The sequence below is a fragment of the Salmo salar genome, unplaced genomic scaffold (genome assembly GCF_905237065.1).
Source record: "Salmo salar unplaced genomic scaffold, Ssal_v3.1, whole genome shotgun sequence".
Taxonomy (NCBI): domain Eukaryota; kingdom Metazoa; phylum Chordata; class Actinopteri; order Salmoniformes; family Salmonidae; genus Salmo; species Salmo salar.
In genome coordinates this window covers 213155-325590 of record NW_025547958.1, presented here as the reverse complement: position 1 = coordinate 325590, position 112436 = coordinate 213155, and the positions used below count along the sequence as shown (strand labels likewise).

At 42.3% G+C, this 112436-nt stretch overlaps 1 protein-coding gene across 15 annotated transcripts; it reads left to right on the top strand.

Moving 5' to 3' along the window:
- Window positions 1-13692: 13692 nt before the first annotated feature.
- Window positions 13693-69427, top strand: LOC106598467 (butyrophilin subfamily 3 member A2). 15 transcript variants are annotated; one of them, XR_006763191.1, is made up of 31 exons: window positions 18175-18434; window positions 28960-29301; window positions 30293-30577; window positions 30731-30844; window positions 33009-33041; window positions 34882-34908; window positions 39257-39280; window positions 40028-40060; window positions 40514-40534; window positions 41419-41439; window positions 41792-41812; window positions 43283-43303; window positions 43498-43518; window positions 47212-47232; window positions 47524-47544; window positions 49629-49658; window positions 50110-50130; window positions 52019-52039; window positions 52277-52297; window positions 57566-57598; window positions 57804-57824; window positions 58019-58051; window positions 58257-58277; window positions 58959-58979; window positions 63663-63695; window positions 63901-63921; window positions 64118-64150; window positions 64356-64376; window positions 65046-65066; window positions 68398-68536; window positions 68571-69427. XR_006763191.1 is itself a non-coding variant. In XM_045711729.1 (30 exons), the coding sequence occupies exons 1-30, from the start codon at window positions 13969-13971 to the stop codon at window positions 68439-68441; spliced, it is 1473 nt and encodes a 490-aa protein (XP_045567685.1). In that variant the 5' UTR covers window positions 13693-13968; the 3' UTR covers window positions 68442-69427. The 15 variants fall into 15 exon arrangements, 14 of the variants coding, with proteins under 14 accessions (XP_045567685.1, XP_045567684.1, XP_045567689.1 ...); XM_045711729.1 differs by lacking the exon at window positions 18175-18434 and adding an exon at window positions 13693-14041 and having other exon boundaries at window positions 68398-69427; XM_045711728.1 differs by having other exon boundaries at window positions 68398-69427.
- The last annotated feature ends 43009 nt before the right edge of the window (window positions 69428-112436 follow it).

Sequence of the window (112436 nt, the reverse complement as noted above, 5' to 3'; positions counted from 1 at the left end):
GAATAGTAATTTTGTAATTTGTTGTGCTGATTCACTGACATTTTTGAAGGCAAAATATTTTCTGAACATCACGCGTCATTGTAAAATGCTGTTTTTGGAGACCATATATTTTGTCAACGTTTATGATGAGTATTTCTGTAAATTGATGTGCCTATTCACCGGTAGTTTTGGGGTGAATACGTTTTCTGAACGCCACACGCCAATGTACATTTTTTTTTAATATAAATATGAACTTGATGGAACAAAAAATTCATATATTGTCTAACATAATGTCCTAGGAGTGTCATCTAATGAAGATTGTCAAAGGTTATTTTATCATTTTAGCCTGTTTTCTGCTTTTGGTGACGCCTGTTCTTGCATTAAAAATGGCTGTGTGTAATTTTTTGTCTATGTACTGTCCTAACATAATCTAACTTTATGCTTTCGCTGTAAAGCCTTTTTGAAATCGGACAACGTGGTTGGATTCAGGAGATGTTTATCTATAAAACGGTGTAAAATGATAGTTGTATGTTTGAGAAATTTGAATTATGACATTTTGTTGTTTTCGAATTTGGCGCTCTGATTTTTCACTGGCTGTTGAATAGTGTGAACCGTGGAGGGGACGCTAGCATCTCACGTAGCCCATATAAGTTAAACTACATCTTTAATAATTAAGTGCTTTGCAAAAGCACTTGACTTTTCAGTGATGCGCTCTCTAATGAACCATTGAAAGTGTCAACACAAAAGTACAAAGATCTTTTATAGCCAACATACACCAAGATACACCCCTCTCAACGTACATGACGAACAACAGATCTTAGGAACTGTTCACAAAGGGACCTTATCCTGAATAAACATTCTGACCATTATACGCTGGGTCTCAGTCTGTTTCCTTCAACTGGAACCTTACAACTTCTGGTATACAAACTGAATAGTTAAATTGAAGTTCGGTTTAACCTGTTATGGATAGGGGGCAGTATTTTCACGGCCGGTTAAAAAACGTACCCGATTTAATCTGATTATTACTCCTGCCCAGAAACTAGAATATGCATATAATTATTAGCTTTGGATAGAAAACACTCCAAAGTTTCTAAAACTGTTTGAATGGTGTCTGTGACTATAACAGAACACATTTGGCAGGCCAAAACCTGAGAAGATTCCAAACAGGAAGCGCCGTCTCTGACCATTTCTTGGCCTTCTTGATCATCTCTAACCAAAACAGGGGATCTCTGGCATGACGTGACATTTTCTAACGCTCCCATAGGCTCTCAGAAGGCGCCAGAAATTTGAATGGTTGCTTTGCAGGCCCTGGCTGAAAAACATTAGCGCCTTTTGTAAGTGGTCTATCAGAGGACAATGAGACTGGCGCGCGTGCACGAGTCGACTCCATGTTTTAATTTTCAGTCTTTGAACAAAAACAACCACTCCCGGTCAGAATATTATCGCTTTTTTACGAGAAAAATCGCATAAAAATTGATTTTAAACAGCGGTTGACATGCTTCAAAGTACGGTAATAGAATATTTTGCATTTTTTTGTCACAACGCGTCGAATAGTGTCTTGAACGCACGAACAAAACGCCGCTATTTGGATATAACTATGGATTATTTGGAACCAAACCAACATTTGTTATTGAAGTAGAAGTCCTGGGAGTGCATTCTGACGAAGACAGCAAAGGTAATCAAACTTTTCTTATAGTAAATCTGAATTTGGTGAGGGCCAAACTTGGTGGGTGTCAAAATAGCTAGCCTGTGATGGCCGGGCTATGTACTCAGAATATTGCAAAATGTGCTTTCACCGGAAAGCTATTTTAAAATCGGACATAGCGATTGCATAAAGGAGTTCTGTATCTATAATTCTTAAAATAATTTATGTTTTTTGTGAACGTTTATCGTGAGTAATTTAGTAAATTCACCGGAAGTGTTCGGTGGGAATGCTAGTTCTGAACGTCACATGCTAATGTAAAAAGCTGGTTTTTGATATAAATATGAACTTGATTGAACAAAACATGCATGTATTGTATAACATAATGTCCTAGGCGTGTCATCTGATGAAGATCATCAAAGGTTAGTGCTGCATTTAGCTGTGGTTTTGTTTTTTGTGACATTATATGCTAGCTTTAAAAATGGGTGTCTGATTATTTCTGGCTGGGTACTCTGCTGACATAATCTAATGTTTTGCTTTCGCTGTAAAGCCTTTTTGAAATCGGACAGTGTGGTTAGGTAAAGGAGAGTCTTGTCTTTAAAATGGTGTAAAATAGTCATATGTTTGAAAAATTGAAGTTTTTGGATTTTTGAGGAGTTTGTATTTCGCGCCACGCCCACCATTGGATAATGGAGCAGGTGTTCCGCTAGCGGAACGTCTAGATGTAAGAGGTTATACTTGAAAAAGAAGTATCCCTTAACCAGATAACATTCACTATAAATTATCGTTCAGTTTGGTCCCTATGACGAGGTTTTACTCTCGTTCCTGGTACTTCATAGTACAAAAACACCAACTCATCCAATGGCATAAATCAATTGTCAACTCTAGATACTCCCATCTCAAGTAAACCCCCTCTTGACCCCACTCCTGGACAAGCTCACTGAGGGGAGTGACTTGCACACAGACATTGTGGTGACAAATAATTGGTTCCCCATTAATCACGCCATCCCTTCACATGGTTTAAGAATAGGTAAAGACACATTCACATATGAAGACAATGTTCCATTCTGTCCTCTTCCCTTTCTGATATTCTGCATAGCACCAGAGACATGTGAAAGACAAGCCTGACCTCTCCCCTCTCTGGGCCCCAAGTGACTGAGCCCTAGCTAAGGGAAAAGTGCAACTGCCAACAAAATAGTCCAAAGTGATACATTCTAATGACAAGTATCTCACATACGCATATTATGCAAATAAAACATCTTAATTATCTATGTTACCCAACGAATTCTGATTCATCCGCTACAACCCTCCACCTCCAAATCGATCCAGAGTACAGGCCTCGGTTTAACTCTCATTCCTTTGACAATAAACGTGAATCCGACCATCACCCCTGGTGAGACAAAACCGCGTCTCGTCAGTGAAGAGCACTTTTTGCCAGTCCTGTCTGGTCAAGCGATGGGTTTGTGCCCATAGGCGACGTTGTTGCCGGTGAAGTCTGGAGAGAACCTGCCTTACAACAGGCCTACAAGCCTTCAGTCCAGCCTCTCTCAGCCTATTGCGGACAGACTGAGCACTGATGGAGTGATTGTGCGTTCCTGGTGTAACTCGGGCAGTTGTTGTTGCCATCCTGTACCTGTTCCGAAGGTGTGATGCTCGGATGTACCGATCCTGTGCAGGTCTTGTTACATGTGGTCTGCGACTTCGAGGACAATCAGCTGTCCGTCCTGTCTCCCTGTAGCGCTGTCTTAGGCGTCTCATAGTACGGATTTTGCAATCTATTGCCCTGGCCACATCTGCAGTCCTTATGCCTACTTGCAGCATGCCTAAGGCACGTTCACGCAGATGAGCAGGGACCATGGGCATCTTTCTTTGGTGTTTTTTCAGAGTCAGTAGAAAGGCCTCTTTAGTGTCCTAAGTTTTCATAACTATGACCTTAATTGCCTACCGTCTGTAAGCTGTTAGTATCTTAAGGACCGTTCCACAGGTGCATGTTCATTAATTGTTTATGGTTCATTGAACAAGCATGGGGAAACAATGTTTAAACCCTTTACAATATGATCCTGGAGAGACCTTTTTATAGACATTCGAAGTCGGAAGTTTACATTCACTTAGGTTGGAGTCATTTAAACTTGTTTTTCAGCAACTCCACAAACTTCTTGTTAACCTCTATGGGCTAGGCGGTACGAATTCGTCCCACCTACGTAACAGCCACTTGAAGCCTGTGGCGCGATTTTCAAAACCTTAAAAATCCTATTACTTCAATTTCTCAAACATATGACTATTTTACAGCTATTTAAAGACAAGACTCTCGTTAATCTAACCACACTGTCCGATTTCAAAAAGGCTTTACAACGAAAGCAAAACATTAGATTATGTCAGCAGAGTACCAAGCCAGAAATAATCAGACACCCATTTTTCAAGCTAGCATATAATGTCACAAAAACCCAGAAGACAGCTAAATGCAGCACTAACCTTTGATGATCTTCATCAGATGACAACCCTAGGACATTATATTATACAATACATGCATGTTTTGTTCAATCAAGTTCATATTTATATCAAAAAACAGCTTTTTACATTAGCATGTGACGTTCAGAACTAGCATACCCCCCGCAAACTTCCGGGGAATTCGCTAACATTTTACTAAATTACTCACGATAAACGTTCACAAAAAGCATAACAATTATTTTAAGAATTATAGATACAGACCTCCTCTACGCACTCGATATGTCCGATTTTAAAATAGCTTTTTGGTGAAAGCACATTTTGCAATATTATAAGTACATAGCCCAGGCATCTTTGGCTAGCTATTTAGACACCCGGCAAGTTTAGCACTCACCATAATCATATTTACTATTATAAAAGTTTGATTACCTTTTGTTGTCTTCGTCAGAATGCACTCCCAGGACTGCTACTTCAATAACAAATGTTGGTTTGGTCCAAAATAATCCATCGTTATATCCGAATAGCGGCGTTTTGTTCGTGCGTTCCAGACACTATCCGAAATGGTAAAGAAGGGTCGTGCGCATGGCGCAATTCGTGACAAACAAATTCTAAATATTCCATTACCGTACTTCGAAGCATGTCAACCGCTGTTTAAAATCAATTTTTATGCCATTTTTCTCGTAGAAAAGCGATAATATTCCGACCGGGTATCTCCTTTTCGGCAAACAGAGGAAAAATCACAAAGACGGGGGCGGCCAGGGTCACGCCCCTAAGCCCAGAGTCCCTTGATCGGCCACTTGAGAAAGGCGATAATGTGTTTCAGCCTGGGGCTGGGATGACGAAATTCAGGTTTTTCCCGGGCTCTGAGAGCCTATGGACGACGTAGGAAGTGTCACGTTAGAGCAGAGATCCTTAGTAAAAGATAGAGATGGCAAAGAAGTTCCAGAAATGGTCAGACAGGCCACTTCCTGTAAAGGAATCTCTCAGGTTTTGACCTGCCATTTGAGTTCTGTTATACTCACAGACACCATTCAAACAGTTTTAGAAACTTTAGGGTGTTTTCTATCCATATGTAATAAGTATATGCATATTCTAGTTACTGGGTAGGAGTGGTAACCAGATTAAATCGGGTACATTTTTTATCCAGCCGTGTCAATACTGCCCCCTAGCCCTAACAGGTTAACAAACTATAGTTTTGGCAAGTCGGTTAGGACATCTACATTGTGCATGACAGAAGTCATTTTCCAACAATTGTTTACAGACAGTTTATTTCACTGATAATTCACTGTATCACAATTCCAGTGTGTCAGAAGTTGACATACACTAAGTTGACTGTGCCTTTATGGTTTGTTGCCTTTAAACAGCTTGGAAAATTTCAAAAAAATATGTCATGGCTTTAGAAGCTTCTGATAGGCTAATTGACATCATTTGAGTCAATTGGAGGTGTACCTATGGATGTATTTCCTGGCCTGCCTTCAAACTCAGTGCCTCTTTGCTTGACATCATGGGAAAATCAAAAGGAATCAGCCATGACCTCAGAAAAAAAATTGTAGACCTCCACAAGTCTGGTTCATCATTGGGAGCAATTTCAAAACGCCTGAAGGTACCATGTTCATCTGTACAAACAATAGTACTCAAGTATAAACACCATAGGACCACGCAGCCGTAATTTTGCTCAGGAAGGAGAGAGATGAATGTACTTTGGTGTGAAAAGTGCAAATCAATCCCAGAACAACAGCAAAGGACCTTGTGAAGATGCTGGTGGAAACAGATACAAAAGTATCTATATCCACAGTAAAACGAGTCCTATATCGACATAACCTGAAAGGCTGCTCAGCAAGGAAGAAGCCACCGCTCCAAAACCGCCATAAAAAAGTCAGATGCACATGCAACTGCACATGGGGACAAAGATCGTACAATGATCGTTATGTTTGGAGGAAAAAGTGGAAGGCTTGCAAGCCGAAGAACACCATCCCAACCGTGAAGCACGGGGGTGGCAGCATCATGTTGTGGGGGTTCTTTGCTGCAGGAGGGACTGGTGCACTTCACAAAATAGATGGCACCATGAAGGGAAATTATGTGGATATATTGAAGCAACATCTCAAGACATCAGTCAGGAAGTTAAAGGTTGTTCGCAAATGGGTCTTCCAAATGAACAATGACCCCAAGCATACGTCCAAAGTTGTGGCAAAATGGCTTAAGGACAACAAAGTCAAGGTATTGGAGTGGCCATCACAAAGCCCTGCCATCAATCCTATAGAAAATGTGTAGGCAGAACTGAAAAAGTGTGTGCGAGCAAGGAGGCCTACAAACCTGACTCAGTTACATCAGTTCTGTCAGGAGGAATGGGCCAAAATTCACCCAACTTATTGTGGGAAGCTTGTGGAAGGCTACCTGAAACGTTTGACCCAAGTTAAACAATTTAAACAACCAAATAATAATTGAGTGTATGTAAACTTCTGACACACTGGGAATGTGATGAAAGAAATAAAAGCTGAAATAAATCATTCTCTCAACTATTATTCTGACATTTCACATTCTTAAAATAAAGTGGTGATCCTAACTGATCTAAGACAGGAACGTTTTACTGGGATTAAATGTCAGGAATTGTGAAAAACTAAGTTTAAATGTATTTGGCTAAGGTGTATGTAAACTTCCGACTTCAACTGTATGATGTTTATATATTATATATATTATATTCAGCTGGTGATCCTGGAGAGAGCTGGCCTTCAGATTATCTGGTTCTTCTTTACACTGTTAAGTGGTGCTAAAACCTGCATTATAAACTGGGTGGTTCCAGCCCTGAATGCTGATTGGCTGGAAGCCATGGTATATCAGACCGTATACCAAGGGTGTGACAAAACATTTTTTTTACTGCTCTAATTATGTTGGTAACCAGTTTATAATAGTAATATTCTATAATATATATATAATATATATATGTATACATATAATATAATGTATAATAGCAATAAGGCACCTCAGGGGGTTGTGGTATATTGCTAATATACAGTACCACTGCTAAGGGCTGTCTCCAGGCTGTATCCTGAGCGTTGTGCCTAAGAACAGCCTTTTGTCGGACTTATTGCTTAAATATATCCAGCACCATCCATTAAATGACTGACTTGGTAATAACATGTCTTACACTTTATTTACTGTAACTAACCATGAAAATATGCTGAACATTTACATTCATGAACAGAATTCAAAAATGTGTTTATCTGTTTGTGTGTGTGTATTTTCTTGCCATTTCCATCTCTCTCCAGCACCATCTCCAGTGTTGTCCATGTCTCCCTCCAGCACCATCTCCAGTGTTGTCCATGTCTCTACCCAGCACCATCTCCAGTGTTGTCCATGTCTCTACCCAGCACCATCTCCAGTGTTGTCCATGTCTCTACCCAGCACCATCTCCAATGTTGTCCATGTCTCTACCCAGCACCATCTCCAGTGTTGTCCATGTCTCTACAAATCACCATCTCCAGTGTTGTCCATGTCTCTACCCAGCACCATCTCTAGTGTTGTCCATGTCTCTACCCATCACCATCTCCAGTGTTGTCCATGTCTCCCTCCAGCACCATCTCCAGTGTTGTCCATGTCTCTACCCAGCACCATCTCCAGTGTTGTCCATGTCTCTACCCAGCACCATCTCCAGTGTTGTCCATGTTTCTACCCAGCACCATCTCCAGTGTTGTCCATGTCTCTTCCCATCACCATCTCTAGTGTTGTCCATGTCTCTACCCAGCACCATCTCCAGTGTTGTCCATGTCTCTACCCATCACCATCTCCAGTGTTGTCCATGTCTCTCTCCAGCACCATCTCCAGTGTTGTCCATGTCTCTACCCAGCACCATCTCCAGTGTTGTCCATGTCTCTCTCCAGCACCATCTCCAGTGTTGTCCATGTCTCTCTCCATCACCATCTCCAGTGTTATCCATGTCTCTCTTCAGCACCATCTCCAATGTTGTCCATGTCTCTTTCCATCATCATCTCCAAGTTTTCTTTCTCCATTCCATCTCCAGCAGTCCAGTGTTGTCCATGTCTCTCTCCAGCACCATCTTCAGTGTTGTCCATGTCCCTATCATCACCATCTCCAGTGTCATCCATGTCTCTCTTCAGCACCATCTACAGTGTTGTCCATGTCTCTCTCCAGCACCATCTCCAGTGTTGTCCATGTCTCTACCCAGCACCATCTCCAGTGTTGTCCATGTCTCTACCCAGCACCATCTCCAGTGTTGTCCATGTCTCTCTCCATCACCATCTCCAGTGTTGTCCATGTCTCTCTCCATCACCATCTCCAGTGTTGTCCATGTCTCTACCCAGCACCATCTCCAGTGTTGTCCATGTCTCTACCCAGCACCATCTCCAGTGTTGTCCATGTCTCTACCCAGCACCATCTCCAGTGTTGTCCATGTCTCTACCCAGGCTGCTGTGTAGTCTACTGGTGGGGTCTCCCTACCTGCTGGTGACCATCATACTGCTGGTGAAATACTGCAGGAGCAGGGCTCAAGGTGAGAACCTGAGTTTATACAGGATTGCCTCATTCCAATAAAATGCATTGCCCTCCACTAATATTGACATCCTTAAATATGAGCAAACCTGGCTGGGATTTGTTTTTTGGCTATTTATCCTCTTGGTATTTTATTAACAATGTTCACAAAAATCAAACCTTTAATTGAAGTTAAATGACTGAAGAAAATAAATATGTTTCTCAGAAATTAATAATTTCTCCACAATTATTGGCACCCCTAGAAATTCTTATGAGTGAAATCTAACTGAAGTATATTCCAATTCATATTTTATGTTTTTAAGTTTACCTTCGTAATTACGAAGACTTAAGTGGAAAGCCATGACTTCCTGTTTCACTGGGGTATAAATATGAGGTGACACACAGTCATCCAAAAACCTGACAATGCAGTAATGATGTGCAACAAAAGGTTGTTGAGCAAAACAAATCAGGAAATGACTATAAGAAAATAGCTCAAAGGTTGAAAATGGCCATTTCCACTCTCAGTAATGAAAAAGTTTAAAGCAACAGGAGATGTTAACTCTCTTGGGCAGGTGGGACGCTACCGTCCCACCCACGGTTCACACTATTCAACAGCCAGTGAAAAATCAGAGCGCGAAATACAAAACATCAAAATGTCATAATTCAACATACGACTATTTTACACCATTTTAAAAGATTCACTTCTCCTTAATGTAACCACGTTGTCCGATTTCAAAAAGGCTTTACGGCGAAAACATAAAGTTAGATTATGTTAGGACAGTGAAAACACAAGAAAAACCACACAGCCATTTTCCAAGCAGGAGAGGGGTCACAAAAACCATAAATTCATCTAAAATGATGCACTAACCTTTGACGATCTTCATCAGATGACACTCCTAGGACTCAATGTTAGACAATACATGTATGTTTTGTTCGCAAAACAAAAAAGCAAAACGTTGTTCGATAAAGTTCATAATTATATCCAAAAACAGCATTTTACATTGGCGGGTGATGTTCAGAAAATAATTTGCCTCCAATACCTCCGGTGAATCAGCACAACAATTTACAAAAATACTCATCATAAACGTTGATAAAATATTAAACTGTTATTCAAAGAATTATAGATTAACATCTCCTTAACCTCTCTAGGGCAGGCGGGATGAATTCGTCCCACCTACGTAACAGCCAGTTGAATCCTGTGGCGCGATTTTCAAAACCTTTAAAATCCGAAAACTTCAATTTTTCAAACATATGACTATTTTACAGCATTTTAAAGACAAGACTCTCGTTAATCTAACCACACTGTCCGATTTCAAAAAGGCTTTACAGCGAAAGCAAAACATTAGATTATGTCAGCAGAGTACCCAGCCAGAAATAATCAGACACCCATTTTTCAAGCTAGCATATAATGTCACAAAAAACAAAACCACAGCTAAATGCAGCACTAACCTTTGATGATCTTCATCAGATGACAACCCTAGGACATTATGTTATACAATGCATGCATGTTTTGTTCAATCAAGTTCATATTTATATCAAAAAACAGCTTTTTTACATTAGCATGTGACGTTCAGAACTAGCATACCCCCCGCAAACCTCCGGTGAATTTACTAAATTACTCACGATAAACGTTTACAAAAAACATAACAATTATTTTAAGAATTATAGATACAGAACTCCTCTATGCACTCGATATGTCCGATTTTAAAATAGCTTTTCGGTGAAAGCACATTTTGCAATATTCTCAGTAGATAGCCCGGCATCACAGGGCTAGCTATTTAGACACCCGGCAGGTTTAGCCTTCACCAAAATCAGATTTACTATTAGAAAAGTTTGATTACCTTTGGTGTTCTTCGTCAGAATGCACTCCCAGGACTGCTACTTCAATAACAAATGTTGGTTTGGTCCAAAATAATCCATAGTTATATCCAAATAGCGGTGTTTTGTTCGTGGGTTCAAGACACTATCCGAAGGGTAAAGAAGGGTGAATCCTGTTATGGATTCACCGGAAGTGTTCGGTGGGAATGCTAGTCACATGCTAGTCACATGCTAATGTAAAAAGCTGGTTTTTGATATAAATATGAACTTGATTGAACAAAACATGCATGTATTGTATAACATAATGTCCTAGGATTGTCATCTGATGAAGATCATCAAAGGTTAGTGCTGCATTTAGCTGTGGTTTTGTTTTTTGTGACATTATATGCTAGCTTGAAAAATGGGTGTCTGATTATTTCTGGCTTGGTACTCTGCTGACATAATCTAATGTTTTGCTTTCGCTGTAAAGCCTTTTTGTCTTGTCTTTAAAATGGTGTAAAATAGTCATATGTTTGAAAAATGGAAGTTTTTGGAATTTTGAGGAATTTGTAATTCGTGCCACGCCTATCATTGGATATTGGAGCAGGTGTTCCGCTAGCGGAACGTCTAGATGTAAGAGGTTAATAACTGCTGGTACTTGATTGAGTGATACCATGTATCCTGACAAGTTGTCCAGGGCGAAGAGGAAGAGAAGAGGAAGAGAAACTGCCCCACAGCTTAAATCAAAACCTGACTGCCTCTGCTAGGAAGCTTAAACTGGGCTGTGGTTGGATCTTCCAGCAGGACAATGATCCAAAGTACATCTCAAAAGCAACACTGACTGAACCATGTTTTTTAACGATTTGATAACTGTAGCTCTGATTGAACCATGTTGTAAAGTGTTGATAACTGTAACTCTGATTGAACCATGTTGTAAAGTGTTGATAACTGTAACTCTGATTGAACCATGTTTAAGGCATATTGAGCAGGGCTAGAGGCTCTACAGTGAAATAAGACAATAATCACTAACCAGAACAGTAATGGACAAGGCATATTGATATTAGATAGAGGCATGCGTAGCTGAGTGATCATAGGGGTCCAGTGAGTGGTTGGGCTGGCTGGAGAAATGGCGATTCAGACAGCTAGCAGGCCGGGGCTAGCAAGCTAGCAGAAGGGCCTTAGAGGGACGTCGCGACGGAGGAAAGTCTGTTTTAGCCTCCTCGAGCGGTGACGTTGATAGACCAGTCGTGATGGATTAGTAGGGTTCCGTGTAGTAGAGGGGTCCAAATCCAATTGGCAAAATAAGTATAGTGGCCCAAGATATTGGCCGATGGAATCTATTCAGCTAACAGTCCAATATGCTCTAGACAGCTAGCTGGCCGCGGCTAGCAGATGGGAATTCAGGGGACGTCGCGACGTAGGAGCCAGTTGAGTACCCCCTCAAGCAGATACGTCGGTAGTCCAGTCGTGAAGGATCGGCGGGGTTCCATGCCCCATATCGGCAGTAAAAGGGGTCCAGGCCAATTGGCAAAATATGTATTGTAGCCCAGGAGTGGCTGATGGACCTCTTCAGCTAGCCGGGAGATGGGCCTAACATGGGCTAGCTCCAGGCTATTTGGTGCTTGCTTCCGGACAGTAACGTTGGCCAGGAGTAGCCACTCGGATTGCAGCTAGCTAGCTGCGATGATGCAGGTGAAAAGGTTCAGAGCTTGCGGTAGGAATCCGGGGATATGGAGAGAAAATAGTTCCGGTATGCTCTGGTTTGAATCGCGTTGTACAAACTGGCGAGAGCTTACCGAGCTAAAGGTTAGCTGATGACCGCTAACAGTGGTTAGCTGACTACTAGCTAGTAGCTAGTTAGCTGGCTAGCTTCTGTTTGGGGATTCCGGTTCAGAGGTAAATAAAAATACTTTAGAAATAAACAGATCCACATCACATTGGGTGAGGCGAGTTGCAGGAGAGTATTTGTTTTTGAAGTTGAGGTATAGAAAAATATAAAAAATATAAAAAAGATATGCGAAGAAAGAAGATTTATACGACAAGACGAAGGACAAAGACGTCTGACTGCTACGCCATCTTAGGGGCTTCTTTCCACTAGTTGGAACTATCTAGTGTATCTCTAATATTGACTTATTCCTGAATCATTAGATAAGTATCATGCAGCAACTTGGTGATAACTCTACCTTCCTCTCTGATTAAATTAGTGTAATTTCTGCTATACTGCTCACACCTGTCTAGCTGGTCAACAACTGACAGAGAAAGTCACATTCATTTTATATGATCAAATGTAATTGGGACAATTTCACATCACAAGTTGTAAGTTAAAATATTTACTACAGCCTACGTGTTTTCACGTTTATTTCAAGATTCACATTAGTGCTCGTATGTGTTATCGGACATTTGACATGAAGTTAATTTCCAGATCAGAACGCTAGATGGAGCTAGATATCGCGAGATGATATGAAGTTAATGTAACTAGAAGTACTGTAAGTGTAAATGAAAGTAAAGTGTGAAACTCTTGAATGGAGCATGCATATTTAAAATGGTGAGGAATGCACTTTTAAAGAATAACCAGGCATCCTCTACTGACGGAATGAGGTCAATGTCATTCCAGGATACCCCGGCCAGGTCGATTAGAAAGGCCTGCTCGCTGAAGTGTTTTAGGGAGCGTTTGACTGTGATGAGGGGTGGTCATTTGACCGCGGACCCATTACGGATGCAGGCAATGAGGCAGTGATCGCTGAGATCCTGGCTGAAGACAGCAGAGGTGTATTTGGAGGGCAGGTTGGTCAGGATGATATCTATGTGGGTGCCCGAGTTTACAGATTTGGGGTTGTACCTGGTAGTTTCCATGATAATTTGTGTGAGATTGAGGGCATCTAGCTTTGATTGTAGGACGGCCGGGGTGTTAAGCATATCCCAGTTTAGGTCACCTAATAGTACAAACTCTGAAGATGAATGGGGGGCAATTAATTCACATATGGTGTCCATGGTGCAGCTGGGGGCTGAGTGGGGTCTGTAACAAGCGGCAACAGTGAGAGACTTATTTCTGGAAAGGTGGATTTTTAAAAGTAGAAACTCGAACTGTTTGGACACAGACCTGGAAAGTATGACAGAACTCTGCAGTAGAATTGAGTTAGCACTTTATTGGCCCAAACACCCACAGACCCACAAGGTTGAGGTTACTCATGGACAGTAATTAGTCATTTTTGTATTTTTTTGCATTGATGCATTGTGTCTTCTAACTGTCCAAGATTAGGATCCAAAGTGTTAGGAAATATTTGTTCCCATAAATACAAAGGAGGATGTCTCTCCTCATAACTCTGGCACTTTAGTCAGCCTGCCAGACTGTGCACCACAGAGACAATCAAGAGAGAATACATTCAGGTCAACGGTGCCAATTGAAAGTCAAGAGGTGTGTCTGTAAGTGAAAGTGAAATTAATGTGTGAAAGTCCACCACCCTTTTCCCCCGTTATTTCTGGAACAGACGTCGTGTTACATTCTGTTCGTTGATAAATTAGCCTTTGGACTGTTTTGGTTTATTTTTCTAAACTCCTAATAGTTTTATTCACCAGTTACAAACAGCTTTACCTTGGAGTCAGACTTGTTTTGTAGTGAAATGAAGACCTTTCCGACCTCGGCGGCCTGGTGTTTAGGGATTCTGTTCATCAGTGTTTCATTGATAACGACAGGTAGGACACAACATTATTCCTTCATTATTTAGCCTGTAGGCTATTTTATTATCTGGACATAATATTACTAAGAAAGTAATTCAAGTGCAGGCTCAATACCGAGTGCAGGAAATGTAGATGTCTTGACCGAGGTAAAGACCGTTTCATGTTGGATATTGTTGGATATTCTCCTATAGTTTTCGAGGGATATTCGCCGGTAGTTTTCCTTACTCCACCAACAGCAGTTAGGGACCGTCAACATAGTGACAAATCAATTCTTTCAAATTTCAATAGATATTTAACCATTACTCCTAAAACTTTCAAAACTGGTTCTAGCTAACCCGATGGCAGACACACATTGCACACATGTATTTTTTGGCGATTTACACCTGGCACTATCTTAAATAATTTTTTACATTTTTTGAATTTCAATAGCTCCTTCGTCATGTAACCTAATGACTTCAAACAAGGGTCCGAATGTCCACGCACATTGCACACCCTTGAGCTTGTCCATTTTCATCTCACACGTTTTTTACATACATTTTTCAAAATCTAAAATTTCAATAGCTCCTTGGTCATTTGACCTAATGTCCGCTGACTACCCTTCTATACACACTCTAGTTTGTGTAAAATCACAGTGTAACGTAAATTTTTCATAGTTTTAAATTTCAATAGCTCCTTGGTCATGTTAATTACACACTTAAGAAGCATGCAGTGGATATACACCCATATTGCATAACCTCTAGTTATGTCTCTTCTATATTGTTGTACATTAATATTAGTTTGACAATGAGGAGGTTCAGTCCAGTGTTGTGTTGAGGAGGTTCAGTCCAGTGTTGTGTTGAGGAGGTTCAGTCCAGTGTTGTGTTGAGGAGGTTCAGTCCAGTGTTGTGTTGAGGAGGTTCAGTCCAGTGTTGTGTTGAGGAGGTTCAGTCCAGTGTTGTGTTGAGGAGGTTCAGTCCAGTGTTGTGTTGAGGAGGTTCAGTCCAGTGTTGTGTTGAGGAGGTTCAGTCCAGTGTTGTGTTGAGGAGGTTCATTCCAGTGTTGTGTTTACCCTTTTCTTGAATGTTTAACTATAGTAATTAGTAGTTCTGAGGACTTATATTCCCTTATCCTTAAGTGTTTTTCCACAGTATTTAACAGCGGTACACAACAGGAGAGAGACAGATAATATCTCCTTTCATCGTTAATATTAACCATAAGGAAAAAGGGCAAAGTACGAGAGTCCTGTTATTCATTGTCCAAAGCAGGGTTGGAGAGTGAGCTAGTGAGGTAGGCTGCAGTGGGTTTACTGGTCAATACATATACTGAACATGTAACCACAGTAATGGTGGCCAGTAAATCAATTCCTCAGACATTTCTTTTGGCAGTTGCTCCATGTGTTTCTGTGAAGGTTCTATATCCATTTGGGAGGTGATGTTGGGAAAGTTCTGTGCAACTTCCTTGGCCATCTACACCAAAAAATAAAAAAGAGCTTTTGACCTAATTGTCACATAACAGCTAACCATTCATTATTGAAAATATAACTATCAAACCTGCATTACAAAGACCCTGCAGCTGAAGGTGTCCTGCTGCATGGTGTGACTTATTTCCCCTCCTTTCGACTTTAACCAGTCGTCTTTTCAATGGCAGGATCTTCTCATTTTGAAGTATTCTCTTTTTTATGTAAACATAATATAATTATGATTAGTTATAGGACAATGAATACACAAGCCAAATGTGTATGCTGTTCCTTATCATCATAATCTAGTAGTAATTTAGTAGTAGAGGTATTTTCCTTTATGATTCTACACACAGCCTAAATTATTTTCACTGAACCATTTACAGGACAATAATGCAAGTAGCATATAGGATCCAACCCTGTCACAGAGCGAATAAATGTAGAGCGTTTGTAGACTTTAAGAAAATAATATTAAGTGACAGTTTCATCAGTACCTTTAAAGAAAGTCACATCACAAAGATCACAGATGACACCAAATCTATGACAAGAGAAAATGAATTGTAAGCACCAAAGTGTATTTGTCAAAATAATATCTGAAAATGTCAGTTGTTGAACATAGTATCAAATCAAATCAAATGTATTTATAAAGCCCTTACATCCGCTGATATATCAAAGTGCTGTACAGAAACCCAGCCTAAAACACCAAACTGCAAGCAATGCTGGTGTAGAAGCACGGTGGCTAGGAAAAACTCCCTAGGAAGAAACCTAGAGAGGAACCAGGCTATGAGGGGTGACCAGTCCTCTTCTGGCTGTGCCGGGTGGAGATTATAACAGAACATGGCCAATATGTTCAAATGTTGATAAATAACCAGCAGGGTGAAATAATAGTAGTACTTCTATTAGCAATAGCAATTTATTAAATATGCAGTTGAGGAATATTCCATGTACCAACACTACATGTAGAACGGACATAAGACATTCCCACGTAGAGTATTTTTTTAAATATTTATTTATTTCACCTTTATTTAACCAGGTAGGCTAGTTGAGAACAAGTTCTCATTTACAACTGTGACCTGGCCAAGATAAAGCAAAGCAGTGTGACATAAACAACAACACAGAGTTACACGTGGAATAAACAAACATACAGTCAATAACACAGTAGAAAAAGTCTACATACAGTGTGTGCAAGTGAAGTAAGATTAGGCAGGTAAGGTAATAAATAGGCCATAGTGGCGAAATAATTACAATTTCGCAAATAAACACTGGAGTGATAGATGTGCAGAAGATGAATGTGCAAGTAGAGATACTGGGGTGCAAAGGAGCTAAAAAAATATAAATAAAATAAATAATATGGGGATGAGGTAGGTGGATTGGTTATTTACAGACGTACAGGTGCAATGATCTGTGAGCTGCTCTGATAGCTCATGCTTAACACAGTGTCCAAAGAGGGGCCAGAAGTATACCGAATGGTGTCGTCTGCGTAGAAGTGGATCAGAGAATCACCAGCCGCAAGAGCGACATCATTGATGTATACAGAGAAAAAAGTTGACCCGAGAATTGAACCCTGTGGCACCCCCATAGAGACTGCCAGAGGTCCGGACAACAGGCCCTCCAATTTGACACATTGAACTCTATCTGAGAAGTAGTTGGTGAACCAGGTGAGGCAGTCATTTGAGAAACCAAGTCTTTTGAGTCTGCCGATAAGGTCCTGACTTTCCTGAAAAGTTTCATATCACGGGGGCTATTTGATGCTACTGCAGTACGCCACAGGATGTTTTTGTGCTGGTCAAGGGCAGTCAGGTCTTATTTAAGATGGTGAGGAAGGCACTTTTAAAGAATAACCAGGCATCCTCTACTGGCGGAATGAGGTAAATATCTTTCCAGGATACCTGGGCCAGGTCGATTAGAAAGGCCTACTCGCTGAAGTGTTTTAGGGAGCGTTTGACTGTGATGAGGGGTGTTAATTTGACCGCGGAACCATAACGGACGAAGGCAATGAAGCAGTGATCGCTGAGATCCTGGTTGAAGACAGCAGAGGTGTATTTAGAGGGCAAGTTGGTCAGGATGATATCTATGTGGGTGCCCGAGTTTACGGATTTAGGGTTGTACCTGGTAGGTTCCATGATAATTTGTGTGAGATTGAGGGCATCTAGCTTAGATTGTAGGACGGCCGGGGTGTTTAAGCATATCCCAGTTTAAGTCACCTAATAGTACAAACTCTGAAGATGAATGGGGGCAATTAATTCAAACATGGTGTCCAGGGCACAGCTGGGGGCTGAGGGGGGTCTGTAACAAGCGGCAACAGTGAGAGACCTATTTCTGGAACGGTGGATTTTTAAAAGTAGAAACTCGAACTGTTTGGACACAGACCTGGAAAGTATGATAGAACTCTGCAGTAGAATTGAGTTGGCACTTTATTGGCCCAAACACCCACAGACCCACAAGGTTGAGGTTACTCATGGACAGTAATTAGTCATTTTTGTATTTTTTTGCATTGATGCATTGTGTCTTCTAACTGTCCAAGATTAGGATCCAAAGTGTTAGGAAATATTTGTTCCCATAAATACAAAGGAGGATGTCTCTCCTCATACCTCCTCATACCTCTGGCACTTTAGTCAGCCTGCCAGACTGGGCACCACAGAGACAATCAAGAGAGAATACATTCAGGTCAACAGTGCCAATTGAAAGTCAAGAGGTGTGTCTGTAAGTGAAAGTGAAATTAAAGTGTGAAACTCCACCAGCCTTTTCCCCCGTTATTTCTGGAACAGACGCCGTGTTACATTCTGTTCGTTGACAAATTAGCCATTCGACTGTTTTGGTTTATTTTTCTAAACTCCTAATAGTTTTATTCACCAGTTACAAACAGCTTTACCTTGGAGTCAGACTTGTTTTGTAGTGAAATGAAGACCTTTCAGACCTCGGCGGCCTGGTGTTTAGGGATTCTGTTCATCAGTGTTTCATTGATAACGACAGGTAGGACACAACATTATTCCTTCATTATTTAGCCTGTAGGCTATTTTATTATCTGGACATAATATTACTAAGAAAGTAATTCAAGTGCAGGCTCAATACCGAGTGCAGGAAATGTAGATGTCTTGACCGAGGTAAAGACCGTTTCATGTTGGATATTGTTGGATATTCTCCTATAGTTTTCGAGGGATATTCGCCGGTAGTTTTCCTTACTCCACCAACAGCAGTTAGGGACCGTCAACATAGTGACAAATCAATTCTTTCAAATTTCAATAGATATTTAACCATTACTCCTAAAACTTTCAAAACTGGTTCTAGCTAACCCGATGGCAGACACACATTGCACACATGTATTTTTTGGCGATTTACACCTGGCACTATCTTAAATAATTTTTTACATTTTTGAATTTCAATAGCTCCTTCGTCATGTAACCTAATGACTTCAAACAAGGGTCCGAATGTCCACGCACATTGCACACCCTTGAGCTTGTCCATTTTCATCTCACACGTTTTTATACATTTTTCAAATGTAAATTTCAATAGCTCCTTGGTCATTTGACCTAATGTCCGCTGACTACCCTTCTATACACACTCTAGTTTGTGTAAAATCACAGTGTAACGTAAATTTTTCATAGTTTTGAATTTCAGTAGCTCCTTGGTCATGTTAGTTACACACCTAAGAAGCATGCAGTTGATATACACCCATATTGCATAACCTCTAGTTATGTCTCTTCTATATTGTTGTACATTAATATTAGTTACAATAATTCAGTCAGTGTTGCATTGAGGAGGTTCAGTCCAGTGTTGTGTTGAGGAGGTTCAGTCCAGTGTTGTGTTGAGGAGGTTCAGTCCAGTGTTGTGTTGAGGAGGTTCAGTCCAGTGTTGTGTTGAGGAGGTTCAGTCCAGTGTTGTGTTGAGGAGGTTCAGTCCAGTGTTGTGTTGAGGAGGTTCAGTCCAGTGTTGTGTTGAGGAGGTTCAGTCCAGTGTTGTGTTTACCCTTTTCTTGAATGTTTAACTATAGTAATTAGTAGTTCTGAGGACTTATATTCCCTTATCCTTAAGTATTTTTCCACAGTATTTAACAGCGGTACACAACAGGAGAGAGACAGATAATATCTCCTTTCATCGTTAATATTAACCATAAGGAAAAAGGGCAAAGTACAAGAGTCCTGTTATTCATTGTCCAAAGCAGGGTTGGAGAGTGAGCTAGTGAGGTAGGCTGCAGTGGGTTTACTGGTCAATACATATACTGAACATGTAACCACAGTAATGGTGGCCAGTAAATCAATGAATAAAAATGTCATTTTGTCAAATTAAACAGAAATTGTAGACCTTTCATCTTTTTCAATCTAGTAGTAATTTAGTAGTAGAGGTAATTTCCTTTATGATTCTACACACAGCCTGAATTATTTTCACTGAACCATTTACAGGACAATAATAAAAGTAGCATATAGGATCCAACACTGTCAAAAAGTGAATAAATCTATGACAAGAGAAAATGAATTGTAAGCACCAAAGTGTGTTTGTCAAAATAATATCTGAAAATGTCAGTTGTTGAACATAGTATCAAATCAAATCAAATGTATTTATAAAGCCCTTCTTACATCCGCTGATATATCAAAGTGCTGTACAGAAACCCAGCCTAATACCACAAACAGCAAGCAATGCAGGTGTAGAAGCACAGTGGCTAGGAAAAACTCCCTAGAAAGGCCAAAACCTAGGAAGAAACCTAGAGAGGAACCAGGCTATGAGGAGTGTTCAAATGTTGATAAATAACCAGCAGGGTGAAATAATAGTAGTACTTCTATTTGCAATAGCAATTTATTAAATATGCAGTTGAGGAATATTCCATGTACCAACACTACATGTAGAGAATACATACAGGTCAACGGTGCCAATTGAAAGTCGAGGGGTGTGTCTGTGCCCTTTTTTCTTTACCCCAGTGGTTCAAGTCAAGAGCCACCTTTCCCCTTTCCCCTATCATGTCTGAAAGTGACAGAGTCAGCAGCCAAGAGAGTTTTTCACAGTATGTCATAAAAAATTATTACACTTATGAATGTATGTAAAATGCTAAGATGCATTAGATCCAGTGCAATAGAATACCTGAATTTGAATGCAGCGTGTTCCGATTCCTCCTTCTCTTTCTGTCCAGCAGAAAGATCCAAAAACACTTGATGGTTCATGCAGATACTGGGGAAGCAATATAGAAATGTATTGATCCCTTAAATGATTTTACTATTAAATGACCCATATCACAACCCTCATACCTCTTCACAAAAATGTACCTAAATCAATTTTGGAAAAAGATTTTTACTCACAAAATACACTCAAATATCAAGTCATTATCAGGTTATGTAAACTGCGTGCTAATACTCAATGGAGAAGGATTTGTCTTAATGTATTATGTAATGTAAGATTGTCGTAAGAGAGGAGCGGACCAAAGTGCAGCGTGATTATCGTTCCACATATTTTATTGAACTGTGAAACTATGCAATACATACACATAAACTAAAGAACAAAATAACAAACCGTGACGCAGAGGTGAAACATACACTACTCAAAAACAATCTCCCACAAACCCAGGTGGGAAAAACTTAAATATGACCTCCAATTAGAGACAACGATGACCAGCTGCCTCTAATTGGAGATCATCCCAAACAAAGCCCAACATAGAAATACAAAACTAGAACAACCCAACATAGAAATACAAAACTAGAACATAACATAGAAAAACGAAACTAGAAAAAAATCCTGTCACGCCCTGACCGTTTGAAAGATATTGAGGTTTGAAAAAACGAATATCCGTCAAATATCCAAATTAAAACTGTTTTTACCTCGGTGATGACTTGTCGTCTGATCAGACAGGGGAGTTTGGCGTGTGGTGTTGTCCGTTGCAGACAAACACTATTTACCCACTACTTCAATACGGCAGTGACTTTTTCGTAGCAGGTTAAGATAATTAGTTAAGTTTACGATAAGGTTTAGCGAAAATGCTCCCCTAACTTGTTACTAAAATCGTAACTGTATCAAAATCGCGTGAAAATAGTGTCTGTCCGTGGTATGCGCACCAAGTAGAGACATTGTTAGGTTAAAGGAAGTAGCCATGTTTATGACTGAAAAGAGAAGCCGCTTTTCGATCTTTTTAGTCATAAATATGATTAAAGCCAAGAAAGAGTAGACACACCAGGTGTAAATGATTAAGGGGTTGGAACAGCGAAGTTCCAGTTACGGCTAAGTATAATTTAGTGAGTGTTGAGATTAGGGTAATGTCCATTGAGGTAGAGGACTCATCTTTATATCTGTGACATTATATCATCTGGTCAACTGTAAAACATACAGAATGCTGCAGGGTACTGACCATGACCAGACAGAGAACACATTACACTGGTTTTAAGGTCTCAGTACTGGCTGCCTGTGAGTTTTAGAATTCATTATAATATTCTTCTATTGGTTTTGAAATCAATCCACGATTGTGCACCCCACTACATATCAGACATGCTTTTAAGTTATGTACCCAGGTAGTACAAACGTCTGGTCCACGTCTGGCCTGATTCCGAGACTCCAGATCTAAAACTGCTGGCCCTGGTCTGGTAGCTGGATCCCAAATGAATTACTTTACAGACTAGGCCAGAGTCATTCAGCCTGAACTGAGCCAAAGCTGCCATTTTAGGGCCCGAATCAGCCCAGCAATGGCCCAAATCCACTAAATTCAAACCCCCACTTCCACCACCAAAAACTATATTAAATGTAGGTAGTAATATTATATTAAATGTACACTACCTATCAAAAGTTTTACCTCATTCAAGGGTTTTTCTTTATTTTTACTGTTTTCTACATTGTAGAATAATAGTGAAGACATCAACACTATGAAATAACACACTCAGAATCATGTAGTAACCAAAAAAAGTGTTAAACAAATCAAAATATATTTTATATTAGAGATTCTTCAAATAGCCACCATTTGCTTTGATGACAGCTTTGGACACGCTTGGCATTCTCTCAACCAGCTTCATGAGGTAGTCACCTGGAGATTTTGACCGGTAGTGTAGGTATTAATATTGCAGCTATCGACCGAACTATGAACAACAAACATTAAAAAACATGACTTTTTCTCATTTTAAGACCTTTTATTTAAATATATGATAATGACTTTATGTGGGTGTCACCCCTCAACAGGCAATATGTATGAACAGTAGCATGGATGTATCCAAATAAATGTCACTAGAAAACAGATTAAACCAACAAATGCAGCTATATCATATATATCGAGTTTAATACAGATCAGCCCAGTGGTTCCGGAGGAGATGTAATTTAAGTGTTTTTCACAAAATTCCAGAAGGCGGAAAATCCATCATGCCGGACCTTATGGGTCCTTGAGGCAAATTTGTTCTTTGTGAGAAGAGGGACCTATTCACTGAATTTCAGGACTGTAGGTCAGGGACTGGCTTCGGATAAATTTTTTGGATTGCAAAATGTGGTCTAATTACCGTCCGGTGGACTCCCAATGATTTTGTTAATCGGTATCACTCAGATATCATATTAAAAACTGTGAGCATTTCTCTACACCCCATGGCAAAATGTGTAGAATTTCCCGGGGGGTGTGGGGGTTCAAAGTTTGCAATTTCAGTCGTCTGTTATAGCTCCACCTTGTGGCCAATATGCATATCTTGAGAGGATGTGGACTATGTGTCTTTACCATCAGGTCAAGTTGCACCCTCCTCAGCCTTTAGATCTCATAGTCATCTGAATGTTAATTTTGCTCGCTAGAAGAACCGGTATAATAATAATGAATCAGAGGAAATACAACAGGCTTTCACCAGCTTCTCTGTTCTAACCCCCAATAACCAACAGCAACCAATACAATAGGCTTTCGCTTCTAATCTAACCCCCAATAACCAACAGCAACCAATACAATAGGCTTTCACCAGCTTCTCTGTTCTAACCCCCAATAACCAACATCAACCAATACAATAGGCTTTCACCAGCTTCTCTGCTCTAACCCCCAATAACCAACAGCAGCCAATACAATAGGCTTTAATTAACTGGCGCCGGAAGAAATGGCAGCAGTTTTACGGTCCCCTAACCAATTGTGCTATCATGTGTTTTTTCTCGCATTATTTGTAACTGATTTTGTACATAATGTTTCCTGTCCTCTCTGAGGTCACCAAATCAAACAGACTCGTCATACCCGTCCCTATACCCGCCCCACGGACCATTCCCACCTTCTCACAAGTGGACATTTTGTATCAAATCCTCATTTTGAAGGATTTAGGAGTTCGCCATGTGAAATCCTTTGTTCTCTCTGTGTCTCTCTTTCTGTTCTCTCTATATGTCTCTTGAGAGAGAGAGAGTCCACGATCTATACCCAGAAAGGGTCACGTCATGACAATAGTTTAACCTCAACAGACACTAGTCAGAATACAGGAAGGTTATATAGTTTACCACCATCTGATCTAGTCAGAATACAGGAAGGTTATATAGTTTACCACCATCTGATGTAGTCAGAATACAGGAAGGTTATATAGTTTACCACCATCTGATGTAGTCAGAATACAGGAAGGTTATATAGTTTACCACCATCTGATGTAGTCAGAATACAGGAAGGTTATATAGTTTACCACCATCTGATCTAGTCAGAATACAGGAAGGCTATATAGTTTAACACAATCTGATCTAGTCACAATACAGGAAGGCTATATAGAGTGGTTCCTCCTTTAAAAGTTGCGAGTTTACAGCTCGGAACTTAGAGGTACCCAGCGTCACCACTTCATTGCTCCCGACCACCACAAGGGGGAGTTAGAGGTACCCAGCATCACCATGTCATTGCTCCAGACCACCACAAGGGGGAGTTAGAGCGCTCATTATGCATTTGGGTCCCAAGGTTTTTATATGACCAATCATATCGAGTGGTTCCAATGACGAATTTTGACGTGAGCCACCCGTCCCTGGTGACTTTCTTCAGCAAAGATGGCTGACAAAACATTACAGGGGAAGCAAATTTAAGTAGTTATAACGTCATAACGAGTTAAGAAAAATATTTACAATTGAGAAGAAAATGTTAGTTAATATAGAGACAAACGATTGTGCATTCTTTTTTGGATTTAAAGTAAATTTATGAAAATCGCTATTTAGCAAGTTTTTTTCAGTCATATCTAATACCAGGAGTATCAAACTCCAGTCTGTGAATGACTGTGTGTCTGCATGTATGTATTACAATTAGAGGTCGACCGATTATGATATTTCAACGCCGATACCGATTATTGGATGACCCCAAAAAGCCGCTACCGATTAATCGGCCGATTTATTTATTTATTTATTTGTAATAATGACAATTACAACAATACTGAATGAACACTTATTTTAACTTAATATAATACATCAATAAAATAAATTTAGCCTCAAGTAAATAATGAAACATGTTCAATTTGGTTTAAATAATGCAAAAACAAAGTGTTGGAGAAGAAAGTAAAAGTGCAATATGAGCCATGTGAGAAAGCTAACGTTTAAGTTCCTTGCTCAGAACATGAGAACATATGAAAGCTGGTGGTTCCTTTTAACATGAGTCGTCAATATTCCCAGGTAAGATGTTTTAGGTTGTAGTTATTATAGGAATTATACGACTATTTCTCTCTATGCGATTTGTATTTCATATACCTTTGACTATTGGATGTACTTATAAGCACTTTAGCATTGCCAGTGTCACAGTATAGCTTCCATCCCTCTCCTCGCTCCTACCTGGGCTCGAACCAGGAACACATCGACAACAGCCACCCTCGAAGCAGCGTTAGAGCAAGAGAAACAACCACTCCAAGTCTCAGAGCGAGTGACGTTTGAAATGCTATTAGCGCGCACCCGGCTAACTAGCTAGCCATTTCACATCGGTTACACCAGCCTCATCTTGGGAGTTGACAGGCTTGAAGTCATAAACAGCGCAATGCATTGTGAAGGGCTGTTTGAATGAATGCTTACGAGCCTGCTGCTGCCTACCATTGCTCAGTCAGACTGCTCTATCAAATCATAAACTTAATTATAACATAATAACACACAGAAATACGAGCCTTAGGTCATTAATATGGTCGAATCCGGAAACTATCATCTCAAAAACAAAATGGTATTCCTATTACTTTGCACAACCTTCAATGTTATGTCATAATTACGTAAAATTCTGGCAAATTAGTTCGCAACGAGCCAGGCGGCCCAAACTGTTGCATATACCCTGACTGCGTGCAATGAATGCAAAATGACACAATTTCACCTGGTTAATATTGCCAGCTAACCTGGATTTCTTTTAGCTAAATATACAGGTTTAAAAATATATACTTCTGTGTATTGATTTTAAGAAAGGCATTGATGTTTATGGTTAGGTACAGTCGTGCAACGATTGTGCTTTTTTCGCAAATGCGCTTTTGTTAAATCATCTCCCGTTTGGCGAAGTCGGCTGTCTTTGTTAGGAAGAAATAGTCTTCACAGTTCGCCACGAGCCAGGCGGCCCAAATTGCTGCATATACCCTGACTCTGTTTGCAAGAGAAGTGACACATTTTCCCTAGTTAAAAGAAATTCATGTTAGCAGGCAATATTAACTAAATATACAGGTTTAAAATATATACTTGTGTATTGATTTTAAGAAAGGCATTGATGTTTATGGTTGGAGCAATGTGTACCTAAGCGATTATATGCAACGCAGGACAGGTTAGATAAACTAGTAATATCATCAACCATGAGTAGTTAACTAGTGATTATGATTGATTGATTGTTTTTTATAAGATAAGTTTAATGCTAGCTTGCAACTTACCTTGGCTTCTTACTGCATTCGCGTAACAGGCAGGCTCCTCGTGGAGTGCAATGTAAAGCAGGTAGTTAGAGCGTTGGACTAGTTAACCGTAGGTAAAAGGTAAAAATCTGTCGTTCTGCCCCTGAACAAGGCAGTTAAAACACCGTTCCTAGGCCGTCATTGAAAATAAGAATGTGTTCTTAGCTGACTTGCCTAGTTAAATAAAGGTCTAAAAAAATAATACAAAAATACAAATGTAAAAAATAATCTGCCAAATCGGAGTACAAAAATACAGATTTCCCATTGTTATGAAAACTTGAAATCGGCTCTAATTAATCGGCCATTCCGATTAATCGGTCGACCTCTAATTACAATTATTCACTTCAACAGTTTTCCTGCTCCTGGGACATCAATGACTACACATTGCACGCTATCGACTATCGACTGTGCCCAAATGTATTAATTGGGGTTGGGGCCAATTGTGGCTAAAAACACTTTGTCAATTCATATCTTTAACGTGGAAAGGGGGAAAAGTATTATTATTCGTTTTTCACCAGTGTAGCAGGATGGTTATTAGCTGAACAATAGACTATTCAACCTTTACTAAAGAATTGTCTAACAGCCGAGCTAAGTGTGAACCCCACATGTATAACATGATGCTCTGGTGGCTGACATTTATACAGTATAACATGATGCTCTGGTCTGGTGGCTGACATTTAAACAGTATAACATGATGCTCTGGTCTGGTGGCTGACATTTAAACAGTATAACATGATGCTCTGGTCTGGTGGCTGACATTTAAACAGTATAACATGATGCTCTGGTCTGGTGGCTGACATTTAAACAGTATAACATGATGTTCTGGTCTGGTGGCTGACATTTAAACAGTATAACATGATGCTCTGCTCTGGTGGCTGATATTTAAACAGTATAACATGATGCTCTGGTGGCTGACATTTAATAAAATGTTTCCTATTAGCAGGACAATAGACTTTTTATAACCCGGCTACTGTTGTGAAAATCCCTCAACATGTATTCGATGCTTAAGTACTCTAAAGTGTCGCATTTCTAACTCAAAACAGTTTTACACGATCTTCTTGATCTTCTTCCTTTTTTTGTTGAGCAAAAGGGCCACAGTTGATTCGTCTGTGAAGATGACCTTATTGAATGTCTCGCCAGCTTTGATCCATGGCTGGGCCTGTAGGACACAACGTTCTGTGTTTATCAGACGAATCATTGGGTCGAAACTACAGAACAACAGAACTACAAAACAAGAGAACTACAGAACAACAGAACTACAGAACAATAGAACACACATGGTTAATGTTCTGAGAATTAAAAAATATATATATTTTTAATACCGTTCAAAAGTTTGGGGTCACTTAGAAATGTCCTTGTTTTTAAAAGAAAAACACTTTTTTTATGTCCGTTGAACATAACATCAAATTGATCAGAAATACAGTGTAGACATTGTTAATGTTGTAAATTAATTGTAAATAATTTGTTGCAGGAAACGGCTGATTTTATTAATGGAATATCTACATCCATTGTCAGGAACCATCAGTCCTGTCTTCCAATGGAAAGTTGTGTTAGAACAGAGGAACTCTGGGGTCTGGGACAATGTACTGTCTGGGATGAGGGGTCTGGGATGAGGGGTCTGGGACAATGTACTGTCTGGGATGAGGGGTCTGGGATGAGGGGTCTGGGACAATGTACTGTCTGGGATGAGGGGTCTGGGATGAGGGGTCTGGGACAATGTACTGTCTGGGATGAGGGGTCTGGGATGAGGGGTCTGGGACAATGTACTGTCTGGGATGAGGGGTCTGAGACAATGTACTGTCTGGGATGAGGGGTCTGGGACAATGTACTGTCTGGGATGAGGGGTCTGGGACAATGTACTGTCTGGGATGAGGGGTCTGGGACAATGTACTGTCTGGGATGAGGGGTCTGGGATGAGGGGTCTGGGACAATGCACTGTCTGGGATGAGGGGTCTGGGACAATGTACTGTCTGGGATGAGGGGTCTGGGATGAGGGGTCTGGGACACTGTACCATTGTTTGGTGTGCAGCACGTTGGCAGTGATTGCTGTGAATTATAGTGCCGTTCATTGCAGGCAGTATGGAAGCTGGTCAAAATGAATTGAACCCAAATCAAATAAATCAAAGCCGGATAGAAATGTGTCGGCCAGCAGGCCCTGTGTTTGACACGCAATATTTAAATATTTTTATTTATTTAACCTTTTATTTAACCAGGCAAGTCAGTTAAGAACAAATTCTTATTTACAGTGACGCCCTACCAAAAGGCAATAGGCCTTCGGCGGGGTTGGGGGCTGGAATTTAAAATATAAATAAATATAAATATAAAATATAGGACAAAGCACACATCACAACAAGAGAGACAACACAACACAACACTACATAAATAGAGACCTAAGACAACAACATAGCAAGGCAGCAACACATGCTAACACAACAACAACATGGTAGCAACACAACATAACAACAATGGTAGCAGCACAAAACATGGTACAAACATTATTGGGGACAGACAACAGCACAAAGGGCAAGAAGGTAGAGACAGCAATACATCAAACAAAGCAGCCACAACTGTCAGTAAGGCGCCATCTTAACTGACTTCATTTGGCTTCAATTCACTATTGAGTCTTCCCATAGGAATGAAATGGTGTCATGTGATCAGCCAAAGTCCATCGAAGAACAGGAAGTTACCAATTATCTTTGTTGTTTGTTTTTCTCCAGGGTCGTCTGAGGTTGTTGGACCGGCTGACCCAGTCGTTGCCTTAACTGGTGATGACATCATCCTACCATGTTCCCTGAAACCCAGTGTCAGTGCTGAGGACATGATAGTGGAGTGGACAAGATTGAACCCGAAAGCAGAAAAAGTCCATCTTTACCTTGACAGTCGAGACTCCTTTGTGGATCAGTTTCCATCCTACAGGGGAAGGACATCAATGTTTAATGAAGAACTGAAGAATGGCAACGTCTCCTTAAAGCTGACCAACGTTACTCTCTCTGATGCTGGAAGATACAGGTGCTTCATTCAAACACTGAAGAAGGAAACCACCGTTCAACTCCTTGTTGGTGAGTCATGAATACTGGAGATGTGATCAGAGGTTGTATTGGTAAATCTGGCCAAATGATTGGCTGCTAAAATATAAAAATGTCTTCCTCGCTCATATCATCATATCATCAAAGAGAGGGGTGGTTTCAGAGACATCAGACTAAACAAGACATGAATAAAGAGAGGGGTGGGCTCAGAGACATCAGACTAAACAAGACATGAATACAGAGAGGGGTGGACTCAGAGGTAAGGTGGAAATTACTTTTTCACACAGGGGAATTGGGTGTTGAATAACTTGTTAATTAAATAAGATAAGTATAGTTTTTTGTTTGTTGTAAACTCAGGTCCCTCTGATCTAATATCAGGTTCCTCTGATCTAATATCAGGTTCCTCTGATCTAATATCAGGTTCCTCTGATCTAATATCAGGTTCCTCTGATCTAATATCAGGTTCCTCTGATCTAATATCAGGTTCCCTTTATCTAATATCAGGTTCCTCTGATCTAATATCAGGTTCCTCTGATCTAATATCAGGTTCCCCTGATCTAATATCAGGTTCCTCTGATCTAATATCAGGTTCCCTTGATCTAATATCAGGTTCCTCTGATCTAATATCAGGTTCCTCTGATCTAATATCAGGTTCCCTTTATCTAATATCAGGTTCCTCTGATCTAATATCAGGTTCCCTTTATCTAATATCAGGTTCCCTTTATCTAATATCAGGTTTAACATAAGATCTGATAACATTCAGTATCAGAAATATGCAAAAGTAGAGAAAATTAGAAAATACTTTCTCAGCCAGGGATCTGTTTTATCTTGTATCTGTGTAGGTGCTGTATCTCAGCCAGTGATCTGTTTTATCTTGTATCTGTAGGTGCTGTATCTCAGCCAGTGATCTGTTTTATCTTGTATCTGTGTAGGTGCTGTATCTCAGCCAGTGATCTGGTTTATCTTGTATCTGTGTAGGTGCTGTATCTCAGCCAGTGATCTGTTTTATCTTGTATCGGTGTAGGTGCTGTATCTCAGCCAGTGATATCTATTGATGGAACTAAAGGCTGGGGGGTGGTCCTGAAGTGTGAGTCTGGAGGCTGGTTTCCTGAACCTCAGATGGAGTGGCTGGACAGTTCTGGAACCATCCTCCCTGCTGATGGACCTCCAGAGAGACACAGGGACTCAGAGGGCCTCTACACTGTGAGACGACATGTCACCGTGAACCGGACTGGCAACAACAGGTTCACCTGTAGAGTTAATCAGCTGGAGATCAACCACCTGAAGGAGACAGAGATTCATGTCCCAGGTGAGGTCTTCATTGGTTAACCCAAATACCTGAGACCCCTTGTTAGTTAGACTAGTTAGTGGAGGACTGTTTCCTAAGGGATGATGCTTTACTTCCTGTACAGTATATATGTACGTGTTGTTGTAATGGTTTGACATGGCTTCTCTGTTTCAGATGAGGTGTTTCCTAAATCACAAGTAGGGTTGATTGTTGGTCTACTAATAGCAGTAGCTGTTGTAGTTCTTGCAGCTTCAGCTGGTGTCTTCATGTGGAGAAAACATACTGAAGGTGAGTTTAACCTTGATGTCTGACCTGTCCTTGATGTCTCATCATTAAGAGTCCCTCAGTCAGAGATATTAAACATACTGAAGGTGAGTTTAACCTGATCTCTGACTGGTCCTTGATGTCTCATGTGTAGATATATATAACACAAATCAATATACCAGGTTACCTTCAGACCAGTCCTGTATTAGAAAGATCTGGATATAACTAGGAATGACCCATATACTGTCCATTAGACATTATGCTTGTTAGTTATACCTTTTTACTACTGCGTCCAAATAGCTTCTAGCTCAAACAGTTTCGGACATTAAATAATAATTTGCATGCCGAGGTGTCCGATTCTGAACAGCAAAACAGGACACTGCTGTGGAATTAAAGTCTTAACTTATATGGGCTACGTCCCACCCACGGGACACACTATTCAACAGCCAGTGAAAAATCATAGTGTCAACTTTGAAAACAACAAAATGTCATAATTCAAATTTCTCAAACATACAACTATTTTACACCATTTGAAAGATAAACATCTCCTTAATCCAACCACGTTGTCCGATTTCAAAAAGGCTTTACGGCGAAAGCATCAAGTTAGATTATGTTAGGACAGTACATAGACAAAACATAACACACAGCCATTTTCAATGCAAGAACAGGCGTCACCAAAAGCAGAAAACCAGCTAAAATTATGCACTAACCTTTGACAATCTTCATCAGATGACACTCCTAGGACATTATGTTAGACAATACATGCCTTTTTGTTCTATCTAGTTCATATTTATATCCAAAAACAGCATTTTACATTGCCGCGTGATGTTCAGAAAATATTTTGCCTCCAAAACTGCTGGTTAATCAGCACAACAAATTACAAAATTACTCATTATAAACCTTGATAAAATATTAAACTGTTATTCAAAGAATTATAGATTAACATCTCCTGAATGCAATCGCGTTGACAGATTTCAAAAAAAGCTTTACTGGGAGAGCGCACTTTGCAATAATCTGAGTACTGTGCTCAGAAAAAAACAGCAGGCAATTATAGACACCGGCCATCTTGGAGTCATCTAAACGCATAAATAGCATAAGAAATATTCACTTACCTTTAATAATCTTCATCAGAAGGCACTTCCAGGAATCCCAGGTCCACAATAAATGTTGTTTTGTTTGATAAAGTTCATAATTTATGTCCAAATAACTCCATGTTGTTTGCGCGTTCAGTAGGCTACTCAAAATGTACGGCGCACGAGGGAACCTTCACGACGAAAAGTCAAAAAAAAGTACTATTTACGTTCGTTCAAACATGTCAAACATTGTATAGCATCAATCTTTAGGGCCATTTTAAGTTCAAACTTCAATAATATTCCAACCGGACACATGCATTGTCTTATAAAACATTTTAGAACACAGGTCCCTTCTAACGTGAACGCGCCCTATGAACTGGAGTGATTTTCTGGTCACCTGCTTACCAGCGTTCTCCTTCGGTCTGTGTTTTCCGTAAAAGGCTCAAACAACTTTCTAAGACTGTTGACATCTAGTGGAAGCCTTAGGAAGTGCTAATTACATTTACATTTCATTTCAGTCATTTAGCAGATGCTCTTATCCAGAGCGACTTACAGTAGTGAACGCATACATTTCATTTCATACATAATTTTTTTCTGTGCTGGCCCCCCGTGGGGAATCAAACCCACAACCCTGGCGTTGCAAACACCATGCTCTACCAACTGAGCTACAGGGAAGGCTAGTCCTAACTCACTGTGTGTCAGAAAGGACTTGAGAAAACTACAGGAACCAGATTTTCATTTCCGGGTTGGATTTCTCTCAGGTTTTTGCCTGCCATATCAGTTCTGTTACACTCACAGAAATCATTCAAACATCATTCAAACAGTTTTGGAAACTTTAGAGTGGTTTCTATCCAAATCTACAAATTATATTATATATCATTTGCAAATATTTGACTCTGGGCCGGAGTATTAGGCCGTTTACTCTGGGCACGCTTTTCATCCAAAAGTGAAAATACTGCCCCCTAGCCCTAAAAGGTTATAGTCACAGATTTTGGTTTAAGATTATTATTACAGAAATTAATTAATTCATTCAATTACCATGCGGGAGCAGACATCCAGGCTTTTAATGATTATTATTGTAATGCTTTTATACATTTGTTTTCTTTTGTCTACAGAGAAGAAGTGTAGAAAACAATTGGAAAAACAAAGTAAGTGGGCTGTTGTCTTGTTAGAGTTTCACATATAGAGATTATGATTATTACTATAATACTGATGGGTCAACTGTTAATCACAGAACTCATGGTTTATTACTATAATACTGATGGGTCAACTGTTAATCACAGACCTCATGGTTTATTACTATAATACTGATGGGTCAACTGTTAATCACAGACCTCATGGTTTATTACTATAAAACTGATGGGTCAACTGTTAATCACAGACCTCATGGTTTATTACTATAATACTGATGGGTCAACTGTTAATCACAGACCTCATGGTTTATTACTATAATACTGATGGGTCAACTGTTAATCACAGACCTCATGGTTTATTACTATAATACTGATGGGTCAACTGTTAATCACAGACCTCATGGTTTATTACTATAATACTGATGGGTCGACTGTTAATCACAGACCTCATGGTTTATTACTATAATACTGATGGGTCGACTGTTAATCACAGACCTCATGGTTTATTACTATAATACTGATGGGTCAACTGTTAATCACAGACCTCATGGTTTATTACTATAATACTGATGGGTCGACTGTTAATCACAGACCTCATGGTTTATTACTATAATACTGATGGGTCGACTGTTAATCACAGACCTCATGGTTTATTACTATAATACTGATGGGTCAACTGTTAATCACAGACCTCATGGTTTATTACTATAATACTGATGGGTCGACTGTTAATCACAGACCTCATGGTTTATTACTATAATACTGATGGGTCGACTGTTAATCACAGACCTCATGGTTTATTACTATAATACTGATGGGTCAACTGTTAATCACAGACCTCATGGTTTATTACTATAATACTGATGGGTCAACTGTTAATCACAGACCTCATGGTTTTTTACTATAATACTGATGGGTCAACTGTTAATCACAGACCTCATGGTTTATTACTATAATACTGATGGGTCAACTGTTAATCACAGACCTCATGGTTTATTACTATAATACTGATGGGTCAACTGTTAATCACAGACCTCATGGTTTATTACTATAATACTGATGGGTCAACTGTTAATCACAGACCTCATGGTTTATTACTATAATACTGATGGGTCAACTGTTAATCACAGACCTCATGGTTTATTACTATAATACTGATGGGTCAACTGTTAATCACAGACCTCATGGTTTATTACTATAATACTGATGGATCAACTGTTAATCACAGACCTCATGGTTTATTACTATAATACTGATGGGTCAACTGTTAATCACAGACCTCATGGTTTATTACTATAATACTGATGGGTCAACTGTTAATCACAGACCTCATGGTTTATTACTATAATACTGATGGGTCAACTGTTAATCACAGACCTCATGGTTTATTACTATAATACTGATGGGTCAACTGTTAATCACAGACCTCATGGATTATTACTATAATACTGATGGGTCAACTGTTAATCACAGACCTCATGGTTTATTACTATAATACTGATGGGTCAACTGTTAATCACAGACCTCATGGTTTATTACTATAATACTGATGGGTCAACTGTTAATCACAGACCTCATGGTTTATTACTATAATACTGATGGGTCAACTGTTAATCACAGACCTCATGGTTTATTACTATAATACTGATGGGTCAACTGTTAATCACAGACCTCATGGTTTATTACTATAATACTGATGGGTCAACTGTTAATCACAGACCTCATGGTTTATTACTGTATGTTCTTTGTGTTTTTAAAAGACCGTGTGTATTTACCTACAGAAAATTCATGTTTCCAGGCTTTTAAATGATTATTATTGTAATGCTTTTATACATTTGTTTTCTGTTGTCCACAGAGATTCAGAGTACAGAACTATTGGAAGGTAAGGGCTGTTGTCTTGTTGGAGTTTCACATATAGAGATTATGATTATTACTATAATACTGATGGGTCAACTGTTAATCACAGACCTCATAGTTTATTACTATAATACTGATGGGTCAACTGTTAATCACAGACCTCATAGTTTTGTCTTGTTCTACAGTATATAACTCTACATCTAACCTGACTAGTAATGTCCTCTTGTTCTACAGTATATAACTCTACATCTAACCTGACTAGTAATGTCCTCTTGTTCTACAGTATATAACTCTACATCTAACCTGACTAGTAATGTCCTCTTGTTCTACAGTATATAACTCTACATCTAACCTGACTAGTAATGTCCTCTTGTTCTACAGTATATAACTCTACATCTAACCTGACTAGTAATGTCCTCTTGTTCTACAGTATATAACTCTACATCTAACCTGACTAGTAATGTCCTCTTGTTCTACAGTATATAACTCTACATCTAACCTGACTAGTAATGTCCTCTTGTTCTACAGTATATAACTCTACATCTAACCTGACTAGTAATGTCCTCTTGTTCTACAGTATATAACTCTACATCTAACCTGACTAGTAATGTCCTCTTGTTCTACAGTATATAACTCTACATCTAACCTGACTAGTAATGTCCTCTTGTTCTACAGTATATAACTCTACATCTAACCTGACTAGTAATGTCCTCTCTTGTCATCGACATTGAACTTGTCAGAGACCTGGGTAAGAACCTCTCTACCTCTGGTTACATATCACTGTACTGGGTAGACCAGAGGAACCAGGCTCTGAGGGGTGACCAGTCCTCTACTGGCTATACTGGGTAGACCAGAGGAACCAGGCTCTGAGGGGTGACCAGTCCTCTACTGGCTGTACTGGGTAGAGAGGAACCAGGCTCTGAGGGGTGACCAGTCCTCTACTGACTGTACTGGGTAGAGAGGAACCAGGCTCTGAGGGGTGACCAGTCCTCTACTGGCTGTACTGGGTAGACCAGAGGAACCAGGCTCTGAGGGGTGACCAGTCCTCTACTGACTGTACTGGGTAGACCAGAGGAACCAGGTTCTGAGGGGCGACCAGTCCTCTACTGGCTGTTCTGGGTAGGACAGAGGAACCAGGCTCTGAGGAGTGACCAGTCCTCTACTGACTGTACTGGGTAGGACAGAGGAACCAGGCTCTGAGGGGTGACCAGTCCTCTACTGGCTGTACTGGGTAGAGAGGAACCAGGCTCTGAGGGGTGACCAGTCCTCTACTGGCTGTACTGGGTAGACCAGAGGATCCAGGCTCTGAGGGGTGACCAGTCCTCTACTGGCTGTACTGGGTAGAGAGGAACCAGGCTATGAGGGGTGACCAGTCCTCTACTGACTGTACTGGGTAGACCAGAGGATCCAGGCTCTGAGGGGTGACCAGTCCTCTACTGGCTGTACTGGGTAGACCAGAGGAACCAGGCTCTGAGGGGTGACCAGTCCTCTACTGGCTGTACTGGGTAGAGAGGAACCAGGCTCTGAGGGGTGACCAGTCCTCTACTGGCTGTACTGGGTAGAGAGGAACCAGGCTCTGAGGGGTGACCAGTCCTCTACTGGCTGTACTGGGTAGACCAGAGGAACCAGGCTCTGAGGGGTGACCAGTCCTCTACTGGCTGTACTGGGTAGAGAGGAACCAGGCTCTGAGGGGTGACCAGTCCTCTACTGACTGTACTGGGTAGGACAGAGGAACCAGGCTCTGAGGGGTGACCAGTCCTCTACTGGCTGTACTGGGTAGAGAGGAACCAGGCTCTGAGGGGTGACCAGTCCTCTACTGGCTGTACTGGGTAGACCAGAGGATCCAGGCTCTGAGGGGTGACCAGTCCTCTACTGGCTGTACTGGGTAGAGAGGAACCAGGCTATGAGGGGTGACCAGTCCTCTACTGACTGTACTGGGTAGACCAGAGGATCCAGGCTCTGAGGGGTGACCAGTCCTCTACTGGCTGTACTGGGTAGACCAGAGGAACCAGGCTCTGAGGGGTGACCAGTCCTCTACTGGCTGTACTGGGTAGAGAGGAACCAGGCTCTGAGGGGTGACCAGTCCTCTACTGGCTGTACTGGGTAGAGAGGAACCAGGCTCTGAGGGGTGACCAGTCCTCTACTGGCTGTACTGGGTAGACCAGAGGAACCAGGCTCTGAGGGGTGACCAGTCCTCTACTGGCTGTACTGGGTAGAGAGGAACCAGGCTCTGAGGGGTGACCAGTCCTCTACTGACTGTACTGGGTAGAGAGGAACCAGGCTCTGAGGGGTGACCAGTCCTCTACTGGCTGTACTGGGTAGAGGGGAACCAGGCTCTGATGGGTGACCAGTCCTCTACTGGCTGTACTGGGTAGACCAGAGGAACCAGGCTCTGAGGGGTGACCAGTCCTCTACTGGCTGTACTGGGTAGAGAGGAACCAGGCTTTGAGGGGTGACCAGTCCTCTACTGGCTGTACTGGGTAGACCAGAGGAACCAGGCTCTGAGGGGTGACCAGTCCTCTACTGGCTGTACTGGGTAGAGAGGAACCAGGCTCTGAGGGGTGACCAGTCCTCTACTGGCTGTACTGGGTAGAGGGGAACCAGGCTCTGATGGGTGACCAGTCCTCTACTGGCTGTACTGGGTAGACCAGAGGAACCAGGCTCTGAGGGGTGACCAGTCCTCTACTGGCTGTACTGGGTAGACCAGAGGAACCAGGCTCTGAGGGGTGACCAGTCCTCTACTGGCTGTACTGGGTAGACCAGAGGAACCAGGCTCTGAGGGGTGACCAGTCCTCTACTGGCTGTACTGGGTAGAGAGGAACCAGGCTCTGAGGGGTGACCAGTCCTCTACTGGCTGTACTGGGTAGAGAGGAACCAGGCTCTGAGTGGTGACCAGTCCTCTACTGGCTGTACTGGGTAGGACAGAGGAACCAGGCTCTGAGGGGTGACCAGTCCTCTACTGGCTGTACTGGGTAGAGAGGAACCAGGCTCTGAGGGGTGACCAGTCCTCTACTGGCTGTACTGGGTAGACCAGAGGATCCAGGCTCTGAGGGGTGACCAGTCCTCTACTGGCTGTACTGGGTAGAGAGGAACCAGGCTATGAGGGGTGACCAGTCCTCTACTGACTGTACTGGGTAGACCAGAGGATCCAGGCTCTGAGGGGTGACCAGTCCTCTACTGGCTGTACTGGGTAGACCAGAGGAACCAGGCTCTGAGGGGTGACCAGTCCTCTACTGGCTGTACTGGGTAGAGAGGAACCAGGCTCTGAGGGGTGACCAGTCCTCTACTGGCTGTACTGGGTAGAGAGGAACCAGGCTCTGAGGGGTGACCAGTCCTCTACTGGCTGTACTGGGTAGACCAGAGGAACCAGGCTCTGAGGGGTGACCAGTCCTCTACTGGCTGTACTGGGTAGAGAGGAACCAGGCTCTGAGGGGTGACCAGTCCTCTACTGACTGTACTGGGTAGAGAGGAACCAGGCTCTGAGGGGTGACCAGTCCTCTACTGGCTGTACTGGGTAGAGGGGAACCAGGCTCTGATGGGTGACCAGTCCTCTACTGGCTGTACTGGGTAGACCAGAGGAACCAGGCTCTGAGGGGTGACCAGTCCTCTACTGGCTGTACTGGGTAGAGAGGAACCAGGCTTTGAGGGGTGACCAGTCCTCTACTGGCTGTACTGGGTAGACCAGAGGAACCAGGCTCTGAGGGGTGACCAGTCCTCTACTGGCTGTACTGGGTAGAGAGGAACCAGGCTCTGAGGGGTGACCAGTCCTCTACTGGCTGTACTGGGTAGAGGGGAACCAGGCTCTGATGGGTGACCAGTCCTCTACTGGCTGTACTGGGTAGACCAGAGGAACCAGGCTCTGAGGGGTGACCAGTCCTCTACTGGCTGTACTGGGTAGACCAGAGGAACCAGGCTCTGAGGGGTGACCAGTCCTCTACTGGCTGTACTGGGTAGACCAGAGGAACCAGGCTCTGAGGGGTGACCAGTCCTCTACTGGCTGTACTGGGTAGAGAGGAACCAGGCTCTGAGGGGTGACCAGTCCTCTACTGGCTGTACTGGGTAGAGAGGAACCAGGCTCTGAGTGGTGACCAGTCCTCTACTGGCTGTACTGGGTAGAGAGGAACCAGGCTCTGAGGGGTGACCAGTCCTCTACTGGCTGTACTGGGTAGAGGGGAACCAGGCTCTGAGGGGTGACCAGTCCTCTACTGGCTGTACTGGGTAGAGAGGAACCAGGCTCTGAGGGGTGACCAGTCCTCTACTGGCTGTACTGGGTAGAGGGGAACCAGGCTCTGAGGAGGTACCAGCAGGGTTAGATAATAACATGATGGTTTTAGGTGTCAACATGTAACTGATTATCTGTTTTTTATTAACAGATGTAAATAAGAGGAAGGCCCCCAGTAAGTATTTGTCTGATATTTTCCTTTCTGTCTATGTTGCTGTCTGTCTGTCTGTCTGATATGTTCCTGTCTGTCTGTTTATGTTACTACCTGTCTGTCTATGTTACTACCTGTCTGTCTATGTTCCTACCTGTCTGTCTATGTTCCTACCTGTCTGTCTATGTTACTACCTGTCTGTCTATGTTCCTACCTGTCTGTCTATGTTCCTACCTGTCTGTCTATGTTGCTGTCTGTCTGTCTGTCTGTCTGTCTGTCTGTCTGTCTGTCTGTCTGTCTGTCTGTCTGTCTGTCTGTCTGTCTGTCTGTCTGTCTGTCTGTCTGTCTGTCTGTCTGTCTGTCTGTGTTGCTGTCTGTCTGTCTGTCTGTGTGTCTATGTTGTTGTCTGTCTGTCTATGTTTATGTCTCTGTGTCTGTCTGGGTTTCTGTCTGTGTGTCTGTCTGTCTGTCTGTCTGTCTGTCTGTCTGTGGTTCTGTCTGTGTGTCTGTGTGTGTGTCTATGTTGTTGTCTGTCTGTCTGTCTGTCTGTCTGTCTGTCTGTCTGTCTGTCTGTCTGTCTGTCTGTCTGTCTGTCTGTCTGTCTGTCTGTCTGTCTGTCTGTGTTCCTGTCTGTCTGTGTTCCTGTCTGTCTGTGTTCCTGTCTGTCTGTCTGTCTGTCTGTCTGTCTGTCTGTCTGTCTGTCTGTCTGTCTGTCTGTCTGTCTGTCTGTCTGTCTGTGTTCCTGTCTGACTGAATATATTTCTCCCGTAGGTTCTTTTGTTCAAAACCTGACTGAACAGCTAAGTAAGTGTTGTCTCTGTGTTTACTACATTCATATTCAAGTAATTTTCAACATTACCAACATTATCAAAGGAAATAGAGGAAATTACCCATAACACATCATGTTTTATCTACTGTCTACAGAGGAGGTCAGAATAGAGAGGATGTAGTCTGTCTTCATGTTCTAGTACCCATAATACATCATGTTTTATCTACTGTCTACAGAGGAGGTCAGAATAGAGAGGATGTAGTCTGTTTTCATGTTCTAGTACCCATAATACATCATGTTTTATCTACTGTCTACAGAGGAGGTCAGAATAGAGAGGATGTAGTCTGTCTTCATGTTCTAGTACCCATAATACATCATGTTTTATCTACTGTCTACAGAGGAGGTCAGAATAGAGAGGATGTTGTCTGTCTTCATGTTCCAGTACCCATAATACATCATGTTTTTTCTTCTCTGTCTTCTGTCTACAGTGGCGGCCAAAAAGCAGATTGGTGAGTTGTGTGTGAAAGTCTGTCCTGGTGTTTTTCTGAATAAACTAATATAAATAATATAATGGGATTACATACAGACTTTTATAGCTTCCAGCTTCTCCTTAAAAAAATATCATTCAATGATTATTTCATTAAACTGGTTAACTACACTATATATTATACTGATTAACTACACTATATATTACACTGATTAACTACACTATATATTACAATATATATTACACTGATTAACTGCACTATATATTACACTGATTAACTACACTATATATTACACAGGTTAACTACACTATATATTACACTATATATTACACTGATTAACTAAACTATATAATACACTGATTAACTACACTATATAATACACTGGTTAACTGTACTATATATTAATTGCACTATACATTACACTGATTAACTACACTATATATTACACTGGTTAACTACACTATATATTAGACTGGTTAACTACACTATATATTACACTATATATTACAATGGTTAACTACACTATATAATACACTGGTTAACTACACTATATATTACACTATATATTACAATGGTTAACTACACTATATAATACACTGATTAACTACACTATATAATACACTGGTGAACTGCACTATATATTAATTGCACTATACATTACACTGATTAACTACACTATATACTACACTGGTTAACTACACTATATATTACACTGGTTAACTACACTATATATTACACTACAGCGGAAGTCAGAAGAGAGAGGATGTAGTCTGTCTTCATGTTCTAGTACCCATAATACATCATGTTTTATCTACTGTCTACAGAGGAGGTCAGAATAGAGAGGATGTAGTCTGTCTTCATGTTCTAGTACCCATAATACATCATGTTTTATCTTCTGTCTACAGAGATGCTCAGTAAAGATAAAGGTAAGTTGTGTGTGAAAGTCTGTGTGCTTCCACACCTGCATGCATGTATTTCATTAATGTAAGTGAAAACTGTGTTCCTGTCTGTCTGTCTGTCTGTCTGTCTGTCTGTCTGTCTGTCTGTCTGTCTGTCTGTCTGTCTGTCTGTCTGTCTGTCTGTCTGTCTGTCTGTCTGTCTGTCTGTCTGTCTGTCTGTCTGTCTGTCTGTCTGTGTTCCTTTCTGTCTGTCTGTCTGTCTGTCTGTCTGTCTGTCTGTCTGTCTGTCTGTCTGTCTGTCTGTCTGTCTGTCTGTCTGTCTGTCTGTCTGTCTGTTCTAGTAGCAATATTCATCATGTTTTATCTTCTCTGTCTCCAGATGATGTCACAAGAGAGAAGGGTGAGTTGCACAACTGCATGTATTTCATTGATTTAAGTGAAGGCACTTAACTTAAAAAATATATACTGTATGAATCTCATGATTCAATGATTTTTTAAGTGAAAACACTTGCCTTAAAATATTTACACTATATAGTACACTGATTAAGTACGCTATATATACAAAAGTATGTGGACAACTATTTAAATTAGTGTATTTGGCTATTTCAGCCACACCATTTGCTGACATGTGTATAAAATCAAGCACACAGCCATGCAATCTCCATAGACAAACATTGTCAGTAGAATGGCCTTACTGAAGAGCTCAGTGACTTTCAATGTGGCACTGTCTTAGGATGCCACCTTTCCAACAAGTCAGTTCGTCAAGTTTCTGCCCTGCTAGAGCTGCCCCGGTCAAGTGTAAGTGCTGTTATTGTGGAGTGGAAACATCTAGGAGCAAAAATGTGTCAGCCGTTTAGTGGTAGGCCACAGAATCTCACAGAATGGGACCGCCATGTGTTGAAGCGTGTAAAAATCATCTGTCCTCGGTTGCAACACTCACTACAGAGTTCCAAACTGCCTCTGGATGCAACGTCAACACAATAACTGTTTGTCTGGAGCTTCATGAAATGGATTTCCATGGCCGAGCAGACGCACACAAGCCTAAGATCACCATGCTCAATGCCAAGTGTAAGGTGGAGTGGTGTAAAGCTCGCCACCATTGGACTCTGGACTAGTGGAAATACGTTCTCTGGAGTGATGAATCACGCTTCACCATCTGGCATTCCGACAGATGAATCTGGGTTTGAGGATGCCAGGAGAACACTACCTGCCCCAATGCATAGTGCCAACTGTAAAGTTTGGTGGAGGTGGAATAATGGTCTGGGGCTGTTTTTCATGGTTCGGGCCCCTTACTCCCAGTGAAGGGAAATCTTAACATGACAGGATACAATGACATTCTAGACGATTCTGTGCTTCCAACTTTGTTGCAACAGTTTGGGGAAAGCCCTTCGCTGTTTTAGTATGACAGTGTCCCAGTGCACAAAGCGAGGTCCATACAGAAATGGTTTGTTGAGATCGGTATGGAAGAACTTGACTGGCCTGCACAGAGCCCTGACCTCAACCCCATCGAACACCTTTGGGATGAATTGGAACGCCGACTGCGAGCCAGGCCTAATCATCCAACATCAGTACCTGACCTTACGAATGCTCTTGTGGTTGAGTGGAAGCAAGTCCCCACAGCAATGTTCCAACATTGAGAGGAGGCTGTTATAGCAGCAAAGGGGGACCAACTCCATATTAATGCCCATGATTTTGGAATGAGATGTTCAATGAGCAGGTGTCCACATACTTTTGGTCATGTAGTGTTTCTACCTAATGTTAGATAATAGCAGGTGTCCACATACTTTTGGTCATGTAGTGTATAATTCTCATGATTCAATGATTATTTAAAAATCACTATCTCACTATCTTTATTTAATTTTTACACCAGATGGACTACAAGGACAGCTGAGTAAGTAGTGTGTGTCTATGTTCCTGTCTGTCTGTCTGTCTGTCTGTCTGTCTGTCTGTCTGTCTGTCTGTCTGTCTGTCTGTCTGTCTGTCTGTCTGTCTGTCTGTCTGTCTGTCTGTCTGTCTGTCTGTCTGTCTGTCTGTCTGTCTGTTCTAGTACCAATATTCATCATGTTTTATCTTCTCTGTCTCCAGATGATGTCACAAGAGAGAAGGGTGAGTTGCACAACTGCATGTATTTCATTGATTTAAGTGAAGGCACTTAACTTAAAAAATATATAGTGTATGAATCTCATGATTCAATGATTATTTAAGTGAAAAAACTTGCCTTAAAATATTTACACTATATTGTACACTGATTAAGTACGCTATATATACAAAAGTATGTGGACAACTATTTAAATTAGTGTATTTGGCAATTTCAGCCACACCATTTGCTGACATGTGTATAAAATCAAGCACACAGCCAGGCAATCTCCATAGACAAACATCGTCAGTAGAATGGCCTTACTGAAGAGCTCAGTGACTTTCAACGTGGCACTGTCTTAGGATGCCACCTTTCCAACAAGTCAGTTCGTCAAGTTTCTGCCCTGCTAGAGCTGCCCCGGTCAAGTGTAAGTGCTGTTATTGTGGAGTGGAAACATCTAGGAGCAAAAATGTGTCAGCCGTTTAGTGGTAGGCCACAGAATCTCACAGAATGGGACCGCCAAGTGTTGAAGCGTGTAAAAATCGTCTGTCCTCGGTTGCAACACTCACTACAGAGTTCCAAACTGCCTCTGGATGCAACGTCAACACAATAACTGTTTGTCTGGAGCTTCATGAAATGGGTTTCCATGGCCGAGCAGACGCACACAAGCCTAAGATCACCATGCTCAATGTCAAGCGTAAGGTGGAGTGGTGTAAAGCTCGCCGCCATTGGACTCTGGACTAGTGGAAATACGTTCGCAGGAGTGATGAATCACGCTTCACCGTCTGGCAGTCTGACAGATGAATCTGGGTTTGGCGGATGCCAGGAGAACACTACCTGCCCCAATGCATAGTGACAACTGTAAAGTTTGGTGGAGGTGGAATAATGGTCTGGGGCTGTTTTTCATGGATCGGGCCCCTTAGTTCCAGTGAAGGCAAATCTTAACCTTACAGGATACAATGACATTCTAGACGATTCTGTGCTTCCAACTTTGTGGCAACAGTTTGGGGAAGGCCCTTCGCTATTTTAGTATTTTATTTTTTTATTTTTTATTTCACCTTTATTTAACCAGGTAGGCAAGTTGAGAACAAGTTTTCATTTACAATTGCGACCTGGCCAAGATAAAGCAAAGCAGTTAGACAATATACAACAACACAGAGTTACACATGGAGTAAAACAACATACAATCAATAATACAGTAGAAAAATAAGACTATATACAATGTGAGCAAATGAGGTGAGATAAGGGAGGTAAAGGCAAAAAAGGCCATGGTGGCAGAGTAAATACAATTTAGCAAGTAAAACACTGGAATGGTAGATTTGTAGAAGAAAGTGCAAAGTAGAAATAGAAATAATGGGGTGCAAAGGAGCAAAATAAATAAAATAAATAAATACAGTAGGGGAAGAGGTAGTTGTTTGGGATAAATTATAGATGGGCTATGTACAGGTGGAGTGATCTGTGAGCTGCTCTGACAGCTGGTGCTTAAAGCTAGTGAGGGAGATAAGTGTTTGCAGTTTCAGAGATTTTTGTAGTTCGTTCCAGTCATTGGCGGCAGAGAACTGGAAGGAGAGACGGCCAAAGGAGGAATTGGCTTTGGGGGTGACCAGAGAGATATACCTGCTGAAGCGCGTGCTACAGGTGGGTGCTGCTATGGTGACCAGTGAGCGGAGATAAGGGGGGACTTTACCTAGCAGGGTCTTGTAGTTGACCTGGAGCCAGTGTGTTTGGCGATGATTATGAAGCGAAGGCCAGCCAATGAGAGCGTACAGGTCGCAGTGGTGGGTAGTATATGGGACTTTGGTGACAAAACGGATGGCACTGTGATAGACTGCATCCAGCTTGTTGCGTAAGGTATTGGATGCTATTTTGTAAATGACATCGCCGAAGTCGAGGATTGGTAGGATGGTCAGTTTTACGAGGGTATGTTTGGCAGCATGAGTGAAGGATGCTTTGTTGCGAAATAGGAAGCCAATTCTAGATGTAACTTTGGATTGGAGATGTTTGATGTGAGTCTGGAAGGAGAGTTTACAGTCTAACCAGACACCTAGGTATTTGTAGTTGTCCACATATTCTAAGTCAGAACCGTCCAGAGAAGTGATGCTGGACAGGCGGGCAAGTGCAGGCAGCGATCGGTTGAAGAGCATGCATTTAGTTTTACTTGTATTTAGGAGCAGTTGGAGGCCACGGAAGGAGAGTTGTATGGCATTGAAGCTCGTATGACAATGTCCGGCCTGCACAGAGCCCTGACCTCAACCCCATCGAACACCTTTGGGATGAATTGGACCGCCGACTGCGAACCAGGCCTTATCGCCCAGAATCCATCGATCAATCAAATGTATTTATGAATCCCTTTTTACATCAGCCGATGTCACAAAGTGCTGTACAGAAACCCAACCTAAATCTCCAAACAAAAAGCAATGCAGGTGTAGAAGCACGGTGGCTAGGAAAAACTCCCTAGAAAGGCGGGAACCTAGGAAGAAACCTAGAGAGGAACCAGGCTCTGAGGGGTGACCAGTCCTCTACTGACTGTACTGGGTAGAGAGGAACCAGGCTCTGAGGGGTGACCAGTCCTCTACTGGCTGTACTGGGTAGACCAGAGGAACCAGGCTCTGAGGGGTGACCAGTCCTCTACTGACTGTACTGGGTAGAGAGGAACCAGGCTCTGAGAGGTGGCCAGTCCTCTTCTGGCTGTACTGGGTAGACCAGAGGAACCAGGATATGAGGGGTGGCCAGTCCTCTACTGACTGTACTGGGTAGAGAGGAACCAGGCTCTGAGAGGTGGCCAGTCCTCTTCTGGCTGTACTGGGTAGACCAGAGGAACCAGGCTCTGAGGGGTGGCCAGTCCTCTTCTGGCTGTACTGGGTAGACCAGAGGAACCAGGCTCTGAGGGGTGACCAGTCCTCTACTGACTGTACTGGGTAGAGAGGAACCAGGCTCTGAGAGGTGGCCAGTCCTCTTCTGGCTGTACTGGGTAGACCAGAGGAACCAGGCTCTGAGGGGTGGCCAGTCCTCTTCTGGCTGTACTGGGTAGACCAGAGGAACCAGGCTCTGAGGGGTGGCCAGTCCTCTTCTGGCTCTGCCACGTGGAGATTATAACAGTACATGGCCAAGATGTTCAAATGTTCATAGATGACCAGCAGGGTCAAATAATAATAATCACAGTGGTTGTAGAAGGTGCAACAGGTCAGCACCTCAGGAGTAAATGGCAGTTTGCTTTTCATAGCCGATCATTCGGAGTATCTCTACCGCTCCTGCTGTCTCTAGAGAGTTGAAAACAGCAGGTCTGGGACAGGTAGCACGTCCGGTGAACAGGTCAGTGTTCCATAGCCGCAGGCAGAACAGTTGAAACTGGAGCAGCAGCACAACCAGGTGGACTGGGGGACAGCAAGGAGTCATCAGGCCAGATAGTCTTGAGGCATGGTCCTAGGCCTCAGGTCCTCTGAGAGAAGAGAAAGAGGGAGACCTCACTAATGCTCTTGTGGCTGAATGGAAGCAAGTCCCCACAGCAATGTTCCATCATCTAGTGGAAAGCCTTCCCAGAATAGTGGAGGCTGTTATAGCAGCAAAGGGGGACCAACTCCATATTAATGCCCATGATTTTGGAATGAGATGTGCAATGAGCAGGTGTCCACATACTTTTGGTCATGTAGTGTATAAATCTCATGATTCAATGAGTGTTTAATTATCACTATCTCACTATCTTTATTTAATTTTTACACCAGATGGACTACAAGGACTGCTGAGTAAGTAGTGTGTGTCTGTGTGTGTCTGTGTGTTAACGTGTGTGTTCACGTTTGTCTGTGTGTGTCTGTGTGTGTCTTTTTGTGTCTGTGTCTGTCTGTCTATGTTCCTGTCTGTCTGTCTATCTATGTTCCTGTCTGTCTGTCTATGTTCCTTTCTGTCTCTCTGTGTTCCTGTCTGTTTGTGTTCCTGTCTGTCTGTCTGTCTGTCTGTCTGTCTGTCTGTCTGTCTGTCTGTCTGTCTGTCTGTTCTAGTACCCATAATACATCATGTTTTATCTTCTCTGTCTCCAGATGATGTCACAAGAGAGAAGGGTGAGTTGCACAACTGCATGTATTTCATTGATTTAAGTGAAGGCACTTAACTTAAAAAATATATACTGTATGAATCTCATGATTCAATGATTTTTTAAGTGAAAACACTTGCCTTAAAATATTTACACTATATAGTACACTGATTAACTATGCTATATATACAAAAGTATGTGGACAACTATTTAAATTAGTGTATTTGGCTATTTCAGCCACACCCTTTGCTGACATGTGTATAAAATCAAGCACACAGCCATGCAATCTCCATAGACAAACACTGACAGTAGAATGGCCTTACTGAAGAGCTCAGTGACTTTCAACGTGGCACTGTCTTAGGATGCCACCTTTCCAACAAGTCAGTTGGTAAAGTGTCTGCCCTGCTAGAGCTGCCCCGGTCAACTGTATGTGCTGTCATTGTGGAGTGGAAACATCTAGGAGCAAAAATGTGTCAGCCGTTTAGTGGTAGGCCACAGAATCTCACAGAATGAGACCGGCAAGTGTTGAAGGGTGTAAAAATCGTCTGTCCTCGGTTGCAACACTCACTACAGAGTTCCCAACTGCCTCTGGATGCAACGTCAACACAATAACTGTTTGTCTGGAGCTTCATGAAATGGGTTTCCATGGCTGAGCAGCCGCACACAAGCCTAAGATCACCATGCTCAATGCCAAGTGTAAGGTGGAGTGGTGTAAAGCTCGCCGCCATTGGACTCTGGACTAGTGGAAATATGTTCTCAGGAGTGTAGAATCACGCTTCACCATCTGGCAGTCTGACAGATGAATCTGGGTTTGGCGGATGCCAGGAGAACACTACCTGCCCCAATGCATAGTGCCAACTGTAAAGTTTGGTGGAGGTGGAATAATGGTCTGGGGCTGTTTTTCATGGTTCTGGCCCCTTAGTTCCAGGGAAGGGAAATCTTAACATTACAGGATACAATGACACTCTAGAAGATTATGTGCTTACAACTTTGTTTCAACAGTTTGGGAAGGCCCTTCGCTGTTTTAGTATGACAATGTCCCCTTGCACAAAGCCAGGTCCATACAGAAAGGGTTTGTTGAGATCGGTGTGGAAGAACTTGACTGGCCTGCACAGAGCCCTGACCTCAACCCCATCGAACACCTTTGGGACGAATTGGAATGCCGACTGCGAGCCAGGCCTAATCGCCCAGCATCAATCGATCAATCAAATGTATTTATGAAGCCCTTTTTACATCAGCCGATGTCACAAAGTGCTGTACAGAAACCCAGCCTAAAACCCCAAACAGCAAGCAATGCAGATGTAGAAGAACGGTGGCTAGGAAAAACTCCCTAGAAAGGCAGGAACCCAGGAAGAAACCTAGAGAGGAACCAGGCTCTGAGGATTGACCAGTCCTCTACTGACTGTACTAGGTAGAGAGGAACCAGGCTCTGAGGGGTGACCAGTCCTCTACTGGCTGTACTGGGTAGACCAGAGGAACCAGGCTCTGAAGGGTGACCAGTCCTCTACTGGCTGTACTTGGTAGAGAGGATCCAGGCTCTGAAGGGTGACCAGTCCTCTACTGGCTGTACTGGGTAGAGAGGAACCAGGCTCTGAGGGGTGACCAGTCCTCTACTATCTGTACTGGGTAGACCAGAGGAACCAGGCTCTGAAGGGTGACCAGTCCTCTACTGGCTGTACTTGGTAGAGAGGATCCAGGCTCTGAAGGGTGACCAGTCCTCTACTGGCTGTACTGGGCAGACCAGAGGAACCAGGCTCTGAGGTGTCACCAGTCCTCTACTGACTGTACTGGGTAGAGAGGAACCAGGCTCTGAGGTGTGACCAGTCCTCTACTGGCTGTACTGGGTAGACTAGAGGAACCAGGCTCTGAGGTGTGACCAGTCCTCTACTGGCTGTACTGGGTAGACCAGAGGAACCAGGCTCTGAGGGGTGACCAGTCCTCTACTGGCTGTACTGGGTAGACCAGAGGAACCAGGCTCTGAGGTGTGACCAGTCCTCTACTGGCTGTACTGGGTAGACTAGAGGAACCAGGCCCTTGATGTTCTGTCTATGTTACTGTCTGTATGTCTATATTTATTTTTGACAAGTTGAGTTAATATATTTCCCTCCCTAGATGATCTTCAAAAGCAGACTGGACAGCTGGGTAAGTTTTGACTCTGTGTTTACTATATTCATGTGATTTTCAACATTATCAAAGGACATAGAGGACATGTGTTCTCTGTCTTTATGTTCTAGTACCCATAATACATCATGTTTTATCTTCTGTCAACAGAGGTCAGAATAGGGAGGTGTAGTCTGTCTTCATGTTCTAGTACCCATAATACATCATGTTTTATCTACTGTCTACAGAGGAGGTCAGAATAGAGAGGATGTTGTCTGTCTTCATGTTCTAGTACCCATAATACATCATGTTTTATCTACTGTCTACAGAGGAGGTCAGAATAGAGAGGATGTAGTCTGTCTTCATGTTCTAGTACCCATAATACATCATGTTTTATCTACTGTCTACAGAGGAGGTCAGAATAGAGAGGATGTAGTCTGTCTTCATGTTCTAGTACCCATAATACATCATGTTTTATCTTCTCTGTCTTCAGAGAAGCTCAAAAAAGATAAAGGTAAGTTGTGTGTGAAAGTAGGTGTGCTTCCACAACTGCATGCATGTATTTCATTAATTTAAGTGAAAACGGTGTTCCTGTCTGTCTGTCTGTCTGTCTGTCTGTCTGTCTGTCTGTCTGTCTGTCTGTCTGTCTGTCTGTCTGTCTGTCTGTCTGTCTGTCTGTCTGTCTGTCTCTCTGTCTGTCTGTCTGTCTGTCTGTCTGTCTGTCTAGCTGTCTGTCTGTCTAGCTGTCTATGTTCCTGTCTGTCTGTCTGTCTGTCTGGCTGGCTGGCTGTCTGTCTGGCTTGCTGGCTGGCTGTCTCTGTTCCTGTCTGTCTGTCTGTCTGTGTTCATGTCTGTCTGTCTATTTTCATGTCTGCTCATGTTCCTTTCTGTCTGTCTGTCTGTCTGTCTGTCTGTCTGTCTGTCTGTCTGTCTGTCTGTCTGTCTGTCTGTCTGTCTGTCTGTCTGTCTGTCTGTCTGTCTGTCTGTCTGTCTGTCTGTCTGTCTGTGTACCTGTCTTCATGTCCTAGTACCCATAATACATCATGTTTTATCTACTGTCTACAGAGGAGGTCAGAATAGAGAGGATGTAGTCTGTCTTCATGTTCTAGTACCCATAATACATCATGTTTTATCTACTGTCTACAGAGGAGGTCAGAATAGAGAGGATGTAGTCTGTCTTCATGTTCTAGTACCCATAATACATCATGTTTTATCTACTGTCTACAGAGGAGGTCAGAATAGAGAGGATGTAGTCTGTCTTCATGTTCTAGTACCCATAATACATCATGTTTTATCTACTGTCTACAGAGGAGGTCAGAATAGAGAGGATGTAGTCTGTCTTCATGTTCTAGTACCCATAATACATCATGTTTTATCTACTGTCTACAGAGGAGGTCAGAATAGAGAGGATGTAGTCTGTCTTCATGTTCTAGTACCCACAATACATCATGTCTAATGTACTGTCTACATCTGTCTATGTTTTATTTACTGTCTACATCTTTCTATGTTCCTATATATTACACTATATATTATACTGATTAACATCACTATATATTACACTATATATTGCACTGATTAACTACACTATATATTATACTGATTAACATCACTATATATTACACTATATATTGCACCGATTAACTACACTATATATAACACTGTATATTACACTATATATTATACTGATTAACTACACTATATATTACACTATATATTACACTGATTAACTACACTATATATTACACTGTTTAACTAGACTATATATTACACCGATTAACTACACGATATATTATACCGATTAACTACACTATATATTACACTATATATTACACTATATATTATACTGATTAACTACACTATATATTACACTGGTTAACTACACTATATATTACACTATATATTACACTGATTAACTACACTATATACTACACTGATTAACTACACTATATATTACACTATATATTACACTAGTTAAACACACTATATATTATACTGATTAACTACACTGTATATTACACTATATATTACACTGATTAACTACACTATATATTACACTGATTAACTACACTATATATTGCACTGGTTAACTACACTATATATTATACTGATTAACTACACTATATATTACACTGGTTAACTACACTATATACTACACTATATATTACACTGATTAACTACACTATATATTACACTGATTAACTACACTATATATTACACTGGTTAACTACACTATATATTGCACTATATATTATACTGATTAACTACACTATATATTACACTATATATTACACTGATTAACTACACTATATATTACACTACAGAGGAGGTCAGAATAGAGAGGATGTAGTCTGTCTTCATGTTCCAGTACCCATAATACATCATGTTTTATTTTCTGTCTACAGAGAAGCTCAGAAACGAGAAAGGTAAGTTGTGTGTGAAAGTCTGTGTGCTTCCATAACTTCATGCATGAATTTCATTAATTTAATTGAAAACAGTGTTCCTGTCTGTCTGTCTATGTTCCTGTCTGTCTGTCTGTCTGTCTGTCTGTCTGTCTGTCTGTCTGTCTGTCTGTCTGTCTGTCTGTCTGTCTGTCTGTCTGTGTACCTGTCTTCATGTTCTAGTACCCATAATACATCATGTTTTATATTCTCTCTTTACAGACAAGGTCATAAGAGAGAGGGGTGAGTTGCACAACTGCATGCATTTCATTGATTTATGTGAAAACACTTTCCTTAAAAAGTATTTACACTATATATTACACTGATTAACTACACTATATATTACACTGATTAACTACACTATATATTACACTGGTTAACTACACTATACATTACATTCATTAACTACACTATATATTACACTGATTAAATACACTATATATTACATTGATTAACTACATTGATTAACTACACAATATATTACACTGGTTAACTACACTATATATTACAGTGTTTAACTACACTATATATTACACTGGTTAACTACACTATATATTACACTGATTAACTACACTATATATTACACTGGTTAACTACACTATATATTACACTGATTAACTACAATATATTTTACACTGATTATCTACACTATATATTACACTGGTTAACTACACTATATATTACATTGATTAACTACACTATATATTATACTGGTTAACTACACTATATATTACATTGATTAACTACACTATATATTACACTGATTAACTACACTATATACTACACTGATTAACTACACTATATATTACACTGATTAACTACACTATATACTACACTATATATTACAGTGGTTAACTACACTATATATTACACTGATTAACTACGCTATATATTACACTGATTAACTACACTATATATTACACTATATATTACACTGCTTAACAACACTATATATTACACTGATTACCTACACTATATATTACAATATATATTACACTGATTAACTACACTATATATTACACTGATTAACTACACTATATATTACACTGATTAACTACATTGATTAACTACACTATATAATTACACTGGTTAACTACACTATATATTACACTGGTTAACTACACGATATATTACACTGGTTAACTACACTACATATTACACTGATTAACTACACTAAATATTACACTGATTAACTACACTATATATTACACTGGTTAACTACACTATATATTACACTATATATTACACTGATTAACTACGCTATATATTACACTGATTACCTACACTATATATTACACTGATTAACTACACTAGTTAACTACACTATATATTACACTGCTTATCTACACTATATATTAAACTGGTTCACTACACTATATATTACACTGATTAACTACACTATATATTACACTATATATTACACTGGTTAACTACACTATATATTACACTGCTTAACTACACTATATATTACACTGTTTACCTACACCATATATTACACTATATATTACATTATATATTTCACTGGTTAACTACACTATATAATACACTGATTAACTCTGCTATATGTTACACTGGTTAACTACACTATATATTACACTGATTAACAACGCTATATATTACACTGGTTAACTACACTATATATTACACTGCTTAACTACACTATATATTACACTGATTAACTACACTATATATTACATTGGTTAACTACACTATATATTACACTGTTTAACTACACTATATATTACACTATATATTACATTGATTAACTACGCTATATATTACACTGATTACCTACACTATATATTACACTATATATTACACTGGTTAACTACACTATATATTACACTGGTTAACTACACTATATATTACACTGCTTAACTACACTATATATTACACTGGTTAACTACACTATATATTACACTGGTTAACTACACTATATATTACACTGGTTAACTACACTATATATTACACTGGTTAACTACGCTATATATTATACTGGTTAACTACACTATATATTACACTGATTACCTACACTATATATTACACTGATTAACTACACTATATATTACACTGGTTAACCTCACTATATATTACACTGCTTATCTACACTATATATTAAACTGGTTCAATACACTATATATTACACTGATTAACTACACTATATATTACACTATATATTACACTGGTTAACTACACTATATATTACACTGGTTAACTACAATATATATTACACTGCTTAACTACACTATATATTACACTGTTTACCTACACCATATATTACACTATATATTACATTATATATTTCACTGGTTAACTACACTATATAATACACTGATTAACTATGCTATATGTTACACTGGTTAACTACACTATATATTACACTGCTTAACTACACTATATATTACACTGATTAACTACACTATATATTACACTGGTTAACTACACTATATATTACACTGATTAACTACGCTATATATTACACTGGTTAACTACACTATATATTACACTGCTTAACTACACTATATATTACACTGATTAACTACACTATATATTACACTGGTTAACTACACTATATATTACACTGATTAACTACACTATATTTTACACTGGTTAACTACACTATATATTACACTGACTAACTACACTATATATTACACTATATATTACACTGATTAACTACGCTATATATTACACTGATTACCTACACTATATATTACACTATATATTACACTGGTTAACTACACTATATATTACACTGATTAAGTACACTATATATTACACTGATTAACTGCACTATATATACAAAAGTATGTAGACAACTCTTTAAATTAGTGGATTCTATTTCAGCCACACCTGTTGCTGACAGGTTTATAAAATAAAGCACACAGCCATGCAATCTCCATAGACAAACATTGTCAGTAGAATGGCCTTACTGAAGAGCTCAGTGACTTTCAACGTGGCACTATCTTAGGATGCCACCTTTCCAACAAGTCAGTTCGTCAAGTTTCTGCCCCGCTAGAGCTGCCCCGGTCAACTGTATGTGCTGTTATTGTGGAGTGGAAACATCTAGGAGCAAAAATGTGTCAGCAGTTTAGTGGTAGGCCACAGAAGCTCACAGAATGGGACCGCCAAGTGTTGAAGCGCCTAAAAATCGTCTGTCCTCGGTTGCAACACTCACTATACAGTTCCAAACTGCCTCTGGATGAAACGTCAACACAATAACTGTTTGTCTGGAGCTTCTTGAAATGGGTTTCCATGGCCGAGCAGACGCACACAAGCCTAAGATCACCATGCTCAATGCCAAGCATCGGGTGGAGTGGTGTAAAGCTCGCCACCATTGGACTCTGGACTAGTGGAAATATGTTCTCTGGAGTATAGAATAACGCTTCACCATCTGGCAGTCTGCCAGATGAATCTGGATTTGGCGGATGCCAGGAGAACACTACATGCACCAATGCATAGTGCCAACTGTAAAGTTTGGTGGAGGTGGAATAATGGTCTGGGGCTGTTTTTCATGGATTGGGCCCCTTAGATCCAGTGAAGGGAAATCTTAACATGACAGGATTGTCACGGGTGTCGAAGGGATTAGACCAAGGCTTAGCGGGTTGCGTGCTCATCATATTTTTATTTATAAAGTGAACACGAAAAAACAATAACAAAAGAATGACAGCTAACAGATTTGCAGGCTAAACAAACAGCAGTGCAAATACAATCTCCCACAAAGGGACAGGTGGAAAACAGTCTCCCTAAGTATGACTCTCAATCAGAAACAACGATGTACAGCTGTTCCTGATTGAGAGCCACACCAGGCCAACAAAGAAATACACAACATAGAAACCCTAGAATACAAAACAAGAACATAAACCAAAAACCCCGGAACACATAAATCCAACACCCCTCTACATACACACACACCCCGAACCATATAAAACAAATACCCTTCTACCTAAATACATAGCCCGAACCACACTAAACAAACACCCCCTGCCACGTCCTGACCAAACTATTATAACAAATAACCCCTATTACTGGTCAGGATGTGACAAGGATACAATGACATTCTAGACGATTATGTGCTTCCAACTTTGTTGCAACAGTTTGGGGAAGGCCCTTCGCTGTTTTGGTATGACAATGTCCCCGTGCACAAAGCCAGGTCCATACAGAAATGGTTTGTTGAGATCGGTGTGGGAGAACTTGACTGGCCTGCACAGAGCCCTGACCTCAACCCCATCGAACACCTTTGGGACGAATTGGAACGCCGACTGCGAGCCAGGCCTAATCTCCCAGCATCAATCGATCAATCTAAAGTATTTATAAAGCCATTTTTACATCAGCCGTTGTCGCAAAGTGCTGTACAGAAACCCAGCCTAAAACCCAAAACAGCAAGCAATGCAGATGTAGAAGCACAGTTGCTAGGAAAAACTCCCTAGAAAGGAGGGAACCTAGGAAGAAACCTAGAGAGGAACCAGGCTCTGAGGGGTGACCATTCCTCTACTGGCTGTACTGGGTAGACCAGAGGAACCAGGCTCTGAGGGGTGACCAGTCCTCTACTGGGTAGACCAGAGGAACCAGGCTCTGAGTGGTGACCAGTCCTCTACTGGGTAGACCAGAGGAACCAGGCTCTGAGGGGTGACCAGTCCTCTACTGACTGTACTGGGTAGAGAGGAACCAGGCTCTGAGGGGTGACCAGTCCTCTACTGGCTGTACTGGGTAGACCACAGGAACCAGGCTCTGAGGGGTGACCAGTCCTCTACTGGGTAGACCAGAGGAACCAGGCTCTGAGGGGTGACCAGTCCTCTACTGGCTGTACTGGGTAGAGAGGAACAAGGCTCTGAGGGGTGACCAGTCCTCTACTGGCTGTACTGGGTAGAGAGGAACCAGGCTCTGAGGGGTGACCAGTCCTCTACTGGCTGTACTGGGTAGAGAGTAACCAGGCTCTGAGGGGTGACCAGTCCTCTACTGGCTGTACTGGGTAGACCAGAGGAACCAGGCTCTGAGGGGTGACGAGTCCTCTACTGGCTGTACCTGGTAGACCAGAGGAACCAGGCTCTGAGGGGTGACCAGTCCTCTACTGGCTGTACTGGGTAGACCAGAGGAACCAGGCTCTGAGGGGTGACCAGTCCTCTACTGGCTGTACTGGGTAGAGAGGAACCAGGCTCTGAGGGGTGACCAGTCCTCTACTGGCTGTACTGGGTAGAGAGGAACCAGGCTCTGAGGGGTGACCAGTCCTCTACTGTCTGTACTGGGTAGAGAGGAACCAGGCTCTGAGGGGTGACCAGTCCTCTACTGGCTTTACTGGGTAGAGAGGAACCAGGCTCTGAGGGGTGACCAGTCCTCTACTGGCTGTACTGGGTAGAGAGGAACCAGGCAGTTCTTCATGTTCTGTCTATGTTCCTGTCTGTCTGTCTATGTTCCTGTCTGTCTGTCTATGTTCCTGTCTGTCTGTATATGTTCCTGTCTGTCTGTCTATATTTATTTTTGACAAGTTGAGTGAATATATTTCCCCCCTAGATGAACACATTCAAAACTTGACTGGAGAGATGGGTAAGTGTTGTCGCTGAGTTTACTATATTCACGTAATTATCAACATTAAAACATTATCAAAGGAAATAGTCTGTCTTCATGTTCCAGTACCCATAATACATCATGTTTTATCTACTGTCTACAGAGGAGGTCAGAATAGAGAGGATGTAGTCTGTCTTCATGTTCTAGTACCCATAATACATCATGTTTTATTTTCTGTCTACAGAGAAGCTCAGAAACGAGAAAGGTAAGTTGTGTGTGAAAGTCTGTGTGCTTCCACAACTTCATGCATGAATTTCATTAATTGAATTGATAACAGTGTTCCTGTCTGTCTGTCTATGTTCCTGTCTGTCTGTCTATGTTCCTGTCTGTCTGTATATGTTCCTGTCTGTCTGTCTATATTTATTTTTGACAAGTTGAGTGAATATATTTCCCCCCTAGATGAACACATTCAAAACTTGACTGGAGAGATGGGTAAGTGTTGTCGCTGAGTTTACTATATTCACGTAATTATCAACATTAAAACATTATCAAAGGAAATAGTCTGTCTTCATGTTCCAGTACCCATAATACATCATGTTTTATCTACTGTCTACAGAGGAGGTCAGAATAGAGAGGATGTAGTCTGTCTTCATGTTCTAGTACCCATAATACATCATGTTTTATTTTCTGTCTACAGAGAAGCTCAGAAACGAGAAAGGTAAGTTGTGTGTGAAAGTCTGTGTGCTTCCACAACTTCATGCATGAATTTCATTAATTTAATTGAAAACAGTGTTCCTGTCTGTCTGTCTATGTTCCTGTCTGTCTGTCTGTCTGTCTGTCTGTCTGTCTGTCTGTCTGTCTGTCTGTCTGTCTGTCTGTCTGTCTGTCTGTCTGTCTGTCTGTCTGTCTGTCTGTCTGTCTGTCTATGTTCCTGTCTGTCTGTCTGTCTGTCTGTCTGTCTGTCTGTCTGTCTGTCTGTCTGTCTGTCTGTCTGTCTGTCTGTCTGTCTGTCTATGTTCCTGTCTGTCTGTCTGTCTGTCTGTCTGTCTGTCTGTCTGTCTGTCTGTCTGTCTGTCTGTCTGTCTGTCTATGTTCCTGTCTGTCTGTCTGTCTGTCTGTCTGTCTGTCTGTCTGTCTGTCTGTCTGTCTGTCTGTCTGTCTGTCTGTCTGTCTGTCTGTCTGTCTGTCTGTCTATGTTCCTGTCTGTCTGTCTATGTTCCTGTCTGTCTGTCTATGTTCCTGTCTGTCTGTCTATGTTCCTGTCTGTCTGTCTGTCTGTCTGTCTGTCTGTCTGTCTGTCTGTCTGTCTGTCTGTCTGTCTGTCTGTCTGTCTGTCTGTGTACCTGTCTTCATGTTCTAGTACCCATAATACATCATGTTTTATATTCTCTCTTTACAGACAAGGTCATAAGAGAGAGGGGTGAGTTGCACAACTGCATGCATTTCATTGATTTATGTGAAAACACTTTCCTTAAAAAGTATTTACACTATATATTACACTGATTAACTACACTATATATTACACTGGTTAACTACACTATACATTACATTCATTAACTACACTATATATTACACTGATTAACTACACTATATATTACATTGATTAACTACATTGATTAACTACACTATATAATTCCACTGGTTAACTACACTATATAGTATACTGGTTAACTACACTACATATTACACTGGTTAACTACACGATATATTAAACTGGTTAACTACACAATATTTTACACTGATTAACTACACTATATATTACACTGATTAACTACACTAAATATTACACTGATTAACTACACTATTTATTACACTGATTGACTACACTATATATGACACTGATTAACTATACTATATATTAAACTTTATATTACACTGATTAACTACACTATTTATTACACTGATTAACTACACTATATATTACACTGATTAACTATACTATATATTACACTATATATTACACTGGTTAACTGCACTATATATTACACTGATTAACTATACTATATATTACACTATATATTACACTGGTTAACTACACTATATATTGCACTGGTTAACTACACTATATATTACACTATATATTACACTGATTAACTACACTATATATTACACTGGTTAACTACACTATATATTACACTGCTTAACTACACTATATATTACACTGGTTAACTACACTATATATTACACTGGTTAACTACACTATATATTACACTGGTTAACTACACTATATATTACACTGATTAACTATACTATATATTACACTATATATTACACTGGTTAACTACACTATATATTACACTGCTTAACTACACTATATATTACACTGATTAACTACACTATATATTACATTGGTTAACTACACTATATATTACACTGTTTAACTACACTATATATTACACTATATATTACATTGATTAACTACGCTATATATTACACTGATTACCTACACTATATATTACACTATATATTACACTGGTTAACTACACTATATATTACACTGGTTAACTACACTATATATTACACTGCTTAACTACACTATATATTACACTGGTTAACTACACTATATATTACACTGGTTAACTACACTATATATTACACTGGTTAACTACACTATATATTACACTGGTTAACTACGCTATATATTATACTGGTTAACTACACTATATATTACACTGATTACCTACACTATATATTACACTGATTAACTACACTATATATTACACTGGTTAACTACACTATATATTACACTGCTTATCTACACTATATATTAAACTGGTTCAATACGCTATATATTACACTGATTAACTACACTATATATTACACTATATTTTACACTGGTTAACTACACTATATATTACACTGGTTAACTACACTATATATTACACTGCTTAACTACACTATATATTACACTGTTTACCTACACCATATATTACACTATATATTACATTATATATTTCACTGGTTAACTACACTATATAATACACTGATTAACTATGCTATATGTTACACTGGTTAACTACACTATATATTACACTGCTTAACTACACTATATATTACACTGATTAACTACACTATATATTACACTGGTTAACTACACTATATATTACACTGATTAACTACGCTATATATTACACTGGTTAACTACACTATATATTACACTGCTTAACTACACTATATATTACACTGGTTAACTACACTATATATTACACTGATTAACTACACTATATATTACACTGGTTAACTACACTATATATTACACTGTTTAACTACACTATATATTACACTATATATTACACTGATTAACTACGCTATATATTACACTGATTACCTACACTATATATTACACTATATATTACACTGGTTAACTACACTATATATTACACTGGTTAACTACACTACATATTACACTGGTTAACTACGCTATATATACAAAAGTATGTAGACAACTCTTTAAATTAGTGGATTCTATTTCAGCACCACCCGTTGCTGACAGGTTTATAAAATCAAGCACACAGCCATGCAATCTCCATAGACAAACATTGTCAGTAGAATGGCCTTACTGAAGATCTCAGTGACTTTCAACGTGGCACTGTCTTAGGATGCCACCTTTCCAACAAGTCAGTTCGTCAAGTTTCTGCCCCGCTAGAGCTGCCCCGGTCAACTGTATGTGCTGTTATTATGGAGTGGAAACATCTAGGAGCAAAAATGTGTCAGCAGTTTAGTGGTAGGCCACAGAAGCTCACAGAATGGGACCGCCAAGTGTTGAAGCGCCTAAAAATCGTCTGTCCTCGGTTGCAACACTCACTATACAGTTCCAAACTGCCTCTGGATGAAACGTCAACACAATAACTGTTTGTCTGGAGCTTCTTGAAATGGGTTTCCATGGCCGAGCAGACGCACACAAGCCTAAGATCACCATGCTCAATGCCAAGCGTCGGGTGGAGTGGTGTAAAGCTATAGAGTATAGAATAACGCTTCACCATCTGGCAGTCTGCCAGATGAATCTGGATTTGGCGGATGCCAGGAGAACACTACATGCACCAATGCATAGTGCCAACTGTAAAGTTTGGTGGAGGTGGAATAATGGTCTGGGGCTGTTTTTCATGGATTGGGCCCCTTAGATCCAGTGAAGGGAAATCTTAACATGACAGGATTGTCACGGGTGTCGAAGGGATTAGACCAAGGCTTAGCGGGTTGCGTGCTCATCATATTTTTATTTATAAAGTGAACACGAAAAAACAATAACAAAAGAATGACAGCTAACAGATTTGCAGGCTAAACAAACAGCAGTGCAAATACAATCTCCCACAAAGGGACAGGTGGAAAACAGGCTCCCTAAGTATGACTCTCAATCAGAAACAACGATGTACAGCTGTTCCTGATTGAGAGCCACACCAGGCCAACAAAGAAATACACAACATAGAAACCCTAGAATACAAAACAAGAACATAAACCAAAAACCCCGGAACACATAAATCCAACACCCCTCTACATACACACACACCCCGAACCATATAAAACAAATACCCCTCTACCTAAATACATAGCCCGAACCACACTAAACAAACACCCCCTGCCACGTCCTGACCAAACTATTATAACAAATAACCCCTATTACTGGTCAGGATGTGACAAGGATACAATGACATTCTAGACGATTATGTGCTTCCAACTTTGTTGCAACAGTTTGGGGAAGGCCCTTCGCTGTTTTGGTATGACAATGTCCCCGTGCACAAAGCCAGGTCCATACAGAAATGGTTTGTTGAGATCGGTGTGGGAGAACTTGACTGGCCTGCACAGAGCCCTGACCTCAACCCCATCGAACACCTTTGGGACGAATTGGAACGCCGACTGCGAGCCAGGCCTAATCTCCCAGCATCAATCGATCAATCTAAAGTATTTATAAAGCCATTTTTACATCAGCCGTTGTCGCAAAGTGCTGTACAGAAACCCAGCCTAAAACCCAAAACAGCAAGCAATGCAGATGTAGAAGCACAGTTGCTAGGAAAAACTCCCTAGAAAGGAGGGAACCTAGGAAGAAACCTAGAGAGGAACCAGGCTCTGAGGGGTGACCATTCCTCTACTGGCTGTACTGGGTAGACCAGAGGAACCAGGCTCTGAGGGGTGACCAGTCCTCTACTGGGTAGACCAGAGGAACCAGGCTCTGAGTGGTGACCAGTCCTCTACTGGGTAGACCAGAGGAACCAGGCTCTGAGGGGTGACCAGTCCTCTACTGACTGTACTGGGTAGAGAGGAACCAGGCTCTGAGGGGTGACCAGTCCTCTACTGGCTGTACTGGGTAGACCACAGGAACCAGGCTCTGAGGGGTGACCAGTCCTCTACTGGGTAGACCAGAGGAACCAGGCTCTGAGGGGTGACCAGTCCTCTACTGGCTGTACTGGGTAGAGAGGAACAAGGCTCTGAGGGGTGACCAGTCCTCTACTGGCTGTACTGGGTAGAGAGGAACCAGGCTCTGAGGGGTGACCAGTCCTCTACTGGCTGTACTGGGTAGAGAGTAACCAGGCTCTGAGGGGTGACCAGTCCTCTACTGGCTGTACTGGGTAGACCAGAGGAACCAGGCTCTGAGGGGTGACGAGTCCTCTACTGGCTGTACCTGGTAGACCAGAGGAACCAGGCTCTGAGGGGTGACCAGTCCTCTACTGGCTGTACTGGGTAGACCAGAGGAACCAGGCTCTGAGGGGTGACCAGTCCTCTACTGGCTGTACTGGGTAGAGAGGAACCAGGCTCTGAGGGGTGACCAGTCCTCTACTGGCTGTACTGGGTAGAGAGGAACCAGGCTCTGAGGGGTGACCAGTCCTCTACTGTCTGTACTGGGTAGAGAGGAACCAGGCTCTGAGGGGTGACCAGTCCTCTACTGGCTTTACTGGGTAGAGAGGAACCAGGCTCTGAGGGGTGACCAGTCCTCTACTGGCTGTACTGGGTAGAGAGGAACCAGGCAGTTCTTCATGTTCTGTCTATGTTCCTGTCTGTCTGTCTATGTTCCTGTCTGTCTGTCTATGTTCCTGTCTGTCTGTATATGTTCCTGTCTGTCTGTCTATATTTATTTTTGACAAGTTGAGTGAATATATTTCCCCCCCCCTAGATGAACACATTCAAAACTTGACTGGAGAGATGGGTAAGTGTTGTCGCTGAGTTTACTATATTCACGTAATTATCAACATTAAAACATTATCAAAGGAAATAGTCTGTCTTCATGTTCCAGTACCCATAATACATCATGTTTTATCTACTGTCTACAGAGGAGGTCAGAATAGAGAGGATGTAGTCTGTCTTCATGTTCTAGTACCCATAATACATCATGTTTTATTTTCTGTCTACAGAGAAGCTCAGAAACGAGAAAGGTAAGTTGTGTGTGAAAGTCTGTGTGCTTCCACAACTTCATGCATGAATTTCATTAATTGAATTGATAACAGTGTTCCTGTCTGTCTGTCTATGTTCCTGTCTGTCTGTCTATGTTCCTGTCTGTCTGTATATGTTCCTGTCTGTCTGTCTATATTTATTTTTGACAAGTTGAGTGAATATATTTCCCCCCCCTAGATGAACACATTCAAAACTTGACTGGAGAGATGGGTAAGTGTTGTCGCTGAGTTTACTATATTCACGTAATTATCAACATTAAAACATTATCAAAGGAAATAGTCTGTCTTCATGTTCCAGTACCCATAATACATCATGTTTTATCTACTGTCTACAGAGGAGGTCAGAATAGAGAGGATGTAGTCTGTCTTCATGTTCTAGTACCCATAATACATCATGTTTTATTTTCTGTCTACAGAGAAGCTCAGAAACGAGAAAGGTAAGTTGTGTGTGAAAGTCTGTGTGCTTCCACAACTTCATGCATGAATTTCATTAATTTAATTGAAAACAGTGTTCCTGTCTGTCTGTCTATGTTCCTGTCTGTCTGTCTGTCTGTCTGTCTGTCTGTCTGTCTGTCTGTCTGTCTGTCTGTCTGTCTGTCTGTCTGTCTGTCTGTCTGTCTGTCTGTCTATGTTCCTGTCTGTCTGTCTGTCTGTCTGTCTGTCTGTCTGTCTGTCTGTCTGTCTGTCTGTCTGTCTGTCTGTCTATGTTCCTGTCTGTCTGTCTGTCTGTCTGTCTGTCTGTCTGTCTGTCTGTCTGTCTGTCTGTCTGTCTGTCTGTCTGTCTGTCTATGTTCCTGTCTGTCTGTCTGTCTGTCTGTCTGTCTGTCTGTCTGTCTGTCTGTCTGTCTGTCTGTCTGTCTGTCTGTCTGTCTGTCTGTCTGTCTATGTTCCTGTCTGTCTGTCTATGTTCCTGTCTGTCTGTCTATGTTCCTGTCTGTCTGTCTATGTTCCTGTCTGTCTGTCTATGTTCCTGTCTGTCTGTCTGTCTGTCTGTCTGTCTGTCTGTCTGTCTGTCTGTCTGTCTGTCTGTCTGTCTGTCTGTCTGTGTACCTGTCTTCATGTTCTAGTACCCATAATACATCATGTTTTATATTCTCTCTTTACAGACAAGGTCATAAGAGAGAGGGGTGAGTTGCACAACTGCATGCATTTCATTGATTTATGTGAAAACACTTTCCTTAAAAAGTATTTACACTATATATTACACTGATTAACTACACTATATATTACACTGGTTAACTACACTATACATTACATTCATTAACTACACTATATATTACACTGATTAACTACACTATATATTACATTGATTAACTACATTGATTAACTACACTATATAATTCCACTGGTTAACTACACTATATAGTATACTGGTTAACTACCCTACATATTACACTGGTTAACTACACGATATATTAAACTGGTTAACTACACAATATTTTACACTGATTAACTACACTATATATTACACTGATTAACTACACTAAATATTACACTGATTAACTACACTATTTATTACACTGATTGACTACACTATATATGACACTGATTAACTATACTATATATTAAACTTTATATTACACTGATTAACTACACTATTTATTACACTGATTAACTACACTATATATTACACTGATTAACTATACTATATATTACACTATATATTACACTGGTTAACTGCACTATATATTACACTGATTAACTATACTATATATTACACTATATATTACACTGGTTAACTACACTATATATTGCACTGGTTAACTACACTATATATTACACTATATATTACACTGATTAACTACACTATATATTACACTGGTTAACTACACTATATATTACACTGCTTAACTACACTATATATTACACTGGTTAACTACACTATATATTACACTGGTTAACTACACTATATATTACACTGGTTAACTACACTATATATTACACTGATTACCTACACTATATATTACACTGATTAACTATACTATATATTACACTATATATTACACTGGTTAACTACACTATATATTACACTGGTTAACTACACTATATATTACACTGGTTAACTACACTATATATTACACTGGTTAACTACACTATATATTACACTGGTTAACTATGCTATATATTACACTGGTTAACTACGCTATATATTACACTGGTTAACTACACTATATATTACACTGGTTAACTACACTATATATTACACTGGTTAACTACACTATATATTACACTGGTTAACTACGCTATATATACAAAAGTATGTAGACAACTCTTTAAATTAGTGGATTCTATTTCAGCACCACCCGTTGCTGACAGGTTTATAAAATCAAGCACACAGCCATGCAATCTCCATAGACAAACATTGTCAGTAGAATGGCCTTACTGAAGAGCTCAGTGACTTTCAATGTGGCACTGTCTTAGGATGCCACCTTTCCAACAAGTCAGTTCGTCAAGTTTCTGCCCTGCTAGAGCTGCCCCGGTCAACTGTATGTGCTGTTATTGTGGAGTGGAAACATCTAGGAGCAAAAATGTGTCAGCAGTTTAGTGGTAGGCCACAGAAGCTCACAGAATGGGACCGCCAAGTGTTGAAGCGCCTAAAAATCGTCTGTCCTCGGTTGCAACACTCACTACACAGTTCCAAACTGCCTCTGGATGAAACGTCAACACAATAACTGTTTGTCTGGAGCTTCTTGAAATGGGTTTCCATGGCCGAGCAGACGCACACAAGCCTAAGATCACCATGCTCAATGCCAAGCGTTGGGTGGAGTGGTGTAAAGCTCGCCACCATTGGACTCTGGACTAGTGGAAATATGTTCTCTGGAGTATAGAATAACGCTTCACCATCTGGCAGTCTGCCAGATGAATCTGGATTTGGCGGATGCCAGGAGAACACTACATGCACCAATGCATAGTGCCAACTGTAAAGTTTGGTGGAGGTGGATATTATGGTCTGGGGCTGTTTTTCATGGATTGGGCCCCTTAGATCCAGTGAAGGGAAATCTTAACATGACAGGATTGTCACGGGTGTCGAAGGGATTAGACCAAGGCTTAGCAGGTTGCGTGCTCATCATATTTTTATTTATAAAGTGAACACGAAAAAACAATAAACAAAGAATGACAGCTAACAGATTTGCAGGCTAAACAAACAGCAGTGCAAATACAATCTCCCACAAAGGGACAGGTGTAAAACAGGCTCCCTAAGTATGACTCTCAATCAGAAACAACGATGTACAGCTGTTCCTGATTGAGAGCCACACCAGGCCAACAAAGAAATACACAACATAGAAACCCTAGAATACAAAACAAGAACATAAACCAAAAACCCCGGAACACATAAATCCAACACCCCTCTACATACACACACACCCCGAACCATATAAAACAAATACCCCTCTACCTAAATACATAGCCCGAACCACACTAAACAAACACCCCCCTGCCACGTCCTGACCAAACTATTATAACAAATAACCCCTATTACTGGTCAGGATGTGACAAGGATACAATGACATTCTAGACGATTATGTGCTTCCAACTTTGTTGCAACAGTTTGGGGAAGGCCCTTCGCTGTTTTGGTATGACAATGTCCCCGTGCACAAAGCCAGGTCCATACAGAAATGGTTTGTTGAGATCGGTGTGGAAGAACTTGACTGGCCTGCACAGAGCCCTGACCTCAACCCCATCGAACACCTTTGGGACGAATTGGAACGCCGACTGCGAGCCAGGCCTAATCTCCCAGCATCAATCGATCAATCAAATGTATTTATGAAGCCATTTTTACATCAGCCGTTGTCGCAAAGTGCTGTACAGAAACCCAGCCTAAAACCCAAAACAGCAAGCAATGCAGATGTAGAAGCACAGTTGCTAGGAAAAACTCCCTAGAAAGGAAGGAACCTAGGAAGAAACCTAGAGAGGAACCAGGCTCTGAGGGGTGACCATTCCTCTACTGGCTGTACGGGGTAGACCAGAGGAACCAGGCTCTGAGGGGTGACCAGTCCTCTACTGGCTGTACTGGGTAGACCAGAGGAACCAGGCTCTGAGTGGTGACCAGTCCTCTACTGGGTAGACCAGAGGAACCAGGCTCTGAGGGGTGACCAGTCCTCTACTGACTGTACTGGGTAGAGAGGAACCAGGCTCTGAGGGGTGACCAGTCCTCTACTGACTGTACTGGGTAGAGAGGAACAAGGCTTTGAGGTGTGACCAGTCCTCTACTGGCTGTACTTGGTAGACCAGAGGAACCAGGCTCTGAGGGGTGACCAGTCCCCTCTGTCTGTCTGTCTGTCTGTCTGTCTGTCTGTCTGTCTGTCTGTCTGTCTGTCTGTCTGTCTGTCTGTCTGTCTGTCTGTCTGTCTGTCTGTCTGTCTGTCTGTCTGTCTGTCTGTCTGTCTGTCTGTCTGGTTTATCAGTTTATTCTGATGTTTTTCCTTCATTCTAAATCATAATTTCTATCTTTAATAGAGTCTGATGGAATGGAAGACATGGAGATGGGAGGAGTTTTTTGAGACGTAAATCTCCAGGAGTTTGATGATGTCATTACTATGAATATAGAACCAAATACTGACCTTCTGACTACTTTAATTACTAGAATCTATAGGGGGTCAATAATTTATACCTTTAGAATCTATAGGGGGGTCAATAATTTATACCTTTAGAATCTATAGGGGGGTCAATAATTTATACCTTTAGAATCTATAGGGGGTCAATAATTTATACCTTTAGAATCTATAGGGGGTCAATAATTTATACCTTTAGAATCTATAGGGGGGTCAATAATTTATACCTTTAGAATCTATAGGGGGTCAATAATTTATACCTTTAGAATCTATAGGGGGTCAATAATTTAGACCTTTAGAATCTATAGGGGGTCAATAATTTAGACCTTTAGAATCTATAGGGGGTCAATAATTTAGACCTTTAGAATCTATAGGGGGTCAATAATTTATACCTTTAGAATCTATAGGGGGTCAATAATTTAGACCTTTAGAATCTATAGGGGGTCAATAATTTAGACCTTTAGAATCTATAGGGGGTCAATAAATTAGACCTTTAGAATCTATAGGGGGTCAATAAATTGGACCTTTAGAATCTATAGGGGGTCAATAATTTATACCTTTAGAATCTATAGGGGGGTCAATAATTTAGAAAATATATATATATTACTTGTTAAACAAAATATTTTAATCAGATCAACCGTATTAATATAAAATAATATAATTGACACATGTTGTTGAGCAGATGATAGCTCAGTATTTAAATTATTTATTTTATACAGTCATTATTATCTTTATCAGGGGTGTCAATAATTCCAGACCCACTGTATATTATATATTGATGTATTTTATACAGTCATCATTATCTTTATCAAGGGTGTCAATAATTCCAGACCCACTGTATATTATATATTGAATCATGTATATGCAGTTGAATGGTATTTTCCATGTATTGATGATTTCTTGTTTTAATAAACTAGGACATCGTTGTGTGAGAACGTGACTCCAGTGTAATATTTTAACATTATTGAATGTCAGTAGGTAGTGTTACCTTACTGTTTCCTTGGTGACCTGTGGTAGAGACATTGTCCTCCAGGTAACAGGTGTTGTTATGATGTCATCATTATTGACCATGTGACTAGTGGGAACAAAGTGGCTCTGTCATTCTGACTGAACACTTCAAACTGTTCAGGGACAATGGAGCCCTCCTCTTCCTCCTCTTCCTCATCAGGACAGTTATTAGTAGTGTCATTGTGCAGGATATTCCTTCTGTTTCTATCAGCTACGGAGACAGGTCATCAGTCTGTTATATAGAGCTATGGAGACAGGTCATCAGTCTGTTATATAGAGCTATGGAGACAGGTCATCAGTCTGTTATATAGAGCTATGGAGACAGGTCATCAGTCTGTTATATAGAGCTATGGAGACAGGTCATCAGTCTGTTATATAGAGCTATGGAGACAGGTCATCAGTCTGTTATATAGAGCTATGGAGACAGGTCATCAGTCTGTTATATAGAGCTATGGAGACAGGTCATCAGTCTGTTATATAGAGCTATGGAGACAGGTCATCAGTCTGTTATATAGAGCTATGGAGACAGGTCATCAGTCTGTTATATAGAGCTATGGAGACAGGTCATCAGCCTGTTATATAGAGCTATGGAGACAGGTCATCAGTCTGTTATATAGAGCTATGGAGACAGGTCATCAGTCTGTTATATAGAGCTATGGAGACAGGTCATCAGTCTGTTATATAGAGCTATGGAGACAGGTCATCAGTCTGTTATATAGAGCTATGGAGACAGGTCATCAGTCTGTTATATAGAGCTATGGAGACAGGTCATCAGTCTGTTATATAGAGCTATGGAGACAGGTCATCAGTCTGTTATATAGAGCTATGGAGACAGGTGCTATAAGCAGCAGGTAATGACCTGCTGACCCAGTTATATATATTACACAAGGACTATAAGCAGCAAGGAAATTGATGGATAGGCCAACAGGTTCAGAGGGCGGATGATGGATAGGCCAACCTTAGGTTCAGTGGATTGATGATGATTGGTCAACAGGTTCAGTGGATTGATGATGATTGGTCAACAGGTTCAGTGGATTGATGATGATTGGTCAACAGGTTCAGTGGATTGATGATGATTGGTAATCAGGTTCAGTGGATTGATGATGATTGGTCAACAGGTTCAGTGGATTGATGATGATTGGTCAACAGGTTCAGTGGATTGATGCATGTATTACTATTGGATAACTGACATGGTTTTTAAATCAAATGCTACGGGGTCAATAATAAAATAACCCGTCAGTATATCCAGTTCCAAGCAGTAGGCCTTGATGTATTTAATCCACTAATACTAACCATGTTCATTTAACATAAAAACATCTCTACATTTAGTATTTTGATCATCAACAAGGTTTATTTGAGCTGTTGTCAGCTGGCATTATAAATCACCATAGTAACGACTGACGGCAGGAATCAGCAAAGTGTCTGGTGTTGAGTTTTCAACCGGAGAGTCGAAGAGGGTGATGCCTGGTCTACACTAGATAGAGGGTGATGCCTGTCTACACTAGATAGAGGGTGATGCCTGTCTACACTAGATAGAGGGTGATGCCTGGTCTACACTAGATAGAGGGTGATGCCTGGTCTACACTAGATAGAGGGTGATGCCTGTCTACACTAGATAGAGGGTGATGCCTGTCTACACTAGATAGAGGGTGATGCCTGGTCTACACTAGATAGAGGGTGATGCCTGGTCTACACTAGATAGAGGGTGATGCCTGGTCTACACTAGATAGAGGGTGATGCCTGTCTACACTAGATAGAGGGTGATGCCTGTCTCCACTAGATAGAGGGTGATGCCTGTCTCCACTAGATAGAGGGTGATGCCTGTCTACACTAGATAGAGGGTGATGCCTGTCTACACTAGATAGAGGGTGATGCCTCCTCTACACTAGATAGAGGGTGATGCCTGGTCCACACTAGATAGAGGGTGATGCCTGTCTACACTAGATAGCGGTAAATTGTGACTCGCTTGTGGGCTGCTAGCAGCATATGGCAGCATGTCCGTTTGTGAGTCAAGAATTCAGCATAGCAAGTTTGTATGAAGGACTGATTATTAAATGTGTAAATAGTTGAACCCATTCTCCATTTCATGAATGTATTCACGGGTAAATAGTCATTGAAGCTTTTTTAAATTATTAAAACTTCTTTCGGATCATTGGGACGCTAGCGTCCCACCTCGACAACATCCGGTGAAATTGCAGGGTGCCAAATTCAAAATACAGAAACAGTAATAATAAACATTCATGAAAATACAAGTTTTAATCATCGGTTAAAAGATTAACTTCTTGTTAATCCAGCCACTGTGTCAGATTTCAAAAAGGCTTTACGGCAAAAGCATACCATGCGATTATCTGAGGACAGCACCCCGCTTACAAAAGCATTCAAACATTTTCCAACCAAGTAGAGGAGTCACGAAAGTCAGAAATAGCAATAAAATAAATCACTTGTCTTTGAAGATCTTCATCTGGTTGCAATCACAAGGGTCCCAGTTACACAATAAATGGTTGTTTTTTCGATAAAGTCCCTCTTTATATCCCAAAAACTCAGTTTGCTGGCGCGTTTTGTTCAGTAATCCACTGGCTCAAAGGCGTTCAAAACACGCAGACGAATACGTCCGAATAGTACCGGTAAAGTTAGTCGAAACATGTCAAACGATGTTTATAATTAATCTTCAGGTTGTCAATTGTCTAAATAATCGATAATATTTAAACCGGACAATAGCGTATTCAATAGAAAGGATAAACAACGAAGAGCATGCACACAGTCACGCTTTCAATGGAAAACCACTCACATCAAAAATAATGGTTTGTCCTCAGGTTTTTGCCTGACATATCAGTTCTGTTATACTCACAGACATTATTGTAACAGTTTTAGAAACTTCAGAGTGTTTTCTATCCAAATCTACCAATTATATGCATATCCTAGCTTCTGTGCCTGAGTAACAGGCAGTTTACTCTGGACACGTTTGTCATCCAAACTTCAAAATACTGCCCCTAGCCCAAAGAAAAAAACTGTGTATAAAATCTGAAAATATATTTAATTGTTTATTTGCATATAATAGGCACATTTTTTAAAAGACAACATTATTGACACCTTGACACCGAATTAAATGTCTGCCCGCTAATATTTAGATTTTTGGAGGGAGTGTATTAGACTGTAAATGGTGATGTCATCTTCATACCTGTATTTCCATCATGAATTTCAAACTGTGGAAACTCTTGGCTATTGCGGCGATCTATCAACGCAGCGACAGCGCTCCATGTGGGTTCACCCCGTCCTGATGACCAGCAGCCGGTATATAGAGAACCATCATCTGGTACAGGAGCTGCGGTTTGTGATGTTCCACAGCCCGTATATAGAGTACCATCATCTGGTACAGGAGCTGTGGTTTGTGAAGTTATGCTTGGTAGCTATATTTGCTAGCTAAAAAGAATTGTTATTCATGTCTTGTACACAGTATCTAACGGGGGAGTATCTGACAGGGGAGTATTTGACAGGGGAGTATCTGACAGGGGAGTATCTGACAGGGGAGTATCTGATAGGGGAGATCACTCTGAGGGCTGCCTGTCACAGGTCCATGAGGAAGAGTGAAAGTTAACAGGTTATTTGGTAAAGATCTGTTGATGCAGTGTTTGGTAATTGTGTTCACTGAGACACAATCTATTCCTGTATAGTTAAATGAACCCCTAGTTAAGAAGACTAGAAACTACTATGTTAATTGTTATTTATGAGCTGCATCATTCTTGTTTCTCACTTCAGTCTTTCATCACACGTATCTTCACAGATGGTGTTAAAGCACTCCGTACCAGTGGTCGTGGTCCAAAACCACTGCTTCTGTGTTGCAGGAAGTGCTCTGTGCAATCATCTAGTGGCCCTTCTTTACCAGACAGCGCACTACTCTCAACTAAACATTCCTGCTGCACCACCAATTCACATCTGCACAGACACAGAACAGAGTTGGCACAAGCCAAGAACACTTTTGACTCTATCAATATCCATAAAAAATGCACCTGAAAAGTATTCAGCCTATGTAACAGTAAATCCTTGTTAATTAGGGTGTGAAGCCAGGTCCGGTTGATGGGATAGAGTTCCATAAACATACTAACTTAATTAGGGTGTGAAACCAGGTCCGGTTGATGGGATAGAGTTCCATAAACATACTAACTTAAATAGGGTGTGAAACCAGGTCCGGTTGATGGGATGGAGTTCTGTAAACATACTAACTTAATTAGGGTGTGAAACCAGGTCCGGTTGATGGGATGGAGTTCTGTAAACATACTAACTTAATTAGGGTGTGAAACCAGGTCCGGTTGATGGGATAGAGTTCTGTAAACATACTAACTTAATTAGAGTGTGAAGCCAGGTCCGGTTGATGGGATAGAGTTCTGTAAACATACTAACTTAATTAGGGTGTGAAGCCAGGTCTGGTTGATGGGATAGAGTTCTGTAGACCTACTAACTTAATTAGGGTGTGAAGTCAGGTCCGGTTGATATGTAAGAGTGCGTGCTGGTGGCAGGGAAGTCAGGCGCAGGAGATCGAACTTGGTATAAAACGGAGCAGTTTAATAAGTGCTCAAAAACTCAGAAAACCAAAATATACCAAATAATACAATTGGGTACTGATAAGGAAATTATATGTTTAAGATAATGACTAAAGTATTCCACCCTGTCACTGTATAATTGAGTGAAATGTATTAGAATCATAAGACTAGAATTCTCTAATGTGTGTGCATAGGACAAGTTAAGACTTTACTATTTAGCTATGTAAGTGAGACAGTGTGTGCATAGGAAAAGAGGAACTGTCAACAGACAACTTGTGATAGACAACTGTGAAACTGATAACAGGAAGGAGGTCTCCCCACCCAGGGAGGGGAGAAACCGTAAGGCTTGCAGTAGATTGTGCAGGATATGATAAGCAATGTATGTGTTGGAACATTCTTGTAAATAGCAAGAGGAGGGGCATTTATAAGGGGTACGGTATGACCAAATGTGAGGTATAAAAGGCTATGTGCATTGTATGATTTTTAGAGCTCTCTGAATAAAGAACTAACCTTTTGCAGAAATTCTGGGACTTTGTCAAATTCTTCTATTAACCGGGGCCTTACAACCCCTTAAGTATTTAATGAAGTTGTCCCTTACTGGTTTTCTTCCAGTAACACTTGTTTCAGACGGATTGGTGCTTGTGACTCTTATAAACTTGGTCTCTGCTGCCCGCTCAATCAAGTGCCAGAAGGTCATCAGGTGGGTGTAGCTTGCAGATCTAAAGACTGACCCAGAGTATTTCAATACCAAAAAAGCTCATTACTATTATTGCCCATCTTCTCTAAGCATCAAGTAGCACTAGACATGACCTAGCTGCTATTGTTGCCTGTTTTCTTGTTACTGTGCAGCCTGTGTTGTCATACTGTATCTACCTCAAATACCTCGTACATCTGCACATTGGTCTGGTACTGGTACCCTTTGTATAGAATTCAGTTTTTGTGTATTTTATTTTATTCCTCTTGTGTTTTTTAATTGTGTATTATTATAACTATGCATCATTGGGAAAGTTTATTTCACAAGCATTGCGCAGTAAAGTCTACAACAGTTGTATTCGGCACATGTGAGTAAAGGGGGCAATGTCAGTCCATAAACATCTCTGCCCGCTGAGTACAGATGTAAATTCAACGTCTTTTCCAAGTTGGTTCAACGTAATATTATTGAAATGACGTGGAAACAACGTTGACTCGACTAGTGTTTTCCCAGTGGGTCCCGACCTGACATGGACAGCCAACACAAACCTACTGGGTGGAGGTACAGGACGGTCGGGCAGGCTGACTGGGTGGAGGAAGGACAGGAGCACCTCCACTACCAGCATGACTCACACTCTTCATCGGTTTCTCTCTCTACTCTGCCACCGCTGCCATCCAGAGGGAGGTACAGGACGGTCGGGCAGGCTGACTGGGTGGAGGAAGGACAGGAGCACCTCCACTACCAGCATGACTCACACTCTTCATCGGTTTCTCTCTCTACTCTGCCACCGCTGCCATCCAGAGGGAGGTACAGGACGGTCGGGCAGGCTGACTGGGTGGAGGAAGGACAGGAGCACCTCCACTACCAGCATGACTCACACTCTTCATCGGTTTCTCTCTCTACACTGCCACCCCTGCCATCCAGAGGGAGGTACAGGACGGTCGGGCAGGCTTACTGGGTGGAGGAAGGACAGGAGCACCTCCACTACCAGGTTCATGAATAGCTTTTATCTGACTGCTGTTTTTAACACTTTAGCATTTATGACTACTGTTTTTTTAATAATATTACCACTCTGGGCGTATTTTTACTGTATTCCTCGATGTGTATTATGTACTTTACCTGAGAGAGCTACAACGTAGAATTCCAATGCATGTATTAGTGTTAATAGGTATTTTGCAAATGGCAAATATAGTGTACTACTTAAATAAACTACTTGAATAAACTACTTAAATAAACTACTTGAATAAACTACTTGAATAAACTTCAAAAAGTATTCGATTGTGTTCGGAACTATCAGATCATTTCTGCACCACAGAAATATAACGATAGTATAATGTATATAATGTATATAATGATATTGTGTATATATGATGATATGATGATATGATGATATTTAAGAAAAGGGAACGGAGGACACAGGGTTTGACGATGAAAAAGTGCCGTGCCTCCGACTAACAGCTGTAGTGGTGTTGGTCAGGAGGAGAACGGTTGGACTTTGAGCATATTGTGAGCACCCTGCCAGTGAAGCTGCTGAGCAGCTCTGCTATCTGGGGTGTAGCTCGTTTTGGCTCGGCGACCGAGAGTCTTTCACTTCCTCAGTGTCAGAAGGCCGCCCCAACTACGCGCACTATGCATCCGCCCCGACTACACACACACTATGCATCCGCCCCAACTACACACGCACTATGCATCCACCCCGACTACACACACACTGTGCTGCAACAGTCGTGTCTCTCTACTCGGATACCAGAGAGAGAGAGAGAGAGACATAGTCTGGATTTCCTCTTATCTGTTTGTCAGGGTTTAGGATGCATTTCCCCTGATCAGAAAGGCTCAAGTCAATGAGGGGGAGGGAAATGTGTCCCTGTCTGTAAGCATAGTTGGACCCAGAATCCCAGTTCTCAAACCGAGGGCCATAGATTATATTCCCTGCCATTCATTACGGTTTCTCCATCCTTTTCGCAGTAGACGTTTACCTCACTGTCAGGAGTTCGTTTTTTAGTAAAGCCATAGAAGCTGAGTTGAAAATTAGATCCAATGTAAGCAGGTTTGCCACAATGGGGGCTAAAACTACAACTTTTACATCTTCTTGAGTCTTACCACAGTGACACTCAAACCACCCGCGTTTAACCCTGTTCTCAAAGCCCACTCCGGGTGTGAAATCTCCTTGGTGCAGTGTAGCGACCGTGGTGTGTTTGACACCTGCCGATTCACTCTCATGGCGATGCTTCCATTCGATAATACCGTCGCATGATCCAGAGAAGCGGAGTGTGACAGTGTCATTCAAAACGACTGTAATTGTAGAAAGCACGGAGGATTCCGTAATGTAGACAAACACATGCTGGGAAAAAGCGATAAACACTGTCTTCCAAAAACAATTCATTGTAGATTGCTGGTCTTCAGGTGCGCAAAGCTTCATAACGTCTGTCTGACTAGCGAAATGTCTGCAATCTATTCCAGATTTCCGTTCTGTGTTAAATAACCTGGGTTTGACTGACTATGCTGCTCAGCAGTAGCGGTCTTCAGGCGGGTGGCTTCTCTGGATAGCTTAGTGTCAGTGAGTAGAAAGGGAGTTGTAGCTGGTGTTATAGGGACTTGTACTGCCCTTTTCTTAGTCTGGATAGTAGTAGTTCTTAGTCTCCTTTTGTGTTTTAGAATCAGGGTAATTGGGAATGTCTATGGCTCTCAGTTAAAAGCACCAAAAGTGCAGCACAATCTCACATTCAATTTGTGCACATATGTACATAATTCATTTCAGCAAATTTGGTACGTTTTTGTGTGGTTTAATTCGTGAGAAAAGACACCAATTTATGGGCTGCCAAAACATTGCCATCAAGGTAAGGGACGTTTCTATGGCGGGAGCGCTCTTTCAGAGAAACGCGCCGAAAAGTGCAGCCACTCCAGATCTAAACCACACTTTTGTTTTATCAAATTATCACAACACATATGTTGTAACATCGCTTATTTTTTGTTTGGGGGCTTCACCAGTGATTTTACCCACGCAGCACTGCTACAGGTGAAGACAGCAGTCAGTGGCAGGAGCACGGTAGACCAGCTGTACTACGGCTTGGCAGTCAAGTCTTTCACTTCCTTGTTTGAGCGCCAGCCTTATAAAAGCTCTTATAAATGGTTCTGCTGGTAGCAACATGGTGGTGTAATATAATATAAAACTATAATATAATAAAATGCTATAATACTATAATATAATACTATAATACTATAATATAATATATACCGCCCTTTCTGAATAGTGAAGAGTGTTTTTTGGCTTCCTGTCTAATTATGGTGGCATGGTTGCTTGTTTCCTCTCCAACTTCCTGATGACTGAAACTGACATGGTGGGATGATTGAGTGACTGTCAGTGACATAACAGGAGGGAAATTGCTGATTTACAACCACGTTTCTAAATGGCTCTTTGTGTGTTGTACTATTCTAACTCTTAACATCAAGTTGAGACCCCTGGCTCTATTTTAACAAACCTGATGCGATGGTACATCTCAGCGCTGCTGGTGGAGCTGTAGGTTAGGGGGGTTTATCAGAAATACTTTTCTATTTTCACAACCAAGAATGATGGGCGAAGTGCTGGCGCAAAAGGGAAAGGTTTTGATGAAGAAACAAGTTGTTAGGGAAGCGGGTGGTGAATCACGATAGTGAATCATTCAAATTAGTTATTTGTTTTATGAACGAAAAACAAGGAACCAGTATTTTTTGTTTAACAACAACAATTAATACATGTAAAATGTAATATCATAAAACTGCCAGTATAGAAAAGACACAAGGCATTGCTGTTGAACCAGCTGAGGGTAAGGGGTAGCCTGTGGAGGGCTTGTGTTTTGAACATATGAAACGGAAAACAAGATATTGTTACACGGTCATAACTTCTAAATACGAGGTATTCACTGAGGTTCTCATATCTAGTTTCATGATGGGCCTGGACACATGTAGCCTACATCATGGAGAGGGTTTTACGCCCAAATCGGTTTCACGAGACAAACAAACGCTTTATCAACAGCCTTGATTACTGTCCAAATTCATACCATAATAGCATTAACACCAGTTTCTGGTTGGTATTAAATATCCTGAAATGCCTGAAATGAGACTTTGGATCCCGTTAACGTTTCCCATCTGAGCTCAAACGAGCTGATTGGTAAATTACCAATCCTTGCGCAACAGTTTGAAAATAGCAGAGCGCTGACTTTGACTTTAACAGGTTGAAATTGCCAAAGAACGTACGTGCATTTCACACTAGCGCCACCTTAACCCCTCCTAATATATATACAGTGGGGGAAAAAAGTATTTGATCCCCTGCTGATTTTGTACGTTTGCCCACTGGTAAAGAAAGGATCTGTCGCAGTTGTTGTCGGTGAATGAGGACCAAAACGCAGCAGGTACGTGAATGCTCATCTTGATATTTAATTACCTTTCAAAACGAACATATAAAATAACAAAAACACGAACGATCAACAAAAACAGTCTGGTAAGGCACAAGGCTATACACAGAATAATCACCCACAAATCACACATACAAACACACCCTAATATATGGAACTCTCAATCAAAGGCAGATAGACAACACCTGCCTTCAACTGAGAGTCCCAACCCCAATCAACCAAACATAGAAACACACAACCTAGACTAACCATAGAATACTAAACATAAACCAAAACCCGGAATTATTAAATCAAACACCCTTTACACAAAACACACCACCCCGAACCACAGAAAACAAATACCCCCTGCCACGCCCTGACCAAACTACAAAACAATTAACCTTATATACTGGCCAGGACGTGACAGTACCCCCCCCTTAAAGGTGCTACCCCAGAAGCACCTTAACAAAAAATAACCCCAAGCAACACCAACAAAAGTCCCCTTTTCTAAAGGGAGGGAAGGAAGGGTGGCTGCCGTCAACGACGGCACTGTGCTACACCCCCTCCCCAACCCACCTATTTCTGGAGGTGGCTCTGGCTCCGGCCGTTCCAGGCTGTCGGGCCACTCTGGCTTCGCCGGGGGCAGTCGGGGCAGTCTGGCAATTCGGGAGAGTCTGGGCAGTCTGGCAATTCGGGACAGTCTGGGCAGTCTGGCAATTCGGGACAGTCTGGGCAGTCTGGCAATTCGGGACAGTCTGGGCAGTCTGGCAATTCGGGACAGTCTGGGCAGTCTGGCAATTCGGGACAGTCTGGGCAGTCTGGCAATTCGGGACAGTCTGGGCAGTCTGGCCACTCCGGCAGTTCAGGGCAGTCTGGCCACTCCGGCAGTTCAGGGCAGTCTGGCCACTCCGGCAGTTCAGGGCAGTCTGGCCACTCCGGCAGTTCAGGGCAGTCTGGCCACTCCGGCAGTTCAGGGCAGTCTGGCCACTCCGGCAGTTCAGGGCAGTCTGGCCACTCCGGCAGTTCAGGGCAGTCTGGCCACTCCGGCAGTTCAGGGCAGTCTGGCCACTCCGGCAGTTCAGGGCAGTCTGGCCACTCCGGCAGTTCAGGGCAGTCTGGCCACTCCGGCAGTTCAGGGCAGTCTGGCCACTCCGGCAGTTCAGGGCAGTCTGGCCACTCCGGCAGTTCAGGGCAGTCTGGCCACTCCGGCAGTTCAGGGCAGTCTGGCCACTCCGGCAGTTCAGGGCAGTCTGGCCACTCCGGCAGTTCAGGGCAGTCTGGCCACTCCGGCAGTTCAGGGCAGTCTGGCCACTCCGGCAGTTCAGCGCAGTCTGGCCACTCCGGCAGTTCAGCGCAGTCTGGCCACTCCGGCAGTTCAGCGCAGTCTGGCCACTCCGGCAGTTCAGCGCAGTCTGGCCACTCCGGCAGTTCAGCGCAGTCTGGCCACTCCGGCAGTTCAGCGCAGTCTGGCCACTCCGGCAGTTCAGCGCAGTCTGGCCACTCCGGCAGTTCAGCGCAGTCTGGCCACTCCGGCAGTTCAGCGCAGTCTGGCCACTCCGGCAGTTCAGCGCAGTCTGGCCACTCCGGCAGTTCAGCGCAGTCTGACCTCTCTTGCGACTGTTGACTGGCGGGCAGCTCTGACGACTGTTGACTGGCGGGCAGCTCTGACGATGACTGTTGACTGGCGGGCAGCTCTGACGATGACTGTTGACTGGCGGGCAGCTCTGGCGATGACTGTTGACTGGCGGGCAGCTCTGACGATGACTGTTGACTGGCGGGCAGCTCTGACGATGACTGTTGACTGGCGGGCAGCTCTGACGATGACTGTTGACTGGCGGGCAGCTCTGATGATGACTGTTGACTGGCGGGCAGCTCTGACGATGACTGTTGACTGACGGGCAGCTCTGATGATGACTGTTGACTGGCGGGCAGCTCTGATGATGACTGTTGACTGGCGGGCAGCTCTGATGATGACTGTTGACTGGCGGGCAGCTCTGATGAAGACTGTTGACTGGCGAGGCAGGGTTGACGCACTTGTAGCCTGGTGCGTGGTGCTGGTACTGGGATTACCAGATTATGTACACGCACCTCCAGGCTAGTGCGGGGAGCGGGAACAGGACGAGTCGGACTGGGTTGACGCACTTCCGGGTCCGCACGAGAGACAGGAGCTGGAAACCCAGGGCTATGGAGGCGCACAGCCGGTCTAGATCTTACCTCCTGCACAACCCGCCTTGGCTGGATGGAACTAGTAGCCCTGTACGAGCGGGGTGCTCGTACAGGGCAGACTGGGCTGTGCAGGGGCCTGATGGTAGCCGTGCGTAGAGCGGGAGTTGGGTAGCCTGGTCCTCGGAGGCGTACCGGCGACCAGATGCGCTGCGCAGGCATCCTCCTACCAGGCTGGATGCCCGCTCTAGCACGGCACCTGCGAGGGGCTGGAATAACGCGCACCGGACTGTGCGTGCGTATGGGTGAGATAGTGCGCTCCTCAGCGAAACATAGCGCTCTCCACCCCATACGCTCCTCCATATAACCACGAGTAGCTGGCTTCCGGCTCTTCTTACGCCTAGCCAAACTACCCGTGTGCCCCCCCCCCAAATTTTCTTGGGGGTGCCTCTCGTGCTTCTCCTTCAGCGCGTACTTTGCCTCGTACCACCGCCTCTCTGCCTTGGCTGCCTCAATTTCCCACTGCGGGCGTCGATAATCCCCAGCCTGATGCCAGGGTCCGGCCCCGTCCAGAACTTCCTCCCAAGTCCACTTCTCCCGCCAGTCCAACTCGAACTCCGTCTGCTCCTTCCTCTGCTGCTTGGTCCTTTGGTGGTGGGTGATTCTGTCGCAGTTGTTGTCGGTGAATGAGGACCAAAACGCAGCAGGTACGTGAATGCTCATCTTGATATTTAATTACCTTTCAAAACGAACATATAAAATAACAAAAACACGAACGATCAACAAAAACAGTCTGGTAAGGCACAAGGCTATACACAGAATAATCACCCACAAATCACACATACAAACACACCCTAATATATGGAACTCTCAATCAAAGGCAGATAGACAACACCTGCCTTCAACTGAGAGTCCCAACCCCAATCAACCAAACATAGAAACACACAACCTAGACTAACCATAGAATACTAAACATAAACCAAAACCCGGAATTATTAAATCAAACACCCTTTACACAAAACACACCACCCCGAACCACAGAAAACAAATACCCCCTGCCACGCCCTGACCAAACTACAAAACAATTAACCTTATATACTGGCCAGGACGTGACAGGATCAGTCTATAATTTTAATGGTAGGTTTATTTGAACAGTGAGAGACAGAATAACAACAAAAATATCCAGAAAAACACATGTAAAAAATGTTAGAAAATGATTTGCATTTTAATGCAGGGGATCAAAAACTTTTTTCCCCCACTGTATATATACTGTATATGTGTATATATAGTAACCGTCAAAAGTTTGGATAACTACTCATTCAAGGGTTTTTCTTTATTTGTATTATTTCTACATTGTAGAATAGCAGTGAAGAAACTATGAAATAACTCATAAGGAACCATGTAGTAACCCAAAAAGTGTTGGTCGGTGGTTCCCACCGTGAAGCATGGAGTAGTTACTCTCAGTTGTATGAATGAATGTGAGTCTCTTTGTTTGGTCAACCTGTCATCAACAATATCCTAACTAACTGGCCTGTGGTGATGTCAGTGGGGGCTCTAAACACCACGGAAAGGAGTTATTTGCTTGTTTTTTATCACCACCACCAGAAAATGGGCTTTGTGTGCAATGGATCTGGTAATTATGGTGGTGATGATGTTATCCACCATTGCCAAGGGAGGGGGGGGAAGTAAGTATGTTATAATCCATTTAACAGCTTTCAACCTCAAGGTGACATGGTGAGAGAGAGGTGTTGCTGGTTGTGTTTAACTACAACCTCAAGGTGACATGGTGAGAGAGAGGTGTTGCTGGTTGTGTTTAACTACAACCTCAGGTGACATGGTGAGAGAGAGGTGTTGCTGGTTGTGTTTAACTACAACCTCAAGGTGACATGGTGAGAGAGAGGTGTTGCTAGTTGTGTTTAACTACAACCTCAAGGTGACATGGTGAGAGAGAGGTGTTGCTGGTTGTGTTTAACTACAACCTCAAGGTGACATGGTGAGAGAGAGGTGTTGCTGGTTGTGTTTAACTACAACCTCAAGGTGACATGGTGAGAGAGAGGTGTTGCTGGTTGTGTTTAACTACAACCTCAAGGTGACATGGTGAGAGAGAGGTGTTGCTAGTTGTGTTTAACTACAACATTTGTTTTATTGCTTCTCTTCAACTTGGACTTGATTTCCTCTATTTCTGTATCACCAGAACTAATAACCCTGAAGACTATGTTGTGGAACAGTCCAGTCGAGAGAAGGTCAGGAGATGCTTGGGACATGGTCCTTTGTAGCTCAGTTGGTAAAACATGACGCTTGTCACGCCAGGGTAGTGGGTTTGATTCCTGGGACCACCCATTCCTAAAAATGTATGAGCACATGACTTTAAGTCACTTTGTATAAAAGCATCTGCTACATGGCATATATTATGGTAAAAAAAGCTATTTTCTGGGAATATGACATTTATAGGAGTAATTTATATAGTTTATAATGGACTAAATCAGGGTTTATATAGCATGAAATTAAGATATCCGATTAACCCTTTCTAGGTACGTGAGACAATGCATTTTTCCTATCAAAGAAAACAAAATTGTATTTGTCACATGTGCCAAATACAGGTGTAGTAGACCTTACCGTGAAATACTTACTGACAAGCCCTTAACAAACAATACAATTAAAACAATGGAAAATATTTACTAAATACACTAAAGTAAAAAATAAAAAAGTAAAACAATAACGAGGCTATATATTTCTTTTTTAATTTAACCTTTATTTAACCAGGTAAAACCCAATGAGGTTGAAAAACTATTTTGCGAGCGCGACCTGGCAAGAAGGTAAAACAGGGAATAGCAGCGTGTCCAGCGTGTCCATAAAATATGACAGAAAAATACAAAATACACACAATCTACAAATTGTCACAGGTTACAATTGAAGATTTGAAACAACTGCAGTTATCACAAACAGTGTTGTCGATCAGAGTCTTAAAAACAGGCAAGGACACTAACTCCCCTAACTTTACAATATTTTGAAGCATGTTCCAGCATGAAGGGGCATTATGGGAAAAAGATTGTTTCCCCATCTCAGTTCTAGCCTTAGGAACATACAAGGACAGCAGCGACTGTGAACAAAGACTATATTGAGTGACTGATCTGGTCAGTAAGGAACAGAGATACAAAGGGAGTTGTCCCATCAATACTTTGGACACAAGTGTACCAGTGATTTAGCCTCCTGGTGGAGGGAGAGGTCCGTTGCACCATAGCATGCAGATCACAGTGATGGGGAAGTGATCTAGCGTTTGTAATACATCTTGAAACACCATGATACACTGTGTCCTGAGTCATATATACAGGGGGTACCCATACCGAGTCAATGTGCGGGGGTACAGGTTAGTCGAGGTCATTTGTACATGTTGGTGAAACTACACTTGGCGCTATAGTACCGCTTGCCATGCGGTAGCAGATACAACAGTCTTTGACTTGGGTGACTGGAGTCTGACAATTTTTTGGCCTTTCCTCTCACACCGCCTAGTATATAGGTCCTGGATGGTAGGAAGCTTGGCCCCAGTGATGTACTGGGCAGTACGCAGCAGTAACACCTTACGGTCGGATGCCGAGCAGCTGCCATACCAGGCGGTGATGCAACCGGTCAGGATGCTCTCGAAGGTGCAGCTGTATAACTTTCTGAGGATCTGGGGACCCATGCCAAGTCTTTTCAGTCTCCTGAGGGGCAAAAGGTGTTGTCGGGCCCTCTTCACAACTGTCTTGGTGTGTTTGGACCATGACAGTTTGCTGGTGATGTGGTTATCTTGACTTTGACAGAGATCAGGGAAAATCTAATCAAATCAAATGTATTTATATAGCCCTTCGTACATCAGCTGATATCTCAAAGTGCTGTACAGAAACCCAGCCTAAATCCCCAAACAGCAAGCAATGCATGTGAAAGAAGCACGGTGGCTAGGAAAAACTCCCTAGGAAAAACTCCCTAGAAAGGCCAAAAACCTAGGAAGAAACCTAGAGAGGAACCAGGTTATGAGGGGTGGCCAGTCCTCTTCTGGCTGTGCAGGGTGGAGATTATAACAGCACATCATCAAGATGTTAAAATGTTCATAAATGACCAGCATGGTCAAATAATAATAATCATAGTAGTTGTCGAGGGTGCAACAAGCACGTCCGGTGAACAGGTCAGGGTTCCATAGCCGCAGGCAGAACAGTTGAAACTGAAGCAGCAGCACGGCCAGGTGGACTGGGGACAGCAAGGAGTCATCATGCCAGGTAGTCCTGAGGCATGGTCCTAGGGCTCAGGTCCTCCGAGAGAAAGACAGAAAGAGAGAATTAGAGAGAGCATATTTAAATTCACACAGGACACCGGATAAGACAAGAGAAATACTCCAGATGTAACAGACTGACCCTAGCCCCCCGACACATAAACTACTGCAGCATAAATACTGGAGGCTGAGACAGGAGGGATCAGAAGACACTGTGGCCCCATCCGATGATACCCCGGACAGGGCCAAACAGGCAGGATATAACGCCACCCACTTTGCCAAAGCACAGCCCCCACACCACTAGAGGGATGTCTCCAACCCCCAACTTACCGTCCTAAGACAAGGCCGAGTATAGCCCACAACGATCTCCGCCATGGCACAACCCAAGGGGGGGCGCCAACCCAGACAGGAAGACCACGTCAGTGACTCAACCCACTCAAGTGACGCACCCTTCCCATGGACGGCATGGAAGAACACCAGTAAGCCAGTGACTCAGCCCCTGTAATAGGGTTAGAGGCAGAGAATCCCAGTGGAAAGAGGGGAACCGGCAAGGCAGAGACAGCAAGGGCGGTTCGCTGCTCCAGCCTTTCTGTTCACCTTCACACTCCTGGGCCAGACTATACTTAATCATAGGACCTACTGAAGAGATAAGTCTTCAGTAAAGACTTAAAGGTTGAGACTGAGTCTGCGTCTCTCACATTGGTAGGCAGACCATTCCATAAAAATGGAGCTCTATAGGAGAAAGCTCTACCTCCAGCCGTTTGCTTAGAAATTCTAGGGACAATTAGGAGGCCTGCGTCTTGTGACCGTAGCGTACGTGTAGGTATGTACGGCAGGACCAAATCGGAAAGATAGGTAGGAGCAAGCCCATGTAATGCTTTGTAGGTTAGCAGTAAAACCTTGAAATCAGCCCTTGCCTTAACAGGAAGCCAGTGTAGGGAGGCTAGCACTGGAGTAATATGATCACATTTTTTGGTTCTAGTCAGGATTCTAGCAGCCGTATTTAGCACTAACTGAAGTTTGTTTAGTGCTTTATCCGGGTAGCCGGAAAGTAGAGCATTGCAGTAGTCCAGCCTAGAAGTAACAAAAGCATGGATTAATTTTTCTGCGTCATTTTTGGACAGAAAGTTTCTGATTTTTGCAATGTTACGTAGATGGAAAAAAGCTGTCCTTGAAACAGTCTTGATATGTTCTTCAAAAGAGAGATCAGGGTCCAGAGTAACGCCGAGGTCCTTCACAGTTTTATTTGAGACGACTGTACAACCATCCAGATGAATTGTCAGATTCAACAGAAGATCTCTTTGTTTCTTGGGACCTAGAACAAGCATCTCTGTTTTGTCCGAGTTTAAAAGTAGAAAGTTTGCAGCCATCCACTTCTTTATGTCTGAAACACAGGCTTCTAGCGAGGGCAATTTTGGGGCTTCACCATGTTTCATTGAAATGTACAGCTGTGTGTCGTCCGCATAGCAGTGAAATTTAACATTATGTTTTCGAATGACATCCCCAAGAGGTAAAATATATAATGAAAACAATAGTGGTCCTAAAACGGAACCTTGAGGAACACCGAAATTTACAATTGATTTGTCAGAGGACAAACCATTCACAGAGACAAACTGATATCTTTCCGACAGATAAGATCTAAACCAGGCCAGAACTTGTCCATGTAGACCAATTTGGGTTTCCAATCTCTCCAAAATAATGTGGTGATCGATGGTATCAAAAGCGGCACTAAGATCTAGGAGCACGAGGACAGATGCAGAGCCTCGGTCTGACGTCATTAAAAGGTCATTTACCACCTTCACAAGTGCAGTCTCAGTGCTATGATGGGGTCTAAAACCAGACTGAAGCGTTTCGTATACATTGTCTTCAGGAAGGCAGTGAGTTGCTGTGCAACAGCTTTTTCTAAAATTGGAACAATGCCAGACTGTATCTCTCACACTTCTAAAATGAATATTACGTGGTTTCTACTCATTTTTGCAGAAAACCTATATCATATTTAGTTTTTAAGGGATGGACCTGGATCTTTGGGGCGGCAAGTAGCAGAGGTGGGACCAAGTCATTGTTTTACAAGTCACAAGTAAATCTCAAGTCTAAGCACTCAAGTCCCAAGTCAAGACAGGCAAGTATCAAGTCAAGTCTCAAGTCCTTTGAGTTTCGAGTCCTAAACAAGTCATAATGTGCTCTTCACCAAATCAGGGGCGGTTCTGGGTAGGGGGCCAGGGGGGGCCAGTGCCCCTGTGACGACAATTTTGGACCCCCTTGTGGCCCCCCTAAATGTGGAGTATGAAATCATTTTTACACAACTCATTTTTGCTATCCTTCTTTTTTTACATCCGTTATTAGACAGTGGCAACGCGGAACACTAATGATTATGAACATTGTCTTTTGCCTGCTAATGCCTGCAATGCAGTGAAGAAAACGATATGACAACAATAACGTCTAATGTAACTGGCCCCTCTAACAGTACAACTGGCCCCAGCTTGGCCCCCCCAGTTGAAATGGTCTAGAACCGCCACTGCACCAAATGTAATACCATTTCATATTTTTAACAAGAGTAATAGTTAGTATATTACATTTACGCAAATCATGAATGCTTTTAAAAATATCTATATATTTCTTACTTTCCAAATAAACGTTATATTTCCATGGAAATACATGGGTAGTCATGAGAAAGACCCCCCCTCTCTCTCTCTGTGACAGCGGGAGAGGCGTGGTAGGCTGGGTCGGGTCGTGTGGGGTTGTTGCTCTCCTGTAGATGAATTAAGCAGCAGAGTATCTGCTGGCCATCCAACATGGCAACTCACATAGAAATACATCCCCTACAACAGCCTTTGCCGTGTAGAATAGAGAATCGAGTGCAGATCTATATATTGCAATTCTATCTGGAAAACTGTATCTGAATGCGGTGCCTCAGATGAAATAAGCCGCCGTTCTTCATTCATTATCAATAGAGAAAGCTCAAAACTGCAGGGGGACAGCAGAGAGAGGGATGGTGGGATTTGTGTGAAGCATAAACACAGAGGTTCAAGCACTCGCTGTAATCAGCAGGTTAGGAAGAGTACACAACCATTCTAGGAGGCACTCTGACACAAATCATTTGATCTTTTCCAGCTCCAAACAGCGTGGTGTCGAGTCAGACTAAGTCTAATCTAGGCAAGCAGTAAGGAGCTCACATAACAATACAGGCTCCAGGCATCACAAGCAAAAAGAAACGATGGATACCTGTCGGCTATATTAGCCATGACTTACCGTTCTTTGTGCAGCTTCAAATGTCGAACAAATTTGGAAATTGTTGCACCTCCGTCTGTAATTTTCTTCCTGCATGTTTTTCAAGTTGCAATCCGTTTTTTGTTGGCACAGCGTCATCTTTATATCTGAAAATAATAATTTTGTGTATCATCTTTCCAAGGGCTCCTTCTGAATTCACCCGTCGACGTTCGTCTGCACTGCCACGCACAATTTGATTGGCTGCTGTCCGATTCAAACTGTAATCCGTTAAATGAAGAGTTGATGCGCTGACCTCTGTTTAACAGCATCATTTATAATATCTGGGCTTCGGGGAGGGTATCAAGTCAGGTCGAGTCATAAGGCTCAAGTCCAAGTCAAGTCACGAGTCATTGGTGTTAAAGTCAAAGTCGAGTTGCAAGTCATCATTATTGTGACTCGAGTCTGACTCAAGTTCAAGTCATGTGACTAGAGTTCACACCTCTGGCAGGTAGCCTAGTGGTTTGAGCGTTGGACTTGAAACCAAAAGGTTGCAAGATTGAATCCCTGAGCTGACAAGGTAAAAACCTGTCATTCTGCTGCTGAACAAGGCAGTTAACCCACTGTTCCTAGGCCGTCATTGAAAATAAGAATTTGTTCTTAACTGACTTGCCTTGTTAAATAAAGGTTAAAAATAAAAATCTCAAGATTATATATGCACAGACAGGGGGTTTAAAGGTTAGAGGTCAACTGGGGAAACAGAATTAGACTAACCCTAAAAGCTTCCTGTAGCCCTCCTCATCCTCCACCTGCACAGACAGGGGGGTTAAAGGTCAACTGGGGAAACAATTTGACTAACCCTTAAAAGCTTCCTGAAGCCCTCCTCATATTGTATGAATTGGATTTGTAACATACTGTATGGTACAAATAAAAAATATACAAATTCAGGGATCTGTTTTGGCTCCTGAGCAGTTAAAAAAAAATACTGGCTGAAATTATACAACACCTCTACAATGCATCTCTAAAGATAGTTGGAAAGGAGTCAAGTGGTTTTATAAGGACAGATTTACTACATGGTGGAACTGTATTTTCCAAAGGAATTAAACATTGAGGACTAAAGAAAAAGGGTCAATAATTTAAAAAGTTCATTTTAGATGAACACAGTTTCATGTTTTAGCCTGGTTTGTTTTTGATGTTTTATCCCTGGCTGAAAAAACAGGTGCAACCTCTTCCTCTCTTTAGGAACCTGGGCTGAAGTCCCTCCAAAGGACCAGTATGGGTTGAAGGGAGGTTCAGTGTGTCTGGCTGTACCAGAACCACCTGAGGATCTTAAAGGATTTAGATGGAAGGTCAACAGTACTGTAATAGTTGATGATAAAGAGATCTCTCCTAAATACAAGGAGAAGGTGCATTATAATCTAGTGAACCACTCTCTGTGCATTAAGAATCTGAGTAAAAAAGACAGGGGAACTTGCAACGTAAGCTTAACTTCCTGAACATTCGAGACGTGTAGTCCACTTGTCATTCCAATCTCCTTTGCATTAGCGTAGCCTCTTCTGTAGCTTGTCTACTATGTGTCTGTCTATCCCTGTTCTCTCTCCTCTGCACAGGCCATACAAACGCTCCACACCGCGTGGCCGCTGCCACTCTAACCTGGTGGTCCCAGCGCGCACGACCCACGTGGAGTTCCAGGTCTCCGGCAGCCTCTGGAACTGCCGGTCTGCGGCCAACAAGGCTGAGTTCATCTCAGCCTATGCTACCCTCCAGTCCCTAGACTTCCTGGCGCTGACGGAAACATGGATTACCACAGATAACACTGCTACTCCTACTGCTCTCTCCTCGTCTGACTACGTGTTCTCGCATACCCCTAGAGCATCGAGCCAGCGGGGTGGTGGCACTGGAATCCTCATCTCTCCCAAGTGGACATTCTCTCTTTCTCCCCTGACCCATCTGTCTATCTCCTCATTTGAATTCCATGCTGTCACAGTTACCAGCCCTTTCAAGCTTAACATCCTTATCATTTATCGCCCTCCAGGTTCCCTTGGAGAGTTCATCAATGAGCTTGACGCCTTGATAAGTTCCTTTCCTGAGGATGGCTCACCTCTCACAGTTCTGGGTGACTTTAACCTCCCCACGTCTACCTTCGACTCATTCCTCTCTGCCTCCTTCTTTCCACTCCTCTCCTCTTTCGACCTCACCCTCTCACCTTCCCCCCTACTCACAAGGCAGGCAATACGCTTGACCTCATCTTTACTAGATGCTGTTCTTCCACTAATCTCATTGCAACTCCCCTCCAAGTCTCCGACCACTACCTTGTATCCTTTTCCCTCTCGCTCTCATCCAACACTTCTCACTCTCCCCTTACTCGGATGGTATTGCGCCGTCCCAACCTTCGCTTTCTCTCTCCCGCTACTCTCTCCTCTTCCATCCTATCATCTCTTCCCTCTGCTCAAACGTTCTCCAACCTATCTCCTGATTCTGCCTCCTCAACCCTCCTCTCCTCCCTCTCTGCATCCTTTGATTTCCTCTGTCCCCTATCCTCCAGGCCGGCTCGGTCCTCCCCTCCTGCTCCGTGGCTCGACGACTCACTGCGAGCTCACAGAACAGGGCTCCGGGCAGCCGAGCGGAAATGGAGGAAAACTCGCCTCCCTGCGGACCTGGCATCCTTTCACTCCCTCCTCTCTACATTTTCCTCTTCTGTCTCTGCTGCTAAAGCCACTTTCTACCACTCTAAACTCCAAGCATCTGCCTCTAACCCTAGGAAGCTCTTTGCTACCTTCTCCTCCCTCCTGAATCCTCCTCCCCCTCCCCCCTCCTCCCTCTCTGCGGATGACTTCGTCAACCATTTTGAAAAGAAGGTTGACGACATCCGATCCTCGTTGCTAAGTCAAACGACACTGCTGGTCCTGCTCACACTGCCCTACCCTGTGCTTTGACCTCTTTCTCCCTCTCTCTCCAGATGAAATCTCGCGTCTTGTGACGGCCGGCCGCCCAACAACCTGCCCACTTGACCCTATCCCCTCCTCTCTTCTCCAGACCATTTCCGGAGACCTTCTCCCCTACCTCACCTCGCTCATCAACTCATCCTTGACCGCTGGCTACGTCCCTTCCGTCTTCAAGAGAGCGAGAGTTGCACCCCTTCTGAAAAAACCTACACTCGATCCCTCCGATGTCAACAACTACAGACCAGTATCCCTTCTTTCCTTTCTCTCCAAAACTCTTGAACGCGCCGTCCTTGGCCAGCTCTCTTGCTATCTCTCTCAGAATGACCTTCTTGATCCTAATCAGTCAGGTTTCAAGACTGGGCATTCAACTGAGACTGCTCTTCTCTGTGTCACGGAGGCTCTCCGCACTGCTAAAGCTAACTCTCTCTCCTCTGCTCTCATCCTTCTATACCTATCTGCTGCCTTTGATACCGTGAACCATCAGATCCTCCTCTCCACCCTCTCCGAGCTGGGCATCTCCGGCGCCGCCCACGCTTGGATTGCGTCCCTACCTGACAGGTCGCTCCTACCAGGTGGCGTGGCGAGAATCTGTCTCCGCACCACGTGCTCTCACCACTGGTGTCCCCCAGGGCTCTGTTCTTGGCCCACTCCTATTCTCGCTATACACCAAGTCACTTGGCTCTGTCATATCCTCACATGGTCTCTCATATCATTGCTATGCAGATGACACACAATTAATCTTCTCCTTTCCCCCTTCTGACAACCAGGTGGCGAATCGCATCTCTGCATGTCTGGCAGACATATCAGTGTGGATGACGGATCACCACCTCAAGCTGAACCTCGGCAAGACGGAGCTGCTCTTCCTCCCGGGGAAGGACTGCCCGTTCCATGATCTCGCCATCACGGTTGACAACTCCCTTGTGTCCTCCTCCCAGAGTGCTAAGAGCCTCGGCGTGACCCTGGACAACACCCTGTCGTTCTCCACCAACATCAAGGCGGTGACCCGATCCTGTAGGTTCATGCTCTACAACATTCGCAGAGTACGACCCTGCCTCACACAGGAAGCGGCGCAGGTCCTAATCCAGGCACTCGTCATCTCCCGTCTGGATTATTGCAACTCGCTGTTGGCTGCCTGTGCCATTAAACCCCTACAACTCATCCAGAACGCCGCAGCCCGTCTGGTGTTCAACCTTCCCAAGTTCTCTCACGTCACCCCGCTCCTCCGCTCTCTCCACTGGCTTCCAGTCGAAGCTCGCATCCGCTACAAGACCATGGTGCTTGCCTACGGAGCTGTGAGGGGAACGGCACCTCCGTACCTTCAGGCTCTGATCAGGCCCTACACCCAAACAAGGGCACTCCGTTCATCCACCTCTGGCCTGCTCGCCTCCCTACCTCTGAGGAAGCACAGTTCCCGCTCAGCCCAGTCGAAACTGTTCGCTGCTCTGGCACCCCAATGGTGGAACAAGCTCCCTCACGACGCCAGGACAGCGGAGTCAATCACCACCTTCCGGAGACACCTGACACCCCACCTCTTCAAGGAATACCTGGGATAGGATAAAGTAATCCTTCTAACCCCCCCCCTTAAAAGATTTAGATGCACTATTGTAAAGTGGTTGTTCCACTGGATATTATAATGTGAATGCACCAACTTGTAAGTCGCTCTGGATAAGAGCGTCTGCTAAATGACTTAAATGTAAAATGTAAATGTACATGAGAGAAATTGGGAAGCGTCAACTACTACGTACAGACTAACAGTGCAGGGGGATTTTGTGCAGTTTCATTTCTGGTACAATCTACAGCATGTTTCTGCTTACATGGGGGTGCCACAGGGTTCAATTCTTGGGCCAACTCTTTTTTCTGTATACATCAATGATGTCGCTCTTGCTGCTGGTGAGTCTCTGATCCACCTCTACGCAGATGACACCATTCTGTATACTTCTGGCCCTTCTTTGGACACTTTGGACACAAAACGACAAATTAAGACTACAAAATGAAATGCTTCACATAAACATATTCAAAGTACGTCTACAAGAACAAATATAGCGATATACAGATAATGTTTGCTATTTCAGTTGTCATTGATTGTCATTTCCCCTCATCCCAATTCACGTCTACATCTGTAGAACCTTTCCATTTAACTGCATAGTGGGCCAGCCAACATGGGACAAGTGCTGGGGAAAAACCTTTCCATTTAACTGCATAGTAGGCCAGTGTCATAAAAATAGTTGTACTCATCCTTGAAAATGTCGTACTGGAGAGAAGAGGACCAAAACGCAGCAGGTATGTGCAGGCTCATCTTGACTTTTATTCACTATCAAAATGAATGCCAAAATAACAAACCATGAGAATGAACGAACAACCAACAGTCTGGCAAAAGCATAGGCTCAACACAGAACAATTCCCCACAACCCCAAAGACAAACACACACACCTATATAGGACTTCCAATCAAAGGCAACTATACACACCTGCCTTCAATTGGAAGTCCCAATCATCAACCCAACATTTAACAAACACAAACATGCCACGTCCTGACCAAAATTAAAACACTAGCTCCATCTGCTGGTCAGGACGTGACAGTACCCCCCTCAAGGTGCAGACCCCGGAATGGACCTAAAAAGAAAAACAAGAAAATCCCCAATACCCCAACAAAAACCCAACAAACAATAACCCCTAAACCATAAGGGAGGGAAGGGAGGGTGGCTGCCGTCAACGACGGCACTGTGCTACACCCTCCCTCCCCAACCCACCTATCCTGGAGGTGGCTCAGGTGCAGGCCGTTCCAGGCTGTCGGGGCAGTCTGGCAACTCGGGACAGTCGGGGCAGTCTGGCAACTCGGGACAGTCGGGGCAGTCTGGCAACTCGGACAGTCGGGGCAGTCTGGCCACGCCGGCAGTTCAGGGCAGTCGGGCCACGCCGGCAGTTCAGGGCAGTCGGGCCACGCCGGCAGTTCAGGGCAGTCGGGCCACGCCCGGCAGTTCAGGGCAGTCGGGCCACGCCCGGCAGTTCAGGGCAGTCGGGCCACGCCCGGCAGTTCAGGGCAGTCGGGCCACGCCGGCAGTTCAGGGCAGTCGGGCCACGCCGGCAGTTCAGGGCAGTCGGGCCACGCCGGCAGTTCAGGGCAGTCTGGCCACGCCGGCAGTTCAGGGCAGTCTGGCCACGCCGGCAGTTCAGGGCAGTCTGGCCACGCCGGCAGTTCAGCGCAGTCTGGCCACTCCGGCAGTTCAGGGCAGTCTGGCCACTCCGGCAGTTCAGCGCAGTCTGGCCACTCCGGCAGTTCAGCGCAGTCTGGCCACTCCGGCAGTTCAGCGCGGTCTGGCCACTCCGGCAGTTCAGCGCAGTCTGGCCACTCCGGCAGTTCAGCGCAGTCTGGCCACTCCGGCAGTTCAGCGCAGTCTGGCCACTCCGGCAGTTCAGCGCAGTCTGGCCACTCCGGCAGTTCAGCGCAGTCTGGCCACTCCGGCAGTTCAGCGCAGTCTGGCCACTCCGGCAGTTCAGCGCAGTCTGGCCACTCCGGCAGTTCAGCGCAGTCTGGCCACTCCGGCAGTTCAGCGCAGTCTGGCCTCTCCGGCAGTTCAGCGCAGTCTGACCTCTCTGGCGACTGTTGACTGGCGGGCAGCTCTGACGACTGTTGACTGGCGGGCAGCTCTGACGACTGTTGACTGGCGGGCAGCTCTGACGACTGTTGACTGGCGGGCAACTCTGACGACGACTGTTGACTGGCGGGCAGCTCTGATGACGACTGTTGACTGGCGGGCAGCTCTGATGACGACTGTTGACTGGCGGGCAGCTCTGATGACGACTGTTGACTGGCGGGCAGCTCTGGCGACTGTTGACTGGCGGGCAGCTCTTGCCCCGTCAAACAGCCCTTGTGCCCCCCCCTAAAAAATTATTGGGGGTGCCTCTCGGTCTCCCTTACCCGTTGTGTCTCCCAGTCCTCGCCAGCCTTCTTCCGCTGCTTGGTCCTTTGTTGGTGGGGAATTCTGTCATACTTGTCGTCGGTAATGGAGGACCAAAGTGCAGCAGAGGATGTGTTCATCATTAGAATTTTAATTCAAATAAACAAGAGAACACTACAAAATGAACAAAAAAAACGACAGCAAACAGTCCTGTGAGGAAAATACTCAAACAGAAACAATTCCCCACAACCCCAAAGACAAACACACACACCTATATAGGACTTCCAATCAAAGGCAACTATACACACCTGCCTTCAATTGGAAGTCCCAATCATCAACCCAACATTTAACAAACGCAAACATGCCACGTCCTGACCAAAATTAAAACACTAGCTCCATCTGGCATGTTTTTTGTATAAAAGCAAAAAGTTAGTAAATGTTTTCTGATAGGGTTTACTACATCATAGGAGAACGGTCCTTAGTGCTGCTGCAGAAAACACACTTTCAACATTTCTGTATATTTCCATAACTGTAAAGGCAAAACAATGATTAGGGTAATGCATGCATGCTTGTCTGTCATCTAATATCAATTCAAACACAGGAATGGACTTATTATAGCATTATAGCATTATAACATTATAGCATTACAACATTACAGCATTATAACATTACAGCATTATGACATTATAGCATTATAGGATTATAACATTATAGCATTATAACATTATAGCATTATAGCATTACAGCATTACAGAATTATAGCATTATAGCATTATAGCATTACAGCATTATAGCATTATAAAAATCCTATTTCAATTCCTCTTGTGCCTCAAGGCCCCCCAATAACCCTCCTTTACCACAGAATTTTCAAATTCAAGAAATGTAATTTAAGGGACATGACACTCTGAAATATAATTTGGTGAAATGTTTTCATTACACTAGTTTTGAAATGTGAAGATAAGTTTTACATTTTAGATTGGAGGGTCACGTCCTTTCACTTCAATTAGATGGTGGATGTGAAAGAGCTGGCCGACGGCTATGAAGGAGTCTGGAGGAGGAACAATGAGACATGAAAATGGCATGTGTATGTTACAATTATCTTTATATGAATTTTGGCATGTTTAGTGTAAAATGTGATGCTATAACAAATAAACCTTACCAGTCACAACTGTGTCAATGAATTGTTGGAGGTTCCACATTGCAGATGACTTTTAAGGCGAGTCGAGAGTGATGTAGAGTAACCTTGACTTATAAATAACTACTTAATATTATTTGTAGCTCAGTAATTCAGTCACAATTCACCCTTCGATCACAGTCTTGATGCTCTGGAACACGGCAATCTATGATTTCAAGCACTTATAACGAGCACCTAGACTACAGACACCTGTGTAGCACTGACAACACTTCAACTTGCACTAATGTGTGGTCAATTAGACATTAACAACCAGAAATGACTAGACACCTTGTAAATACTTGACTTAACCCTTGTGTAGTCTTAACAGTCTGTTTACTCCCATTGTCCCAAGGGTAAAAAATGACCCACCTTCACTAAACCCTGAAAATAAAGCAGCTTAATTGAATTATAAAGGCCAAATCTATTTTGCATGAAGAAACAACGTGTCATTCATCAAACACTTTGTGAATATCTGGGTTTTCCAGAAAGACTGCATTTAGTCAGTGGACACCACTCATTTTTATTACAACACACCTGTCATAATTGTTTTCTTTACTAAAGTAGAGGTTTATTATTATTGCTAAAGGTACTGCATAGGTATAAACATGTTTTTTTACCAAGAGATAGCACTCGTTCCCCATTCCTAAACAGGAGTTCCCATCAAATAGAAGGAATGAAGTGACACCTTGTGTAGAATGTCCTTTTAATAGAGTTGTGATAACATATTATGTCGTGGAGTAACAATACAATCCTTGTCTGCAAAAGCCAACTTTTACCTGGGGGCTTTGTAGATCCTTCAAAGGCGTTCCGATACCTGGTCCCCATGAAAAAACCCACATGTTATGACAGCTTATAGACAGTAGGAGGCAAATGAAGGGAAAAAGGTACAATAATAAGATGATGTTAATAGAAAATGACTCAAGTAAAAGTGAAAGTCACCCAGTAAAATACTAAGTAAACGTCATTGCTAAAATATACTTAAGTATCAGTGGTAAAAGTATAAATGATTTGACCTTCCATATATTAAGCAAACCAGACAGCACGATTCTCTTGTTATTTTATTTAAGAAATAACCAGGGGAACACTCCAACAATCAGACATCATTTACAAATGAAGCATGTGTTTAGTGAGTCCTCCAGATCAGAGGCAGTAGGGATGACCAGGGATGTTCTCTGTTTAGTGAGTCCTCCAGATCAGAGGCAGTAGGGAGGACCAGGGATGTTCTCTGTTTAGTGAGTCCACCAGATCAGAGGCAGTAGGGATGACCAGGGATGTTCTCTGTTTAGTGAGTCCTCCAGATCAGAGGCAGTAGGGATGACCAGGGATGTTCTCTGTTTAGTGAGTCCTCCAGATCAGAGGCAGTAGGGATGACCAGGGATGTTCTCTGTTTAGTGAGTCCTCCAGATCAGAGGCAGTAGGGAGGACCAGGGATGTTCTCTGTTTAGTGAGTCCTCCAGATCAGAGGCAGTAGGGATGACCAGGGATGTTCTCTGTTTAGTGAGTCCTCCAGATCAGAGGCAGTAGGGATGACCAGGGATGTTCTCTTGATAAGTGTGTGAATTGGACCATTTTCCTGTCCGGCTCAGCATTCGAAATGAAACAAGTACTTTTGTGTGCCAGGGAAACTGTATGGAGTAAAAAATACATTATTTTATTTAGAAATGTAGTGAAGTAAAATTTAAAGTTGTAAAGAAACAGAACGAGTAAAAGTACAGATACAAAATAACCAGATATATAAACGGAATGTAGTGGAGTAGTTTAAAAACATTTTTGTTATAATAAATACTAAGTACTAATTATACTATTAATAGTAATTTACACCACTGGACTTGAAAGGAACACCTCAATTACCTCGACTAACCGGTACCCCATGTATAGAGCCTCGCTATTTTGATTTTACTGCTGCTCTTTAGTTATTTGTTACTTTTATTTCTTATTTTTTACTTAACACATATTTTTCTTAAAACTAAATTGTTGGTTAAGGGCTTGTTAGTCAGCATTTCACTGTAAGGTCTACACATGTAGTATTCACAACATGAAAACATGTAGTAACCTGGTGTGACATTATTGAAACTGTGCTGACACCTAGTGGACATCAAGAGGAACTACATCACACAAACTATAACCTTAAAACAGATGGGATGCTTTACATACGTTGCTCTGTTTTATTAGACACTAATATACATGTCCAATAAACAGACGTTCAAAAGTCGGAATGTAAAGCAAAAACGACTGGAAAGTTCTTCAAAAGCAGCTGTAGTGAATCAAGCATCTTTAGGTTACCTGGAATAGGTCAAAGGATATATTTTATATGTTCTAATTTATTTAATCTTTATTTAACTAGGCACCTTGAACTAAACAACATCGACACAAGTTAGCTGATATATTTGGGAAACAGGATTAACACAGAGAGAACTTGGCAAAATACAATGTATGTTTATGTAATAATAGTAGGCTGGTGTATACAGTATCATCGGTAACAATTGTGTCCAAGCCACCTAGCTAATAAAATACTGGGGCTGGCAGTGATTAGTTACATTTCAACCATAGCGATTCCCTAATTGAGGCGCTACAGAGTTCACCTGGCGAATGCAGGAACACCGGAAATAATAACTAAACCAACGAACGAGGAATGGTGGAGGCTACCAGAACGAAGAGAGACATTTTTGGTGGTTGAAAAACGTTATTACATTGTTCACTCTCTACCCGGTATCTCATTCTACCGTTATACGACTTTGTTTGCGTTGTTTGTTGGCAACCTTGATATTTACGAAGTTTTTGAAACGGATTCCTGTTGTAACGTTACACAAATTATACCCACCCTCATGTCACCACCTATTTCACCCCCCCATCTGGTCTCAGTCCTCTGATAACACACTGTCATGTCACCACCTATTACACCCCCCCATCTGGTCTCAGTCCTCTGATAACACACTGTCATGTCACCACCTATTTCACCCCCCATCTGGTCTCAGTCCTCTGATAACACACTGTCATGTCACCACCTATTACACCCCCCCCATCTGGTCTCAGTCCTCTGATAACACACTGTCATGTCACCACCTATTACACCCCCCATCTGGTCTCAGTCCACCAGCTCATCATTTGAGGTGCGACATAAAATAACAGACGTGCAATGAGGACACACTCATACACTTGATACTCGCTACTGAAGTAGAACAGGGTGTGCAGCGCTAGCTGGCTACTGAAGTAGAACAGGGTCTGCAGAGCTAGCTGGCTACTGAAGTATAACAGGGTCTGCAGAGCTAGCTGGCTACTGAAGTAGAACAGGGTCTGCAGAGCTAGCTGGCTACTGAAGTAGAACAGGGTCTGCAGAGCTAGCTGGCTACTGAAGTAGAACAGGGTCTGCAGAGCTAGCTGGCTACTGAAGTAGAACAGGGTCTGCAGAGCTAGCTGGCTACTGAAGTAGAACAGGGTCTGCAGAGCTAGCTGGCTACTGAAGTAGAACAGGGTCTGCAGAGCTAGCTGGCTACTGAAGTAGAACAGGGTCTGCAGAGCTAGCTGGCTACTGAAGTAGAACAGGGTCTGCAGAGCTAGCTGGCTACTGAAGTAGAACAGGGTCTGCAGAGCTAGCTGGCTACTGAAGTATAACAGGGTCTGCAGAGCCAGCTGGCTACTGAAGTAGAACACGGTCTGCAGAGCCAGCTGGCTACTGAAGTAGAACACGGTCTGCAGAGCCAGCTGGCTACTGTGTCACTGGAAATTGTCATTTTTTGTGACCTTTTTTTAACTAGACAAGTCAGTTAAGAACTAATTCTTATTTACAATGAACGGCCTACACGGGCCAAACCCGGACCGCTGCACCACTCGGGAGCCACAGTTGACCATAATGTCAACATTACTAGTTAACGTAATGACATGCTGACCCAGTTAACTAGTTAACGTAATGACATGCTGACCCAGTTAACTAGTTAACGTTAGCTACGTAAACCTGCATCTGGATGATCTAAGATTATAGCAAGTTGAGAATAACACCATAGAACTTCACATCGTATTGCTAACAACGTTATATCACTTCAGGATGTATCTTTGCTAGCCAGCTTACATTTTGTTTACTAGCTAACTTAGTTAGCTAGGTAGCTGAGCTTTCTGAAGCTAGCTAAGCGATGGTGTGAACAACCCACCTTCGGATGTTGTAGAAAGACAGCAGAAGCACAGCCAGCATAACTACAAAACATAACGAGAAATGATATCCATTTTGACAAGGAATGTTACGTTTGATGTTGGTTGTTACTAGCGATTTTAGTTTCAAACACACTTTTCCTTCCTCTTCCGTCTTATGACGTTCTTCCTTTTCCGTCTAATGACGTTCCAACAATCTTTTCTTCTTCTGAGGTTTAACGGCGGTTGGCATCCAATTTGTTGCATTACCGCCACCTAGTAGCCTGGAGTTCAACTCCCTTATACTTTACTTGAAAAAGTACTGAATAAATACCCTACCATCTAACACTATACTCACTAATTTCAAACTTATATAAAATAAAATGAACACACCCCTACTCCACTAATTAAATGTATTTATTCCTACCTCATGCCATTACCCTGAAAGGATGGGACAACACCACTTAACACACCCTGTTACTCTTTCTATTGTCAAGTCTCCCACACACCCAAATCCCTCTCTGCAGCTGCCACCACAACTTATATTTCCTGAGACTTCAAATCCATCCCTGCTGTACAGTTGATAACCATTGCTATAAATGCTAAAAATCCAATCTTACTGAAACTTATTTCACATTTTGTCCTATCCCTCTGTACTGGTATATCTCCACTACTCTCACCATTCCTCCCCCTTAACCCATCTTCCTCTACTTTCTTCACTGCCTCAGCATATGACAACTTCTGCGCTACTATGACCCTGGAAACCTCAACCTGCTTCTCTCGCACGGGACATTTCTGATCCCCAGCTCCATGGGCACCCCTACAATTAACAGATACCACTACTTTCCCCGATGCTACACATTCCTTTGTCTCATGCCCTTCTGCACATTTCTCACACCTTGGACCCTCCCTCCTACACACTGCTGCCACCTGCCCATCAGCTGGACAGCTGTAACATCGTAATGTATTCAGAACATACGCTCCTACAGGATAACTTATATATCCTAAATTCACTTTGTCAGGCAAAGACTCAACATCAAAACTCAAAATAACAGACAATGACTCTTCTGTTTCCCCACTCTCCCCACCCTGTCTGCGTTGCATCAAACGACGAGCATCACATACACCGGGCCTCTTTCCCCTCAGCTGGTCAACTTTTCTATTTACTGCTACCCCAGTTATCACTCCTTTCATTGGTGCCCTTTTCTTGAGAAAGAAACAATTCACATTTCTTGCCCCCATTCATTTTACTTTGAGCACATTCTTCCTCTGCCCAACAGAAACACAAACAATTATCACTAGACCACTTCTAGTTACCCTCACCGACTCCACATGACCCAACTCTTTTCTCACCCACCGTGAAACCACAAATGGATCAGCAAAAAGGCAAGAGTCCACTTTTTCCATAAACTTCACTCCTACTGTCACAGACTCATCTTTTAACTGATCCTCGGTCATACCTCGGTCTCTGATAACTTTACTACACCTACCACCTCTGATACTTCACCCTCATTCACTTCCATTTCTCCTCCTGTCTTCAGCTCCCTCTGCTTACACTTCCTACTATTCTTCTTTAAACAAACCATCTCCCTTTTTTCCACCATTTTTATACGACTCCAGCTCCCCCTCTTCTTCCCTCCCTCTCTTAGACCTCTCTTTTCCCTCCTCATCTTCTCCGTTTTCCACGTTCACGTCTCCTTATGTTAATACTGCTGCTCCATCCCTGACATCCATCTTGGACTTGCTTTCTCTAGGGACTCCATTTTCCCCTTCCAGAGTTCTGCTTATGCCACCAAATTGACGGTTTGAAACCCCAAAATGTAAAATCCATGCGGAATAGTGAAACTAACTTAATCCATCCTAATTAAAATAGTACACTGCCAAAACAAACAAACTCCCACTTCTTCCTTCTTGTAGTTTTCCATATCTCCCTTTTCAGGCTCTAGGGCCTGAGAGGGTGGTACAGCTCTAGGACCTGAGAGGGTGGTCCGGCTCTAGGGCCTGAGAGGGTGGTCCGGCTCTAGGGCCTGACAGGGTGGTACTGCTCTAGGGCCTGAGAGGGTGGTCCGGCTCTAGGGCCTGAGAGGGTTGTCCGGCTCTAGGACCTGAGAGGGTGGTACGGCTCTGGGACCTGAGAGGGTGGTACGGCTCTGGGACCTGAGAGGGTGGTACGGCTCTAGGACCTGAGAGGGTGGTACGGCTCTGGGACCTGAGAGGGTGGTACAGCTCTAGGGCCTGAGAGGGTGGTCCGGCTCTAGGGCCTGAGAGGGTGGTACGGCTCTAGGGCCTGAGAGGGTTGTCCGGCTCTAGGGCTTGAGAGGGTGGTACGGCTCTGGGACCTGAGAGGGTGGTACGGCTCTGGGACCTGAGAGGGTGGTACGGCTCTAGGACCTGAGAGGGTGGTACGGCTCTGGGACCTGAGAGGGTGGTACAGCTCTAGGGCTTGAGAGGGTGGTACGGCTTGTGCAAATATTCCATGTAACTCCATGGGCTCTTCTGATGCACCATTCAACCCCTCTACCCTTTTCCCAGCTGCTGAAATGCTCTGGACAGCCCTGGCTTTGGCCACCTCATTCTGTTTCCCCCTTGTGGGGCGTTAGGAAGACGTGGCTTCATGGTTCCCACCACAATTACAACATGTCACATGTTCATCACTTTTATAACACATAATAGGGTCTTTTCCACAACTTGGACATCTCGGCTTCTCCCTTCTGCCAACACTTGATACATGACCAAAAGCTATACAGTGATCCCACTGCATTGGTCTTGGGATAAATGCTCTGCCTCTGTAGTTAATATACCCCAACTGCACTGGAGAGACTCCATATCAAAAAACAAAAGAACAGATCAACTCTTCACTTTTTCCTCATTCACCATGCGATTCATCCGACGTGCATCAATCACTCCAGGAATATTTTTAATCTCTTCAACATCGACTTCCCACTAGACTCCAGATATTACCCCCTTGAGAGGTGCCCTTTTCCTAAGAAACACGACACTTCAAACGTATCAAACTGGTGAGACGCAACACACATTTCTTCTGTTCCTCAGAAGCACAAAAAACCTTAACAAGACAGCCTCCAGTGATCCTCACTCTACCCAGAACTCTCTCCACCAGTTTGCATTCCGCCACCTACTATACAGCTGGGTAATAAGGATTTAAAAAATAATCCATACAAACTATCAGTAACGAAATGTTAAATCATCTTTTCTGTTTTAATCAGGTCCCTACACAGGCTCAGAAGGATCATGTGATGGAGGGACAGTCCTTGCAGTACATCTGCCATTAACCTGATATGGCTAGGGGGCAGTATTTTCACGGCTGGATAAAAAACGTACCCGATTTAATCTGGTTACTACTCCTGCCCAGTAACTAGAATATGCATATAATTATTGGCTTTGGATAGAAAACACCCTAAAGTTTCTAAAACTGTTTGAATGGTGTCTGTGAGTATAACAGCACTCATATGGCAGGCAAAAACCTGAGAAGATTTCATGCAGGAAGTGGCCTGTCTGACAAGGTGTCGTTCTTCTTGTCTCTGTTTATTGAAGAGTGAGGATCTTAGCTGTCCCGTGACACTTCCTACGGCTCCCATAGGTTCTCAGAAGGCGGCAAAATACTGAATCGTGGCTTTGCAGGCTCTGGCTGAAACAAAGTAGCGTGTTTGGGTAGTGGCTGGTTACAGTACCGTGAGACTCAGGCTCGTGCCCGCGTCGACCGAAAGCTTTGTTTTCTTTCCTCTGTTTAGCTAAATGGACATTCCCGGTCGGAATATTATCGCTTTTTTACGAGAAAAATTGCATAAAAATGGATTTTAAACAGCGGTTGACATGCTTCGAAGTACGGTAATGGAATATTTAGATTTTTTTTTGTCACGAATTGTGCCATGCGCGCGACCCTTCTTTACCATTCGGATAGTGTCTGGGACGCACGAACAAAACGCCGCTATTCGGATATAACGATGGATTATTTTGGACCAAACCAACATTTGTTATTGAAGTAGCAGTCCTGGGAGTGCATTCTGACGAAGACAACAAAAGGTAATCAAACTTTTATAATAGTAAATCTGATATTGGTGAGTGCTAAACTTGCCGGGTGTCTAAATAGCTAGCCCGTGATGCCTGGGCTATGTACTTAGAATATTGCAAAATGTGCTTTCACCAAAAAGCTATTTTAAAATCGGACATATCGAGTGCATAGAGGAGTTCTGTATCTATAATTCTTAAAATAATTGTTATGCTTTTTGTGAACGTTTATCGTGAGTAATTTAGTAAATTGTTAGCAAATTCCCCGGAAGTTTGCGGGGGTATGCTAGTTCTGAACGTCACATGCTAATGTAAAAAGCTGTTTTTTGATATAAATATGAACTTGATTGAACAAAACATGCATGTATTGTATAACATAATGTCCTAGGTGTGTCATGTGATGAAGATCATCAAAGGTTAGTGCTGCATTTAGCTGTCTTCTGGGTTTTTGTGACATTATATGCTAGCTTGAAAAATGGGTGTCTGATTATTTCTGGCTTGGTACTCTGCTGACATAATCTAATGTTTTGCTTTCGCTGTAAAGCCTTTTTGAAATCGGACAGTGTGGTTAGATAAAGGAGAGTCTTGTCTTTAAAATGCTGTGAAATAGTCATATGTTTGAAAAATTGAAGTTTTTGTATTTTTGAGGAATTGTAATTCGCGCCAATGCCTATCATTGGATATTGGAGCAGGTGTTCCGCTAGCGGAACGTCTAGATGTAAGAGGTTGAGTCTTGGAGGCCCAAAAACTTCTCGGCTTCAGATATAATGATGTCCAGATTCTTGGAATTCTTGGACACTTGTCCTGTGCAATTAATCACTGTGGATATAAATACTACAAAATCCACCATCACAATAAGTGTATCCAGATCACTTGATTGAAGTAAAGCATTGGCAACTAGTTGTGGTTCATTGTTACCATATCTACTGTGTTGTTTGTGCATTTCTGTGATTATTTAGTTAGTAAATAAATGATTAAGACAATTGATGTATGGATTATTCATAGTGAAGACTGGGTTCGTGCCGATAACCAACAGTTTACGACGTTTGGAATGAGACTAAGGTGAGGTAAAGAATAATTCATTGATTTGATAAAATAACAGTCTTCGCATTAATGAAAGAGGTAATGCAATGATGTTTAAAGTTAGAGAGGGAGACATAAGACTCCAGCTTCAGTGATTTTTGCAATTCGTTCCAGTCATTGGCAGCAGAGAAATTGGAAGGAAAGGCTGCCAAAGGAAGTGATGGCTTTGGGGATGATCGGTGAGATATACCAGCTGGAGCGTGTGCTACGGGTGGGTGTTGCTATGATGACCAGTGAGCTGAGATAAGGCTGGGCTTTACCTAGCAAAGACTTATAGATGACCTGGAGCCAGTGGGGTTGGCAACAAATATGTAGCGAGGGCCAGACAACGAGAGCATACAGGTCGCAGTGGTGGGTAGAATATGGGGCTTTGGTGACAAAACGTGATAGACAACATCCAGTTTGCTGAGTTGAGTGTTGGAGGCGATTTTGTAAATGACATCGCCGAAGTCACGGATCGGTGGGATAGTCAGTTTTACGAGGGTATGTTTGGCAGCATTAGTGAAGGATGCTTTGTAGTATTAGGATGTATTTGTCTGCATGTTTTGACCGTCTTATATCGTTTTATAGATACACCTCTCCTGAATCGACCCACGTCGTCCGATTTCAAAAAGGTTTTACAGGAAAAGCAAATCATTAGATTATGTTAGAGGAGTCCATCGTAATAGCAGCAACATAGCCATTTTCCGACCAACCACATGCATCACAAATAACCAAAAAACAGCTAAATGCAGCACTAACCTTTTACAAACTTCATCAGATGACACACCTAGGACATCATGTTACACAATGCATGCATTCTTTTGTTCAATAAAGTTCATATTTATATATGAAAACAGCATTTTACATCGGCGTCTGACGTTGACTAACTATTTTCCCGTCAAATGCAATCCGGGAAACAGAGCTACAATTTACTGAATTACTATTCGAAAACATGTTTAAAATGTAATATTGTCATTCTAAGATTTATAGATGAATATCTCTTGAAAGCACCTGTCATACCAGATTTAAAAATAACTTTACTGGGTAATCACACTTAGCGATAAAAGGGGATGCGATACTCAGAAAATGAGCTAGTAAATACAGCTCGGCGCCATCTTGGAACAATCGCATATCACATCTAATGTTGTATAATATTGTCAATAATCCCTTACCTTTAGTTGTCTTCATCAGAAAGCACTTCCAGAAATCCCAGGTCCACAACAGATGTATTTTCGGTCGAAAAAGTCCATCCTTTATGTTCCATTAGCTTTCTGTTGTTAGCGCGTCTGAATGCTGTATCCAACTACTCTGCCGTGCGCGTCACAGCCGTTTCGAAATAAAACATTTTTTTCCCATTTAGGTTCGTTCAAACATGTCAAACGTTGTATAACATAAATCTTCAGGGCCTGTTTCAACAAGAGAGCCAATAAGATTCGAGGGGGGATGATTTCATTGTGTTTCAAAACGTTTCCAAAGGTGGGGGTAGACAGGGCCGCGGCGTCATAATGGTGATGGCCCTGTGACCAATTTCCAACGCGTCTCATTCACTGAGTTTCGACAGTAGAAGGCTCAAAACACTTTGTAAAGACTGGCGACATCTGGTGGAAGCAATAGGAAGTGCTCAATGAACGATATCTCACGGTGTGAATAATAGGCAACGACGTGAAGTTGAGTCCACAATTCAGAATTCCACTTCCTGGTTCAATCGGTCTCGGGGTTTTGACTGCCATATGAGTTCTGTTATATTCACAGACACCATTCAAACAGTTTTAGAAACTTTAGGGTGTTTTCTATCCACAGGTATTAATTATATGCATATCCTAGCTTCTGAGTCTGATTAGTAGGCCGTTGAAAATGGGCACGAATTTTTTCCAAAATGCGCTGTGGCGCCCCTATCGTAGGGGTAACGTCAAGAGGTTAAGTGATTTATTTTATTGCTATTTCTGACTTTCGTGACTCCTCTACTTGGTTGGAAAATGTTTGTATGCTTTTGTAAGCGGGGCGCTGTCCTCAGATAATCGCATGGTATGCTTTCGCCGTAAAGCCTTTTTGAAATCTGACACAGCGGCTGCATTAACAAGAAGTTAATCTTTAAGCCAATGTATAACACTTGTATCTTTTATGAATGTTTATTATGACTATTTCTGTATTTTGAATTTGGCGCTCGCCAATTTCACGGAATGTTGTCGAGGCCTATCCCAAAGAGGTTTTAACACAGTGTCCAAAGAAGGGCCAGATGTATACAGAATGGTGTCATCTGCGTAGTGGTGGATCAGAGGATCACCAGCAGCAAGAGCGACATCATTGATATATACAATAGAAAAGAGTCGGTCTGAGAATTGAACCCTGTGGCACCCCCCTAGAGACTGCTAGAGGACCGGACAACAGGCCCTCCGATTTGACACACTGAACTCTATCTGAGAAGTATCTGAGAAGTAGTTGGTGAACCAGGCGAGGCAGTCATTTGAGAAGCCAAGGCTATTGAGTCTGCCGATAAGAATGCAGTGATTGACAGAGTCGAAAGCCTTGGCCAGGTCAATGAATACGGCTACACTGTACTGTTTTTATCGATGGTGGTTAGGATGTTGTTTAGGACCTTGAGCGTGGCTGAGGTGCACCCATGACCAGCTCGGAAACCAGATTGCATAGTTGAGAAGGTACGGTGGTATTCGAAAAAGTCTGTGATCTGTTTGTTAACTTGGCTTGCGAAGACCTTAGAAAGGCAGGGCAGGATGGATATAGGTCTGTAGCAGTTTGGGTCCAGAGTGTCTCCCCCTTTGAAGAGAGGGATGACCACGGCAGCTTTCCAATCTTTGGGAATCTCAGACGATACGAAAGAGAGGTTGAACAGGCTAGTAATAGACTTCTTCCACTTTCCCAACACTTCTTCACCATACTCGTGACTTCAAGGGGTTTCCCAAATAAACATCTTTATCCAAAAAAACGTATTCCAACAAGGAGCGATTAAACAGACTCATTTTACACAACAATTTTAGCCCTTTTTGTTCCATTGTTGGACTTCCCTGTTGTCCACTTATCTTTCTAGCTAACTGTACTCGACGCGCTTTCAGCTTCAAACGACACTTCAGCTTCCGCCATCTCAGGGTCCTGCGGTGACAACGTCCTCCCCCTCTGTATGTTCCTTCCTCCAACAGGAATCTGCTCCAAAAACTTTGTAAATAACAAGGTTGCCAACAAACAACCCATACAAAGTTGTATAGCAGCAGAATAAGATACCAGGCAGGAAGTGGGCTGTTTAATTAATTTTTTCACTGACAACATTTATTTAGAAAAATGTCTGTCCTCATTCTGGTCGCCTACAAGCAATTCTTGTTCGTTGGTTTAGTTATTACTTCTGGTGTGTCTGCATTTGCCGGTGAACTCTATTGCTTTGGTTAAAATGTAACTAAATGACTGCTAGCTCCAATATTTTATAAGCTAGGTGGCTTGTACACAACAGCCTACCGGTACTATGTATTTTGCCAAGTTCTCTCTGTTAATCCTGTTGCCCAAATATAGCAGGTAACTTGTGTCTGTGTCGAAGATGTTGTTGAGTTCTATTTAATATATGCTTTGACCTATTTCAGGTAACCTCAAGATACTTCACTCACTACAGCTGCTTTTGAAGAACTTTCCAGGCGTTTGTGCTTTACATTCCGACTTTTGAAATGTCTCCTTGATTGAACATATTTAGCTAATAAAAAGAACAATGTATATAAAGCATCTGTTTTAAGGTTATTGTGTTTGTGTGTGGTGTAGTTTCTCTTGGTGTCCACTAGGTGTCATTACAGTTTCAATATTGTTACACCAGGTTATCATGTGTAACAATGTTCCTTTTTAAGTCCAGTGGTGTAAAAATACTTTAAAGTACTACTTAATTAGTTTTTTGTGTATCTGTATTTATAAAATGTATATTTTGACAACTTTTACTTTTGCAAAATTCTAGATCACCTGTACTCCACACACAGAGACACGTACAGAGCTCTCCCTCGCCCTCCATTTTGGTAAATCCGACCACAGTTCTATCCTCCTGATTCCTGCTTACAAGCTAAAATTATAGCAGGAAGCACCAGTGACTCGGTCTATAAAAAAAGTGGACAGATGAAGCAGATGTTAAGACATTGGCTCTAATCTAGGTTGGAGTAATAACATGTTCCACTACTGAAGACATTGTCTCTAATCTAGGTTGGAGTAATAACATGTTCCACTACTGAAGACATTGGCTCTAATCTCGGTTGGAGTAATAACATGTTCCACTACTGAAGACATTTGCTCTAATCTAGGTAGGAGTAATAACATGTTCCACTACTTAACCTGTTAGGGCTAGGGGGCAGTATTTACACCGCCGGATAAAAAACGTACCCGATTTAATCTGGTTACTACTCCTACCCAGTAACTAGAATATGCATATACTTATTAGATATGGATAGAAAACACCCTAAAGTTTCTAAAACTGTTTGAATGGTGTCTGTGAGTATAACAGAACTCATATGGCAGGCAAAAACCTGAGAGATTCCTTTACAGGAAGTGGCCTGTCTGACCATTTATTGGCTTTCTTTGACATCTCTTTCCAAAACAAAGGATCTCTGCGGTAACGTGACACTTCCCACGGCTCCCACGGCTCCCATAGGCTGTTGATTGCTCATGATGAATATTTATTTTAACTCAGAACACTAAAGAAAAAATAACAAAGAGAAACCGAAGCGCACAGTTCTGTCAGGTACAGAAAACTAAACAGAAGACAACTACCCACAAACACAGGTGGAAAAAACCCTACTTAAGTATGATCTCCAATTAGAGACAACGAGGACCAGCTGCCTCTAATTGGAGATCATCCCCAAAAAAACAACAGAAATAGAAAACTAGAACTTAAACATAGAAATACAAAACTTAGAAAAACACAAAACACCCCCTGTCACGCCCTGACCTACTCTACCATAGAAAATAACATCTTACTATGGTCAGGACGTGACACTGACACATTTTCTAACACATTTTAGGAAGCTTTATTTGACAAGTTGGTAACCATACAACGGTGTTGCTCAAGGTAAACACACACAATGACATTATAGAGAAATACAATTTACAATCTCACATCAACAAACCGAATTTAACAGAGCAGCTCAATATAAAAGCACATTGAAGCCTTTACATCATTCATCATGGACATAACACTACAACTTCTTTCTGTTAGTAGTAATGAAGCCTTTACAACTGATACTGTCAGCTGCTTCCAGTCAGTGGTGTCTGTATGTTCTCATGATAAACTGACTCTAACTCTGTTGATGGAGGTCAAGGCTGCAGCGTCTAAAGAGAAGTACATGATAAACTAAACCTAATTCTGTTGTGGAAACTTCACATCTCTCTGTTGCCGATGCTGTTGACAGAGGTCAAGGCTGCAGCGTCTAAAGATAAGTGTGTTGGTGTGAAAACGGAAGGGGGGAGAGAGAAGATAAGAGAAATGAGAAGTAAAGAGATGGACTGACAGGGTTGTGGTTATTCACCGCTGCTGAAGAGAGCATCTTTTTCCACCCACCATGACGTTCTGATGAACAGGGTCACTAGGTAAAGAGAGAGGAGAGAGAGATGAGTGAGGGACAGAGGAGCTGATCCAGTCTACTGCAGTGAAGACCTCCAACACCACAGGAACAGTTATACACCCCAACAGGTCTCAGTGTTTAATGTGTAGTTAGATACCTTTATACACCCCAACAGGTCTCAGTGTTTAATGTGTAGTTAGATACATTGATACACCCCAACAGGTCTCAGTGTTTAATGTGTAGTTAGATACATTTATTCACCCCTACATACAGTCCAATTATAATGACTGATTCAACCAGGTGTTTGACTGGTGTTTTAAGTGTTTAGAACTCTGAATGTACATCATACAGAATACGTACAGTTGAAGTGGCCAAAATCATTTAAACTCAGATTCACAATTCCTGACATTTAATCCTAGTAAAAATTCCCTGTCTTAGGTCAGTTAGGATCACCACTTTATTTTAAGAATGTGAAATGTCACAATAATAGTTGAGAGAATGATTTACTTCAGCATTTATTTCTTTCATTACATTCCCAGTGGGTCAGAAGTTTACATACTCTCAATTAGTATTTGGTAGCATTGCCTTTAAATTGTTTAACTTGGGTCAAACGTTTCAGGTAGCCTTCCACAAGCTTCCCACAATAAGTTAGGTGAATTTTGGCCCATTCCTACTGACAGAACTGCTGTAACTGAATCAGGTTTGTAGGCCTCCTTGCTCGCACACACGTTTTCAGTTCTGCCTACACATTTTCTGTAGGATTGATGGCAGGGCTTTGTGATGGCCACTCCAATACCTTGACTTTGTTGTCCTTAAGCCATTTTGCCACAACTTTGGATGTATGCTTGGGGTCATTGTCCATTTGGAAGACCCATTTGCGACCAAGCTTTAACTTCCTGACTGATGTCTTGAGATGTTGCTTTTTCACATAATAGATGACATCATGAGGTTGGA

Bases quoted from the DNA above. Each gene is read 5' to 3' on its own strand.
- LOC106598467 (XM_045711729.1), top strand. From the start codon at position 13,969: ATGAAGACCTTTCCGACCTCGGCGGCCTGGTGTTTAGGGATTCTGTTC. The intron at 30,845-33,008 runs GTGAGTTTAACC...TTTTGTCTACAG, and splicing joins GTGGAGAAAACATACTGAAG to AGAAGAAGTGTAGAAAACAA. The intron at 52,040-52,276 runs GTAAGTTGTGTG...CTCTCTTTACAG, and splicing joins GAAGCTCAGAAACGAGAAAG to ACAAGGTCATAAGAGAGAGG.